Genomic DNA, 129,905 nt, shown 5'->3' on the forward strand with positions numbered 1-129,905 from the left:
TTCTCAACTTAAGCATGAGAACAGCCTCTTATGCAAGGAAAACTCCACTGCCAGATTTTTAGATTGAACCCATAATATCAGATTTAGCTAGTATTTTTCGAGATTAATGATAAAAGTTTTTAGAAACGGCAAAAAAAAAATGGATTTTCCAGAAAGCTTTTCTACAAAAAATGGGGAGAAACAGATTACGCAGGGAAAATCTAAGCACCATGTTAGTTTGAGTGAACTATCAACCTCAGAACAGCAGGTCAGTTTTTTAAGAAAAAAAAACGAAGTTTCGCAGGGAAGATTCACATAACTGGTTTTTTGCTTTCGCTTACACCCTTAATCTCCAATTTGGTATGGTAGTTTTTGAGAAAAATTAAACAAAAAGTCGAAAAATGGGCTAGTTTGAGGCCATAACTGTTTTCTACAAATTTAGGAATAACCGCTGGAGAAGGCAAGATTCTCATGCTTTGTTCTTTTGATTTTTTCTTTTGATCTCAGATTTGTGCATATTTGAGAAAATGAAATAAATAGGTCAAAAATCCCCCCAGTTAAACTTTCGAAGGCCCTAGGATAAAAAGCCAGCGGAAAAGCAAAAAATTTAAAATTTTCCAAAGTCTCGCAAAAAACAACTGCAAAAAAAAAACAATAAATCCCATGCATTTTCATAATACCTGATTTTTAAACAGGACCTAACACTAGCCAAAATTAAAGCAACACCATATGCTTTTAAATTGCCAATGCTTAAATAGACCTAAATATGATGAAATTGAAGTATACCAAAAGCGCCACTACATGAGCTTTTTTAATTGAGACTAAGGTTCGAAAAAATATACGTAATAATAGACTAAGCTTCGCTTGTGTAAGCATGTGAATCACACGTGACACGCAAAATTTCTCCTGAGGTTTCAAACATGTGAATTTGCGAGGCATTTTTTGTAATATTACATCTTCATTTTTTAGATTGCAATGGAGCAAATGAGCACGAGTTGAAGTTGTGCTAGAAAAAAAAACTGGATTCGCTGGTGTAAAGAGGAGCAATAAAGACTTAATACTTCAAACATAAAATATTTGTACGATAAAGGATTAATGTAAGCTTTGAATGTAAACTCGATTAATGTAAATTTTGAATATAAACTCGATAAATGATTCATTCGAGTTCAACGAACGAACTATATCATAAAGGATTAATGTAAACTTGGAATGATTCATTCGAGTTCAACGAACTAACCGCCTTTTCTTGAAAAAAGCGGCTGTTTCTGATTGACCCAACTTGATAGAATAGTAGATGCATTTATTTAGTTTCTTCCAAACAATGATCACGAAGTTTTCAAATAATAAAAGTTAGTCTTTTTTGGCTTGTTTGCTGTGAGGTTTTCTGTTCCCTGAGAAAGTCTTCACCATAAACTTTGATAATTTCAGAGCTGCAATCACTCCCAAGCAAAAAAATCCGAGAACAACAGCAAGAACGCCAAATACAGTCGCTCGAATTCCAAACAGATGAATGCCAAATAACTGTTCAGGTTTTACATTGGTGTTTATTTTCAATCTTCCACTTATGACATCTTCGATAACCTCTGCGCCTTTCGTAAAGCCACCCAACGCAATCTGGTTGTCTCTGTACACTCTCAACTTTTCTTTCATTTGCGTGTATTTACTGTCCTCCAATAACTCAATAATGAGTGACTCCATATTTCCATAGTCAAAATTGACCATGTATTTTCCCAGTCCGTACTTCAGAATGATGTTAGAAAGGTACACCTGGTCTCCGAAACCGGGATGAGTGATCATGGGCTTCATGGCATAGACACTATCTTGAACTGAATTAGAGCCACAGTGGGTGACAAACAGCTTCACCTTGGAGTGTTGCAGAATCTTCCCCTGTGGAAGATATCGCCCAACAAACAGACGCTCACTGCTGACGGCTAAACAGTTATAAATTTTAGCGGCAAAAAAAAACAATTTTGAATACGGTCAGGGTGTTCTAACACAATTAAGCAGAAATTTTACCATGAACTGAAAAAACTTCGAAATTTAAAAGTAATCTATCATTTAATGCCCAGCAACCCGGTAAAAATTTATCTGCAATATTTGCGCTCAATAACACAAAAAACTGAAACCATTCTAACGTTCTGTCGTTATTCCGAGGTCTTCAATCATCGCTGTCTTTACAGCCCAAATAAAATAAAAGTTCCGTTGATTCTTCAGCTGTTCGTAGAACTTTATCAATTCGTCTGCATTCTTCATAAATACTGTGCCCATGCTGATGAAAATAACTGGCCCATCGGCCTGTTCTATAAAATCAGTCAGCTCCCGAGTCAACTCCGAGTACATCAACTTGTCAGGAACAAAGCCTAAAATACAGAAGCCATTAGAAACAACAGCATCCAAAATTAAAGAAAAACAAGAATAACCGACTGCTGAGCAAGTAGCCCAGAATGTTCAAACCTGATTGAAGAAGAAATCCACAAAAGAAATTGCGAAAATCGAATAGTTTCCTGCTATGATACACTATGCTTTAATATGCTACCACTTCTGACCCCTCTACGAAAAATGAATAGAAACTGTAAATAGATCCTTGCAATTCCAAGGAAGCGCAAAGGAACCTTCAAAAACTAGTTTTCTAGGAGTAAAAAAAAGTTTTCCAGCAGAGCAAAAACTAAATACACGCGAAGATAATTTTGTCAATTCCATGAATTCATTTGAGATCTTAATTAGATTTTACTGCAACTTCGCTCCAACATAGACAAATCATTCAAAGTTTTCAAAATTAGGTCGGTGACTTTTAATTCAAAATATAAACCGTAACATTTGGGAGCTTTTTAGCGATACAATACCAAGGTGAATTTAATCTTTAAAACCACTTATTACAAAATTCCAACTATTTTTATGTTAGACTTTATTATTTAAAAGGTAACCCTCTTAGTCCCCAATATAAGGCCAAAAATCAATATTTAGCCCAGAGAAGGCGGTCGCAGCGCACATTCCTCAGTATGCCGCAGACGCTGTTTTTACCATTGAAAAAATGTAATGTTCTTAATTTTTTTCTCCAGTTTTTTAATGTTCTTAATTTTTTTCTCCAGTTTTTTTCGAAAGTGAAATTTTCATTATAATTACTCATTGGAACTAGAATCACGACCAAAAAAGCTTTAATTCAGTGGCGAAGCAAAACTGCTCACCACCTGTGATAAAAAAGAGAATGACTTTCACTACTCGCACATGAACCACGAAATCGAAAAACTTCAAAACATTTCAAAAAAATCGGAAAATTGCAAAATCCGAAATCTTGGAAATGAATTACCTGCAGAAATTTTACAAACAGTGGCTAAACGAAGCTGCTCACTTTTCGAATACAACACGAACATAAAATGACAAGGTAACCGACAGATATGAGGCCGTAGAAATTCAAGGCAAGATAGCAGAAGAGGCCGAAGAAAAACTCAATATTTTTCAAAAAATATCGAAAAATCAATCTAACAAAACTTTTCCTACATTTGTCTTGATTGCGACTTGTATAAAAAATCTTTCCAAGAAAATATGCCAAACAGTAAGACATTTAATTGTTTCATAAACATCGAAACGAACTTATAAGGCGGTAACAAAACCGACAATTCTTGAGCAGACACGTTGCGCCGATTCCCCATCAACGCATTTAGATGAAACAATTTAGTTCTTCAAACGACTGAAAAAGAAGCCTCTAAGCCGATATATTACAAGTCAAAACCTTTTAAGCCGAAAAAATATATATATAGTCAACGTACAGGTAGAAAAGAGTCAATGAACGCAAGTAAACAAAAAAAAAATATTTTTTTTTACCTTGAAAATCTCAACTTTAGATTTTCGAAGAAAAAATAGATGCCCTTAAAGCTTTTTGAATAACTAGAGCAATTCATGAATGGAACTATTTTGATCAAATAAACCCAATTTTAGAAAACTGGATCAATAAAACAATTTTTATTTCGATGGGAAATCTGAAAATTAAATTCCACTTTCGAAACTAGAAGTGGATCAGGTTTTTCGTGATATTTACACTTTTGCTGTTCGATAGTGGATTTTTCCTTCCTTTTAACAAAATAATTGAACTAAACATTAAAAGAAATCAATAGTCAAATCGCGGAAAAGTATATTTGAGCCTGAAAAAAAAAAGAAAAAAAACCATCACGACCTATACAAAAACTGAAATACGATCTAACCAAACTTTTCTTACATTTGTCTTGATTGCGACTTGTATAAAAAATCTTTTCAAGAAAATATGCTAAACAGTAAGACATTTAATTGTTTCATAAACATCGAAACGAACTTATAAGGCGGTAACAAAACCGACAATTCTTGAGCAGACACGTTGCGCCGAATCCCCATCAACGCATTTAGATGAAACAATTTAGTTCTTCAAACGACTGAAAAAGAAGCCTCTAAGCCGATATATTACAAGTCAAAACCTTTTAAGCCGAAAAAATATATATATAGTCAACGTACAGGTAGAAAAGAGTCAATGAACGCAAGTAAGCAAAAAAATATATTTTTTTTTACCTTGAAAATCTCAACTTTAGATTTTCGAAGAAAAAATAGATGCCCTTAAAGCTTTTTGAATTACTAGAGCAATTCATGAATGGAACTATTTTGATCAAATAAACCCAATTTTAGAAAACTGGATCAAAAAAACAATTTTTATTTCGATGGGAAATCTGAAAATTAAATTCCACTTTCGAAACTAGAAGTGGATCAGGTTTTTCGTGATATTTACACTTTAGCAGTTCGATAGTGGATTTTTCCTTGCTTTTAACAAAATAATTGAACTGAACATTAAAAGAAATCAATAGTCAAATCGCGGAAAAGTATATTTGAGCCTGAAAAAAAAAGAAAAAAACCATCACGACCTATACAAAAAACTGAAATACGTTCTTCGACTCCTTAAAAAGAAAAAACTGGTATATTGACGGAGTTGATAAATTTACACGTAACATAAAAAAATCGCATTGAACGGGCATTTAAAATGCAGTCAAGCTCAAAAACTATCTGTTCGCTGACGAAGTCAGATGACCACCATTTTTTGACCATGTACAAGCTATTTTCAAGGTAAAAAAAATTTAGCTTGAAAAACCACCACGCCGTGTAGCTTGAAAACTCACATAATTTCTTCACATAAATTCTTCGAGTTTCTTCTAACTTTGCGAGGCAACTAAAAAACTTCCTTACCAATTGAAATCACGTTTTCCATTTTGAATCCATTCGGATGAATAATTGGTTGAGCACCGTGAGCTATGTACATGGAGAACTGTTGAGTGTAACTGAAAGGCCACAGTCCATTATTGTAGTCAACCTTATCCCAACCATTTTCCGCGTGTATTAGATTGACTGACCGGTAGATGGGGTACGAAATTGCAAGATCATAAACACCGCTAAAGAAAGCACTCATCAATGCCATAAGCAGACTCGGTTTCTCCTGAACAAAACAATTAAGTTTCATAACTTCTTCCTATTAGCCTATCTTAACAATTTTTAATATAATCAGTTTGAAAACTACGCACCCACGGTGTCTCGGTGGGGATTTCGTGCCTATCGAAATAAAGAGGCTTCTCTGAGTAGGGTTCCATGATCGGCCCCATGAACTGAGTGACAACAGGAATTTTATGTTTTTTGGCCGCTATGGCTGCTCCATTTGCGACCAAATCAATGAACATACCATCGAAAACGACTTCCGACGATTTCAGAAAATCATCGACGGCGTGGTACAAAAGAACGGTTCCGTTTGCATGCATAATGTAGTGTATCTTCCAGAACTGTGCTACGACATTCGTTGAGAAATCGTGTTCCGGGATGACTTGAAGTTCGTGAAGAGCCGCCACATTAGGTGCAAACTGTTCAACCAGTTCGGAGCACATATTTGTTGTAAGCAATGTGACATTATGCTTCCGCTCAGTCAAAGATCGTATAATACCTGAAAACTCATATTGCAATTAATTTATTTGTGAATAATCTGCCCATCAACCAGCTATTTTCGAGATCACAAAAACAGGCTAATTAAACTTAAGTGTCTGAAAAAAGAATTTTTTTTCTTCTGTTAGCTTTTTTTTTGTAAATAAGGTCCAAAGTTATCATTGTAACCGAATTGTAACACCTGCGCACAACAAACCGGAGTTGAAAGAAAATCAAAAAGATTAGCCTGATGAGGCTACGGGTCTATCAGATAAGTACACCAGCTGCAGAGATTTTGATAAAAAAGAAAATTTCACACGTTTTCGCAATTATGTGCATCATCAGGATTTTTCCAATAAACTAATCTAAATGTCAATTAAACATCAATTTACAAATGTTATTTACAATAATTTACATACATTTTTGGTTCTAAACCAACATGTAAGAAATTAGCCAATCACATTTGACTTCTAAAATTACTATTTAGATTATAATACTTTTAACCTCTAAAATAAATTAAATGTAACAGTCGCCTACCTAAGTCACATATGAGGTTAAAGAAAAATAGGCCCTATAACCATTGGCTCAAGAGTCAGGGACACTATCTCTTGTGTTTTTCTACCTCAAACGTTCGGAGCCAATTCGGTTCACTTGCGACATGAGACTACAGTCCGCGTTACGGCTTAAAGGTTTCTACTAAAATACCCCCGAATCCAGAAATAAGAACGCCCCCATGCTTAGGTCAAAACACACTCAAGTATTTAAATTGGTTACTTACATACTGACACGACTTCTAGAATCGAGTAACTAAATTAATAAGCAACTCTAGAGTTAATTCGGTAATCAAGTTTAACTCAAGAAGTTTGAAGTGAATAAGCTTTGAATCAAGACACAAGTGTTCTGTTTGGACTATTGGGCAGCTTCAGCTGTCCACCTTTCCACCGAAGGTTCACTCTGGTCCACTCGATCTTCTCTGTTTCTTCTCGTCACGACCAGCGACTTCGATACCGACATCGTATCGGGCATCTAATTTGAAATATCGGTATCGGTATCGTTTTTACTGCTTAAGTGGTATCGGTATCATTTTTTCTGAAAATAGCTTTTGAGTATCGGGAAAAGTATCGTTTTGTATTGTATCTTTAAATAGACTCAGAAAGTTGGAAGGTACACGGGCGATTTAAGTTGGAAGGTACACTTTGAAACAAGATTAAAGAAGGCAAACCAAGTACTGTACCTCCTGAGAAGAAACCTATCAGCAAAGATAAATACGTTTGTAAAGTTAGGTCTGTATAAGTCACTAATACTCCCAGTGTTATTATACGGACTCTCATGTACACATATATCGAGGGGGGATCAATTGCAGTTGGAGCGATTTCAAAAGAAAGTAATCCGTTGGATCACTGGAAATAAAACGGGAGTGTACATCAACGAACTACGCTTGCTAAACATTTTACCCCTGCCCATGTTCATCCAGCTAAATAACATCTTACTTCTTGCCAGTCTTGATTCTAATGAACGAAATGAAATAGTGTTAAACAGGCGAACCACACGGGCTAGAAATACAGAAATTTTTGAGATGCGAAAAGTGAGAACGGAAAAAGCGAGAAACCATAATCGGTAAATCGATTAGAACCATATATTCATTTTGATAAACGAATCGGCCTCAAGACGAGAATTTTAAACACGATGTGGAAATTTGTAAACGAGAGATTTTCAGAAATGACAACGTGCACGTGGCAATTATTCTGTGATTGTATCACGTGCAGAAACAAGTGGACATTGTTTTAGAGAAGACGCCGGGACCAAGAATCCCAACAGCAGTGCTGTGAATCCCCAACAACAACAACAACAACAAATAAAAAACCTTTTGTCGAACATTTGTGACATTCGACCAGAATGGCCAAAATGCAATTTGTGCAGAATTCGGAATTTTAGCAGTAAGCCTTCCGGATTGGTGGTTTTTAAGAACTAAGAGCGTTATTGGAACGTTTGGCCAGACGGTGAGGGCTGGAATATTCTAGTATTTTAAAATTTCAAAAATTCGAATGATGACGTCACATTTCTGAGAAATGCTGAAACGGCCATTTTAACAAAAAACGAGAGAGAAAACACAACAACAACATTAGTTGCGCTGACGATAGCAACGACAATCGTGATTGAAAAACAGCAGCAGATTGCAGAGAACGTTCCGAGTTGCAACTATTGTGCTGCTACAATAGTTGCAAGGCCGTTGCGAACAACGGTGAAGGGTAAGAGACAGCCTTCCGGATTAGGAGGAAATCAAGATTAATGAGCTTGATTCAGCGGATTCGTCAATCCGGAAGGGTAAAGGAACTAGAACTTTTATCCTGTTGCATAAACTTTTAGCTTCCTGTCATGTCCTGACTTGAATTTAATTAATATCTAGATTCATTTTGATAAGGATGAGAAGCTAGGAGTTGGGGGAAAGGGTTGATCCATCTTCGATGGAGATGATGATTTTTATCTACTGAACAAAAACAATAGTAATATAATAAGTAGTAACCCTGTTTTTAGGAGTGACCTCGTGGTCTGGGGATACTGAGACCCAGCCGTGAGCTCACTATTTGCATGTAATTAAGTTAACTTGAGCGTTCTGGTCGAAGCCGGAGAACAGTAACGTTTTTGTCGACCCGATGTTAGAAAGACCACCGAAAAGTACTGGCTTGGTAGAGACGGTGAAAAGCATGCAAAGCTCTGTTTAGACGTTAGCCAGTCGTCTTAAGACTTAGTTTTGTTATCCGTCGATATGTATCTTCCGGGCGAATGTTACATACATGTTTTTATGGCGCTTCTGGGTGTTATTCTTTTTAACATCATGACCGGCAGAACCGTTAACGAGCACTCCGCGCCGAGCGGATGCTCACACTAACGCCCTTATTAGGCCTAAACCGCCGGGGGCGGAGGGGTAGTTCGGAGCGCGGAAGCCCTCCGGATTACCGTGAATAGCTTTTTAACTTAGTTAAGACCGAAAATTCACGAACCAGGAAGGGTGGGGGGATCGGCCATTCCCTCATCCCCTGAGTGGTTTGTGACCAAAATCACTTAAAGATATAAGTAAAACCAAACAAAAAGTAGTATAGTACCCAAGAAAAACAAAAAACATAAAAAATTGCCGAAAAAACCAAAAACAGTAAAAAAGTAAAAAATCAGTAGAAATCATCCCCCCAGACAAGATGTGATCCGAACCCCCGTTTGTTGTTGATAGATATATTGTTGTTACAGGCATTTATATCAGTCAGGATCGTTACGATCAGTTTTGTAGCCCGTTTGTGAGGCTTGTACTGTAGGGTTATTTGAGCATTTAAGCACGTTAATGATAAATTGCGCTCAATCCGGAAGGGTCAGCTGATTTGCGCTCAATTCGGAAGGGTCTTGGGTGAAGACCGATCCGGCAAGCAGTACAAGGAGCAACAAGAAGGGGCTCAACGACAACAACAATCGACTGTTGGGTATCGTTAACAAGTTTTGTAGCCCTTTTGGTACAAAAAGTAAGATAGTAATCTGTGGGGGGCTCGACAGTGCTGCACTGTAGTGACCCTTCACCGAACTGCGAATATCCGAGTTAAGCACCTTAATTCGGATATTGAGGAAACCCGGAGGGGTATATTATTACTAATATTATTATTTATATAGCCTATATTATTAGTCTTATATCGTTTTTCAGTGAAAAACAACGAAAACAGACCGGTTTTTAGGGTCAAAATAGCGATATTTTGATCCCCCCACAAGTCGCGATTTTTGAGATATCGATATTTTTTGAAACGTAAAAAAGCGCTAAGTTAGTGTGTTACAACGTAACTGCACTACCATAATAGATAGAACCGGTTAAGTTTAGTTCGAAAGTGGTTGGAACTATTTTGGAACCAAAAACCGAATTTTCGTGATTTTTGAGAAAACGGAACACTATAAATTTAGAAAATTTTTTGAAATTTTTGAGTTACGACAGTAAAATTAGTTGTTCGGACAACGTCCACTAGTGAATCTACGAGTTTTAAAACCCGCTACCCGAAAGCCTTCCGGGTTACAGAGAAATCGAACATAACGTGTTTGATTTGGTGGATTCATCAATCCGGAGGGGTCCAGGTAGCATAGTTTTTCGCAAATTTTTTCTGCCAAAGCGTTTTAGATCGGGTCTTTTGAATTGAACTAGAAGAGTATAGGCCTTCTGAGCTCGGATCAATAATTTTTAGGTCGGAAGGACCAGAATTGCGGAAAAAGTTAGGTGGAACCTATAAATGAGAAATTTTTTGAGTTTGCAAGAAAGACGTTTTGGCTAATAACTTTTCGACAGCTGGACAGATCCGGTTAATATTGGTACCATTAGATCAGAAATTAGCTGAACTTACTAGTAGGAAAGAGAATTACTCGAAAAAGCCAGCGAGAAAATTTTTTGAGATTGTTTTTAGCAAATTACACAAATCCGGAGGGGTACACCCTTCACGTTTTACAAATTTTTCTGAAAAACCCTTAGACCCCTACCAAAAGGTAATAGCGGTTGAATAAAGTAACTTTAGGCCGTTCTAGGCCAAAAGGGAGGGCTAAAGGCACAGCAAAAGCTTAATCGAGCCGAAGTAGGGCCAGCGATAAGACCCTTCACCGTTAGCGTGAATTGTCAAATAAGAGGCTTAACTTCAATCCGGAAGGGTCTAGGAAGGTAGTACATACCCTTCCCAGTTAATTGAAAGAGCATAATTGCATCGGAGAACGTATCCGGAGGGGTATAGGTTGAAAAAAGGAAATCTCCGAAAAGCCACTTTTACAAAACCGGAGGGCTCCCAATCCGAAGGGGTCAAAGATTTTTCAAGTTAGGAGGGGTCCGAATCCGGAGGGGTCTTGTATCAACCAACTCAGAGGGGTCCAAATCCGGAGGGGTCTAGATTCTATCAATCCGGAAGGGTCCTATTTGTGCCAATCCGGAGGGGTATTATTTTATTAAGGACTTAGGTAAACGAAAGAAAGACTAAAAAGCGAGAAGTATTAGGTTATTAATACACAGGCTAGGTATCAGTGACTGCACTGGTAACTTGCCTTTCAAAAAGAACCAGACTAATACAAAACAGGTCCGAACTCGGATATTCGCGACACTAAGTCTAAATTAAAAAGAGCGTGACTCATTGGTGTGGATTGAAACATAATACGTTTTTGGGAAAAGCGACTGCCCTGAGGATTTTAGTAGGTCTAGCTCGGGCAGTCCGAAGGCAGATAGGTAACACAGTACTCGGTGGGTGCAATAGACGCCCACTTGAGAAAATTACTGCCTTCAAAGTTTTGTCTGTTTGGTGCAGCACCAAGCAGGAAAAGCTTTTTCTTTAAAAGACAGGTTTGACTATTGTACTGCGACCGACTAAGAATACAAGACACATACGTTTTTTTATATATACATTCATATTGTGTCAATATATATTTTTGTTTTTGATTTTAAATCAACGTAAACTGTGCTTGATTGGGTAGTGAATACACTATCTTTTAAATTGACTGATAACATCATATTATGCTAGTTTCCAGATCTTTGGACCGATAATCGGTTAGTGTGAATAAATTTTATACAAACTGTACTCTGACAACATACAGGGATTCGTAGTCACTATTTAATAGAATCTGGTGAAATTAATTGTGTTGGGTCATTATTATTGTTAATAAAACTATAAGGTCTCTAGCAATTGAGTCAAGAGTAGGCATTGGAAAGTGACAAATAGAGAATGAGTCTAGACAAGTCAAGGATACCAAAACGAGGTAATAGCTCTAGGAAATTCATACCTGAGAAACAAAGAAAAACGATGACCGATCCTTTTGTGGATTGGATCAAGCGATCCCGGTCTGACAAAAGGGGGACGGTTTCAGGCAGAATGGTTGAAACGAGAAGTCAGAAGACCTCAGAAGAGCGAAGAGAACTGTTAGAAGTGGAGGTCAATACGGACCAGACCATGAATGACAACCAGGAAGTAAATGGACTGGAAGGAAGAGGCAGAAGGCTGGCGAGTGAATCTACCCCGGTAGAACAAGGCCATGATTTTGCCACTTCCACCGGGACATTGGATCGGGAAGAGATGTCGGAACTGTCCGACATCTCAACTGAAGTAGCGGCAACGAGAAGATCTCCGACAGACAACACTATGATGGCAGGCGGAACTGGGAAACAAACAACGTCATCATCGTTCTCAGAAAGAATGAAGAACACCTTCGGAAACATCTTTCCATTCACCATGGGAGGAGGTGCGGTGAACGAAGTTGAAACCCAGAAGGAAGAGGATGAAGAGGAGCAAGGGGAATTTGGATCTCAAGTCAGCCTCAATAGTTCGATCCAGGAGATTGAGACACACGTCGGAAGAGAGACTGGAACCATGGACAAATTTGGTGTAGTGACAACGATAAGCAAAGAGGCAAACACACCAGGCCAGTCAAAAGACTTCGCGATTAGAGCAAGTTCGGAGCCACAACCTGGTGAGAATAAAACCAGAGGGCTCGGCAACGCGTTAATTGATCCTGAAATAAATAAAGAAAAGACGTTGAAGCAGAGAGTCAGGGCCCGGATCTCGACAAGCACGAAGTTACCTGGGACCGACAGGGTTACACCACCACTAGTAACGCCACTCGTGGATAACGGGGCAGCACTAGAGGAAGCCTTAAACAACATAGTGGACAGTTTAGGAGAACAAAACGAGCAAATGTCAATAAGGATGAGTGAACTAGAAAGAGCAGTTCACATTGAGAGGGAAAGGCTGCGGGAATAAATAAACCGCAACAGACAAGAAGTTGACAGGAGCGAAAAACGCTTGAAAGAGAGAACGGATGAACACATGACGAGGAACTTGTCGCGAATGACAAGAGAGGCGGAACAGAGGGAGTTACGCTTAAGAGCCGACATGGAGAAGTTAAGAATTCAGCAAGAGCAATCTCTTGGGACTCTTGACACAAAGATAGATGCGATGATGGAGAGGCGAACTCAGGCTATCATGGATAGGTTGGACGGGCTACTAAGCAGCAAGAGTGGACCAAAAGAAGGAGAACCGAATTCGGGAGGTCCCAGCAGGGAACCGAAGGTGAACTTCAATGAACATCAAAAGAGGAAGACGTATGGATCCACTAGAGGCAGGGGCAGTTCATCAGGCTATGCCACAAGGGATAATGGAGCATGGGGCCCGAACAATAGAGCAAGTTCAACGGGGAACAAACAAACCTCTAACGAACGACCAACGCAAGGCACACATGCGACTGGGAGAAGTGATTCCGGCAACAGGGGGCATGCAAGCCCGAGGAGGAGTCATGTGGGCCAAGCGGGAAGTGCTCACGGTGATTCGGATTGCAGGGATGCACCGCACACAGAGCCTTCGACGAGGTGTGAGGACACTCAAACGGGACACTCAAGGGATGCTACTGCAATGGCCACGGCATTTGAACCCCTGAACAGGTCTCTGGAGACATTCCTGACGAGGTTATCTAAAACCAATGAACGCAGTGAGAAGTCCAGAAGAGTCTTTAAGAAGCCAAGATGCTACAAAGACGAATCTGATGGCTGTATTGATACCTGGATAGAGGTAATGAAGCTGCATTTCGAGGAAGAGGACTTGTCTGAGAGACAGGAATGCAGAGCGCTCACCAGCAACTTAGAAGGGACAGCCCTGAACTGTGTCATGGCCAAAAAACAGTATCAACGTGACACTGCAGAGAAAATCTTCGAAATCTTGTTAAACCGTTTCGGATCAGGGGTGCAGGGGCACCAGGCGATGATGCGCTTCGAGAAACGGAGGCAACGGGAGGATGAAACCATAGACAAGTTTCTCGATGATTTGGAAATGCTGAGAAGACGCAGCCAACCGGATGAGTCAAACCGAAGGATGAACCTGGCCGTAGCCTCAAAATTCGTCGATGGTGTGAAAAATGATGAACTTCGTACGATGCTAGCAACGCATTACACACCACTATCAACTAATGCGCCAACACCGGAGGAGTTGAGGCTCAAATCAAAAGAGTATCTATTGTTGAAACCTCCTTCGAGATCTGGATATTACAAGAACAATTATGGCAATTTTAACAACGGACCAGCAAACCAAGGGAACAATTGGTACAAACCGAGGGATGATATGGACAAGAGACGCTCTTGTGCTAATTGTAGTTCGACAGACCATCATGTGTCAGCATGCCCAGCTTACAAACAAGGCATGAAAGCAATAGGCTTTAGCATCGAGGACGAAGATGCGTCAGAGTTGGACCATGAGGATTTCATGAGGGGAGTAATTGCGAAATTCGGCCCGAGGTGTTTCTTTTGCAACTTGGAAGGTCATTTTAAATCAGATTGTCCGCAATTCTGGGATGCAGTGGCAGACATCAAGCATCCAAGACATGAAGAAGCTTTGTCAGGAGTGAAAGCCAGCAAGGCTCGACTTTTGAGCGAAGCGGAGGCACGCAGAAAGGACAAACCTCAAGAGCTGGCGGCAAAGAAAATGCAAGCGGTAACAGGGGAGACACATGAGCCGGAACCAGCAACTGCGGCTGAGGACTTCAAGATCGATAATAAGGCAGCCGCAAGGGATGCGCTAAATAGAGTACAACAGGAATTGGTCACGAAAGAGATCGAACAAAAAGTGAAACTTGAACTGGAAAATGAAAAGCTTCAGGAGCAATTGAATACCTTCGTAGCAACGGAGGTCGATGAGACGAAAACACCAAGCAGTTTAGATATGAAACTTAAAGTGATCTCCGGTAAGAGGTTCGGCATGGCGCCGCAAGGAAAGAAGATACAGTCGATAATCTCAGTGGCTGGACACCAGGTAATAAGAAATCTGAGTGAACCATCAGAGTTCACTTTAATGCATTTGGACACGTATGCAGATTGTCTGAGGCAGGTGGAGCCACGCACTGAGTCGAGAGCTGTGCGAGCACTACTAACGACGGGTGGCCCTCGCGTGAAGAAACTTCATGGACACTACCTAGAAGTCTATGGGCCGTATCAAGTGATGCTGAACGTGGATGGGATCAGTATCTACACCAGGACTTATGTAATAACAGATGATGACCAAATAGGGCAGATCTATATGGGAGAAGAGGAACTCAAGGTCCGTAGGATAGGCCATGACGCCATGATGGAACAAGACGCAGTACACATTGGATATGAAGAAGATGTGACAGCACATCTGCTCGACACCAACGGAACAAAAATCGGAGTCACAGGGCTTCTGGACTGTGACTGGTAAACTCACCAGGAGCGGTGGTGAGTGTGATGCCGATAAATCACACTGGTACAATCACACTCACCAGGAGCGGTGGTAAGTGTGATGCCGATAAAAACCTGGGAAAAGATGGGCTTCACGCGGGAAGATCTGATTCCTACGAATCTCCGACTGGCCGCCGCAAATCGAGGAGCTATCTACGTAGCCGGAAGAACACCAATAACGGTCCTTCACATGGGAGGACGAGATCTTTGGATGAGCTTCCTGGTGGTAGAGAATCTGGACGACGCCGACCAATTCATCTTGGGCAGAGACTTTGTCAGGAATTTTGACGTGATGATTGACTTGAACAACGGTCTGATACGGATTAGAAACCCGGACCGAAAGTAAATTAAGAGACCAATTAATAGGATAATAACAGACGAAAGCAAAGTACCAATTTTTTTGGATAGAAAAGTAAAATTACAACCAGGACAAGCTGTGGTAGCAATTTTTAGAATGAGAAATTTGAATTCGTTAAGTGACAGTAAACAGGTTTGCTTAGTACCGAATCCAAATAGTCAGAGTTCGGTGATTTTAGGCCGGAGCTTCTCGGTAACGCGAAACGGACTGTGTGTCAGTGTGTTGTTGAACACACTGGACACCACGGTTTCAATCCAGCGTGGAAAGAAGCTTGGCTACGCTTTGCCGATGAGGACCGACTATGAGGAGACAGAAAACTTGAAGAAACATAATGTGAAAGATTGTCCTTATCATGCCAATAAAGATAAAATTTTAAAGAGGATTAATGAATTAAAATCTATTCATAAATTGTTTTCAATGAAATCCGAAACGGACGACGGCTTATCAAGCTGCTCGAATTTTCCGGAACGCCCCTCGCCATACGAACTAGAATCTGACAAACCGGTTTTGCCAGAGATAGAACATTTAAAAGGAAAAATAGGTGAGGGAGATTTCGAAAAATTGCGGGACCTCCTAAATCGGAACGCCGAAGTATTTTCAAAACATAAGGCGGACATCGGTTGCTGTAATTTCGTCGAACACGAAATCGAACTAGAAGAGGGCGCCGTTCCCCATAGGGAAGGCGCAAGGCGAATGACGCTACAAAAATTGGAAGCGTGCCGAGCGGAAATAGAAATGTTGCTTGAATACGACATGATAGAACCCTCGAAATCGCCATGGGCTTGCGGAGTAGTAATGGCGAAAAAGAAAGGGGGCAGCTTAGATTTTGTTGCGACTTTCGTTACTTGAACGCGGTAACGATAAAAGATGCGTACCCGATACCGCGAATAGATGAGAGCCTGTCTAAACTTGGTGATGCCAAGTTCTTCACCACATTGGACTTAGGTTCTGCCTTCTGGCAGGTCCCTCTGCGAAAGAAGGACAGAGAGAAAACCGGATTCGCGTGCGAATTGGGGTTGTACCAGTGGAAGAGGATGCCTTTCGGCTTGTGCAATGCAACAGCAGTTTTTCAAAGGCTGATGGCTCAGGCTTTGACAGGAGTGACCAAAAAGTACGGGAATCTCTTAATGTGCTACGTGGATGACGTAGTCATAGCGACACCAACCCTGGAGGATCACATTGATCGACTCGATGAGGTCTTCGGATGTATGAAAAGAGCAGGCTTGAAATGCAAACCATCGAAATGTGAAATCCTTAGGGATTCGATCAAGTACCTGGGAAGAATGGTGGACAGGCATGGCGTGAGGCCAGATCCGGAAGCAGTAGAAGCAGTGTTGACATGGAAAGCTCCAAGAACGGACACACAGCTCATGAGCTTCCTAGGGTTTGCCAATTACTACCGTGAATTCATTAAAGGATATGCGGACAAGGTGTATCCGATGCAGAAGCTGATGCGCAACAAAGGGAAGAAGTTCGAATGGAACGATGAGGCACAAGTTGCTTTCGAGAACATAAAGCGGGAACTGTGCGAAGCGCCAGTGCTGGGCATGCCTACAGAAAAGGGCATGTATGTTCTTGACACAGACGCATCGGTGGTGGCCATCTCAGGAATATTGCATCAAGAGCAAGAATGGAACGGAAGAACAGTTGTCCGTCCCATTGCATACGGCAGCAAAGTCTTGAGTGACACAGAGATGAAATATGGCGCACCAAAAGCAGAAATGTTTGCAGTAGTCACCTTCGTGGAGAAGTACCGTGCATACTTGGGGAGCGCTCCCTTCAAGTTACGCGTGGACAACAGAGCGTTATCCTGGTTGAAGACCTACTCGATGGATCAGAGTTATATTGGTAGATGGATAGTAAGACTGGATGGCTACCATATGATAATCGAACATAGGATGCGTGATAAACACCAGAATGCTGACAGCCTCAGTAAGAAAACTGAGTTCTATGAAAGATTGGAGCAGAAGCAGGCCAATCAGGCGGAAATAAAGGAGGGATTCTCGTTTCTGGACCAAGAAACTTATGAAGCGCTTCCCTTAACGAGATGGTTGGATAAGTCTGGACATCCAATTCCAGGGCACCCTGAGTTACCTGTAGAGAGAGCAGCCGAGATAAAGATCCTGTCAAAGGAGGACCCGGTCCCCTTGGATCTGTTGCTGCGCTCGAACCTGGTCCAGCAAGAACTCTCTCGCATGAACATAAACAGCCTCTCATTATTGGATAAAACGGTGCAAGTCACACCCCAAGTGATGCGGATGCTGGGTGGATTGTTAGAAAGAGAAGTGACCAGAGATAACCCCGAGTGGACAGCAGCAGTGGCATCGCTAACAGTCAGTGAGGAGGTGAAGATCATGCCGTCCAGACGACAGCAAGAAGAGAACGAAAGGGATTGTAGGACAATAGTTCAGCAACTAGTATCCTCAATACCCCAAGATATTTTAACAAGTACTTCTTACAGACAGAAAGAACAGGGGAGCAGCAAGCGAAAGAAAACCGTCACCTTTGTAGACCGGGATAAAGAGGGTGAAGTTGTAGAACAAAATCTGCCGCAAGACTATTTTCCGGGGAGAAGGATGATGAGAAGAACCAGCGATCACAAGATCAACACCCGGGACCAGGAAATTTGTCCGGGGAGTCTGAGATAAACGAGAAAATTCCTGATGAGAAACAGGACCTAGAGAACAAGGTTTTGTCCGGGGAGTTCAGATGGATGCGAAGAAAGCACAGACATGATCTGGAGGAGAGCGCAGTCTCCAGCACAACCTCTTCGACGAATGATGATTACCGAAACTCAGGAATAAACACCTATTCAGACAGGAATTCGACCTCGGGATCAGAACTGTCAGAACTGGCGATACACACGCTACTAGTGGAAACTCGGGCGAGAGACCTGGACAGAGAGGTGTACCAGGATCCTGACAGTGATCGCTACCTAATACCAAGCGAAAGAGTCTTTGACAACGCAGCGGATGACTTGGAAACGATAGCGGTATCGAAACGCTCGATAAGCCTGTTGCCGCAGAAAGAGGCAGTCAGGACTGATCTTCAACCGTTTCAGCAAGAAACACAACCGTTGGCGAAGATTTGGTGCGTTAAGATGGAAGAAGACACACATCAGCCCAACGAGCTGAATAGTCAGATGAGGGTCATGAAGACGTACTTGAAGGCGAGATACAGACTCTCGGACCTTCTAAGGGCGCAGAGAAATGATCGCATGACAAGCAACCTAAAAAGGTGGATAGAAATCGGTGCACCTGACAAAGGTGACCTAGAAGAAGACAGCTATAGGATCCTGAGACAATACTTCATGCAGAAGGAGGGGAGATTATATCTGAACAAGGACGGGATCGTGGCTTGCAAGAGAAGAGAAGAAGACAAGGTCTTATACAAATATAACGCGATAGTGTTGCCGCAACTCTATCAGACAGAACTATTATTCAGGTCGCATGATCAGATGGGCCATCAAGGGATCGACAAAGTGTATCAGAGGATCCTGAAGCGCTTTGAGTGGCCTGGAATGAAAAAGGCATGTGAGAAATGGGTAACAGCGTGCCTGTCATGCCAACAAGTCAAGGATCCAAGGAAATTACGATTTCCTTTACAATCGATTGAGTCGTCTGAATTCCACGAGGTGGTGCAGATAGATCACCAGAAGATATGCATGACAAACAGCGGTTATAACCAAGTCTTGGTCATGATAGATCACTTCACGAAGTATGCAGAGGCCGTGCCCTGCATAACTGCCTCGGCGGAAGAGACATGCGACCACCTGATCAATACGTGGATAGCAAGACATGGTTGTCCAATGACGTTTCAATCGGACAATGGAACGGCTTTCGTAGGCGAGCTTACGAAAGAGCTTATGAGACGGTCACAAGTCGCTCAGGCTCACTCCACGACATACCACCCTCAGACGAATGGCTTAGTGGAAAGACAGAATAGGACGTTAGTGTCGATGCTGAGGGTATATTGTTCCAGGTACATGACCGATTGGGACAGATACCTTCCACAGGTGATGGGAGCTTATAATAGCACGCAACACTCCACCACTGGAGTTAGTCCACACATGATGCTGACGGGACACGAGAAGTCTTTACCCTTGACATTCTTCTACCCAGAATATGAGGGAAAGAAAACGTCCCCACAGGTCTACGTGAGGGATGTGATCAAACGCCAACAGGAGTTGAACGATTTGTGTAGACGAAACACTCAGCAGGCACAGGCGAGGCAGAGGAAAAGATTCGACAAGAAAGCAGCTGGTGCAAAGGCTTACTCGGTGGGAGACTACGTATGGGTATTTCAGAACGTTATACCACCGAAAGGGACAAAGAAGCTTCTAAAGAAATGGAGGGGACCCTTCATGATTACAGAGGTGCACCAAGAGGGACACTTTTATAGACTGAGTACTGGCCGAGCCGCCCACTACGAAAACATCAAGCCACACAATCCATCGACAGAAGACTGGTGTATACCTGCAGACATGGAAGAAGGGGATTATCTAATGATGGATCCTGCTTGTGAGGTCAATGAAAAAGGCACCAGGGAGAAGAACGATGGAAACGAAATCGTAGAGGAAGGTACGGATACACCGCTGGACCTGGATCCAAACGAAAAGATCGAAGCGGACGATGAAACCTTACCCTACGCAGAAGAGGATTGGCAGGATCCCGAACAGACAGAGGTTCCCAAGAACTTGGAACCAGATCTTCCGTTCACGATGCGGACTCGTCAGAAGGACGGGACGAGACCAAGAAAGAAATACAATCCTTACGGTGACGACTTTGTAGTGGATAGGATAGATCTAAAGAAAATAGTGGAGGAAGTAGTGGGTTTAGAGGAAATAACCGTGTCACAAGACATTGACATAGTCGATGATCACAACGATGAGTGGGTTGACGACTGGTCGAAACCCGAGGTAGAATTCGACGATGAGCAACAGCAGTCAAATGAACAAGACCTGACGAACCTGCGTGTCTTAGAGTGGCTGAACGAAATGACATCAGACCCTAAAAAGACCAGCGTTACGATTCAAGACGTAGATCGTGAAAGCGCGAAATACATTAAGACCGAACGAGATGATCCTTCCTGGGCTGCCCAGGAAGGACAACTTCTCATTCCAGCTTCTAACCTTGACTTGATATCCGGTATGCGATCGACGGGGACGCCGATGGATATTTTTGTCCGGGGAGTGGGGGTAGGACTTACCCACACTGAAAACCTGATAATAAAAAAATTGAGAATAGCAAGAGAAACAGGAGAGTTAGAAGCAGAAACAGGCGAAGAACCTAAGAAACCTGACATAGGCAGGGTGGTTGAGTCATATTTTAACTTACCAAATGAATATTCAAGTAACATAATACTAACAGACAGTGATTTCATACTCACAAACAGAACATGTGCGATAACAATCACCGCAGACATGAGTTTTAGGACAGCGTTAGCGGCAGACTTTAAGAGAGAATACAAAAACGTGGAATTCCTTTGGAAGCAAAGACCAGGGATAGGGGGCGTAGCAGCCTTACCTCCGGCGGTGTCGCAGATACCGGGAAAGTACTTATGCTTCTTGGTAACGAGGGCGACGGAGAAGCAGCACGTGGACCCAGAAAACCTAGTCTTGTCTTTGACGAAGCTGAGGGACTTCCTGGTAGAAATGGACGTGAAGGAGCTCTCGCTTCCAGTGTATGATCCAAACAGAGGAAGACTGCATCCTCGGGAATTGTACGCGCTTGTACACGTAATATTCTCTGATACGAACATACAAGTATATCTACACAAGAAATATTACTTAAGTATAGGCTGAGTGATGTGCGAGAGAGTGTTAGGCCAAAGACTAAGTTGTATGTAATGTGTGATATGTATGTTATGTTATGTTATGTTATGTGTTAGGTTATTAAGATCATGGGTAAGTAGGGGTTAGTGACCATGAACAACTAAATGACGATCTTGGGAATCGATCCAAAGTTTGGACTGTCCAATTTTAGGTCGAATTCCAAAATTTTAGAAACCAATTGATTTTAATAAATTTTAGGATAAATATCTTTTTATCTGAACTGTCTTTAAGCAAATTTTAACGATATATGTTAAGAAAACTGACAAGTGTGACATTCGTGATTTCTTTTCTAGATCCTGATTGATCGTTTAAATTACTCACTTGAGTCAAATTATCAAATTGAATCAAATCAAACTTGGAAAGAACAGTATGGACAATTTCAACCTGGATGAATTGATGGACCTGGCAGAGGCATATGTAGGACCGATGGTAGATGCGATCTATCGTCGGCTGATCGAACGAGACTTCGCTCTGGAGGACCCAGAGGTGGTCATGTTGCTGACCGCCCTGATCAACATCTTGGGGCACGACAACCGTGGGGACCGCCCCACGGAAGTCCTGTTGATGGCAGCATATGGAGAAAGAGGAGTACTAGACCGCCCAAACATGAGAGTGATGAGTTGGAGAAACGGGGCTCTCTCAGGGAGTGACTTGGCGAATGAGCCTGGGTTGGGAAGTTCTAGGACTTACCAACCAGGTGAGATGCCAATGCCCTCTAAGCCTAAACCTGGGTTGACGAGAATGCATCAGGAGATGAACAGCGAGGCGACCTCGTCTGGTTCACCACTGAGAGGAGCTGTGCCACCAAAAAGGGCGAAAGTAACACAGAAGGTTCAGACGAACCAAACCATACAAGATCTGGACGAGATGAACGATCAGCTGAGAAGTACGAAGAAGGAGCTGGACGAGATGACCAGAAGCATGCTCCAGATGGAGGAAGATCGGGACATGTGGAGAAAGTTGTTTGAAGACTGCAACAAAAGCAGGGTCAAGAGATCGAACGCTTAAGGCAGGAATACAAAGAGCGAACGGAGCAGGTGGCGTTGACAACGGCCGTGGAGAAAGTGATACCTGCAAGGGATATTCCTCGTGGGCAGCCCCGATGGAGCTCTTGACACCTCGAGAAATGAGTCAAACAACGGAGACACGGCTTCCAGCAGAGGCAGAGACGAATCGAGTAACAATCCCGGATCCTAGTGACACCTTGGGTGATCCCGTCGTAGAGCAGACAGTGAGGAAGCTGATAGAGACAGCTGGACGACTGGTCGCTAACAAGAATGCGCCAGGTTCCGGGGTGACTGCACCCTATGGAACGATTGACGATATGGGCAGAGTACAACTCTCCCAGACCGTGATCAGACAAGGGATAAGTAATGTGACACCACTCATGGGGAGCTCGAGAATCCCAGAGAGGAAAGTACGAAAGATGCCAGCGAAGAAAGTGTCTCGTATAATAGACGTGCAGAAGAATAATCAATTGAAGTATAATTTCACGGGAGTTCCGGAGACAGATCCGAGGGCCTGCTTCAATCGAGCTACCTGGAGCCCGGCTGTGAACCTGCAGCAACCACCACTCGGGACATCTCACCTGATATTGGGAGACAGTTTAGTCAGAGTGCTGTCGAATTTGAGGACCTCGTGGGTCACCACGGTGACGGCCTTTGGAGGCGAGACAATAGCCCAATTATATCGGATGGTGGAACTGATGAATCCAGGGAAGATTCCCAATGTGATGATCTTAGTTGGGACGAATGATATCTCCAGAGGATCAGACGAGCAGGAAGCACTGTGGGAGTCAATGATGGTGTGTTTGTTCACTACCCTCTGGCAGAAGTTCAGTTGCGCGGTACTGACCGTTTGCACTGTGCCAATGAATACGAGAAGCCTGACAGCATCAGGAAGGAGACGCCGACGAGAGAACAATTGCGGAAATTAGATTGTCTAAAAGATTTAGATCTTTTTGAGACAATGTGCAAAGTTCTAAACATTCCGATGGAAGTGAAGAAGATATGGGCGAGAAAACGATTGATGCCATGGTTCAGAGCCAACATGACTGCATGGTTGTACGAGTATGCGAAAAAGCATATGTCGAAGCACGGCAGGGTGTACAGTGAATATCAGCTGGACATTGGGGCAGGAGCTTTCAAGCGAGCTCTCGTGACTCATCGGAATGCAGTGACCACCGCCGTGAAAAGAATTTCCAGGACGAGTGAGCGTGGTGGAAATGAGAAGGCAGAGATGCTGAAAGAAGATTTGGAGAGAAACGTGACGTTGTGTCTCCACAACAGTTTCTGCAGAAACAGAGAATCCAACGTGGATCCCCTACCTTGCTGTAAACAGAGGGTAGAAGAGCAGAAGTGTTGGAGGACGGCTTCCAACAGCGTCAGGATAGCCAACGATGTGCTACAAGACACGGAAACCGAAAGTGCGGAGTCAGTATCACAGGAGGAAGAAATGGAACATTGATGAATGGTCGAGAAAACAAGAGGCAACAAGAAAGAAAATTAGAAGAATTTAGAAGTCTTAGAACTTCTAAACGACGAAAAAAGAAGAGAACAAAGGAGTGATGAAGAAAAGTTAAAACTCAGTATTGTTTTATGTGTGTGAAAAACTCAAGTGAGAAACCAAGCAACCAAGTTGTAATTGAAAACTGAAACATTTAGTTGAGTTTTGAAATTGTTGCATTTGTAAATTTGCATTTTGATTTTAGCAGAAGTGGCTTTAGAGACACTCACTTATTATATATTTAGAAAGGCTTGAGGGAAGAGTATATTTAAATATTCCAGCCTGCATGATTGTTTTTAATCACTTAGGAAGACTGATCATTTTGTGGTGACGTGGAAGGCTTGAGTAATCTCTCGAAGAGGGAGATTGTTTCATTGTTCTTTCTAACCACAGAATTTCTTAGTTTTAATATTCAGGACAATAACAAGCAAGATTTCCGAAGGGAAGAAGCATAGTAGGATAATTTTAGCTTGTTGGTTGGCAGGACTGTCCTGCAAGCCAACACCTTTTAAATCTAAGAGAAAAAGTTTTAATCGGGACATTGACACTGGGAGTCAGAAAATATGTTTTATCTTAGGTTGTATCCTCAATGTGCAGATTAATGAGAGAATTTGAAGGCTATAATGATGTAGTATGATGCCATTTATATTCTGCAGTGAGTCGATGTGACGTGGATAAAAGTAATTTCGTGCATTTTGTAAATTCTGTTCGATGACACTGCCGATTTTATGAACATTGCGCGATTCAATGAGGACATTGACCGGACTGTCCGGGGAGTATGTGACATTCGACCAGAATGGCCAAAATGCAATTTGTGCAGAATTCGGAATTTTAGCAGTAAGCCTTCCGGATTGGTGGTTTTTAAGAACTAAGAGCGTTATTGGAACGTTTGGCCAGACGGTGAGGGCTGGAATATTCTAGTATTTTAAAATTTCAAAAATTCGAATGATGACGTCACATTTCTGAGAAATGCTGAAACGGCCATTTTAACAAAAAACGAGAGAGAAAACACAACAACAACATTAGTTGCGCTGACGATAGCAACGACAATCGTGATTGAAAAACAGCAGCAGATTGCAGAGAACGTTCCGAGTTGCAACTATTGTGCTGCTACAATAGTTGCAAGGCCGTTGCGAACAACGGTGAAGGGTAAGAGACAGCCTTCCGGATTAGGAGGAAATCAAGATTAACGAGCTTGATTCAGCGGATTCGTCAATCCGGAAGGGTAAAGGAACTAGAACTTTTATCCTGTTGCATAAACTTTTAGCTTCCTGTCATGTCCTGACTTGAATTTAATTAATATCTAGATTCATTTTGATAAGGATGAGAAGCTAGGAGTTGGGGGAAAGGGTTGATCCATCTTCGATGGAGATGATGATTTTTATCTACTGAACAAAAACAATAGTAATATAATAAGTAGTAACCCTGTTTTTAGGAGTGACCTCGTGGTCTGGGGATACTGAGACCCAGCCATGAGCTCACTATTTGCATGTAATTAAGTTAATTTGAGCGTTGTGGTCGAAGCCGGAGAACAGTAACGTTTTTGTCGACCCGATGTTAGAAAGACCACCGAAAAGTACTGGCTTGGTAGAGACGGTGAAAAGCATGCAAAGCTCTGTTTAGACGTTAGCCAGTCGTCTTAAGACTTAGTTTTTTTATCCGTCGATATGTATCTTCCGGGCGAATGTTACAATTTTTATTTATAACACAATAAATTCAAAGCAAATGCTGACATTTATTTAGAAATACGTTGCGCGAGTGGGTAGCCGGGCTCATCTGATTTTGAAGGTAATTTTTTGATAGCCGACCCCAAGAAAACAGGCGCTCGGCGTCTACGTTAGATGAGACAGCCGTCCAGGACATTCAAAATATCAAATCCTGTTGATTGCTGCTCGCGATCCTTGAAACTCTTGTAACTGGATTCCGGGTTGGTATATCCATGCTCAGCGCCGTCAATATTAGGCACCATCTTGTGTCGGATGTAATCATGAAATTCTCCGTCTGCGTAAAGCAGTGCTTTTGCAATCATATTAGGTGAAATCCATGTCCCATACGCTTTTTATCGCTTTTCCAAGTGGGTTTCTTGGAGCTGAAGCTGATCTGTGTATCAGAAACTTAAGAATACTAACAGCTGTGCCGGTCATTTACCACACAGTTATCACCAAAACAAAAAAAGCTAGTTTAAAACTGCCTTCTAAAAAATCAAGCAAAGAAATCAAAAGAAGATAGAGCGCTCCGTGAACGCGAAAAATTAAGGTGACCGAAATTAAGGTGAAAACTGAAAAGGTGTAATTAAGGAACTTAAGGTGAAAATTATAATGACCGACCGAGCGAAAGCTGACAAGATATTAGAATTTAAAATTTCAAGTATCGTTTCTAACAAAAATTGCGATAAATCCAGATCGAGTATCGGTATCGAAGTATCGGAGACAAAAAAGTATCGGTATCGAGTATCGATATATCGATGTATCGAACGATACTATTGATATAGTATCGTGCTCCCTGGTCACGACTTGTTCTTTTTCTAAGGATGAGACAGCTCTACTCTGGTTCGATTTATACGGCGAAATTGCGAATAGCAATTTCACACTCCTAGATTTTGAAGTACTTTCCCGCGATTGTAGTTCGATTCTTCTGATGTTATTTTCTTGTGCTTTCAGTTGTCGCGAGAAACTCGAGCATGACATGCTCAATTCGAATTTTTGAAAAATTGCGTTTCACCCCAAAATCAAGACTGAGCATTGCTCAAGGTCAAACTTCCAAATATGACCGACTGGCAGAAAAATAATTTTAATTAATTTGTCTGGAAGTTTCTGAGTCATAATTTCGATTTAGACATGTACGTTTTAAATAAACAATAAAAAATATTTGGTACTAAAATTTCAGTGTTAATTCCCTGCTCCTACACTCAACGCGCGTGTTCAAGCCCGGTTGCTTTCCTGAAATTTATTGCCTCTAGTGTTAACAGTTTTGTTTGGTTGTTCGACCTATCTATAGTTTCCCAACTATTATCTGCGCTATTTCCCTGAAGACTGCATTGCTAAAGGTGGAGGCCTACTGGTGAGTCTGCTTTGTTATGTTCCTCAATTCTAGTGGTCAAAGGTCGAACAGTTTGTCCAACATAGGTGGAAGTTCATCCACTACATGATAGTTTATTAACCACTCCTGACGTGAGGTCAATTAAAAAAGCTGACTTCAGCGATGGTAAACAAGATTCTAGCTTTCTTGTGCTGAAAACCAGTTGAATTTTGGTTGAATTTCGTAAACTGCTTGCAAAATATTGGTTTTGGTTATCTCTATATTCCACCATCAGCATTGGAGGCTTGACATCTTTTGGTGATTGAGTTGAAGAACTCTTCTCCTTATCCAGGAGCTTGCCTTTACCCTCGATGATTTTGCCCAGGGCGTCTGCTGCTACCTTTGCGGACCAATTTTCAGGGTACTGATTTGTCCGCCATTAGTTTTGATAGCCGTATCAAATAGCTCCCAATGAGATGTACCCCTGAACACTCTATGTACAGTGCCTTGGATAACACTACGCTTATACTGAGTTGGGGCGCAGTTTTTATAGTTCAGTATAGTCCCAGTATCTGTTGACTTTTGATACCAATTGCAGGTTACAAACCAATCCTACGATACAATTATGTTCAAATCCAGGTTGGCAAATTGCCCTCTGAATTAGTTTCCTCTAGAGTGAACTGCAGATTTGGCCGAAGAGAACTGGCGGCATTGAGAATACAACTCGGCTCACTTTTAACTGTTCTAACAATGTCATCCACATACTTGAGGAACAGTTTTACATGTGGATTATCCTTCTCCTTGTTTATAGCTCGACAGCAGTTTTCACAATACCATACTATCTCTGATTTTCATCCGCATACATCATCGGATATTTTTCCGCATTTTAAATAACACCTGTTTCGGCAACTCTCAAAATCAACCCCCATGATCTATATGTTACTTTCCTGCTGCAACTTGGGCACAGACCGTTTTCGTCATTCATTGGCTGTATCTCCGTTCCCATCGGTTTTTCATGTCTCAGGAAAAACTCGTACTCTTTCAGCCATTGGTTTTGCAAGAATTACGGCGAGGGAAGGGCCCATTGCTAGACCCTCAACTTGCACATACAATCACAATTGTAATATACTTTTGAAATCATCACAATTGAAATATACTTTGCTGACCGCTCCCTACTTTTATCATTATACGCGCCGCGTACACAGGCAGCGTTTGCAAGCTTTATTGCGAGGGAGGTTCTCTGCCTAAGAAAAATACCTGCCCCGGATTCCTCGGTACACGTAGTGACAGACAGAGCTTATTTTATTTCTGAAAATTCGTTTTCCGGATCTTCTTCATGAATCAAACCAAAATTTTAAAGCGTCAAGATATGTTCTCTCATAGCCAACTGTTGACAGTTGGAAAGAGTAATGAACGAGAGTAAACAGAAAAATATTACTAACTCCGTTGAAAAAAATCGCGACGTTCGAACTTGAAGAGAAAAAAAGATGCCATTTAAGTTTTTTGAGTTTCTAGAACAATTTGAGCTCTTTTGATAACAATGACCGAACCTAAAAAAATTGAATGAGGAAGTTAATTTTTTAAGCCGCTGGAAATCTAAATTCAAATTCCACTTTAAAAACTAAAAATTATTCTTGTTTTTTGCGCCATTTGCACATTCGTATTTGGAGAATGCTATTTAAGTAACTTTCAGCAGATGAATTTCAATTGATTTCACAAAGTGCAAATAAAGCTAAGTAAATTCAAAAATAATTTTTTTTGACTAAATGAACAACTGCAGTTTTTGGAACATTTGATGACTTTTTCCTGAAAGCCATAAAAATAAAATCACCGAGACCTACGCCTTTCACAACATTCATTACTAATAATCAAAGTGCTCCAAACTAAAAACTTTGCTTAAGGTAGTTTTCGGTCTGACTGCTGAGATTGGAAAGCCGGGTGAAGCTAGTAGGCAATCGGAAACAAAACACCCAAGCCACTTAGGCTTCCGGGAGAAGTTGCTTTTGTTGTTTATCAATCAATTTTACATTTGTTGCCTTTAAAATGTAACAATCCAAAAAACATTTCGCAAACAACAAAGGCTTGTACGCTAAAAAATTAAAAGAATTTTGACAAAATATACAGAGCCAAATTTAGCAACCATATCCTTTGATTTAGCAACACTTTGCGACTTAATTCTCCTATAGGGGAGCGTAAAATCACAAAATCAACATTGGCTTTGACTTTTTTGAAACTACTTTTTGAAACTGACAGTTGATTGTATTGTAAAGCGTCCCAGAAAAAAAAAAGCTTTTAACTTTTAGGCTTGAATCATAGAATTTTCCCAATTTCAGAAAACTATAAAAATTTGAGACGAAAGGCCAGGCGACCAGTTATCTGGATACTGATTGTCCGACAACTATTAACAGTTGATTCTCATTATCTTTTCAAAATTCTTTTTGTTTTTTTACTTATAATTTTTTTAAATTGTTTTTATTATTCTTCGTTTTTTTTTGTTATAGTTATTGTTATTGTTATTGCTATTTTTATTGTTATCGTTTATAGTTTTTGGTTTTGTTACTGCTATCAGGATTGTTGATGTTAAAGTGGTTGTTATCAAATTTATTTTTTGATCTTTTTTTCTTTATTATCATAAATCTTATGATTATTTTGATTCATTACGAAGCTAAGCGGTGCACTGGATAATTTTGTGTTTCTATGTTTCTGGGCTCCAAAGACAAGCACTTAAACATGTCAGTTTTTGTCTGGTTGATAAAAAAATAAAATGACAAAAGAAGAACAAAGTAAGCGTCTTTGTTGCGGAACCCACCTAAAATTCGCAAAATACATCTTTTGGCCTCCTATTTTTGCATAGTTGTTATATAGGTGATTATAATAATATAATCACCGTAAATGTCTTCATTATAATGTTGTTCTTATTATAATCTTTACCAATTCAACAGAATACAAATCACAGGAGAAAACAGCCAAGTTTTTATTTGCTTCTCAAAAGTAGTAGTTTTTACAAATAGGGTTTTTATGTTCAAAAAACGGTGTCTTTACTACACCGATATAAAACTTCTAGTAGTTATTTTGAATTGGTTTTTCTCAGATGAGCATAGTGAGAAAAAAAATATTTTGTCGGGGCTAATCGAAACATTTTGAGTTTTGGGTGGGTATGTCTAAATATATGTAGCAGACCTTGACGTGGGATTTCTAGAAGACTGACCTGAGCCCGGATTGAAGTGACCCCTGTAGCACAACATAACTGCCAAAATGTTGTATTTATCTTTGGGTGCTGAATTGACTTCATCATCTTTGGGTGGGTCACTCGACGAAAGGATGTCAGTTTCGGCTCCAAAGCTAGCTCGGACGGCGAATAAAAAAACGAGAAAATAAATCAATTGCGAGAAACAAAAGTAAAACATTTTTCTCGAGAAATGGCACCAAAAAGGATTGGACTTTGCTTTTAAAACCCTTTTACGTTATTTTCTAAATCGTAAATTTTCGAATTATTAGTTGCCTAGATTCAAAATGGTTGAATTTGACGGGCAAAAGTACATCAATACGCCCAATTTTGTTCAGTGTTTAAGCTCATCGGTAAAACAACGATCAAAGTACTAGTTAGCAAACACCGCTTCTCAATCAAGAAAAAGAAACTCATTGGCACAGTTTATTTTTGTTTATTCAGTCTAAATCAACTCGTTTGAACTTTGAAGCCTAGAATATCTGATGATCTATTCGGATCAAAACTTTTGCCTACAATCTTCATGTAAGGGAGCTTAATGGCCCCTCTCTTCAGTACTATATTGGTTACAAAATTATCACCTAAATTGTGGACGCAAGAGGTCTAATTTTGAGCAGAATTTTTAGACAGTTCGTTCTTGCAATAACATGATCCAGACTGTTGGGTAAAAACGAATCAAAATTTTGGTTCACTATCGTTCCCTCTTTTGCAAAACACAAAAGCCTGGCGGGATTCGAACCCACTCTCGGCGTGTCTAAGTCATCTGTATTGCCTTTACTTCACCCATTCCCAAAGTCAAGACAAACTCCCGATGCCTTCTAAATCAAGACAAATGAGCCTAATTTTTGAGATACTGGGTCCACTCATCTTCTTTCATGAAAAAAGTGAGCCCAATTTCTGTGAAAAAGAGGTTCAACAATGAAGGCCAAATTATTAAAAGTTGGGCTCATTCGCCGGATATTTTTTCCGTGAAGCCTGTTGAATCAGTCCAGTTTTTGAAAGATAATTGTTGAAGGAGCTCAACTTTTGGTAAAAGAGGCGAATGAGACAAACCTTTTAGTAAATTTGAAACATTGAGAACGAGGCTAAAATTATTTCCAAAAAGGTCTGCATAGTGTTTTGGAGAGCCAAGAGATCAGTTTCATCAACCTACAAAAAATTGACCAAATTCTGCATTTGTATCTTCAAAATCTACAAACAAATATTCATCGGTAATCTATCTTAATAGAAACCGATAATATCATACCGAAAAAAAATACCAGACAGCACCTCGAAACTCTGGGAAAGACCAAAAAATGTTAGAAAATGTTGCATCATTTGCCCCATTTTTTTTGGTTTATTATTTCGAAAAAAAGCAAAACAAAACGTTTTGTCATCTTTTGCAGCTGTTTTTTCTTACTTTATATTTGAGCTCTGCTTCGTTTTCATCTAAATGTTTAGTTTATGCATACCAAATTTTTCAACGTTGCACACAGTTTAAATAAAACGCAAACTTAGAGCTCTAATCATTACTAGAAAAAATTTAACAAACTTAATTTGATATTTTGTTAAATGTTTTATTCACCGGCGATGCGCAAACGCCGATAGTTTTTTACTCAAGGGCTTTATACCAATTTTCCTTTTTATGGGCAAATACTTGGAGAGTTCGAAGCTTCTGACTCCCAATCTGAATAATGATAGAAGTTAGTTTATAAATTTAAAAAAAAACACTCAAAAAATCATCTTAGACAAAACAAAAAAAACCCAGATATCCTAATATCGAATGGTGTCTATACCAAAAAAAATCTCATAAAACTTGAGGCGAATTAGTTGTCCAGTTATTTATAATTTTAATTATCATTTAATTATAATTTAAATTATTAATTACAATGAAGAAGCACGCCGACTATTTTGTGTACAATCACCCGCCAGAGGGCTTTGATGAGGACAAATTGCGCAGTTTTCTGCTGACTGCTTTTGTGGGCAGTGAACCCATTGTGAAGTCATTACTTCTTCAGGGAGAGATCAACTTGCCATCTCTCGAACTCTACATCAACAACATGGGTTAGTTAGTTTAGTTTAGTTCAGTTGAAAAAGACGAGGCTAGTTAGGGGGGGGGGGGGGGGGTTTGGTTACGGGAAAGTGGGATTGAGGAGGGAGGTAGTAGGGGGTTGGGTTATTTATTATTGGTTCTTTTTTAAAATCAAACTGATAACATCCAACCACTTCGTTATCAGGAGTGTTTTTTTGCTGCCGCTGCTGTTGCAGTTATACCACAACATTGACCTGAAAAACGTCTAAAAAAGTGAACTAACAGTCTAATTTGATGCGGTTGCCAAAAATTTCGTTACATATTTGAACGTATTTGATCTTAAAATTTCTCAAAAAAATGAAGAAAACGAACTAGGAGTTTTGCGACAATAAGAAGTGCTAACTAAACAAAAGATTCATCTTTTCCTAAAAATCTTCAACTGAAAATCTGCAGTGCTTTCTTTATTTGGTGTTTTTTGAAATTTAGAGAAGTTGATTTCCCCAAAGTAATAGAATTGGTAGATAACCTTTTAATCGTCTTTCATTGAAATATATTAGATGCAGTGCTAATTTAATCCAAATTATGAACAAGACTGCTCGTATCAGGGCGAAGCCCTGAATGTTTCGACTGCCTTTTAAAGTTTATGGAGCAGCAGTAATAACATTAAAAAAATTAAACGAAATAAAATAAAATGAAAATTATTTTCTCTAAAATTTGAAATTTTTTATGAAAATCATCCCCCCACACGCCATATAGAGTACAAAAAGATAGAGATCGTTCCTTGTAACAAATCAATTATTGCAAATAAGCTTCGTTCAACCAATTTGGAACGATTTATAAGACGGATTAAACCTCCGCTTACGCGTTAATAGCGTGAATTATATCGCGCGTTAATTGTTGTAAATTGGTCAAAATGGCCAAAATGGCAATCTTTAAACCCTCATAACTTTACGAAAAATAATCACAGGTGAAATATCTTTTCAAATTTAAGCTCAGGAAAACAATACCTTTTGAATGATATAAAAAAAAATTCCGTCGAAAATGGTCAGTTAAAAAGTCGAAATTTGTCTGAAGAAAAAAAATCCACCCCGAGCACAAATATTCCGTTACTTTCGTACCAAAAGTCGGAACAATTATAGTCGTGAAGCAGTAACCGCCAGGTGAACAAGTTCTAGTTTTTTTTTTTTTTTCATTTTAATTTTCAGCCAATTGTGTCAAGTTCATATAATTAAACCGGCTATCTTAAGGTGTATATCGCCAGGAAATTGTCTTTTATACCACTAAATGGGTTCAGTTTATTGAGCGACCTTTTTTGTTAGAGTATAAATCTACTTTTTTGCTACCTTTGCTCTTCAGAAATTGTATTTAGTTTATGTTAATTCCAATCTCATGCTTTTGCAATTAAGTTTATTTGAATGTCTTTGGTTTTAGGGCAGCATCCTGCAATCCAAATGGGTTCGTTGGTTGTCCTTCTCCGAGTTGCTATAAAGTTTGTTTAACAAACATTTGGTTAATATGCCGTTTTGTAACAACGAGAAATTATTTCTTCTTGTTGTTGTTCCTAAAAAGCGACAATTCGTAGCTGTAGATTAAGCGGCACACTGATTTACGCGCAGTTTTCCTCTCGTGCCTGATATTAGCGAAACGGAGAAAACATGCGCTACTTGCCAGAAAGCATGATGCCTTGTTACAAATTTCGTTTTATGCGAAATGTTGCTTTATACGAATTGTCGTTCCATATACAAATTGTCGCTTTCTAGGAAATGTTGCCCGTTACGAATGGTCGCCTTTCCCATTAAAACTGTTAAACGCCGCTGGGCTGGGGAGGAGAATGAAAATAGATCTTAACCTGGTCTATTTGGGAAAGGGGATGTTAATTTTCTCCTGTTATTTCAGTTGAGAAGTTGCGGGACAGACAGAGTACAATTCTGGCCACAGATGAGATCTCTGGCGCACTAGTGGGTTGTTGTGTGGCCTTCACGGCCAGACAAGGCAAGAGTCTCCTGGAAGACATCCTTCAACTGTTCCCCATTGACATGAAGATCCACTACGACTTATACAACAATCTATTTAAGGGTACGTTCAATTATGCAAGTGTCAGCTCTAAAAATTTCCTGAAAGACAAAAAAGTCACCATCATGTTTTTGAAATCACCAACGAAATATGAAATCATTCTAGAATTTCAAACAAGATTTCAAACTAAAACTGAACGGGATTTAATGAGACGCCAAGCTCGATCCTCTCCCAAACCTAAAATCGCAAGAGAAAAACAATCTTTTTTCTCGATTGGTACTCCGAACAAGACTGTTATTTCTTTCGCATTTTATCGTTCTGCTTTTTTACTCAGGCGTGTCTCTGTCTTCGAGTGGAAAAGTGCCGGTGGTGGTGTTGAACGTGACTGTGAGTCCAGTATTCAGACATCAGGGAGTGGCCACTAAGATGCTGGAGACACTCATCTACAACTGGAAACAGTGAGTGCAGTCGACACTCTTATTAGACATAGATATATTACGTTATTCGGCGAAGCTCCAAGGTAGCGAGGCGCGTTGAATAGCAAAGCTCCTAGGTAGTGAAGATCGCATATAGCGAAGCTATCAGGTAACAAGGCTCGTCTCATAGCGAAGCTTCATGTAGCGAAGCGCATTTCAAAGCGAAGCTCGCAGGTAGCGAATATCGTCTCATAGCGAAGCTCGCAGGTAGCTAGGCTCGTCTCATGGCGAAGCTCCGAGGTAGCGAGGCGCGTTGAATAGTAAAGCTCCTAGGTAGTGAAGATCGCATATAGCGAAGCTATCGGATAACAAGGATCGTCTCATAGCGAAGCTTCATGTAGCGAAGCTTCATGTAGCGAAGCGCGTTTCAAAGCGAAGCTCGCAGGTAGCGAATATCGTCTCATAGCGAAGCTCGCAGGTAGCTAGGCTCGTCTCATGGCGAAGCTCCGAGGTAGCGAGGCGCGTTGAATAGCAAAGCTCCTAGGTAGTGAAGATCGCATATAGCGAAGCTATCAGGTAACAAGGCTCGTCTCATAGCGAAGCTTCATGTAGCGAAGCGCATTTCAAAGCGAAGCTCGCAGGTAGCGAATATCGTCTCATAGCGAAGCTCGCAGGTAGCTAGGCTTGTCTCATGGCGAAGCTCCGAGGTAGCGAGGCGCGTTGAATAGCTAAGCTCCCAGGTAGTGAAGATCGCATATAGCGAAGCTATCGGGTAACAAGGATCGTCTCATAGCGAAGCTTCATGTAGCGAAGCGAATTTCAAAGCGAAGCTCGCAGGTAGCTAGGCTCGTATCATGGCGAAGCTCTAAGGTAGCGAGGCGCTTTGAATAGCAAAGCTCCCAGGTAGTGAAGATCGCATATAGCGAAGCTATCGGGTAACAAGGATCGTCTCATAGCGAAGCTTCATGTAGCGAAGCGCGTTTCAAAGCGAAGCTCGCAGGTAGCGAATATCGTCTCATAGCGAAGCTCGGAGTTAGCGAGGCGCGTTTCATAGCGACGCTCTCAGGTAGCAAGGCTCGCCTCATAGCTAAGATCCCAGGTAAAGAGGTTCGTCTCATACTGAAGCTCCCAGGTAGCAGTTTCGTCTCATGGCGAAGCTCCGAGGTAGCGAGGCGCGTTGAATAGCAAAGCTCCTAGGTAGTGAAGATCGCATATAGCGAAGCTATCGGATAACAAGGATCGTCTCATAGCGAAGCTTCATGTAGCGAAGCGCATTTCAAAGCGAAGCTCGCAGGTAGCTAGGCTCGTATCATGGCGAAGCTCCAAGGTAGCGAGGCTCGCCTCATAGCTAAGATCCCAGGTAAAGAGGTTCGTCTCATACTGAAGCTCGCAGGTAGCTAGGCTCGTCTCATGGCGAAGCTCCGAGGTAGCGAGGCGCGTTGGATAGCAAAGCTCCTAGGTAGTGAAGATCGCATATAGCGAAGCTATCGGATAACAAGGATCGTCTCATAGCGAAGCTTCATGTAGCGAAGCGCATTTCAAAGCGAAGCTCGCAGGTAGCTAGGCTCGTATCATGGCGAAGCTCCAAGGTAGCGAGGCGCGTTGAATAGCTAAGCTCCCAGGTAGTGAAGATCGCATATAGCGAAGCTATCGGGTAACAAGGATCGTCTCATAGCGAAGCTTCATGTAGCGAAGCGAATTTCAAAGCGAAGCTCGCAGGTAGCTAGGCTCGTATCATGGCGAAGCTCTAAGGTAGCGAGGCGCTTTGAATAGCAAAGCTCCCAGGTAGTGAAGATCGCATATAGCGAAGCTATCGGGTAACAAGGATCGTCTCATAGCGAAGCTTCATGTAGCGAAGCGCGTTTCAAAGCGAAGCTCGCAGGTAGCGAATATCGTCTCATAGCGAAGCTCGGAGTTAGCGAGGCGCGTTTCATAGCGACGCTCTCAGGTAGCAAGGCTCGCCTCATAGCTAAGATCCCAGGTAAAGAGGTTCGTCTCATACTGAAGCTCCCAGGTAGCAGTTTCGTCTCATAGCGAATATCCCAGGTGGCGAAGCTTGTGTCATTTTTTGTTTAAAAAAATGTTTAAGGGCAGCAAATGGATTATGATTTTCCAAATAGTATGATGTTCCAACGTTTGCAGTTTATTGTATTTCACAAAAAAACGCGAGCCGTAGCCAATTTGTTTTCGTTAAAACTAGCTTTTAAATGTCTGTTCTAGGGCAAAACAAGTCAACTCAGTTTATGTAGTTTCCACTGGTAACGGTTCACATCACGTGGACAGGGTGGGGACTGGGGCGGTAGGGACCCCTACTGGGAAACAGGAGGAGAGGGAGAAGAAGACAAGTCTGCCAAAGAACCAGCAGCAGCTCCATTTCAGCCACCAGCTGTTTCTCAATCTGGACTTCGTTCCTCTGCACAGGGTAGACTACAGAAAGATCAATGCAAACCGTGAGTTGTTATTCAAATTGAAGGATCTTTTTCATCCCCTCAAATTGATTTTTTCTTGATCTTTACGCTTGCTTTTATGGCTGAATGTGTGATTTTTTGCTACAGCGAACAAAGAAATGTGTTCAGAATAGTTCATTTACTCAATTAATTAAAAAAGAATAAAATTGTTCTTTTTTCAAAACTGATATTCAAAAGTGAAATTCAAACTCACGTTTGTGAGTGGGATGGGAGATTGTGTAACAGATCCGCACTGTTACAAGAAACGGGCTAAGCAACAGCATCTACCATACAAAAACAAATGGGAAACAACTTCAATTCAAATTACTCAAACCAGAACTCAAATAACCCATTCAGGGTCAAACAGGAACCTACACTATCAGTTCAGAAAAAGAACTTACAAAACAGAATAAACCGTGCTCAAAATCAGAATTCTACATTCGGTAAACCAAACAAACCAACCAAAAACCAGAAAGCATGTTATTTCGGCGTCAAGGATTATTCGCTTAATCATAAATTATCGTGCCCAGCTAGAGGTGTAATCTGTAAATCATGCAACAAAAAGGGACCGTTCGCCAGATGTTGTAATTCCACCAAAAATGTAAATAATGGAGATAATGAGTCAAATTCTACAGTAGAAGAAAATATAAACTTCATAACGTCGGACAGCGAATCAGAGTTTGGCGTTCTGAAAGTTTCAGGAACTAGTCATCAACATCCTAATCCAAAGTCTCGCCGAGGGAACACTTATCCCACGCGAAACACATTATATCAGTTCCCAAATTATTCTCAGTCAAAAAACTGGATGTAATAAACTCATCATCGGGAAAAATCAAGAGCCTTCTAGTTACCTTAAGGGTAAATAACTCATTATTCAAAACCACTGTAGATACGGGCAGTCCAGCCTTTATTGTAAATAAAAATACAGCGGACCTCCTTTTAAGGACAGGAAAAAATTTAAAAATATATCCTAAATCATCATTGCCTATCGACATATCTTATGTTGATTATAACCACAAGCCGATTGAAATATTTGGAACCCTGGTAACAGACATATCGTCATTAGGCTGGAAAGTCAAATAGCCAATTACCTAATGTCACATGAAAACAGGACAAGATGTCTGCTAGGACAAGATGTCTACAGGAGTCCTGAAAACAGGACAAGATGTCTACTAGGCCTAGTTTTACAAGATGCAATAGGGGTCAAAACAACCCAATCACGCCCATTGGAAGAATTTTTACTCAAAACATACAAAGACATCTTCATAAGACTTAGCAGATCAAAAAATCACCGGGTACACACAGTCTTCAAGCAACCTCTAATTCCAATTAAAGAAAAGGGTAGGAGAATCCCGATTCACAAACAAGTAAAAGTTGGAGAGGAAATCAAACGTCTTATTAGAGAAGGTCATATAGTTAAATTGAACAAGTGTACCAGCGAATTTTTTGTAGCACCTGTGGTTATTAAGGCAAAGAAGGATGGTTCAGTGGAAATAGCGTTGAACGCAAAACCCATGAACGCTCGGATTTTTAAAACCAATATCAAATGCCATATCTTTTAGAACAACTGGACGTAGCAGCCCAAACAATCAATTCCAACTTACCGGGTGAAGTATTTTTCACTTCTTTAGATCTTAAATACGCTTTTAGTCAGCTCCAATTAAGTGATTCGGTCAGTAACCACTGTAATTTAAAATCTTATATGGAGACGCTACAGGTACTTACTGCTTCAAAACCGGTTTTTATGGGCTTTCAGACATGCCTAAAGAATTTCAAAAGGCAATGGACAACACTCTTAGCATGATACCGGGTGTCATTTGATTTTTAGACAATATCCTAATTGTTACAAAAGGGTCGCTTTCTAATTGACCACAATCTAATTATAAATAACGTATTTGAAAGTCTGTACAAAGACAGTTTCGCATTGAAGCTATCGATATGTGAGTTTTCAGTAAAAAAAAATCTCTGGCTGGGTTTCGACATTGATCATCTAGGCTATAGACCTAAACACTCTAAGGTCCAAGCTATTCTAGAAACGAAACCCTCAAGAACTCTTAAACAAATAATATCCTTAATTGGGCATACTTAACCATCTCCAACGTTTCCTACCTTACCTACAGTTATTTAGGGAAAAGTTCCGCCCATCCCTGACATCATCTAACAAAATAGAAATTTATTTGGGATAAGAGTCAACAAGACGCCTTCGAAGCTACATTGAAACTTAGATCGGTTATCACCACGGTGTACCACTACGATCCCAAGAGAAAATCAAGAATCAAATGTGACGCCAGTCACAGTGGGTTAGGAGCGGCCCTAGAACAACAACTCATGAAGGACACTTGGGTACCGATGTCGTTTGCATCTAGATTCCTCAACGTTCAAGAAAAAGAAATACAGCACCAGCAAACTCGAATTGTTAGCATTAGTTTGGTCCTGTGAACACTTTGGGAATTATCTACTGGCAACAACTTTGAAATACTTACTGATCATAAAGCAATAATCTCGGCTCTGAAAACTAATCGCGGTAACAAATCTTATCATTCAAGATTAACCAGGTGGACAGATAGACTCCTACCTTTTAACTTCGACATATTTCACATTTCCGGATCAAAACTAGGAATCGTCGATTATCAATCCCGTTATCCGACTTTCGAAGCACCGGACCCTTCTAATTTTGACGAGCAGTTTGTAGTCAAAACTATTAATAAATTCTTCCCAGCTTGTGACACTATAGAAAAACTATGGATGGAAATAATTTCCGATAGGCAATATTCCACCCATACTCTCCAGTTGTCAGCATAAACCAGGCAGATAAGGACTTATTCACCCACAAAATCATAGATATAGAAAGCAAGAAGGATCGGGTTATCAAATTCATTGAAAACACTGCCAATATCACACAAGAGGGCGACAAAATTTTGCAAGACCCGATCAACGATCGGTCGAAATGCACAAACGTTTGAGGGCGACCAATCATGTAAGTACTCTCCCGCCAAAATGGACGTAAATATGCAATTTTTTGAGGATACTCACTCTATCAACCAATCAAATATCTCCAATGTAATTTATGCTCAACCGCTAGAGTTAACTCAGCGAAACTCTCATGTCATTTCTGGCAATTCTCGGCCAACGTCAACAACAAATAAATACCAGTCAATCTAATCAATCCGACCGAGTTTTAGCCAATTCATTCATTCCTTTTTCAGATATGTGGTCTAATGTACCAAAAGAAGTTCAAACGAACGACAGTTTCGAACGCCTCCTAAACGAAGTAGCGCCCATACCAGATGACCTCTTCGCCAGAACAAGATCAATGAGAAGGGCAGGGCAATAAGGAGAAAGAAACCCACGCATTAAAACCAACACAGAAAAAGAAAAGGGGAACTCAACTGAAATTCAAATACGCCCAAATTTTAGCAAATAAGAGATCGAAAAGGGGAAAGGTTGCAACCATCCAGAGGAAGAAGAAGACCCAAATCAACAGGATAAACGCTGCTCAACCAAGGAAGTTTGCGACAGACGACAGGAACTCGCTCCCAGGTTTAACGGGCTTTCTCGACGCAGACATTTTGTCAGAACTGGTCGACGAGGACCCAACTTATCGCCTTATGAAACAAGCGATACTCAGTAAAGACTATGAGGGATTTTTGAGAATAGACCCATACATCAATTCGTTCTGGAATGCAGCAGCAATCGTCAACGGTTGCATCATCATTGACGACCGCATCGCCATCCCCTCCTGTTTGCAAAAAGCAGTCCTATCGAGACTACACAGATCCCAGGATACAGGGGCCAGGAAGCCTTGATAGACGCAGCGCATTACATCTGGTGACAAAGAATCAACCGGAAAATAGTCAGAATGTGCAAGGAGCGCAAGGAATGTACTTTATTTGGTAAGATTTTGAAACTTATTAACAAGTTTAGCTGATCGAAACCTCTTCCATTATTGAACGAACCTAAACGAGAAATTCAATTAGACTATGCAGGACCACTTTCGGATGGAGCAGGGGCCAATTTACTTTCTGGTCGCTTGTAACATTCGCCCGGAAGATACATATCGACGGATAACAAAACTAAGTCTTAAGACGACTGGCTAACGTCTAAACAGAGCTTTGCATGCTTTTCACCGTCTCTACCAAGCCAGTACTTTTCGGTGGTCTTTCTAACATCGGGTCGACAAAAACGTTACTGTTCTCCGGCTTCGACCAGAACGCTCAAATTAACTTAATTACATGCAAATAGTGAGCTCATGGCTGGGTCTCAGTATCCCCAGACCACGAGGTCACTCCTAAAAACAGGGCTACTATTTATTATATTACTATTGTTTTTGTTCAGTAGATAAAAATCATCATCTCCATCGAAGATGGATCAACCCTTTCCCCCCAACTCCTAGCTTCTCATCCTTATCAAAATGAATCCAAATATTAATTAAATTCAAGTCAGGACATGACAGGAAGCTAAAAGTTCGTATGAGTCAATAAAAGTTTTCCGTCCCGAGACCCTTCCGGATTCTTGAATCCGGTGAATCAAGCTCGCTAATCTTGATTTCCTCCTAATCCGGAAGGCTGGTTTCTCACCCTTCACCGTTGCTCGCAACGGCCTTGCAACTATTGTAGCAGCACAATAGTTGCAACTCGGAACGTTCTCTGCTATTCCTGCAATCTGCTGCTGTTTTTCAATCACGATTATCGTTGTTATCGTCAGCGCAACTAATGTTGTTGTGTTTTCTCTCTCGTTTTTTGTTAAAATGGCCGTTTCAGCATTTCTCAGAAATGTTACGTCATCACTTCGAAAATTTAAAATTTTAAAATACGGGAATATCCTGACCTTCACCGTTCTGCTAATCATCCGGATAACGTCGTTAATCCTTCAAAATCATTAACTCGGAAGGTTCACTGCTAAAATTTCGAAGTCTGCAGAGATTGCATTTTGGCCATCCTGGTCGAATGTCACAGCTATCGACCGCTACTCTAAATACCCTTCAATTCTGTTAACCAGAACGACAGGTGCCAAAAAGATCTTGAAATTTCTAAAGGACTATGTCACTATTCATTCTATCCCAAAATCGATTAGGACAGACCAACATTCATGTTTTAAAAACAATGCAGTCAAACTTTTTTGCGTCGCTAAGGGGATTAAACACATTTTCTGCGCAGTAGGCGACCACCGAGGTTGTGGCCTAGTTGAAAGAATTATTCAGACCATCAAAAGGAAATTAGGAGTGATGCAACTGGAGGAAAACTCCGAAAATATTGAAAACCGTTATAGAAGAAAAAACCGTTATATTGAAAACCGTTATATCATGAATGTCCAAAAATGTAAAATCCAAATTAAATTTAGATTCCAGGAACTTAGAAAGGGACGTGCTAACCGCGGAACAAAGAAGGGAGGATTGTGACAGCAGACCCAGAGTGAAGATCAAGAATAAAGGGTCTAGTTGCCCAGATGTCACACCTGGATTTGGAGGCCCTACCACGTCAATCTCAGAGACACCTTACTATCAGGCACTGGAAAAGTTAGCTAAGTCGGCTAATGACTGGATGACACTGAAGAGATCATTGACGCAAAAACAGGGAGCAGAAGCTTTGAAGACGTTGACGGACAGGATCACAGTATTGGCCGCATCACTTGGAAGCAATCTCACATTAGGAATTTTGAGATTCAGATCCGACAAGCCGAAACTGACAAATTCGAAATCGCAGAGTAATCTTCATAATTTATTACTTTTGGATCCGTCTAAAGTAGAGACATTTCGTAAAATTCTGGACAGGAGATCCGGCAAGGAGTTATTTAGAACTTTCAACGAACACATTGTAAACTTCGGAAAACACCTATACTACAGCATCGGGCAAAGTTATCCGGAAAAACCATATAACTCTTAGGTTAAAAAGTGATTATCTTTAAATTCTGAGTTTTAAGTTTTCTTCATCACTCCTTCGTTCTTTTCTTTTTCGTCGTTTAGAAGTTCTAAAACTTCTAAATTCTTCTAATTTTCTTTCTTGTTGTCTCCTGTTTTCTCGACCATTCATCAATGTTCCATTTCTTCCTCCTGTGATACTGACTCCGCACTTTCGGTTTCCGTGTCTTGTAGCACATCGTTGGCTATCCTGACGCTGTTGGAAGCCGTCCTCCAACACTTCTGCTCTTCTACCCTCTGCTTACAGCAAGGTAGGGGATCCACGTTGGATTCTCTGTTTCTGCAGAAACTGTTGTGGAGACACAACGTCACGTTTCTCTCCAAATCTTCTTTCAGCATCTCTGCCTTCTCATTTCCACTACACTCACTCGTCCTGGAAATTCTTTTCACGGCGGTGGTCACTGCATTCCGATGAGTCACGAAAGCTCGCTTGAAAGCTCCTGCCCCAATGTCCAGCTGATATTCACTGTACACTCTGCCATGCTTCGACATATGCTTTTTCGCATACTCGTACAACCATGCAGTCATGTTAGCTCTGAACCATGGCATCAATCGTTTTCTCGCCCATATCTTCTTCACTTCCATCGGAATGTTTAGAACTTTGCACATTGTCTCAAAAAGATCTAAATCTTTTAGACAATCTAATTTCCGCAATTGTTCTCTCGTCGGCGCCTCCTGTCTATTATTTTCTCTCTTTCAATTGTCTCGTCTTCTCCGGTTCCAAAGCGATTTTGCTGCAAGAGATATTGGATAAGAGTGTGTCTCAGGTCTCTTATTTTGTTCCACGAGTCCGTGGACTTCTTCCTATCCAGATTCTTCACTCTCTCTTTCATCTGCTCTGGACAACGTGCCAGTTTCATTAGTCCTCCCAAGTTTCCGTGGGTTATTGCGATCAATGTCAGAAGTCCGTCTAGTCGCAGGTTCTGTATTCCATCCGTAAGCAGTATCGCCGGTCCTTTCACGAAACTCTCCGCTCCGAATGTCACGAACAAGGCTATTAATTCCACTATCGATACTCTCACTACTGCTTGGAGGAATTCTTTTATCAAATAGTGCGAGACTTTTGGGTAAACTTTTGCCAAGAAGGACGCGGTCCATCAGGCTCCCAACCCTTCTAGCATGCTGTCTGTCCTTTCAAATCCCTCCTGTCCCTTCACTTCCTGAGTCCAGAAGGTTTCCAGAGTAATCTGACACATTCTGTTCACAAACTCAGCGGTCTTTTCTCCGGCATTTTCCGCCAGGTTCACCTCCTTCAACAAGTAGGCATGTATCTTCGTGATAATTACGGGGCCTTGCTGAAAAGCATCTGCACCCAATGCCGCTACTCTAGGATTCAGGTGTAGCCACTGGTTGGCTTCCGGCTTGGTTCTCAGAACCATCGCCTCCAGATGAGCTCTCGTCTCTTGTGAGTTTTTTCTTCTTGTGTCTTCACTCGCTACTTCCATTGCTCGGAACCATAAGTCGTTGGACATTGCCGTGATCACTCGATGGTCGTCGTCTATTCCCGGTTTCAGTTTGAGTTGCCGACTGAAGTTGGACAGTTCCAACCCCAGCACTTCGTCCAACACTAACATGTGTAGCGCGTGGTCCTTGAATCCTCTCATCGCGTTTGAGATATCTGACCATACTGCAGGCAGTTCAGCCTTAAGTGGCCTCAGGTTCTCCAATTCTATCATGCGATTCGGGGCCGATATGATCACATCATATTTTCCTTCCGAAAGTAAGGCTACCATTGCATACACAAACTTCATTCCATCCGGGAGATGTGCATATCCCGGAGACAACGCGAATACTACTCTCAACGCCACTTTATTGAATGACCCTTCCTTCATCGCATCCACCACTTCACCCATCGACTCCAGGATGTCTTTTATTGCTGGCCATACTGCGTTTTCTGCTGTTGCAGGATCTCTGAGCCTGCTCAGAAAACCTCTACTGTGTAGATGGTCATTGATGCCAGCAAACACAATCGTAATTGGGTTCATTTCTGTCTGCCTTTGTACCCCTATAGCCAAAGACACTGATTGCAATAGGTCTAGGTCAACCGCGGCCAACATTATGACTTCCGGCCAAAACAAAGACTTGAAGGTGTACACGAACTCTGAATTCGCTACTACCATGATTTTGGCCTTCCTCATCTCTGCTTTGTCATAGGCGGCGAAGATGGTCTCATCTTTCTTTATCGCTGTCAATCCGCCATATCTCTGGGCATCACCATCTTGGTTCACTAGTTTTGGGTACACTCTCTCCTTCACATGACCAGGTGGTGTCGTCAGCTGTCTGAATATCTTCACGTGTTGTCCAATCGGTGCTCTCGCCGTCAGGAATCTTCCTGGTCTCTCTTCACGATTCCCCTCATCATGGTTCAATCTCACATCTTGCAACGGTCTCGCATTCACTGGTCCCATCGTGTTGTTAGAGGGCAGTCCCTCCAAATCAGCAAATCTCAAGGCCGTCGTGGAGCTGAAATTTATGCTAGCGGCTATCAACCAGTCTACGCCGGTTATCGAGTACAATTTGCTGACGGATAGCGTCGCTCCATTCAACATCCTCCTTGCATCTTCGATGAAGCTTACTCTCTGGAGATCCAGCTTCATTAGTTCGTCTTTGTATATATGCCAAGGAGACGGTATGGACCTCGACCACAACAATGAGCCTCTGCTCGGTCTTTCCTCTCGACTGGTACTCGTCGTCTCCGATCTAGTGTCCGATCTAGATGTGCCGGCTACTTCTTCGATTGGTTGGTTGACAGGTCCTATCCTTCTCCTAGGATGAATTGTTCTCCTCATCGGTGCTTCTCCCAACCGATCCTGCACGTCTGTTCTTCGACCTGGTTCGCTGGAGCTTTGTTGCCGGTAATTCGTGACGGCTGGGACCGTACCCAGGCGTGTTTCCAGGCTAGGAGGCACAAAGGTGGTAATTACCGCATCACTCACCGTTCCCCCTTCCTTCAGCACTCCTGTGTCAAAGAGTTCTGCTTCCAGCTCCTCCAATCGTTCTTGGAAGACTCGATTCAACCAAGCTTGTCCTTCGATACTGTCGAAGTGGATGCCATCCGTGGTCAGTCTGGCCTGATCCATGGCTCTCAACTCATGCTCAATGTCCATGAGGATCATCCTTCCGGCATTTCGATTTGCTAGGTTCCTCAAGATGTTGTTCCATCTCATGACTCCCTCATTGTGCCTCCTTCCTGAAGCTGTCAGGCTTCTCGTATTCATTGGCACAGTGCAAACGGTCAGTACCGCGCAACTGAACTTCTGCCAGAGAGTAGTAAACAAACACACCATCATTGACTCCCACAGTGCTTCCTGCTCCTCTGATCCTCTGGAGATATCATTCGTCCCAACTAAGATCATCACATTGGGAATCTTCCCTGGATTCATCAGTTCCACCATCCGATATAATTGGGCTATTGTCTCGCCTCCAAAGGCCGTCACCGTGGTGACCCACGAGGTCCTCAAATTCGACAGCACTCTGACTAAACTGTCTCCCAATATCAGGTGAGATGTCCCGAGTGGTGGTTGCTGCAGGTTCACAGCCGGGCTCCAGGTAGCTCGATTGAAGCAGGCCCTCGGATCTGTCTCCGGAACTCCCGTGAAATTATACTTCAATTGATTATTCTTCTGCACGTCCATTACACGAGACACTTTCTTCGCTGGCATCTTTCGTACTTTCCTCTCTGAGATTCTCGAGCTCCCCATGAGTGGTGTCACGTTACTTATCCCTTGTCTGATCACGGTCTGGGAGAGTTGTACTCTGCCCGTATCGTCAATCGTTCCATAGGGTGCAGTCACCCCGGAACCTGGCGCATTCTTGTTAGCGACCAGTCGTCCAGCTGTCTCTATCAGTTTCCTCACTGTCTGTTCTACGACGGGGTCACCCAAGGTGTCACTAGGATCCGGGATCGTTACTCGATTTGTCTCTGCTGGAGGTCGTGTCTCCGTTGTTTGACTCATTTCTCGAGGCGTCAAGAGCTCCATCGGGGACTGCCCACGAGGAATATCCCTTGCAGGTATCACTTTCTCCACAGCCGTTGTCAACGCCACCTGCTCCGATCGCTCTTTGTATTCCTGCCTTAAGCGTTCGATCTCTTGACCCTGCTTTTTGTTGCAGTCTTCAAACAACTTTCTCCACATGTCCCAATCTTCCTCCATCTGGAGTATGCTTCTGGTCATCTCGTCCAGCTCCTTCTTCGTACTTCTCAGCTGATCGTTCATCTCGTCCAGATCTTGTATGGTTTGGTTCGTCTGAACCTTCTGTGTTACTTTCGCCCTTTTTGGTGGCACAGCTGCTCTCAGTTGTGAACCAGACGAGGTCGCCTCGCTGTTCATCTCCCGATGCATTCTCGTCAGCCCAGGTTTAGGCTTAGAGGGCATTGGCATCTCACCTGGTTGGTAAGTCCTAGAACTTCCCAATCCAGGCTCATTCGCCAAGTCACTCCCTGAGAGAGCCCCGTTTCTCCACCTCATCACTCTCATGTTCGGGCGGTCTAGTACTCCTCTTTCTCCATATGCTGCCATCAACAGGACTTCCGTGGGGCGGTCCCCACGGTTGTCGTGCCCCAAGATGTTGATCAGGGCGGTCAGCAACATGACCACCTCTGGGTCCTCCAGAGCGAAGTCTCGTTCGATCAGCCGACGATAGATCGCATCTACCATCGGTCCTACATATGCCTCTGCCAGGTCCATCAATTCATCCAGGTTGAACTTGTCCATTCTATTCTTTTCAAGTTTGATTTGATTCGATTCTTTGACTCAAAGGAGTAATTTAAATGATCAATCAGGATCTAGAAAAGAAATCACGAATGTCACACTTGTTAGTTTCACCTTAACATATATCGTTAAAATTTGCTTAAAACAGTTCAGATAAAAAGATATTTATCCTAAAATTTGTTAAAATCAATTGGTTTCTAAAGTTTTGGAATTCGACCTAAGATTGGACAGTCCAAACTTTGGATCTATTCCCAAGATCGTCATCTAGTTGTTCATGGTCACCAACCCCTACTTACCCATGATCTTAATAACCTAACACATAACATAACATAACACACATCTCACACAATACACACAACTTAATCTTTGGCCTAACACTCTTTCGCACTTCACTCAGCCTATACTTAAATAATATTTCTTATGTAGATATACTTGTATGTTTGTATCAGAGAATATCACGTGTACAAGCGCGTACAATTCCCGAGGATGCAGTCTTCCTCTGTTTGGATCGTACACTGGAAGCGAGAGCTCCTTCACGTCCATTTCCACAAGGAAGTCCCTCAGCCTCGTCAAAGACAAGACTAGGTTTTCTGTGTCCACGTGCTGCTTCTCTGTCGCCCTCGTTACCAAGAAGCATAAGTACTTTCCCGGTATCTGCGACACCGCCGGAGGTAAGGCTGCTACGCCCCCTATCCCTGGTCTTTGCTTCCAAAGGAATTCCACGTTTTTGTATTCTCTCTTAAAGTCTGCCGCTAACGCTGTCCTAAAACTCATGTCTGCGGTGATTGTTATCGCACATGTTCTGTTTGTGAGTATGAAATCACTGTCTGTTAGTATTATGTTACTTGAATATTCATTTGGTAAAATAAAATATGACTCAACCACCCTGCCTATGTCAGGTTTCTTAGGTTCTTCGCCTGTTTCTGCTTCTAACTCTCCTGTTTCTCTTGCTATTCTCAATTTTTTTTATTATCAGGTTTTCAGTGTGGGTAAGTCCTACCCCCACTCCCCGGACAAAAATATCCATCGGCGTCCCCGTCGATCGCATACCGGACATCAAGTCAAGGTTAGAAGCTGGAATGAGAAGTTGTCCTTCCTGGGCAGCCCAGGAAGGATCATCTCGTTCGGTCTTAATGTATTTCGCGCTTTCACGATCTACGTCTTGAATCGTAACGCTGGTCTTTTTAGGGTCTGATGTCATTTCGTTCAGCCACTCTAAGACACGCAGGTTCGTCAGGTCTTGTTCATTTGACTGCTGTTGCTCATCGTCGAATTCTACCTCGGGTTTCGACCAGTCGTCAACCCACTCATCGTTGTGATCATCGACTATGTCAATGTCTTGTGACACGGTTATTTCCTCTAAACCCACTACTTCCTCCACTATTTTCTTTAGATCTATCCTATCCACTACAAAGTCGTCACCGTAAGGATTGCATTTCTTTCTTGGTCTCGTCCCGTCCTTCTGACGAGTCCGCATCGTGAACGGAAGATCTGGTTCCAAGTTCTTGGGAACCTCTATCTGTTCGGGATCCTGCCAATCCTCTTCTGCGTAGGGTAAGGTTTCATCGTCCGCTTCGATCTGTTCGTTTGGATCCAGGTCCAATGGTGTATCCGTACCTTCCTCTACGACTTCGTTTCCATCGTTCTTCTCCCTGGTGCCTTTTTCATTGACCTCACAAGCAGGATCCATCATTAGATAATCCCCTTCTTCCATGTCTGCAGGTATACACCAGTCTTCTGTCGATGGATTGTGTGGCTTGATGTTCTCGTAGTGGGCGGCTCGGCCAGTACTCAGTCTATAAAAGCGTCCCTCCTGGTGCACCTCCGTGATCATGAAGGGTCCCCTCCATTTCTTTAGAAGTTTCTTTGTCCCTTTCGGTGGTATAACGTTCTGAAATACCCATACATAGTCTCCCACCGAGTAAGCTTTTGCGCCAGCTGCTTTCTTGTCGAATCTTTTCCTTTGCCTTGCCTGTGCTTGCTGAGTATTTCGTCTGCACAGATCGTTCAACTCCTGTTGACTCTGATCACATCCCTTACGTAAACCTGTGGAGATGTTTTCTTTCCCTCATACTCTGGGTAGAAGAATGTCAAGGGTAAAGACTTCTCGTGCCCCGTCAGCGTCATGCGTGGAATGACTCCAGTGATGGAGTGTTGCGTGCTATTATAAGCTCCCATCACCTGTGAAACGTATCTGTCCCAATCGGTCATGTACCTGGAACAATATACCCTCAGCATCGACACTAACGTCCTATTCTGCCTTTCCACTAGGCCATTCGTTTGAGGGTGGTATGTCGTGGAGTGAGCCTGAGCGACCTGTGAGCGTCTCATAAGCTCTTTCGTAAGCTCTCCTACGAAAGCTGTTCCATTATCCGATTGAACCGTCATTGGACAACCATGTCTTGCTATCCACGTGTTGATCAGGTGGTCGCATGTCTCTTCCGCCGAGGCAGTTATGCAGGGCACGGCCTCTGCATACTTCGTGAAGTGATCTATCATGACCAAGACTTGGTTATAACCGATGTCTGTCATGCATATCTTCTGGTGATCTATCTGCACCACCTCGTTGAATTCAGACGACTCAATCGATTGTAAAGGAAATCGTAATTTCCTTGGATCCTTGACCTGTTGGCATGACAGGCACGCTGTTACCCATTTCTCACATGCCTTTTTCATTCCAGGCCACTCAAAGCGCTTCAGAATCCTCTGATACACTTTGTCGATCCCTTGATGGCCCATCTGATCATGCGACCTGAATAATAGTTCTGTCTGATAGAGTTGCGGCAACACTATCGCGTTATATTTGTATAAGAACTTGTCTTCTTCTCTTCTCCTGCAAGCCACGATCCCGTCCTTGTTCAGATATAATCTCCCCTCCTTCTGCATGAAGTATTGTCTCAGGATCCTATAGCTGTCTTCTTCTAGGTCACCTTTGTCAGGTGCACCGTTTTCTATCCACATTTTTCGGTTGCTTGTCATGCGATCATTTCTCTGCGCCCTTAGAAGGTCCGAGAGTCTGTATCTCGCCTTCAAGTACGTCTTCATGACTCTCATCTGACTATTCAGCTAGTTGGGCTGATGTGTGTCTTCTTCCATCTTAACGCACCAAATCTTCGCCAATGGTTGTGTTTCTTGCTGAAACGGCTGAAGATCAGTCCTGACTACCTCTTTCTGCGGCAACAGGCTTATCGAACGTTTCGATACCGCTATCGTTTCTAAGTCATCCGCTGCGTTGTCAAAGACTCTTTCGCTTGGTATTAGGTAGCGATCACTGTCAGGATCCTGGTACACCTCTCTGTCCAGGTCTCTCGCCCGAGTTTCCACTAGTAGCGTGTGTATCGCCAGTTCTGACAGTTCGGATCCCGAACTCGAGTTCCTGTCTGAATAGGTGTCCATTCCTGATTTTCGGGAAGCGTCATCCGTCGAAGAGGTTGTGCTGGAGACTGCACGCTCCTCCAGATCATGTCTGTGCTTTCTTCGCATCCACCTGAACTCCCCGGACAAAACCTTGTTCTCTGGGTCCTGTCTCTCATCAGGAATTTCCTCGTTTATCTCAGACTCCCCGGACAAATTTCCTTGTCCCGGGTGTTGATCTTGTGATCGCTGGTTCTTCTCCTCATCCTTCTCCCCGGAGAAATAGTCTTGCGGCAGATTTTGTTCTACAACTTCACCCTCTTTATCCCGGTCTACAAAGGTGACTGTTTTCTTTCGCTTGCTGCTCCCCTGTTCTTTCTGTCCGTAAGAAGTACTTGTTAAAATCTCTTGGGGTATTGAGGATACTAGTTGCTGAACTATTGTCCTACAATCCCTCTCGTTCTCTTCGTGCTGTCGTCTGGACGGCATGATCTTCACCTTCTCACTGACTGTTAGCGATGCCACTGCTGCTGTCCACTCGGGGTCATCTCTGGTCACTTCTCTTTCTAACAATCCACCCAGCATCCGCATCACTTGTGGTGTGACTTGCACCGTTTTATCCAGTAATGAGAGGCTGTTTATTTTCATGCGAGAGAGTTCTTGCTGGACCAGGTTCGAGCGCAGCAACAAATCCAAGGGGACCGGGTCCTCCTTGGACAGGATCTTTATCTCGGCTGCTTTCTCTACAGGTAGCTCAGGGTGCCCTGGAATTGGATGTCCTGATTTATCCAACCATCTCGTTAAGGGAAGCGCTTCATAAGTTTCTTTGTCCAAAAACGAGAATCCCTCCTTTATTTCCGCCTGATTGGCCTGCTTCTGTTCCAACCTTTCATAGAACTCAGTTTTCTTGCTGAGGTTGTCAGCATTCTGGTGTTTGTCACGCATCCTATGTTCGATTATCATATGGTAGCCATCCAATCTTACTATCCATCTACCAATATAACTCTGATCCATCGAGTAGGTCTTCAACCAGGATAACGCTCTGTTGTCCACGCGTAACTTGAAGGGAGCGCTCCCCAAGTATGCACGGTACTTCTCCACGAAGGTGACTACTGCAAACATTTCTGCTTTTGGTGCGCCATATTTCATCTCTGTGTCACTCAAGACCTTGCTGCCGTATGCAATGGGACGGAGAACTGTTCTTCCGTTCCATTCTTGCTCTTGATGCAAGATTCCTGAGATGGCCACCACCGATGCGTCTGTGTCAAGAACATACATGCCCTTTTCTGTAGGCATGCCCAGCACTGGCGCTTCGCACAGTTCCCGCTTTACGTTCTCAAAGGCCGTTTGAGCTTCATCGCTCCATTCGAACTTTTTCCCTTTGTTGCGCATCAGCTTCTGCATCGGGTACACCTTGTCCGCATATCCTTTAATGAATTCACGGTAATAATTGGCAAACCCCAGGAAGCTCATTAGCTGTGTGTCCGTCCTCGGAGCCTTCCATGTCAGCACAGCCTCTACTGCTTCCGGATCTGGCCTCACACCATGCCTGTCCACCATTCTTCCCAGGTACTTCATCGAATCCCTAAGGATTTCACATTTCGATGGTTTGCATTTCAAGCCTGCTCTTTTCATACATCCGAAGACCTCATCGAGCCGGTCAATGTGATCCTCCAGGGTCGGTGTCGCTATGACTACGTCATCCACGTAGCACATCAAGAGATTCCCGTACTTTTTGGTCACTCCTGTCAAAGCCTGAGCCATCAGCCTTTGAAAAGTTGCTGTTGCATTGCACAAGCCGAAGGGCATCCTCTTCCACTGGTACAACCCCAATTCGCACGCGAAACCGGTTTTTCCCTATCCTTTTTCCGCAAAGGAACCTGCCAGAAGGCAGAACCTAAGTCCAATGTGGTGAAGAACTTGGCATCACCAAGTTTAGATAGGCTCTCGTCTATTCGCGGTATCGGGTACGCATCTTTTATCGTTACCGCGTTCAAGTAACGAAAGTCGCAACAAAATCTAAGCTGCCCCCCTTTCTTTTTCGCCATTACTACTCCGCAAGCCCATGGCAATTTCGAGGGTTCTATCATGTCGTATTCAAGCAACATTTCTATTTCCGCTCGGCACGCTTCCGATTTATGTGGCGTCATTCGCCTTGCGCCTTCCCTATGGGGAACGGCGCCCTCTTCTAGTTCGATTTCGTGTTCGACGAAATTACAGCAACCGATGTCCGCCTTATGTTTTCAAAATACCTCGGCGTTCCGATTTAGGAGGTCCCGCAATTATTCAAAATCTCCCTCACCTATTTTCCCTTTTAAATGTTCTATTTCTGGCAAAACCGGTTTGTCAGAATCTAGTTCATATGACGAGGGGCGTTCCGGAAAATTCGAGCAGCTTGATAAGCCGTCGTCCGTTTCGGATTTCATTGAAAACAATTTATGAATAGATTTTGATTCATTAATTCTCTTTAAAATTTTATCTTTATTTGCATGATAAGGACAGTCTTTCACACTATATTTCTTCAAGTTTTGTGTCTCCTCATAGTCGGTCTTCATCGGCAAAGCGTAGCCAAGCTTCTTTCCACGCTGGATTAAAACCGTGGTGTCCAGTGTGTTCAACAACACACTGACACACAGTCCGTTTCGCGTTACCGAGAAGCTCCGGCCTAAAATCACCGAACTCTGACTATTTGGATTCGGTACTAAGCAAACCTGTCTACTATCACTCAACGAATTTAAATTTCTCATTCTAAAAATTGCTACTACAGCTTGTCCTGGTTTTAATTTTACTTTTCTATCCAAAAAAACTGGTACCTTAGTTTCGTCTGTTATTATCCTATAAATTGGTCTCTTAACATACTTTCGGTCCGGGTTTCTAATCCGTATCAGACCGTTGTTCAAATCAATCATCACGTCAAAATTCCTGACAAAATCTCTGCCCAAGATGAATTGGTCGGCATCGTCCAGATTCTCTACCACCAGGAAGCTCATCCAAAGATCTCGTCCTCCCATGTGAAGGACCGTTATCAGTGTTCTTCCGGCTACGTAGATGGCTCCTCGATTTGCGGCTGCCAGTCGGAGATTCGTAGGAATCAGATCTTCCCGCGTGAAGCCCATTCTTTCCCAAGTTTTTATCGGCATCACACTCACTACCGCTCCTGTGTCCAGAAGCCCTGTGACTCCGATTTTTGTTCCGTTGGTGTCGAGCAGATGTGCTGTCACATCTGCTTCATATCCAATGTGTACTGCGTCTTGTTCCATCATGGCGTCATGGCCTATCTTGCGGACCTTGAGTTCCTCTTCTCCCAAATAGATCTGCCCTATTTGGTCATCATCTGTTGTTACATAAGTCCTGGTGTAGATACTGATCCCATCCACGTTCAGCATCACTTGATACGGCCCATAGACTTCTAGGTAGCGTCCATGAAGTTTCTTCATGCGAGGGCCACCCGTCGTTAGTAGTGCTCGCACAGCTCTCGATTCGGTGCGTGGCTCCACCTGCCTCAGATAATCTGTATATGTGTCCAAATGCATCAAAGTGAACTCGGATGGTTCACTCAGATTTCTGATCACCTGATGTCCAGCCACTGAGATTATTGATTGTATCTTGCTTCCTTGCGGCACCATGCCGAACCTCTGACCGGAGATCACATTAAGCTTCATGCTCAAGCTGCTTGGTGCTTTTGCCTCTTCAACTTCCGTTGCTTCGAAGGCGTTCAGTTGCTCCTGTAATTTTTCATTCTCCAGCTCGAGTTTCACCTTTTGTTCAATCTCTTTCGTCACTAGTTCCTGCTGTACTCTATTTATAGCATCCCTCGCCATTGCCCTATAATCGATTTTGAAGTCATCGGCCGCAGTTGCTGGTTCCGGTTCACGTGCTTCCTCTGTTACCGCTTGCATCTTCTTTGCTACCAGCTCTTGAGGTTTATCCTTTCTGCGTGCCTCCGCTTCACTCAAAAGTCGAGCCTTGCTGGCTTTCACTCCTGACAAAGCTTCTTCATGTCTTGGATGCTTGATGTCTGCCACTGCATCCCAGAATGGCGGACAATCTGATTTAAAATGACCTTCCAAGTTACAAAAGAAACACCTCGGACCGAATTTCGCAATTGCTCCTCTCATGAAATCCTCATGGTCCAACTCTGACGCATCTTCGTCCTCGAGGCTAAAGCCTATTGCTTTCATGCCTTGTTTGTAAGCTGGGCATGCTGACACATGATGGTCTGTTGAACTGCAATTAGCACAAGAACGTCTCTTGTCCATATCATCCCTCGGTTTGTACCAATTGTTCCCTTGGTTTGCTGGTCCGTTGTTAAAATTTCCATAATTGTTCTTGTAATATCCAGATCTCGAAGGAGGTTTCAACAACAGATACTCTTTTGATTTGAGCCTCAACTCCTCCGGTGTTGGCGCATTAGTTGATAGTGGTGTGTAATGCGTTGCTAGCATTGTGCGAAGTTCATCATTTTTCACACCATCGATGAATTTTGAGGCTACGGCCAGGTTCATCCTTCGGTTTGACTCATCCGGTTGGCTGCGTCTTCTCAGCATTTCCAAATCATCAAGAAACTTGTCTATGGTTTCATCTTCTCGTTGCCTCCGTTTCTCGAAGCGCATCATCGCCTGGTGCCCCTGCACCCCTGATCCGAAACGGTTTAACAAAATTTCGAAGATTTTTTCAGCAGTGTCACGTTGATATTGCTTCTTGGCCATGACACAGTTCAGGGCTGTCCCTTCCAAGTTGCTGGTGAGCGCACTGCATTCCTGTCTCTCCGACAAGTCCTCTTCCTCAAAATGCAACTTCATTACTTCTATCCAGGTATCAATGCAGCCATCAGATTCGTCTTTGTAGCATCTTGGTTTCTTAAAGACTCTTCTGGACTTCTCACTGCGTTCATTGGTTCTTGATAACCTTGTCAGGAATGTCTCCAAAGACCTGTTTAGGGGTTCAAATGCTGTGGCCATTGCCGTAGCATCCCTTGAGTGTCCTGCTTGAGTGTCCTCACACCTCGTCGAAGGCTCTGTATGAGGTGCATCCCTGCAATCCGAATCGCCGTGAGTGTTTCCCTCTTGACCTACATGACTCCTCTTCGGGCTTGCATGCCCCCTGTTGCCGGAATCACTTCTCCCAGTCGCATGTGTGCCTTGCGTTGGTCGTTCGTTAGAGATCTGTCTGTTCCCCGTTGAATTTGCTCTACTGTTCGGGCCCCATGCTGTATTACCCCTGGTGGCATAGCCTGATGAACTGCCCCTGCCTCTAGTGGATCCATACGTCTTCCTCCTTTGATGTTCATTGAAGTTCACCCTCGGTTCCCTGCTGGGACCTCCCGAGTTCGGCTCTCCTTATTTTGGTCCACTCTTGCTGCTTAGTAGCCCGTCCAACCTATCCATGATAGCCTGAGTTCGCCTCTCCATCATCGCGTCTATCTTTGTGTCAAGAGTCCCAAGAGACTGCTCTTGCTGAATTCTTAACTTCTCCATGTCGGCTCTTAAGCGTAACTCCCTCTGTTCCGCCTCTCTTGTCATTCGCGACAAGTTCCTCGTCATATGTTCGTCCGTCCTTTCTTTCAAGCGTTTTTCGCTTCTGCCAACTTCTTGTCTGTTGCGGTTTATTTCTTCCCGCAGACTTTCTCTTTCAATGTGAACTGCTCTTTCTAGTTCACTCATCCTTATCGACATCTGTTCATTTTGTTCTCCTAAACTGCCCACTATGTTGTTTAAGGCTTCCTCTAGCGCTGCCCCGTTGGCGTCCACGAGTGGCGTCACTAGTGGCGGTGTAACCCTGTCGGTCCCAGGTAACTTCGTGCTTGTCGAGATCCGGGCCTTGACTCTCTGCTTCAACGTCTTTTCATTATTTATTTCAGGATCCATTAACGCGTTGCCGAGCCCTCTGGTTCTACTCTCTCCAGGTTGTGGCTCCAAACTTGCCCTAATCGCGAAGTCCTTTGACTGGCCCGGTGTGTTTGCCTCTTTGGTTATCGTTGTCACTACACCAAATTTGTCCATGGTTCCAGTCTCTCTTCCGACGTGTGCCTCACTCTCCTGGATCGAACTATTGAGGCTGACTTGAGATCCAAAGTCCCCTTGCTCTTCTTCATCTTCCTCATCCTCCTGGGACTCACCATCGTTTCCTGCTCCTCCTCCCATGCTGAATGGAAAGAAGTTTCCTAAGGTGTTCTTCATTCTTTCTGAGAACGATGACGACGTTGTTTGCTTCCCAGTTCCGCTTGCCATCATAGTGTTGTCTGTCGGAGATCTTCTAGTTGCCGCTACTTCAGTTGAGATGTCGGACAGTTCCGACATCTCTTCCCGATCCAATGTCCCGGTGGAAGTGGCAAAATCTTGGCCTTGCTCCACCGGAGTAGATTCACTCGCCAGCCTTCTGCCTCCCCCTTCCAGTCCATTTACTTCCTGGTTGTCGTTCATGGTATGGTCCGTATTGACCTCCACTTCTAACAGTTCTCTTCGCTCCTCTGAGGTCTTCTGACTTCTCGTTTCAACCATTCTGCCTGAAACCGTCTCCTCTTTATCGGACCGGGATCGCTTGATCCAATCCACAAAAGGATCGGTCATCGTTTTTCTTTGCTTTTCAGGTATGAATTTCCTAGAGCTATTACCTCGTTTTGGTATCCTTCACTTGTCTAGACTCATTTTCTATTTGTCACTTTTTAATGCCTATACTTAACTCGATTGCTAGAGACCTTATAGTTTTATTAACAATAATAATGACACAACACAATAAATTTCACCAGATTCTATTAAATAGTGACCACGAATCCCTGTATGTTGTCAGAGTACAGTTTGTATAAAATTTATTCACACTAACCGAATATCGGTGGTAAGATTTGAAAACTAGCACAATATGATGTTATCAGTCAATTTAAAAGATAGTGTATTCACTACCCGATCAAGCACAGTTTATGTTGATTTAAAATCAAAAACAAATAATATATATTGACACAATATGAATGTATTATATAAAAAAACGTATGTGTCTTGTACTCTTAGTCGGTCGCAGTACAATAGTCGAACCTCTCTTTTAAAGAAAAAGTTTTCCCTGCACGGTGCTGCACCAAACAGACAAAACTTTGAAGGCAGTAATTTTCTCAAGTGGGCGTCTATTGCACCCACCGAGTACTGTGTTACCTATCTGCCTTCGGACTGCCCGAGCTAGACCTACTAAAATCCTCAGGGCAGTCACTTTCCCCAAAAACGTATTATGTTTCAATCCACACCAATGAATCACGCTCTTTTTAATTTAGACTTAGTGTCGCGAATATCCGAGTTCGGACCTGTTCTGTATTGGTCTGGTTCTTATTGAAACGCAAGTTACCAGTGCAGTCACTGATACCTAGCCTGTGTGCTAATAACCTAATACCTCTCACTTTTTAGTCTTTCTTTCGTCTACCTAAGTCCTTAATAAAATAATACCCCTCCGGATTGGCACAAATAGGACCCTTCCGGATTGATAGAATCTAGACCCCTCCGGATTTGGACCCCTCTGAGTTGGTTACTATAAGACCCCTCCGGATTTGGACCCCTCCGAATTAGCAACTATAAGACCCCTCCGGATTCGGACCCCTCCTAACTTGAAAAATCTTTGACCCCTCCGGATTGGGAGCCCTCCGGTTTTGTAAAAGTGGCTTTTCGGAGATTTCCTTTTTTCAACCTATACCCCTCCGGATACGTTCTCCGATGCAATTATGCTCTTTCAATTAACTGGGAAGGGTATTTACTACCTTCCTAGACCCTTCCGGATTGAAGTTAAGCCTCTTATTTGACAATTCACGCTAACGGTGAAGGGTCTTATTGCTGGCCTAACTTCGGCTCGATTAAGCTTTTGCTGTGCCTTTAGCCCTCCCTTTTGGTCTAGAATGGCCTAAAGTTACTTTATTCAACCGCTATTTACCTTTTGGTAGGGGTCTAAGGGTTTTTCAGAAAAATTTATAAAACGTGAAGGTTGTACCCCTCCGGATTTGTGTAATTTGCTAAAAACAATCTCGATAAAATTTCCACGCTTACTTTTCCAAAAAATTTCTGACCCTATCAGTAAGCTCAGCTAATTTCTGATCTATTGGTACCAAGATCAACTCAATATGCTCAGTAGTTCCAAAGTTATTAACTAAAACGTCTTTCTTGCAAACTCAAAAAATTTCTCGCTTATAGGCTCCACTTAACTTTTTCCGCAATTCTGGTCCTTTTGACCTAAAAATTATTGATCCGAGCTCAGAAGGCCTATACTCTTCTCGTTCAATGCAAAAGACCCGATCTAAAACGCTTTTGTAGAAAAAATTTGCGAAAAACGATGCTACCTGGACCCCTCCGGATTGATGAATCCACCAAATCAAACACGTTATGTTCGATTTCTCTGCAACCCGGAAGGCTTTCGGGTAGCGGGTTTTAAAACTCGTAGATTCACTAGTGGACGTTGTCCGAACAACTAATTTTACTGTCGTAACTCAAAAATTTCAAAAAATTTTCTAAATTTATAGTGTTCCGTTTTCTCAAAAATCACGAAAATTCGGTTTTTGGTTCCAAAATAGTTCCAACCACTTCCGAACTAAACTTAACCGGTTCTATCTATTATGGTAGTGCAGTTACGATGTAACACACTAACTTAGCGCTTTTTTCCGTTTCAAAAAATATCGATATCTCAAAAATCGCGACTTGTGGGGGGATCAAAATATCGCTATTTTGACCCTAAAAACCGGTCTGTTTTCGTTGTTTTTCACTGAAAAACGATATAAGACTATTAATATAGGCTATATAAATAATAATATTAGTAATAATATACCCCTCAGGGTTTCCTCAATATCCGAATTAAGGTGCTTAACTCGGATATTCGCAGTTCGGTGAAGGGTGACTACAGTGCAGCACTGACGAGCCCCCCACAGGTTACTATTTTACTTTTTGTACCAAAAGGGCTACAAAACATGTTAACGATACCCAACAGTCGATTGTTGTTGTCGTTGAGCCCCTTCTTGTTGCTCCTTGTACTGCTTGCCGGATCGGTCTTCACCCAAGACCCTTCCGAATTGAGCGCAAATCAGCTGACCCTTCCGGATTGAGCGCAATTTATCATTAACGTGCTTAAATGCTCAAATAACCCTACAGTACAAGCCTCACAAACGGGCTACAAAACTGATCGTAACGATCCTGACTGATATAAATGCCTGTAACAACAATATATCTATCAGCAACAAACGGGGGGGTTGGATCACATCTTGTCTGGGGGGATGATTTCTACTGATTTTTTACTTTTTTACTGTTTTTGGTTTTTTCGGTTATTTTTTATGTTTTTTGTTTTTCTTGGGTACTATACTACTTTTTGTTTGGTTTTACTTATATCTTTAAGTGTTTTTGGTCACAAACCACTCAGGGGATGAGGGGTTCGCGATTCCCCCCACCCTTCCTGGTTCGTGAATTTTCGGTCTTAACTAGGTTAAAAAACTATTCACGGTAATCCGGAAGGCTTCCGCGTTCCGAACTACCCTTCCACCCCGGCGGTTTAGGCCTATTAAGGGCGTTAATGTGAGCATCCGCTCGGCGCGGAGTGCTCGTCAACGGTTCTGCCGGTCATGATGTTAGAAAGAATAACACCCAGGAGCGCCATAAAAACATGTATGTAACATTCGCCCGGAAGATACATATCGACGGATAACAAAACTAAGTCTTAAGACGACTGGCTAACGTCTAAACAGAGCTTTGCATGCTTTTCACCGTCTCTACCAAGCCAGTACTTTTCGGTGGTCTTTCTAACATCGGGTCGACAAAAACGTTACTGTTCTCCGGCTTCGACCAGAACGCTCAAATTAACTTAATTACATGCAAATAGTGAGCTCATGGCTGGGTCTCAGTATCCCCAGACCACGAGGTCACTCCTAAAAACAGGGCTACTATTTATTATATTACTATTGTTTTTGTTCAGTAGATAAAAATCATCATCTCCATCGAAGATGGATCAACCCTTTCCCCCCAACTCCTAGCTTCTCATCCTTATCAAAATGAATCCAAATATTAATTAAATTCAAGTCAGGACATGACAGGAAGCTAAAAGTTCGTATGAGTCAATAAAAGTTTTCCGTCCCGAGACCCTTCCGGATTCTTGAATCCGGTGAATCAAGCTCGCTAATCTTGATTTCCTCCTAATCCGGAAGGCTGGTTTCTCACCCTTCACCGTTGCTCGCAACGGCCTTGCAACTATTGTAGCAGCACAATAGTTGCAACTCGGAACGTTCTCTGCTATTCCTGCAATCTGCTGCTGTTTTTCAATCACGATTATCGTTGTTATCGTCAGCGCAACTAATGTTGTTGTGTTTTCTCTCTCGTTTTTTGTTAAAATGGCCGTTTCAGCATTTCTCAGAAATGTTACGTCATCACTTCGAAAATTTAAAATTTTAAAATACGGGAATATCCTGACCTTCACCGTTCTGCTAATCATCCGAATAACGTCGTTAATCCTTCAAAATCATTAACTCGGAAGGTTCACTGCTAAAATTTCGAAGTCTGCAGAGATTGCATTTTGGCCATCCTGGTCGAATGTCACAGCTATCGACCGCTACTCTAAATACCCTTCAATTCTGTTAACCAGAACAACAGGTGCCAAAAAGATCTTGAAATTTCTAAAGGACTATGTCACTATTCATTCTATCCCAAAATCGATTAGGACAGACCAACATTCATGTTTTAAAAACAATGCAGTCAAACTTTTTTGCGTCGCTAAGGGGATTAAACACATTTTCTGCGCAGTAGGCGACCACCGAGGTTGTGGCCTAGTTGAAAGAATTATTCAGACCATCAAAAGGAAATTAGGAGTGATGCAACTGGAGGAAAACTCCGAAAATATTGAAAACCGTTATAGAAGAAAAAACCGTTATATTGAAAACCGTTATATCATGAATGTCCAAAAATGTAAAATCCAAATTAAATTTAGATTCCAGGAACTTAGAAAGGGACGTGCTAACCGCGGAACAAAGAAGGGAGGATTGTGACAGCAGACCCAGAGTGAAGATCAAGAAGAAAGGGTCTAGTTGCCCAGATGTCACACCTGGATTTGGAGGCCCTACCACGTCAATCTCAGAGACACCTTACTATCAGGCACTGGAAAAGTTAGCTAAGTCGGCTAATGACTGGATGACACTGAAGAGATCATTGACGCAAAAACAGGGAGCAGAAGCTTTGAAGACGTTGACGGACAGGATCACAGTATTGGCCGCATCACTTAGAAGCAATCTCACATTAGGAACTTTGAGATTCAGATCCGACAAGCCGAAACTGACAAATTCGAAATCGCAGAGTAATCTTCATAATTTATTACTTTTGGATCCGTCTAAAGTAGAGACATTTCGTAAAATTCTGGACAGGAGATCCGGCAAGGAGTTATTTAGAACTTTCAACGAACACATTGTAAACTTCGGAAAACACCTATACTACAGCATCGGGCAAAGTTATCCGGAAAAACCATATAACTCTTAGGTTAAAAAGTGATTATCTTTCAGGCAAACAAAGTTCAACAAAACAAGCCGGGCAGAATAGGACTATAAGAGACCCAGAATACAGGACAGCCTAACAACAACCTCAGAAGGACGATCTAGCCCCATTGTCGCCTAAAGCGAAAAGGTTGTCTGCAAAGACATCAGTTATACCGCTACCCTCAAAACTGCCAGCTCGATTAAGGAAAATTGTCCCAAAGTTGACCGATGAGAGATTCACAACAGAGCAACCCACCTTTGCAGGAGCAGAGCCGAAGCCGATCAATCCGGTCGTGGACCTAACTTTGTCGTCATCAAGTTCGGGAGGGGTAATTTTACCCCCAATCGCCATGTCATCCCCCGCCAGGCCGCTGATGGGACCACCAGCCCGCGATGGGACTAAAACTCAACAACCTGTGGCAGAAGTTCAACCTATGACCGGAAATCGACCTGATAGAGAAGAGAAAAACGAACCAGTTCAATACAGTCCAAAAAGATCGGGAGGGACAACCGTCCCGTAAAAGCAAAGTCTGACGCCGAAATCTCCCGCAGAAACACCTTCGAGTTCAAAGCCGAAACAGGTTTTTCCAAATGTTCAGAAATGGATTCCGATTTCGTCGGAGGGAGACGACCAGAGCCCGCAAATCAGCCAACAGCCTCAACACAGTAAAATGAGAATTTCCACACCTTCCCCAGATACAAATGACGTAGATTACAATTCAAATTCAAATTCCTCGAGATTGTCAGGAAGACCGAAGAAACGAACACGGTTTTACGGAAGCCCGGTCAGACATGCGGTGAAAGAAATCTCTCAGGACCAAACAATCGACCCATCGCCTTAAACTCCACCTAACGTAGAAAACATATCTGGGGGGGGGGGGGGGGGGGAGTTTTCATCTTCTCCACCAACACCGAAAAAGATCATGAGAGTTTTTAAAAGATCTGTAAAAAAGGAGTAGTCGAGAAACTGTTGAGAAAATTGAAAACTGAAACTCCGAAATTATTTTTGTTAAACATTCCACCAGTGCTATTACTTAGTTTGTCATATCGAAGTATTACAAATTTTAGAAGGGGGAAATGTGATACGGCAGTCAAAGTCATTTTGAGCCGTCCATTATATGTATGTTTGACGTGTTACTAAAGGTCAAGGTCGTGACAGGTCTCCCGCCAACCACCACTCATGAACTAACTAAAAGACCACTCTTTTGATACTGTTCAAAGATTGCAGTTCTGAACTCTTTATTAATGCAACTAATCATTCGTAACTAATTTCTAATCCAATCTTTCAAGATAGATTTTATCCATTAGTTATTAGCAGATAGTTTAACAATTCACAGGTTTGAAAAAACAGCCTTTTTTATCTCAAGTATTGAAGCTTAAATAAGTCAATTGTTTGAGGTTAAGTCAAAAGATCATTAGCTGTCTTTGTCAATGATCTTTCATAGCGATATTTTAAATTAAGGTGACACCCCATTGTAAAAAAATTTCAGCTCAACTATTCTCGCCTCATCTCAAAGAAGGTCTACTTCACACCGAGCATCATTCGGGGATGACACTCTATCACAAAGTACTTAAGCAGAAAAAACACAAGCCACGTGATGCAGTTGACGGAGGGGGGACCACAGGCAGCGGAGAGGGGGACGTGTCTGGGGCAACGAGTGCCAGGACTAGCGCGACTACTCGGCACCCGAAAATATCAGTCATACCTCCTACAAGTAACGCGGGAACTGCAATGAGCAGTATGAGATCGGCTGCAAGCACCATGAGAACAAATGAACAATCTTCGTCTGGTTTGAACACGATAAACCAATCAATGAAATGAAGAAAAAACGCGTGGAAACTTTCATTGTTATCTTTTGAACTGTACTACCATCATTTCATTTTTTATATTTCATTTGTACTTAACTTATTATTTTCCATTATATCAGGATGGTTCTTATTTGGAACAAAAGTACTTGACCAGAGCTTTAAGAGAATAATAAAACTCCATTTCTCAGATTTTAAATTCAGATTATTCATTTTTATTCTTTTCATAAAATAAATTATCAAACTAACAATCTTTTTTTTTGTAGAGCGGAAAATTAAAAGTAGCAAACAGTCAAATAAATAGCTAGTATTTCAATTAAACTCTTTATTTTTTATGGGTTGAAATTATCTCAAGATTTTGAAATTGACGGATTTCTCGACAAGGGAGTCGAACCAGGCACGTTTTGATGATGGTCAGACGAAGTTGAATCCTGACTCTTAATCGGAGGCAAAAGCCGTCTGGTCCTCCAGTTCTTGAAGTCCTCGTGATACCAATCGGACCCTGCACAATCGAGGGTTCCCATTGGAACATACCCAACCGTCAAGTGGTTCCCGGATTCCATTGAATAACTAACATCTCCTGGAGCGGCAACGTGTCCAGACTCTGGGCTACCAGCAGCTGGGGTGAGAGTTTCGCCAGGTTGTTGACCCAGTTGCAGATTGGGATCGGAACCCTCGTTTGATTCTCCCTCAGTCTCTTCAATTGAGTCTTCCTGTTTGATCCTGGGACCCTTCGAGTTCCGAGGCGACCTTCGCATTCTTCTCGGGGATTTGAAACCGTATTTCAATCTAAATTCACATCATTTACTTCAATTACAGCTTTTTTGATATGTTATGTCCTGAACTCGAAATGAATTGACCAAATTGATTTTCTGAGCTCTCCCCAATCACTGTAAATACCCTATTTTGATTAAGTTTCTGCGCCGCAGGCAATTTTTGAAAAAACAGGCCAAAAAAGCGTTTTAAGGCACTTTTTCAAAAATTTTGACCAAAAAATTGCGTTTTTAGCGCGTTTTTCCCTCAAAATTAGTATAGAGGCGCCTTTAAAAAAATTTCAGGGCCAGTCAGCCGAAAATGGATCTCTCAAAATAGTACAAAGGGGGACCCTTTTGTTCGGCAGGGTTCAATTCCCTGAAAAAGGGCGTCCGCCCCCGCCCCCCTAAATCCGCTGGTGATTATACACCTATGTATATCTAACAACTAAGTAATTATAGTTAATGGCAAAATGTTGGCAATATCTATCTCGGCTAACGAATCTGAAAAACTTCTCATTTCGACGTTGGATTTAAGTTTATCACTCATTTCCAAATAGTTTACAAAAAAAAACAAATTAACCTAAAAAAAACGAATTAACCTAAGTTTTTGACCGATTAAATTGCGCGAGATCACCTATATTGCCAACATATTGGCATTTTAAAAAGCAGAGGGGTGGGGGGGGGGGTGGTGGGAGTGAGGATGCTGACTTGAGTAGGGTGGCGCTGTCTGTCTTGAGGAACTCCCTGAATATCATGTCTGTCTTCTTGTCTATGCTGTAGTCCCTCCCTGCCGGCAACACAGACCTGTAAGAGGGGGGCAGCAGACGCCTGCAATAAAACAACAAAAAAGTGGGTAAAAGCAACGTAATGAAAACTTCCAAGATTTTCGTTCATAGTAGACAGGAAAATATGTCGCATTGCTTTGAATTGATACAAACTACCAATTTTTTGTGCAAAAAAAACAAACTGTCAAAAAATTATCCCGAAAACTTTTTATTCACCTGTTCACGTTGATAGGGGAGTCGAACTCTGTATCATTGAGAGACCCACTGCTGGTGAAGCTGCTGTTTAACTCCCCTCCCACAAAGATGGGTATCACGTGACCACTTCCTTCCACCCTACTGGTCATCTGGGCTTTGTTTGGTGTCTCGAAACTCTCGGAGATCTGACCTGACCTTCTTTTCTGGTATGCGTGACGTCTTGATTTGGCAAGTTCTGCGCTCTTCTCTGTTTCCTGCACTATTCGCTCCTGAAATAATGCGAATGAAATTTAAGATATGAAAGCTGACTGAAAAAAAATGAAGTATGAACTAAAAAAGCTCTTGATTAAAATTTAGCTCTATCAAAGATAGCTTGATGAGAGCATGAATTTTGGCATATGATCCAAAACTTTTTCTCAAAAGGAGCTTTTTCTCGTAACAATGGCTGGTTAACTGCACAGTTGTTTCGACTGAGAGGCGGATACTTAGCTACTATACCATCGCTGGCAATAGTTAAGTGGCTATGACTTAACTTGTCAGTTAAAAGATCGATATTTCGAGGCCCACCCCCAATCCGTTCTCGATGCTTTCGAGGCAACAATTCTCAGCCCAGAAAGTTAACCATCGCCAGAAAATTAGCCAAAAAAATTGCACGCATTGCTTAAGCAGGGGAGCAGCGCCGGTTCTCCCTTAAAATCCGAACAGCTCGTATGTTGATACTTTCCTTTTTTATTAACAATTCACCCTTGATCCCCAATGAAAAGCTTCTTTTTAGAGAAAAAACTTACTCTCTCAATGGAACCTTTCAGAAGACAGAACTCGAAAATTTAGTTTTCGGAGAGCTGACTTGCTCGTATATTGTTACTTTCCCTTCGCGGATAAATAGTTTAAAATAGATCAGTATAGAGTGGTTTTTACAATCTGTTTTTTTGCCTTATCGCCTGTTTCGATCCATGATTATTTACCTTGAGGGACTCGAGTTCGAGTGAGTCATCCTCCTTGTTGGAGAGAGTGTAAGACAGTCTGCTCTTCACCCCCAACTCACTCATGCTACTCATGGCAGACTCACTCTTGTTGCGAGCAGGGGGGTTACTCGACTGCTGAGTAGCACCGCCACAACCACAGCCGCCAATCCCACTACTCTTATTGCTGTGCTCCCGAGGAGCTCCTGAGTCTAGTTCCTTGCTACATCCATGATGATGTGGTCTCATTGCAACAATGCTCCCTTAACAACATAAGGCAGTAGTGAAGCGTCAATTCGTAACAGGCGACAAAAAAGCAAACAATTTGTTAAAAACTGAAGATTAAGCATTATGCACAAAATGTCCATTTTAAATTTAAGGATAAAATTAATTCAGCCTTATTTCTAAATTATTTCTAATTCAGCCTTAATTCTAAGTAGCACAGAACGTAAAGACCCTATTTTTGTTGCAAAATTTGAAACAAAATTTAAGATTTAAGTTTCGATACCAGCCTGTATGACATAGATTGTTATTTTATTTGTAAGTTGCTGTTATTGTACCTGATGTGTGCTGTTGAATCCGAGGATCAGTGGAAGTACCCGCCCTGTTGGTGTCTTGAGTGAAGGAAGGAGTGCTGTTTCTCATGATTCGCCTGCTGTCCTGTTTGGTGCCTGCTCTGATGGCCGCCCCCACCGCCGATTTGAGATGCTGCATCTCAGATGAAGTGCGCTCATTCAGACTCCAGTGCTGGTTCGAGTCACTCAAGTACTCTTGGTCTACAAACGCAGTAGTAAATAAGCAGTTTAATTTTGGCAATGAAGCCGGTTGGAAACAGAAGTCGGTTTGCGCTGTCTGTGTCCAACGCCTACTAAACGAACGTATTTGGTCAGCTGCAATATTCAACGATTTTCTGTTGGTATATCGAGCTGTAATACTAAAAAAAACCAGGGGCGGATCTAGGATTTTTCCGAGGGGGCGGATTTTCAAAAATGTTTTAAAAATTTTGCGGACTATTTTTATTAGGTTGACTCATTTCATTTTTCGAGCTTTTCCAGAGCACTAAAAACACCCAGTTTTAGCTAATTTTCTGCGCCGCAGGCAAAATTTTGAAAAAAAAACAGGCCAAAAAGGCATTTTTAGGCACTTTTTGGAAAATTTAGACCAAAAATTTTTTATCGGCACGCTCTCCCCTTCAAAATTAGTATATGCTGACACAAAAGCGCCTATAGAAAAATATTGATATCGGTCAGCCAAAATTGGATATCTTAAAATAGTACCAAACCACTGAACAAAACTGCTTATTTTTGCAAATATTATACACTCGATTAATGAATCGCAGATGCTCAAAAACAGCTCCTGCTTTAGAATCTAAGGGCTACGTTCAGGATTTTTTTGGCAGACGAATGCATGTACAATTATTTTGCATTTCAAGCATGATGAAGCCATGCAATTGATTGTGAGGTAAAATTCTGAAAGAAGCTGTAGGTTTCTATTGATGCACTTAACGATATTTAGCGTTGACCATCTTGTTTTATCAATCTTAATAGCATGTTGATCGGTTGTCCCTTTTCTGAAAATTTAGTCGCATCAAACCCGTAATATATCACACTAACCATTGAACAGACTGTCGTCATTAATAGAAAATGAACTGGAGAACTTCCGAGTGCCTTCGTGACTCATTCCACTAGTCGTCCCCACCACCTGTGCGGCTCCACTGCACTCCGAATCAGCTGTGCCGCTGCTGTCGAAACTGGCAGCCCCAAACCCCCCAGCCCCACACCCCACCACTCGTTTCTGCCCGGCCCCGACCGCCGTCTCGTGTTGACCATGGACTACAGTACTTACTACAAATTGATCCAATTTCGGGCTCCGGTTATTGCTTTTTTCCAAGTTCGAATTGGACAAACTTGTTTGATTTTGGTCATTTGAAGATAGCAAATTAATATTTTGGCTTTGACCTCTCAAATTGTTAAAGTTTTTAAGGTCATTTACATTTAAAAATGTTTGACCTCTGTTTGAAATATTTGAAGTTGCATCTGCTTTCACGTTGCTGCTAGCAGTTTCATTGAAGTTCCGGTTTGAGTTTGTGGAATGAAATTTGCTGAAGGTATTGCTATTGATAGAGTGAAAATGGTGATTTTGTGGTAGAATAAAGTTGTCGTGATCACGTCGTGGTAAATCGTGAAAAGATTGGCCATAAAATGAAGTTGGGTGGTTGTTTTGATTCACGGGAACTATAACAGAATAAGAAAATTATCACTAGACAAATAGGAAGTTTTGATAATCAAGATTTAACTAACTTCAACCATCTTTAAGTTCTTGTTCTCGTTATTTATAAAGATTAATAAATATTATAAATTGTACACAAGCAAAGCGCGTAGAAAAAAATCTACGGCGTTATTTGAAACAATTCATAAGTTATCCAAATGAGGGTTTTATCAAAGTAATCAAATCTAAGAAACTAAGTTGCTTGCTTCAATTGAGAGGGTAGGAAAATCACCAAAACTCTTCACATATTCCAATGTCTTCCGTCTTACTTTTCAATTACTTCTGACCTGCCTGATTAACTGGAGGCCTTCTATGGAGATTTTCATAGGGATCCATGTCCATGTCCAGGTCCATGTTTATCCCATGTCTTCCCAAGAGCATCAACTCCTCTTTTTCCAGCTCAAACTCGACGCCGTTCGGGAACTCATCCTCTTCATCGTCTTCCTCCCAGCTACTTTCCATAGTCGCCCGCAGATTCCACAAGTCGTGTCCTGCATTTGCCTCTCGGTCTGTCGAATCATGAGATCTGTTAAAATCCGAAATGTACAAGTTTCGCTTCCGGTGTTCCGAGTCGATGCTGCGATTGAAGTTGCCGCCCATGTCTCTTAGTGCAATGTCAGGCTGATTTATCGAATTATTAGGTGAAATCTTTGGACTGACTCTGGGACTCCGAGAACTTGATCTACCACGCTCCCGAGTAGCTCCGTGGTATGAGTTCCGCGAATCACAAGAGTTCCTGGGCGACAATCCCAAGCCCTCTCGACTTCGTTTTTTTCCGATTGCCCATCGTTCACGGTCAGGTGAATTACAATAACTAGGACTCAAGATTCGAAAGTGCTCCTGTGAGTTTTGACGTGAGTTTTGACGTGAGTTTCTCGGCGACTTTCGGTCGAATGAACTGTTCGTTGAAGTTCCGTGAGGTGATTGGTTGCTGCTTCTGTTCATGGAGAGTGAACTCCGAATCCGCATAACTTCCTGAGAGTGCGATTTTTCTCTACATGTGTCACCCACTGGTTTTAGAGCGTTGTTTGGCCTGTTATTTTGGCCGAGATGATTCTGAAACAAAATCTTACATGCTACGCTTGAGAAAAACTTCCTGAAATTGACTGCATAAACTTCAATTTTCATTTAAATTTGTTCCAATTTGTTCAATAATTCAACAATATAGAAGACTTATCGGTGAGAGAGCACCAATTTGAGCAAGCGCAAATCGTTATTCAATTTGTTAAAGCGCCACTGAGAACTTCCTAGAAAGCTTGATTTAATCTAGATCTGATTGTTTTATTTTATGTACTAACTGTCCAGAAAAAAAAGAAAGATTATGGATAAAAGAAAACAAATAAAAATCGATTTCTGATATTTTACTTCTCTTGCAAATTGTTAAATTGTGCTTCAAGGTATAAGTTTCAGAACAATGTTTAATTTTGAAGTTTATTTGATGTTTTGATTGACCTATTTCAATTACTACGATGAGTTTTTTTTGGATGTATGTTTTCTGAATTTTCTCCAGTTGTCTCAATGCTTTATTGCCAAAACAGTTAGTCACAATCAATCAAAAAAGTATCTCTTATTGTATGCATTAGGTTGTGAAAAGACTATTAATGGTTCAAGTAAATTTTTTTGACGATTTTTGCTTGAAAATTATTTGTGTGTTATATAGTGTCCATATTTGCACAAAAACTAGTGTTTTGTTATGTCGTGTTGTTTTTTGTGTTAGTGATTTTATTCTTCGAATGGTATCTAGTGGCTTATCTTAATCTTGAATTAAAATAAAAAATTGTTTTGTTCATTTTGTCATTTGTATGTTTCCGTCTTGTTGTCGTAGAGAGTAACTTCAAAAGCTCGTATACGTGTAACTCATTGATAAAAAGTGCCCTGTGTTTTTGATGCCCTAACTTATTGTGTTTTAATATGGCAAAATGCAAACGAACTTACAATATTTTGTTGAAATTGCAGATTTCTTAGGGCGGTTTTCTTGTCAACTCCGGATACTGAGTTACCTTATTGATTCATTAGTTGAATAAACGGCTCGTATTTTTCAGATGAGATGAGAAATTGTCGTGCTTGACAAAAAAATAAAAATGCATCGATTGCATTTTTTTAAAATAATTTTTGTTATATTGTCATTTTGATCCAGTTTTAATCCCAAATCATTGATGGCTTTTATTAAGTTATGTTGTGTTTTTGTTGCCGTTTAAACTTTCAAAGTAATCATTAGTAATCATTACATTATTAATCAGGTGTTTTTTTTGCTCGTTGTAAGTTTTTAAATTTTCATCCACTCTAATTTTCATTCCAAGTCTTTATTAAGTTCTGTAGTTTTGCTAACTGGTTCAAAAGCATGCGAGAATACATCCGCTGTTCTGTGATACAATGAGAATTTCGTTGATATAAATACAAAATTTTCTTTCGAAATATTGTTTCCCGATAATGATAAGCGACTATAATTGTTCCGACTTTCGATACGAAAGTAACGGAATATTTGTGCTCGGGGTGGGTTTTTTTTCCTCACACAAATTTCGACTTTTTAACTAGCCATTTTTGAGGGAATTTTCTTATATCATTCGTCGAAAGCTATTGTTGTCCTGAGCTCAAATTTGAAAAGATATTTCACCTGTGATCATTTTTTGTAAAGTTATGGGGGTTTAAAGATTGCCATTTCGGCCAATTTGGGACAATTAACGCGCGATATATATTTCGCACTATTAACGCGTGAGCGGAGAATTAATCCGTCTTAAAATCGTTCCAAATTGGTTGAAAGAAGCTTATTTGCCATAAGTGATTTGTTACAAGGAGCGAAATCTATTCTTTTATACTTTGTATGGTGTGTGGGGGGATAATTTTCATAAAAAGTTTCAAATTTCAGAAAAAAGTTTTTTCTTTTTATTTTAAGTCTATTTTTATCCCAAATTTATCCATAAATGACTAATTGTCTAGAATTTTTTCATAACTTTGAGCATAATTTTTAACAGTTGAAGAATTTGATTCAGTAGTGGATTTATGGGGATTGGTTCCCCCCTCAGGAATTCAAATTCCCAACCGCCCAAAGATTATCTCCTTTGATACTCTCTTACGATATCTAGTTTTCTAACCGATCCTTGTCTAGCCGACCCCAGTTTTTCTTGAGGCGCCTTCGGTGCCATTATAAATTAATTTTGAGGAGGAATCTCGTGCCAGAAAAACGCATTTTTTGATAAAAACCGTTCAAATTATGCCTAAAAACGTCGTTTTTAACCAATATTTTCAAAAATTTCTTGTGGCGCGAAAAAAGTTCTTTATGGTGATTTGGGAAAGCTGAGAAAATAAATTTGGTCAAACTAATATGAAAAAATTAGTTTTAAGTAACAACTTTTAATCTTATTCACCCGACAAGAAAAAAAAACAGTACCTGCGAGGTTCCTTGAATGCACATGCGGTCATCGAATGACCTTCGGAATTCGGGTTTGTCTCGATAACTGTCGGCACTCTTCCAAGCCGGGTGGGATCTGTCTCCGAAGCTTGACCTCCGGTTATCGTGACCTTGATCTCCCGGCAGGAGCATGTTGATGATACTTGGGGGTCCAAGTCCCCCTCCCGGTTGGAACTGAGGCACTGTGAGGAACTCTTGACTGCGTCTGGGAGAACTGTGGACTAGAGTACTGAAATGAAATAAAATTGATTTCATACAAACATCAATCATCACAATACAAGTTGTATTTTATCAATAAATGCCAAGTAAAAGAACAGAATCAAGTATTCTTCACATCAGGGGTGGAGCTAGGCGTTTCTCGATTCTCGAGGGGGATTCTAAAAATCGTTTGAAAATTTTGTCGACTCTTTTATTTTAGTCGACCAAATTGAATTCCTGGGCGCTCCCCTTGAAAATTAGTATAGGTATTGTCGCCGAAGACGCCTTCAGAAAATATTTTGTGTCGGTCGGCCGAAATTGGATCTCATAAAATAAGACCAAGGGGTGGGGCTTTGGGCTTTGAAACGATTGAATGCAACCTTGAGAGGGGGTCTGTTTTGGTGAGAGAGGTAAAAAAAGAAAAAAGATAGTTTCAAATAGTTTAAAAAAAAACAGGTTCAACAAACCTGATTGAAGCTTCGTTAGTTGCATCTGAATTACTGTTTTTGTCTACACAAGTTGAGTGATGTTTGCGAAAAACTTTTCCACTTTTTCGCCGTCCTCTATTTTCATCACCCTCATCTCTCAATTCAGTTTTTCCCGAGTTCCCCCCACATGTCGAGAACACCTCGCCCATGTCGAAAGTCCTCGACACTGTGATCGGAGGGGTCCTGGGATTTAAGTGGCTCCTCGAAACTACTTCCGATCTTGGATCTAGGTTGCCGATGTTGTCGTAGATTGTGGGAAAATTCCGAGAGGGTTTTGCGATGTTGCTCAAAAATTTATCCCGCGAATTGGCAACCGTCGGTGCAATTTGCGCTTGTCGGGTAAGGTTAGGACGGTTCTTCTTTTGAAGTTTTGAATCCTCCCGGAAGCTGAAACAAAAAATAAGTGTTCGTTGTCGTTTTGTACTTTATAGATGTCGTAGATAGTCGCTAAAATTGTCTAGAAAAAGAACCTCCATTTTCAAGATCAAAAAAATTTAAATTGGTATTTTCAACGGCCTACGTTTTGGCCAACAAGCTAAAACCGTAAGCGTTCCTAAAATAATATCACGTGTGGAAAGCGGGTCAATAAAATAAAACCAAAAAAAAAAAGAATTTAGTTGCTAAATTGTTAAATAAAGTAGATTTTTTTTCATTTTTTTTTTCAGAGTTTTTGTACAGCCGTAAAACAATTTTCAATGATTTTGCGAAGAATCAAATTCTTCTTGTTTCTAAACTTGCATATGTGAGCGTTTCAGTCGCTCATAAAAAATTTCAAACTAAAACTTTTTCGTATTAAAAATAGAAATATTCATTAATGGAAGTTTTTCTTCATAGAAACTTGAAGGATTTTTGAAATGCCGATGGAATCCAAAGAGAATATCGGCAAATACTTGGCGATTAAAATGAATTGTGAGAGCACTCACCTTCTATTGTGTCTGTCTGAAAACGAGTGCCTCAAATTTGTATTCTGACTGTTCTCTTGAAGATTGTGATTGGCAGGATTGAACTCGTTTCGGTGGTCGAACGAAGCAAGTGACCCCCCACTGGTCACAAGAGGGTATAGAGGATACTTTGCCAAAGGATGTGACAAGGATAGCTGCTCGTTGTCGTAACTAGCTATACCCTGATTATAACTAGAATTCCCCTGGTTATAACTAGAAGTAGCCTGCGTAATTTGGCTGTGAGAGATAAGATTGGCCAAGCGGTAATCTGGTAGTTGCTTATCTGGCTGGGAAAGAGACAAGTCTTGCCATGATTCCTGGGGACTAATCGAACCAACATCCTTGTGGAGTCTTTTGCTTTTCGTTCTAACTGACTGGCGATTTGAGTCTCGCTTGAAGTTACCACGTGACGGTTGGTAGCTGTTCGGGGTAACCAATTGATGCCCAATTAAGGATGATGCATCAGCGGCCGGAGGAAAATTGGGCTGTGATATATGAGGAAAATAATCGCGCCTTGAGTAACCAAATTTGTCTTCTTTGTTATTTTCCAACTGGGTCGCAAAATCAGGTGCGATTTCCTCACATTTATACACTAGGTGGTGAGGTAAAAATTGGTTTGTAAAATCTCTTTTATGAGGCAAAAAGGTTGAATTAAGGCTTTTATTTTGCAGCTTGTTCTCAGTAGATGCTGATAAATCAATGCTTTTTGCAGTGTGCTGTATCTTGTTATGTTTTTGATACTGTCGTTGGGGCGAGTCGCATTCGGAGCGGGACTTTTCAATACAACGGGGGGCTGATTTTTGTCCTGAGAATTCTTCTTGTTCACTTACGCTTAAAGTGTTTTTGTTCGATTTTCGTGAACTCTTTTTTTTATCACAATCCCGATTATTAGATTTTACTGCGTAATTGGAGCTAAAATTATCAGAATTTTCTAAATACAGCCTGAATGATTTGTAGTCTCTAATTTCAGTCGAAGTTTCCGACTTGTCACAGCTTTTTGGCTGGTAAAAATGGGTGCTTCTACTTGAATGATCCTTCGAAAAACTTTGCGATTGACAACTTTGATTTTCAGATAAAAAATTGTACGAATGTCTGCGATTGAAATCATTTTTAGCGTCAAGACTTTCGTTCTCTTCAAGCTCACGGGACAAATTTGGGAAGTCGTCTTTAATCTTGTCAATATTTTGCAAACTTTCTTCGGATTTCAAGTTTACAGAATCAAAGTAAGCCCCATCAAAAGAACGAGTGAACTGATTTAAAGGGCGTCGGTTTCTGTAATGTTTCAAGAGCTTGTCTTCCGCGTTGAAAATTTCCCCTTGTTCGGTATAACTCAATTCTTTTTCATTTTCATCAGCTTCGTCGTCTATCGAACTTTGACTTTCGTTAAATTTAGTCACGACGAATGAAGGAAGCAAATTATCTGCAGCAAACAAAAAAAACAATTAAAGACCGGGCTAATCAAAAGAGCAAAAACCTGATCAAACTTATTCTGCTTTCGTATTTCCAAGTTCTAAAATTCAAGTGCAATTTTCAAACACAAGTTTAAATGTAATTTGAAAGACAACAGAATGATTATGTGGGCTGAAAAATAGATTTAAGCAAAAGAGTAGGAAGAATTTTTAATTTATGGCAAGAAAAAGCTTTTAAAGCCGTTAATAAGCCATTCTAATCTACGAAACGGTAGCTGTATACTCTGATATTTGTCTCTCATTATATATTAGGACTGCCTACTAAGTATTTCTCCGTGGCAGACGGAATGTCCTGTTGATCTGGGGCTGAGAGGGGGAAAGAGCTCTCCGGTCAGGGGGATTTCAGTGACATTTAATAAATTATTGAGACTCGATTTGAAGAGAAGCTGAAGACTATGAAGACAGATTTATGAACAAATAGTTGTAAAATATGAAGGATTTGAGAGATGTTGTTCTGCAGATGAAATAGTGGGCAGAATTGGGGGAGGCGGGAGGGGACGGGGGTGGTTTTGGAAACAAAACAGAATCCAAATAAAAACAGAATGAAATAGAGATGAAAAAAAGTAGAGGGGTTGGTGCTAGGGGTTTTGGAAACAGAATGAAAAAAAAAGTAGAGGGGTTTGTGCTAGGGGTTTTGGAAACAGAATGAAAAAAAAATAGAGGTGTTGGTGTTAGGGGTTGAAAATGGGCACTTACTTTGAGATGAGGCTTTTCTGTTGCGGTTTTTCCCGCTGATGGAGTCACACTGTTCTTTCTTGTCGCTCTCATGTGAGTTTGCGCTTAACGAGACTCTAAGCAACAAAAAACGAACACTTATCTAAGTTTTAATTAAGCTAGATGCTATCATGACACTTAACTAGATGCTCCAGATCTTATCTAGATGTTATCTAGATGTTCTAAATGTTATCTAGAAGCTATCTAGATGCTATCTAGATGCTATCTAGATGTTATCTAGTTGTTATCTAGAAGCTATCTAGATGCTATCTAGATGCTATCTAGATGCTATCTAGAAGCTATCTAGATGCTATCTAGATGCTATCTAGATGCTATCTAGATGCTATCTAGATGTTATCTAGATGCTATCTAGATGCTATCTAGATGCTATCTAGATGCTATCTAGATGCTATCTAGATGCTATCTAGAAGCTATCTAGATGCTATCTAGATGCTATCTAGATGCTATCTAGATGCTATCTAGATGCTATCTAGATGCTATCTAGATGCTATCTAGATGCTATCTAGATGCTATCTAGATGTTATCTAGATGCTATCTAGATGCTATAATGTCAACTAGATGACACTTCACAAATAAGAAACTCCGATTGCAGCATCTACCTTTATGACTCACAACTGCCAAACCTAAATGCCATCTGAAACTTACAGCTATAGAAATTACCATGTAATATACAACGTTGACATTTACAAGATGACATTTAGTTGACATTTAAGGTGGATTGTAGGCGTAAAGGGTAATCAATAGTGAACCCAGTTTTTATTTATAATTTTATTATAACCAACATGGCATGGAATACTAATAAAAATCAACCTATATTATTTTTTTCCACAAAACCACATCGTACAAATATATAAGTTCAATTTGAACTGCGCTTTTTCAAACTCAATTTCATTTTTGTGCGCGCTCTTTAATGTTCCCTAGTGAACAGGGGCATATTTAGGATTTTACGAGTGCAAACAATTGTTGCATTTTTTTAAGTGAAATACCAATTTAAAACTATGAAATTGCTGCCAAAATAGTCTAAAATATGGCATTACCTTTTGGATCAAAAACAGCATATAAATTTGTTCCCAAAAATATGCAAATACTGAAAGTTTATCAATGTTTTGATATATGGACTATGGTGACCAAGACTTGGGTTTCACAATTGAGTATGTTGAGTTTTACCATCAAAATCAAAAAATAAAAAGATTCATTTCTTTTCACAAAAACCAGCGGATATAATACCAGTTTTTGAAGAGAAAAGTCTATGGAACAATATTTGCTTTAAAAACTTGACGAGGTAGATGAAATTTTTTTAAAAAAAATCTCTGCTTACGCGTTATTAGGGTAAGTATATCGCGCCTTAATTCTCCCAAGTTGGCTAAATCGGCAATTTTTAAACCCCCATAAAAAGAGGAGAATCAAGAGAAATTTATTGTGTTTAGACTGCGTACTTTAGTGGATACAATCTAATACAACGGTATCTAAGTCAATGAGGGATTGCATCATAAAACACTCGCTTGAAATTGTTTCCAATTGTCGCTTGATAGTTTAAACTATTTGCTCTGCTCGAACTAGAGTTTCAGTGACTAAAACTTATTTTCCAAGTGATTGAATTTATAGTTCTTCTGCACATTTTTTCAATTTTCAAAATGTCGCAGAAAAAATCAAAAAATTCCATGCATATCTTTTTTGAGGTTTTGAATTTTAAACAGGCCACATTTTGGTAACATGCGAGCATATTGAAAAAATAGCACAAAAATCAGTTAGCAAAGTCAGTAGATTAAACTGCGCTCGGTGTCAAAGTTCTAATTGAAAACACTTTAACTTTTGAAACACTCAATTGAAAACACTCTAATGTTTAGTATAAAAAATAACACTAAAATTTACAAAAAAATGATTCGTTGACAAACAAAAAACATTAAACTCACTGATTTTGATTATCGCAAAATGGAGAGTTTTTGGTTTGAATCCGATAGATAAGTTTCGGCCTAAGATAGATTTTTTAATTATTCAAAACAATTTTTGAGTACCAGTTTCAAAGGCTTAAAACTGCTCTAAGAAAACATTAACTTTTGTAAGTTTTTGAAGTTCGATTGCAGCCAGTTATGTAAACTTAAGATCATACGTGCGCAAGAATCAATTTTTTTCGTCTGGCCATAATCGAGAAAAATAAAGAGAAGCTTTCTAAAAACAAAAAACAATCTCATTTAAATTCTGTTGGAAAGGTCATATCAACTTTTGTTTACTTTTTACAACTATTTAATTTCAAATTCATTATCTTTGCAAACTAAAAATGTATTGATTAAATCACTAAAGCAAATGAAAAAGAAGCATATTGGATTTTGAATCGAAAATTTCACTTATCGTACGATGGCATCAGTTCAAAATTTAAACAAATTGATGAGATAATTTTTCCAATAGATTTTAAATTTGTTTGTTTCTGTTTCTGTTTGTGGTTCTATAAAATTGCCTTGATGAAAAACTAGTAGTTTCTTACGCCCCATGGTCTCGCAAGGACCTGACTGGCTATATTCGAGCTCCATAAATTAACAAAAAAATTGTTTCTGGCAGAATAATTTTGAATATTTGATTGCAGGGCATCCACATTTCCCCGGTCGCATCAAAAACTGTATCAAAATTTGATAATTTAGCGGTCATAATTTATCGTTCGGAAGTTTTCGATTTTGCAAAATTGTTCATAAATGTGACCAAATAAAGTTTTAAAACAGTTCTCAAATGAATAAAGTTACTAATTTGAATTCAAAACAGATTAAAGCGGCATTTTTATTTGATTGAGTGTAATTTGAACAATTCTAATTTTTTTTTGACAAAAAAAGGGTTTTAACGAATAAAAACAACAAAAAAACTTACGTTTTAATCAATTTTTTCACTTTCAGTCTGCTCTTATATCTTAGATAAATTAGAGTTCATTTAAGAAATCATTCTTTCAAAACACCTTCATAAATCTCTCGTAGTAAATTGAAAAACTTTTCAACTCATACACCATCCATAATGATTTTGCTGTCCAGTTTCTACTTTTGTTAAAAAAAAACCAAGATGCTACCACTTTTGATAGACTCAATCGAACTTTTTCTGAAAATTGTTGTTGCTCCAGTTTTTTAAGATATCTTTAGTAGTGTACCAAAGACCAAAATTGCTTTAAGTAGGCTTCACATGGGTATTGTGAATTACCACATGCGCTTAATCCAAAAACATTCTCAACTCATGAATCAAAAAAATCTACTCATGGATCATTGATAAAGGTTTGGCTGTCCGATTTTTATAATCTTCAAAAAAAAATTTAAATTTGAGCTCTTTTAGTTTAAGTATAATTTTTTTTTATTTCTTCGTCATTTTTTTATTTGATATTTGATTTGAAAGCAAAACAAGACTGCCCGTATCAGAGTCAGAGTGAGGCCCTGAGTAATCCACTACAAACCAATGTCTATGGAGCAGCTTTCACGTTAAAAATTGATGAACAATCCCAAAAAAATAACAATTTTTTAAGGTTCTTTTTAAAATTTTGTGCAAAAGTTCAATGTGATAAAAAATTAGTTAGAATTCACTTAAAACGTCATTCGTTTCAAAAGCCCTTCATAAATCTGCAAACTTCAATTAAAAAGTTTTATTTTTATTTTTCAGAGATGTTTGATAGCTTTATGTTTACGTAGTAATAATGTTCCAATTATAATATTCTCATAACAGCAAATTTTCAATGATAAAGTATCATTTTAAAATACAATCAATTGCTAGATGTTTTAACAGACCAAAAAGCATGCCTTCATTCAGTCTGGAACGATTTCATTGCGTGTTTTTTCTCTGCTTGCTTGCAAATTGCACGAAATGGAATTCGCATCAATTGTCTCATTGTGACCAAATTGGCAACATTTAAACCTTCTGTATAAATAATCACAAGTGAAATATAGATTTTTTGAAATTTAGTCAAAAATTGTTACATAAAGAGACAACTTTTTTTTGCAGAAAAAACCACAAATATTACGTCACTTTCTTCGAAATTCAATTTCGAAGAAGTGACCAATTGTTTGCAATTTTTGACGGTCGGAACAATAGGTTTGGACGTTTGAACAAAAAATTCTTTTTAAAAAGCTGTTGATTCTTTTAAAAAGCTGACAAAATGTTCTTTTTTCTTCTTTATTTTGTCAAATGAGTCGTTAAAAAACTCAAACCAATTTTGTCCAGACTGTTTTCTTTGAAACACTCACAACTATTTCGCGTCCGAGTGCACTGATCTTTTGCTATCTTCAAAGCATTTTTACCACCACACTTTTTTTCCTCGCATACCAAAATTTTCCTTGTTGTTCCAACATGCCAAGAAAATGCGGAATAGTTTTGCTTGGTGTGGTTTTTTGAATCGGTCAGTTTTCGACTTGTTAAGTAAGCGTTTTTGACGGAAATTTTTTAAGACCATGTGAAAGATTTTGTTATTTTAAGCTCAAATTTAAAAAAATATATTTCACCTGAGATCATTTTTTTTGTAAGTTACGGGCGTTTGAAAATTGCAATTTTGGCCGATTTGGAATAATTAAAGTGTGATATATTACGTTTTAATAACACGTGTAAGGAGTGAATGCATTCCAATTTGAATTGAGCTAAATAATTTAATCCATCATAATACGAGACGCTAAACACACCCTTAGTTTTTTACATATCGTTTGGGGCGATAAAATGAAGAAAAATTGAAAATAAAAATGTTCTTTTTTCTTCTTTATTTTGTCAATTATTCATTAAAAAACGTTTCAATTGGCCTTAAGTGCAGTCGGAACAATTAGGGTTTTGCCTAACATAACGAAATATATTGCACATAAATTATCCCAAATTGGCAGTTTTTAATCATTCCAAATTACCAAGTTGGAATGCAGGTAATTTCTGTTAATTTTTTGAGCGCAATCTATTGATATATTTCAGACTAGAATAGGCATCAAAGTTAGCTACTTAAAAAGACAAACTTTGGTTGAAGATAAAAACTTACCGAATCCAATTATTTTTCTGTAAACATAGAAAATAATTGTGTTCGGCTTAAGTACTCTTCGAAGGTCAGATTAAAATGTAAGTTTGAAATGCATTGGTATCAGGTTTTGATACTAATTGGACTAATCGTAGTCATAAATCTCAATTTTCAGTGGTTAATTGGCGTAGTCAGAAGTATGCCCCTCTTTTGGGCTCGCAGTCGTGAAGTTGACTCGCAGTCGTGATTACAATCAAACGTTACAAATAAATGGAAGCTGCAAAAGAATATTAAAACATATTTAAAAAAAACAGAAAATGGTAATGACTAACTTTTATTTTTGCAGGTTTTTCAAAACTGTGTTTATTCAAGTATCTAACTTGCAGGGTAATTACCATTTTTAACCATCAAAAAGAAAACTTAGAGCTGAGATAAAAAAGGTCTTACGTTTTTTCGCTGGCGCTTTTGAATGATGTGCCATCTCCAATTTTATTTGATCTGAACTCCAAATTATCGTCGTCTCGTTTGGTACTGTACTCGTTATTATTGTTGTTGTTTACTTCAACTTCACCCGAATTTTTTGTTGTTCTATCATTGCCACTATCAACGCTGATGTAGTTATAACTCCGAGTCGAACGGACCCTCTTTTTGCCTTCTGGGGGTCTGAGAGCGTCCTTGACCGATAGAAAATTCCTCGTCTCCTTTTTAGCTCTAACTTTTTCTCCTTTAACAGACGTGTCTGGCAGTTGCGAGTCATCGCCGTTGTCGGTTTTGTTCGATGTGGAGTTTTGGTCTGTTTTGGTCATTTCAGGTATCTGATTTGAGACGGGGTTGAAGGAGTTCGATCTGGAAGATATCATCTGAAGGTGTTTGTAATCCACGTCTTCTGCTTGTTCCAAGTCTTCTCTAAAATAAAACTACCAGATTGACTTCTAGTCATACAATTTTCATAAACTTAATTTTTCCTGTCATACAATTCCATACAATCTCTTTAATTTAGAAATTTTTGTCAGGAATTTTTGTAGCTACGTAAGCAGGGGCGGATTTAGGGGGGGGCGAAGGGTGGCGGTCGCTCCTTCTCCTCAGGGATTCGAACCCCTGCCGACCCAAAGGGTCCCCTTTGATACTTTTTAAGAAATCCATTTTTGGCCGACCGACCCTAAAACTTTTCTAAAGGCGCCTTTGGCGCCAATATATACTAATTTTAAGGGGGAGCGCGCGCCAAAAAAACGCGATTTTTTTGTCAACATTTTTCAAAAAGTGCCCAAAAACGGCTTTTTTGACTGTTTTTTCAATTTGGTCGACCTAAAAAAAAAGGGTCGTCAAAATTTTCGAAAGTTTTTGGAAAATCCGCCCCCCCCCCTTGAGAAAATCCTAGATCTGCCCCTGTAAGTAAGCAAAACTTAAAGTTTATCACAAAATTTTTATAAATGGAAATTGTACGAAAAGCAATTTTTTATGTAACTCAAAATTATATGACACGCATTTTTCAACACTGATGCTTTTTTCCAATTGATGCACTTTTCAAACTAAAAACTCAGCATTGTTTTTATCTCAAATTCCTATTTACTGTCAATTTCTGACTCAAGTATTTTTAATATGACACCTTATTGAAATGCCCGCAGAAATTATTTGGGAGAAAAGAGGCGGGCTGAATTCGCATTTCGAAGATCTTACATGAGCGTACAAGATCTCTTATCGTTAAATCACAAGTCAAAAGCGTTCAGACAGGGTTTTCTTGACGTCAAGAATAGCTTAAGTTTTTTGCGCTGCTGCTGGAATTGCAATATGAAAGTTAAAATTACAAAGTTAAAATTACAATTTTCACAACTTAATTTTTCAAAACTTAAAATTAAAAAAATTCCTTCAATTAAAATTAATTATGGTTTTCGCTTCCGGCGCTTGCATCTTGTTCCGACCTGATCTACGTAACAATCTCCCCCCTTTCAAGAAAGGGGGGAGAGATTGTTAAGTAGATTACTTGCAGCGAATTTTCGACCAATCAGAATGCAGCAAAGTTCGAATTTACATACAACGCTCTAGTGCGAATTTACTATTTTTATTTACTGGGGTGGAGATTCTTTAGTAGAAACAATAGGGGGGGATTGTTTCGGGGGAATAAGACGAGATTTGCAAAAGTAGATATGTTAACATCTGAACTGATAGTGGCAATACAAGCAATGAAGAATTTGTTCTAGGAAGTATAACAAAGCGGGCATAATACCATTTACGGTTTTTTAACCTGAAGTTTATTGAACCATGTGCTTAGAGATGCTTCATAAAGAAACTGATAGTAATAAAATGACCCTTCATTTTTTAAATTCTGATTGTATGAATGTGCTATTTGAGAACCAGAACTGGTTTTGTTGTTTTTTGCCTCTTACTTCAGCTACCTCGATTTTTTCTTGTTGATTCCAATCCAATGTTGATAATTTTCAAGCTTGAGAAGACTAAACTGCGGTTATCATTCAACAAAATTCTGTTAAGGCAATGGTTTTTGCATAGCTCTCATCTTTTAGGAAACACTTTTTTTTCAAAATTTTAAATTAGAGGAGCTTTTAGAGTAAATTGAGTTCTATATACTTGTTACTTGCTTGGTAATTTTTTCTACTGCTAACTTATTTTTTAGCATTACCCTTTCGCTTGTTGTACTGTTATTCAAATATTACTAAAATGTTATGGCATTCAACCCAGAAATCGGACAACTTCATACTTCATTTATTCTTTATTAGTGATTTTTTTTAGTTACTAATTTTTCGAGAAGAAGAAAATTGTTGTAGCAATTTTTTGGAGGTTGTAACAAAAAATTTTTAAGAAAAAAGAGAGAATTAATTCTGGAAAAAAAACGAATTCAATTAAGTTTTTAGACATACCATATGCCTTATTTTTAACTTATCTTAATGCTGTGGAAGTTTTTGACAAATCTACGCATGAAAGTGAAAAAGTATGTAATAAATCACTTTTTTATTTAGCTGAGAAGCTTTTTGTTTAAATTTATTGTTTTTTAAAATTTTGAAAAGATGTTATGTTAACAATCATTGGAAATATTGAACAAGTGTGAACTTATAACCCTACTTTAACCCCGATGCAGTTTAACTTTGATTATTTTCTAAATTTCTAAAATTAGTCGTAAAGGCATAAGAATTTCAAAAAAGAAACAATGTTTGGGAACCGATTGCTATTAAAGACAACATTTAGAGAACAAAGATGTCATCTTTAAATCATAAAGTTTCCTGAGATTGACAAACTGCACTAACACTGCAAAAATTGTTTGTATATTTTTTTTCTTCTCCAGAATCGGTTTGTGTTATATTTGATCTGTACCGTCTATAGATTTTGTTTGAGGTATCAAGCAACAGTTTATGTAACAGGTTGGTTAGTTCCTCAGCCTAAAAGAATTGTTGTTCCGACTTTCGAATATAGAGACGGAACATTTGTGCTCGGGATGGTTTTTTTCTCCAGACAAATTTCGACTTTTTCGCTAGCAATTTTGGCCTAATTTTTCTTATATTATTCGACTTCAAAATAAGTGCTGCATTTAGCTCAAATACGAATGTTTTTTATACCTGTGAAATAATGGAAGTTTAAGTTTTGCCCATTTGACCAATTTGGGAGAATAAACGCGCAATATATTTTGTGCTGTTAAGGCGTAAGCGAAGATTTAATCCGAATTGAAAAACGTTCCAAAATGGATTGAGTCATGCTTTTTGGTCTAATTATTATTTTGCTAGATGCTGCAGATATCTTTTTTTTTGCTTAGAGTGTGGGGAAATAATTTTCTCAAAAAGAAAACATCAAAAAAAGTTTGAAATTTTTTCAGTTTTGTTTGAAGTTTCATCAGATATTTTATTTTAAATTACTTCATAGAAAATGAGACACAGTACGAACATTCAAGGTTCTGATTTGATCTAGCAGTCTTGTTTTTTGTATTGTTCTTTTACTTCAAATCCCTTAAATGATACAGAGGAACAAATTTTTCAAAATCATTCTAATTTATTGTTTTCTTTTTTCAAAATTTTGCTCGTAAAATCAGTTCGGTCAACCTTTAAAAAAAGTCGACAAAATTTGACTTTTTTTGAGAATCCCACCTCCTCCGCAAAAAAATCCTAGATCCGCCCTTGCTTGCATTTAAATTCATGCTGGTCACACATGTTTGTTTTTATAATAACAAAACAAATTCACGCAGCTTACTTTTTTCATTTTTGTTTTATCTCTCAAAGGTTGTGCTACAGTTTTTTTCCATTCTCATCTCTTCAGATATAAAATTTTTTTCCATTCTCATCTCTTTGGAAAGTCGAAATCATTTTTCAAAAAAAATTACCAAAACCGACAAGAAGTTTCTCTTCTTATTTTTTTTTGCAAAACACGAATGTTTTGAGCATGTTTGCTACTAGGAAAGCTTCCTGTTGCTCTTAAAATGTTATCAGTTTTCTGTTATCATACATATAAAATATACAATTCTACAATATCCCCTACTTAATTCCCTTTGAGACTATTTTTTGTCGAAGAAAGTGGCGGAATATTTGTGCTCGCGGTTTTTTTTCTCCAAACAAATTTCGGTTTTTAACTAGCCAATCTCGAGGGAGTTTTTATCATCCGAAAGGTATTGTTGTACTAAGTGCAAACTTATTTAAAAATTTTTGACCTATGATTGTTTTTTTGCAAAGTTATGGGGTTCAAAATGGTCAATTTGGCCAACTTGGGACAATCAACGCGGGATATATTTCGCGCGTAAGCGGAGATTTAGTCCTTCTTACAAATAGTTCTAAAAAGACTGAGCTATGCCATTTGGAGCGCTTAATACTTTTTAGGCAAAATATATATTTTGATTTTATATGGCGTGTGAGGCAATTATTTTAAAAAAAAACGCAAGAAAAAAGATATTTTTTTGAAAGTTTCATCAATTTTTAAAGATAACACTACTCGAATCATTTAAAAGGTAGTTGAAACTATCAGGGCTTCACCCTGATACGAGCAGTTTTATTTCTGTTGTTCGTGAATTTGATTACCACTAACAAAATAGCTTTTTTTCACAAATCGCTCTTTATAAAGGACGGCGGCATGAAGCGGAACGAGCTGGCTTAGAACTGATGCAATGCGTCTCTTACTCTTACCCACCCATTCTGTTTCAGCTTTCCCGAAAAAAAAAGATGAGATCAGCTCAGCTCAGCTCTACTGATGCAATAATATTGAAACGTTTCAAATTCGGGGAGCGGTGGTGAAGTGGTTACGTCTCCGCCTCTCAATCGAAAGGTCGGACGTACGAGGCGCACCATGAGCCGTGCTCGTTGCTTGCGGGTGAGGCAACGTTACCCAGCCCTGAAAAATAACCAAAAAAATGCATGTAGTTCTTAAGCAGGGGCGCAACAGCGGTTCGCTGTGATGAGCTCTACAGCTCGTATGTTGGTCCTTTCCCGCGCTTAAATCGTTATAAAAACTGAACCAAAAAGGCTGACGTTGAAGAAAAATTGTTTCTTAGACCATCCTATTTTATCCCGCTGCCCGTCAATGTGGATATATGCCCGTTTTTTGAAAAGTTAAATCTGGACAATTTTAAAATAACTCGCCCATACAAGCTTCAGCTAGCCCTAATTAAAAAGAATTTTCACAAGCACATTTTTCAGTTTGAAGATGATTTCAGAGAAGAGAAGTATCTAACTAAAAGCACAAACCTGAAAGTTTATTTCACAAATACTTACGGATTTTTAGATTTTTTAGCACCACAAAAGCGGAACCACAAGCCAGCCAGCATCACAGCCACCATTCCTAGACCCAGAGTTCCAAAAAAGGACACTGTGATGATGAGACTCACGTTGACAGTGGACATATCCAAGGTATGTTCCGTTCCTCCTCCTCCTTGAAGGGTGCCTGGATCAGAAGAGATCACAGAGTTTGATCCAGTTGCTTTTTGCGTGACTTGAGACCAATCTAGTTGCCTATCGTCCGAATAGATTTGACCAGGATTTGGATCAGTTTTAAGGTGGCTACTCAGCTGAGAATCCAAGCTGCTATCCATTTCCTGAAAAATTAACTTGTCAAAAATAAATTTCTAATAAAGCAAAGGATTAATTAACATTTAAATAAGGAGATTTCTTACAATAAGTATAAAAAACTCTTTTTATAGAAAAAAATACACTCCTTTCTAGCAAGAGGGGGTTTCAAAGAGTGTTACCAAATAAGAAGCTCGATAAGAAGTGTCCGTGGGAGTTTTTTTTTACTTGGGTATTTTTCTTTTGACCGTTATTGGCAAACTATTATGACCATTATTGGCAAAGTTTTCATCCCTGCTGGCAACACAAGAAAAGCAATTTTGAGAAATCAAAATTTGGACAAAAATGCGTTTTTTAAGTTGCGCAACCGCTACTGCCCAAATATGTCGTTTCCTTCTAAATGAGTATATACGGGCGCCCAAGGCGTCCTTCGAATTTTTTTATGAGTGGACAGTTGGACAGTCAGAAATGGTTGTCGTAAATTAGTACCAAATGAGTATACCCTTTGTAAAAACGGGCAACCAGAGTTGAGAAATGGACTTCAGGTGACTTTTGGGCACCCACCACAAAGGAAGATAATTTGCTAGTTAGCTAGTTATGATGTTAGTTAGTTATAAAACTAATTCTTATTTAGAGGAAATTGATCCATAAAATTGGTTGCTTTTCATCATCAAAAGAAATTCGTGCGAAGAATTGCTTGAAAAAAAAAATCTTTGTATAGATAGCTGAACAAAAATGATATGAAACATTTAGTTCTTAAAATCAGTAATGGTCGGCTATAATGAAAACTAATTAAACTAATCGATTAATTTTGTAAAGGCTTCAACTATTTAGTAGACCCAAAACCCGCTCTCTGTCAAAAAAATATGTCGCTGAAGGGGTGAAAGTTTCAATTACTCACTTTCGAAAAGTTTAGGTCACAATAAGCAGCTTCATTTTTTTTTTACAAAAGACGGCAACTGACAAAAATATAATTTAAAGCTGCACTCAAAAATTGGTAAGTCGTTGTTTTTAATAATGATTTATATGCAGAACAAAGGAGACGATCATTAATTATGAGGCCAACACCCGTAAATCTTCAGTTTTTGACCCTGGCAGTTTGTATACGATTATTTGCTGCAAAAGGGGTGTTACATAACAGGCCCATAAAGTAGGATACATTTCCTGACTGAAATTTAAGTCAGTCAATTCTCTGGCGAGGCATGCAACAATCAGGAAGCAAAATCATTTCTTTTTTTGAAAAAAAAGCCATTTTGCAAGGCACAGGAAGTTCATAGAATACAAAAAAAAGACAAGCTGAATCACTCAAGTATACCCGAAGTTATTTTTCGGAGAGTTGCTCGGAGACTTTCATAATTTGTTAGAAAAAAAAAGAAATATACAGGGGGCGGATCTAGGATTTTCTCGAGGGGGTGGGGGCGGATTTTCGAAATTTTTTTGAAAATCTTCACTTTTTTTATGTCGACCAAATTGATTTTCCGAGCTCTCCTAGAGCAGTAAAAAGACGCTGTTGCGGCCAAAGTTTGTGCGCCGCAGGCAACTTTTTGAATTGCGTTTTTTCGGCGCGCGCTCTTCTCTCAAAATTAGTATATATTGGCGCCAAAGAAGCCCTTTGAAAATTTTTAGTGTCCGTCACCAAAAATCGATATCTCAAAAAACTACAAAGGGGGGACATTTTGGGTTGGCTGGGGGTCAAATTGCTGAGGGGGGAGAGGCGTCCACCCCGCCCCCTAAATCCGCCCCTGTTTATATATATATTTTTTTATTATTGCTGAAACATTACAGAACATTGCTGAAACACATTAAGCCAAAAATAAGAAGACACTTCGGACAAAATCAATACTAATTAAGTAAACCCACCCTCCAAATCTGATGGGCTGTCCTAAGTTCTAAAATAAGCACTCCAAAAAATTAGCATTTCAGAAATTTCCTAATACCTTCATAAGCTGGAGAGCTCTCCTGAACTTCAAAAATAGCATTCTAGAAATACTCCAAGTTACCCTTGTAAACCTTAGGAAAGCATTGAAAGAAAGCAGCCTTCCTTGAAATTCATAACGTACCCACACTCAATTTCGCTTCAGTTATAGCAGACTACTAAACAGATATCTGTCAAGGTTATAGATAAAACAAAGGAAAAAGTGCCCAAATTGTACCAATACTTCACATGACGTTTACCACCTTTTTAATTGCCTAGTATAATCGACCACTCTGATGACTTGTGGGCAACCCGTTTATGTCAAAATACGGCTGAGTTTTCTAACAAAACGAGGTGCATTATCGGAAACATTCTCGTTTCATCGCACTAATTAAAAACTGACCACTTGAACAAGACAAAGGGTTTGATTCTGATCTGTTTTATGTACCAAAAACTGGTCCCTAGAACTGTTTATTGTTCCGACTTTCGATACGAAAGTAACGGAATATTTGTGCTCGGGTGAATTTTTTTTCTTCAGACAAATTTCGACTTTTTAACTAGCCGTTTTTGAAAAGATATTTCACCTGTGATCATTTTTGTAAACTTATGGGGGTTTGAAGATTGCCATTTTGGCCAATTTGGGACAAATAACGCGCGATATATTTCGCGCTATTAACGCGTAAGCGGAGATTTAATCCGAATTAGAATTCGTTCCAAATTGGTTGAAAGAAGCTTATTTGCCATAATTGAGTTGTCAAAGTAGCCAAATCTATTCTTTTATACTTTATATGGCGTGTGGGGGGATGATTTCATTAAAAAATGTCAAACATTTGAAACTTTTTTTTTCATTTTGTTTTATTACAATTAATTTTTTCATGTATCTACTGCTCCATAAACCCTAAAAGGCAGTCGGAACATTCAGGGCTTCCATATTTTTAATTGTGGTGTACTGAACAAAAAAGGAACTTGACGATTGCTCTTGTTTGCAGCTACAAACAACAACAAGACTGCTCTATCAGGACGAAGCCCTCAATCTTTTCACTGCCTTTTAAGCTCTATGGAACTTAAACGTAATTTTTTATGTAATAACATGAAAAACATTAATGCAATAAGATAAAATCTAAAAAATTGTTTGTTTAAAATTTGAGATTTTTTGTGAAAATCAACACTCCAAACGCCATATGAAGAACAAAGAGATAGATTGCGCTCCTAGTAAATAATCAATTATGACAAATAACCGTCCTTCAAACAACTTGGAACGATTTCCAGGACGGATTAAATCTCCGCTTACGCGTTAATAGCGCGAAATATATCGCGCGGTAATTGTCCCAAATTGGCCAAAATGGAAATCTCTAAACCCCCATAACATTATGAAAAAAGATTACAGATGAGAAAACTTTTAAAATTTAAGCTCTTTAAATTTAAATTTAGAGCTCTTTAAATTAAGCTCTTCAAATTAAACTACCTTTGGAATGGTATATATATTTTTTGTCAAAAAACTCGAAATTTATCTGAAGAAAAAACCACCCGAGCACAAATATACCAATATTTTTGTAACGAAAGTCGGAACAACAACAGAAACAAGGGCGGATTTAGGGGGGCATGGGGGGCGGACGCCCCCCTCCTTCAGGGATTCGACCCCATGTCGACCCAAAGAGTCCCCCTTTGGTACTTTTCCAGAAATCCGTTTTTAGTGACGGACCCTTAATTTTTCTAAAGGCGCATTTGGCGCCAATATATACTAACTTTGAGGGGGAGCGCGCGCCACAAAAACGCGATTTTTTTGTGTAAATTTTCCAAAAAGTGCCTGCGGCGCAGAAAATTTGATCAAAACAGCGTCTTTTTAGTGCTTTAGGAGAGCTCCGAAAACCAATTTGGCCGACCTACAAAAAAAAGGTCGTCAAAATTTTCGAAAATTTTTTGAAAATCCGCCCCCCCGCCCTCGAGAAAATCCTAGATCCGCCCCTGAACAGAAATCTGCAAACAAAATCTAGTGAGATCTAATTGTGAAAATGTGAGCTTGTTTTTCGGCGTTTGCCAACAAAAGTAAAATACGATTCTGAGTTAGGACCGAGTTTGGTTAACTCATAGAGTAATTTCGGATAGGGTACACCGTCTGCTCGTCACGCTATCTTATTTTCGGCCGGATAGATTCGTGCAACTTCTTAGTCTAATACCGATCCTAATCTTACTCTTATACTATCTAGTCTCAGGTTGTTTAACTAGTCTCTGCTAGGCTCAATAGATCTAGGGTATACTGGTTTATTGCGGCTGCTGAAGTGCTCGGGAGAGTCCAACTAATTTCTAAGTTAAATTCAAATCTCTCTGGTGCTGAAATTACAAGTAACTTCAGCACTTACAAATAAGTGGGTTGTTAGTTAGATGGATCATGATTGGTTAATATTAAATACTTTACATTGGTAAAATATCTAAATTATCCAATCATAAAATGTAGTTTAGATCAGGTTCCACCCATCCGGGTTTTACAGAGTTTTTTAGAATAGTTCTTCTGCAATTTGAAGGATGGATGATGGACGTTGGTTTTTGGCGAACATCATTTTCTTCCGTTTCCTCTTTGTTAAAGAAGTTCCAGGAAGCTGGAGTTAGAGACATAAGACGTTGTGTCTTCTAGTGACAACGACTAAGTCTTTGCAACAAACTCAAATCTGATTTCAGAATGGTTGGCTATGTCAGGTTTTTCTGTTCTGCGTGGAGAACTTCTTTTGTGTCTGATCTAGTTTGGGAATGGCGTGGAGATTGTGCGTGGAGGGGATGCCTGGTTACTCGGATCTGTACGTATACTTGAACATCGAGGTGGTCATTGGTCTAGTTCAATGAAGTCCTTTTCTGCGAAGTCAAGTCGTACTCTAAATCCTTTGAGTTGTGATTGTGAGTGGCATATCGATTGTGGTTGGCCATTCTCTCTCGAGTGTAGTGGGGTCGTTTTGTCTTTAGATGTTCGTCCTTGGTGTTGTATTCTGATCTATGTATTGCATAATGTAATTTACATTTTATAAAACATTTATTAGTTTAATATTTTTTAATTATGATTTTAGTTAGTTGTTTTCACAAAAGCTTTTTGTTTTAGTTCGGTTATTTTGAAGAGTTACTCACACTTGAGTAGCTCTTATTAAAAATAGAGGTGTGGTCACAAAGCGTGGATGTAGCGCGGTGGGTTAGGCCGGCTATAGAGCATGCTCAGGACGTCCTTCCTGGTGGGTTAGGCCAGGAGTGGGAGTATGATTTCATGCGGTTTTTGTGAGGGGTCCTGTTATGTGACAACGTTTTATGTTGGGTTTGTTGTGATTTTTCTTATGTCTTGTTGGTTATGTCCTTTTTCCAAAAAGCAAATTGTTCGTGGTATGGGTTTGTCTTTCGACTTTTTTGTGTTTTATTATTTCTTTCTTAGACTTTATAATAGTCTTCAAAAGAATAAATTATCCAGTTTTAAACTGGGTTAATCCGGTTTGGGTACCGTTGGTTTCCTTTTCTTAGTCATGCTGTTATTCTATGATTTGTGGTATTTAGTAAGCTGCGTTGGTTAGTTTTGTTTAGTATATGATTCCTTTCCAACCGGGTTAAAGGAAAGTTTGAAACATGTTATTATATGTTAGAGTTGTTGAGTGTGAAAACTTGAAACTGAAATTCATTATTTTAAACAATTCTTCGTGGGCAAGCTGTGCGAGTGTGGATAGAATTTCTGTGCGAATAAATGAGAATATCAAAAGGTTAGTACTGCATTTGCATTTTATTAATTTACTGCATAGAATTTGTAAATTTACTGCTAGTTATGGGGGAATTTTAAGTTACAAATTTTCATCATAATTAGATTTACTGCTTGTGGGGAAAATTTTAGAAATGAATTTACTGCATTGGTATTAAATTTATAAATTTATAAGTGTAAGAGATTAATAGAATTGTTGAAATCTGTTTGATGAAATTTGCGATCTTTATTTGTTTTTTGTGGTTTTTGTAGGTGATCGTCGGATGAAGGCTAAAAATCTAAGGAAAACATGGATAAAGTATGGTGAGTTTTTTAATATTTTAATTAGTTAGTAATATTCATTTAATTCATACTTACCTGTTAGTCGTCGGGGAAAAAACCGTGGGGGAAGATGTCGTGAATTAGTTCTGAAGTTGTTAGTAGTTTAGCTAAGATGCGGATGATATTTTTAGTTTGAAGCAGTGGCCAAAGCAATTGAAGTGCCTTAAAAGTGGTTAGTTCTTCAGTGCCAACTGCAAACTCATAAGGTGTGTTTTGGATTAGATTATATAATTTGTGATTGAATTTAGTGTTGTGGATGAATTCTAAAATTGGGATTTCTATAGGTTGTACAAACGCGTGCGGGATAAGGAAGGGTCGGGATTCTTCGGCGTTGAAGGTCTTGGTGATGGGACAGAAGATGTACATTTGGGTTATGGGATCATAATTGCGAAGAATACCATGAAGGTTAGTATCTTTAATGCAATATGTGAAATTTAGGAAAAAAGGTGAAGTGTATTTGGAATTAATGAATTGAAAGCGATGGTGTGGTTGTCTAGAGGGTGTGTGTAGGTCAAAGTGATTTTGGATGAAGCGATAATAACTATATGTGTGGGTTTGTTTAGTGCGCAACATAATATCGTGTGAGCAGTGTAAATCTCTTTCGTGTGGTGCAAGGAAATGAAAGGTTAGTGAAAATATTTGGAAGCGTTCTTTAAAACTTTCGTATGCTTGTGTGTCTGTTAGTGCTTCTGAAATAATGTGATCAAACTTTCGGTCGAAGATGTTTAGTGTAAATATATATGGTGTCTTGATGAAAAATTTCTCGGTAATTTGTGGATTAGCGAAGCGATCGTCGTCTAAGAATTGATCTTGGTTAGCTCTGATGATGTTGTGATCATAGTATTCGAGTGTATATTCGTTTGCTCTAGGTGCAGTGTGTGTTTTTAGTGATTTTTTATATCCAACGTAAGTAAATTGTCTAGGTGTTAGTGGTGTAGTGAGTCGATATAGCATGTCCGTATTTCGCTCTATATCGATGTGAGTGTTAGATAAAGGTAAGCAAAGAGGGTTAGTAAAATGATAATATGAGGTCCAAGAGAGAGTGGGCATTAAAACGTATTCATCTACAAAGTTGCGTGTTTCGTTAGTGTCGTGGGGGGTGTTTAAGGTGTATTGTGGGAATGAGGGTAAGGTGATGGCTAAAAATTATTTTGTGTTAGTATGCTTGGGGTGGTTGATGTATTCACGGGCTGTTCCTGGTTTTGCTGGGAAAGGATGGTTGGGGAACTTTCTTTTAAAAGTGCGGTAAGCTCTATTAGTGTTGAGTGAAGATTCAGTTGATGTGGATGATGGTGCTAATGATTCAGTATAATTTGAAGAGGGTGTAGGGGTAGGGGGGTTGGATGAATTTATTGTGGAGGAGATTTGGTTTATTGTTGGGGTATGGAGGTGGTAGGGTTGTTGTTGAAGGGTAATAAAATTATCTAGCTCTGGGGAGATTCGGGGGGTGTCTGGAGAATGAGATGATTGGTCAGAATGGTATGAGGAGTAGGTTGGGGTAACTCGGGAAGCATAAGAGGGTGTGGGAGTGATTGGGTCAGGGTTATTGGATAATATGGGTTGAAAAGGGGGTTGAGAAAAATTAGAAGAATTATGAAAATTATTGGATGGGGATGGTTCTGAGTCGGCAAATTCATCGGGGGTTTCAATATTCGGGTTATTGAGTTGTGAGATGGAATATAAAACTGAGATGTGTGAATTAGTGTCGGAATTCATGCCTGATGTTACATTACTAGATGGAAAATCGGGTGGCGGAAAAGCAAAAAGTGGTATTATTGGGATTGGAGAGGTAAGATTGGTTGGGTGGGAATTTGATCGGTGTAGTGATCCAAGTTGGCGGCTCATCGTGGGCTAAAAGAATGATTATTTTGAGACTGAAAAGCGGTGGTATGGGGTTGTTCAATAATTTGTTCATAGGTATTATGATCTTGTGACTGGTGTGTCATTATATGTTGGATGGGACTTTGTGATGTGGTGAGTCGAAAATTTGGATTATGTGTGATGGCTAAATTTCGAAAATTTCGTGGGACTAGGGATAGTGGATGGTTATTTGGTAGGGGTGGTAATTGTGGTGCCGTTGGCGTTATGTCTACATTGTTATGTTCTTCGTCGTATGTATTTTGTCGTGTTGCTATTTTTGTGTTATATTCTTTTATTTGTGCGTCTGAAAGAATTTTGTTTATAGATGTAGAAAAGATTCCAAAAAATCCTGCAAAGAGTATGCGTGCTACGCTTGCTTGTCTGTTTACTTGTGTGTGTATAGCACATGTGTTGTAGATTCCTTTTAAAAGTGAGAAAAGAAATCCAATAAAGTTGAACATTGCGTATAAAATAGTCAATTTTTCTAAGATGTAGTAGGGCCATCCTAGAAAATCGAGGATCTCATTTTTGAGTGTAACAAAGCTAAAAATGTTAATTGGTGATATATCTTGGGGACGGTATTTTTCACCGTTTAGATATATATAATCTTTAATGTCTTTAAAATATCCGCTATAGTCTTGCGTGTAGATATCGGCAAATCCTGCGGTTTCTGCAAGTTTGCGTAAATTTTGGTCTATTGATTGTCTTTGTATAGTGTCCATTTGTGTTAATAATTCTTGGAATTGTTGTGTTCTAATGTGATGTTGAATATCTGATTTTGAATAGATTCCTATTGATTGTAAGTCTATATTTGGGTTTCGAGCAATAGCGCGAATGCTTTCTGGTGAAAATTTTTTGAGTGATTGCATTAATGTGGGATATGGAGTGAGAAGATAATATTTATTTTCATCAGGGTTTAGTTGTACTACATTGTGGCTGTTTTCTGATCCACATGGGACTGCGGTATCCCAGAAATAGGTTCTTCGTGAAAGTGTATCCACGAAATGTACTTTATTCTTATAAAAGATAGGGATTCTTTTATAACATCGTTTATCTTCAAAAACGTATAGTGGTGATACTTTTTTAGTACAAGTATAAAACCATAAGATGTTTCCTTCATAGTCTAAAAAATTTGATCTATTTCCAGATAATAAGTATCCTGCATAGGGTATTTTTAATACTGCTAGTGCAAGTGATTGTAATATTTGTGTTCGTTCTAATTCGCATAGTTGATGTAGTGTTTCTAATTCGGAGAGTGACATTTCTTGAAAAATTCGGCTAATTGTATAATCTAGTTTCATATCTAAATGAATATCATAGTGGATATTACCGAAATATGTAGTATTCATTAGTGATAATTCTTGTAAGCGTGTGCTTCTGGTGTCACGGGGTTTTAGATGTCCACCAGGTTGTCCGTTGCTTTTTTCAAAATTAACTGGTATATAGGATGTTCCTTCGTTTGGAGGATGACCTGTGGCATATGGGTCGATTTTTACTTTTCCAGTGGTCATGTCGAATCCTTTTTCGTATTCAACTAATATTTCAGAGTATTGTGTTCTGTGAAGTGGATTCCTGTATTTACATGCAAGTTCTGTTTCTTGATATATTTGAAAACGTGTCAATTTATTTTCTATATTGTCTATGTTTCTAAAATTAGAACTTAGTTTTCGTGATGGATGGACTTGTTCATATGGAATTGATTGTATAAAATATTTTTCGTGAAATTTTATCATACGAGCGTGTATTTTTGCTACTTGAAATGTTGTACATGTATCTTCGGGGAACCAAACAATGGTTGCTTGTGTTCTCGTTGTAGGGTCGCAATAACCTTGATCATTTTTACAAGGTAATCGGATTCCTTGATAGATCATTGTATTATCTGATAAATCTCGTGTTAGTTGTATTTTTTCGAGTTGTATTTTCCAATCAAAAAACATTATTTCTTGGTATCCTTTATTTTTTGTGTCTGCTTTGCAGTTTGATGGGTCATTTATACCAATGTGTGGTATCCAATGTTTATCGTGTAGGTCATAGGTTAATCGTCCGTGTGCGCCGTTATATGGGTATTTTTCGTCTAGTTTTATATGTCCTTGGTGTCTTTCAAGTTGTGATTGATGTACAGAGTCTGAAAAAACTTGAAAATTAACTAACTTTCTTGCGGAGTTTTTATTTTGTGTGATGTTTAGTCTAAGTAATTCACTTTTACAATCGTCGGGATTGAGATGTAAAAGACGTTCTATATTACTCTGATAGAATGATTCATGGTCAAGTCGGTTTTTGTTTCCGTTCGAGACTTGTGAACAATGTACTTTCTTTTCGGAAAATGTTGCTGTGAATTTATAACCTGTAATTGTTGTTGCTCGGGCTTTTGAATAGAGTGTTGCTATTACATCTGTGGTTTCTATAGCTTGTGGTTCTGTTTCACATTGTGATACTTGATTTATTGCATATTTATGTAGTGTTTTTTGTTCATTTTCTTCACAATCGTAATGTGTTACTAATAAATCTTGTGGTCCTGTACGAGGGGAAGGGTTTATGTTTTGATTTGAGATTACTAGAAAAAGGAGTTGGAGAAAAATTAATAATTTTAGAATATACATGTGTATGATAATCCTGAGTATGGATTATAAAATGTAATGTAGCCAATTGTGTTTTTGGTATATCTGTCGTATTTGTATATTACTTCAGTAGTTATAAACGGTGGTGGTAGTGATTGAGCTGTTATGTTAGGTGGATTTAATGGGTAGGGATGTTGGGTAATATTATTTAACTTAACTGTGATTTCAAACTTTAATTGTAAACTGTTTTGTTGGAGTATTTGAATATTGTGATCACGGATATCGTTGTGAATATCTTGGCGATATTGTAATCTATTAAGTGCCCAGTTATGAAGGCGGTTACTTTCTTGATGTTGTCCAAATAATGGTGGAGGTGCTGTAAATGTATTCCAATCTAGTCTTAAAGGAATATTTATTGATGATTGTTCTCGATATCTGGCGTCGAGATTATTTGGAAAATTTAAGTTAAAAGGTGGTGGTGAAATGTGGCTTATTGATGGTGTTGATGGTAGTGATAATGTTTCTGGTAGTGATGAGGATGTTGTTGTATCCGTAGAAATATCTATTGGATTATTGACTAAATTTAATTCACCTTGTGTAAATGAATGTGTTGTCCAATATGGTAGTCGTGATGCCTGGTTTGGGGGGTTAAAGGGATTTTCACGTATTTGTTCAGATGTTGGTGTTGAACCTAAGTAATCTGATGGTAGGCTTGAGGTGCTACGTTGTGAAAGAAGCGTAGGGGTTTCTGGTAATATACCAATGGGGTTTTCTGGAGTGTTTTGTGATGGGGATTGAGGTATATCAAAATGAACTCGGGGAGTTTGAAAATTTCTGTTTCGTCGAGGATGTATAATTTGTCTATTTATTTCGACTGTATTTTGGTTTTGACTAGGATTTCTTATTCTACTTAGTTCTTGTGGTAGTGTTGGGTATAGGTTATATGTTGGTTCGCTTAGAGGTGCTTGTCGTTGAACTGGTTCTAGTGGTTCTGATAAACGAGCATGTCGTTCTTCAAAAGTGTATGGATTGTCTTGAAAAGAAATTCGTGTAGATGTTTGAGGATTTTGAGTAATTGAAGGTGGTGTTTGGTTATCTTGGGATGTTGTCGGTGAAGACTGACTTTGTGACTGTTGGGTAGCAATTTTTGATGGATTTTTGAATTGTTACTTTAGTGGGAAGGTTTATGTTTATTATAATATTCTTCCAAAAAAAGAATTAGAAGGATTGTTGCTAGGGCAAATGTGAAGATTGCTTTCTTTATACATTTACATATTGTCAAAATGAGGGATGATAAAAATGTTATGAAAATTACAAACAATAAAAAAATATCAGTTCTGCTGAAAATTGTTCGTATCATTTAGACAAGTTATATGAATCGTACCTGTGGATGTAATCAAGGGTTTTGGAAAGTTGGAGGAATAGTTCGAGTATAGTGTAGAAAATTAAAAAAATGTTACAAAAAATGATTAGGATTATTAGAAAAGATTCAAGTATATGAAAAAGAAATATTATAAAGGTTTCAAGTATTGTAAAAAAATGTTTAAAATTTATGAGTATTTGAGTAACTGATTGAGAGAAGAGCATTTAAGAAATGATCTCTTGGTCGAATATTTTTTGCTGTTTGAGGCGATTTTCTAGTGTGGTCGGATTATTTATTAGTTTTTTGACAAGTGGGTTGAGTTTTGTAAAAAATTGTTGGGGGCAATTTTCATGGTGATTGGGAGGTCGTCTTTTTCTTTATTTTTGTTTGTCAAATGATCCGGGGTATGGTGAGATTTTTATACTTTAGGCTAATTAAAATGTTCATTTTGTTACTTTAGGCTAAGTTAACAAATTTGCTTTGGGGGTATTCGTGGTCTGAGTTGGGGAAATATTGTTGATCTTTGGGTTATTAGATAAGGGAGGGGTACGGTATTATGGTGATATTTATTTTAGTTGTCAAGTTGGAGTGGTTTGCTTATTTTTGGCCTGGAGGTCGTAAAGTTATAGTTATAGATGTGCCTGGAGTTCTATATGATTCGTCTAATTGGTCTTAGTTTGAGTTAGAGAAAGTGACGGATTGGATGAATCCTATTGGTCTATTTTGAACTAGAATTATTACGTACTTGTCAGCATGTTATTTTGAAAAATGTAAATGAAAAATGTTTCGAAGGTTTCAAGATAGTGAAGTATAATGTTAAAATTACTTTTGAAATTCCACTTTCTTTAAAATTTTAGATTGGGGGATGAATATTTTATAGTTTTTACGTGGTTGATTTCGGAGTCTTGTTGTTTTTCTATTTTCTGATTTGTCGATTTGTTCTTGGGGTATTATTTGTTCGGTCATTTTTCTATTTTTTCTTTGTTTTGGGGATTCTTTATGGTTTTGTGTATTGTTTTTGGTGGCGATTGGTTTTGTGTTTTGATTTTCGGTGGGGTTATCATTTTGTTCTGTGTTTTTCAGATGTGGTTCATTTTGAATGATTTTTAATCCTGTGAAAGAATATAATTGAGTTAATTCACGGAGTGCGTATTCTTTTGGGTAATAAGGTAATAGGTTGTTTCGATGTTGAACGATTTCTTTTTTGTTCGAGTCGGTAATTTTATATGTGACATCAGTGGGTTTTGCAATTATTTGGTATGGTCCTTTTCGAAGGGGTTGTAATTTTTTAGAAATTCCTTTTTGAGTATTAAAATTAGGTATTAAAACAAATGTTCCAATTTTTAAATCGGAGGCTGGTGTAAAACGTGAATTGATTTGTTCATTAATGTTTTGTCTTTGTAATAACTTTTTTGTTATTTTTTGATAAATTTCATTGTGTTTTTTATCTCTATTTAGAATCCATTCGGTGTGTGTACCGGAGGCTAGTTTAAGAATTTGTGGGTGATGAAAATGATCTTCATCGTGTGTATGTAAAGGTAGGTTATAACAAATTGAGTCTTTATTTGGTTGACAATAACCTTGTGCGTTTTTATGAGAATTTGCTGTAAACATTATTGGTTTGCGTGGCTTTTGGTTAAAAACCATTTCGTATGGTGACATTCCTAAAGTTGTCGTAATTTGTGAATTATATGCTAAGGGAAATAATTTTACATCTGCTGACCATTCGGTATATTTTGTATCATTTCCGTTTATGATACATCTAAGATATTCTTGTAATGAACGGTTCATACCTTCGACTAAGCCGTTTGTCCAAGGTGCATGAGATGTACGTGGTTTGTGTTTAATGTTATATAAATGACATAGTGTGATAATTTCATTATTTATGAATTCTGTACCGTTGTCTGTAACTAAAATTTCTGGTAGTCCGAATTTTGCTATCCAGTGTTCATAGAGTGTTGTGTAAGCGTAATAAGCGTTACAATGTGGTACTGGGTTAAGTGCTACATAATGTGTAAATGCGTCAACAATTACCATAATGTAGGAGTTTCCTTCGGATGAGGGTGAAATTGGTCCTTTGGTATCAAATGAGATACGATGATTAAAGTACAAACTTTGTCCTTTAAAATCTTGTTTTTGTGCTATTTGTTTTTGATTTGGGTAAGGTTTATTTAGTTGACATACTATACACTCATTGCATAGTACTTTTATTCAAATTGGTGCATTTGGGAAGTAAAAATTTTGTATAAAATTTGAATATGTTTTTTCTGATCCAGAGTGTCCTTTAATATTTTGTGTATGTGAAATATTAAAAGCTATAAGAATCATACTTAAAGGGAGACAGGGAACTGTAGATTCATTCAGGTTATACTCTAAAAGGTCTGTATTTTCGTTAATTGTTGTGTTGTTAAATTTGCGAAAGTATCGGAGGAGTGTTTTGTTTCCAAGAATGGTTGAATCTGCCTTGACAGGTTTAGTTTTATATTTGTGCCATGATTTTAGTTGTCTAATTATCGGGTCAAGATTTTGATATTGTTTCAGTGTTGAAATTGTAATCGTTTCTGTTGGAGGGAGAAAAATGTTTTCAATTTCGAATTTAGATAAGGGTATTGTATCAAGTGGGTCGTGAAGGTCAAAAACTTGATTTATTGTGTATTTTGAATCATTTGTTTGTGGTCCTGATAAATTTATTTTATCAGTTAAATCTTCTTTTTCAATTAGTGGAAAATGGTCTTTTTTAGGCGGGTGTTGTTTTGTTCGTTTTTGTTGGGTGTTATTTCTTATCCATTGAGAATATGGGATTGGTTTGAAAGTTGATGTTCCAAGTAGATCAACTTCATAATGATTATTTTGACAATCTAAATAAAGTGGGAAATGTTGTAAACTATTTATTTGTGATTGTTCAATATCAGTTTTTACTGCATATTTGCATTCCAATCGGTGTGATGTTTCGTTTTCTGCAAGGTAGAATTTTATGTTTTTGGGTATTTCAACTGTTGTTTTTCGTGTAAGTAATTCAGGTGGTGTATTTCGACTTAAGGTGTCTGGTAATGCAAGATTTTTTCCTGCAGTCCAAACTATATGTAAGTTTGGAAATTTCATTAGAATTAGTTGAAATCTGTAAACTCGGTGGTTTGGGTTAGATTTTTGTGTAAAGAGAAAGATGATTGGTTTATGGTCTGTGAATAGAACTGTTGGATGTTTTGATCCAAGTATCAGAAATTCATATTCTGTCAGTGTATATATTATGGCTGTACATTCTCTCATTAGAGTTGAGAGTCGTAGCTCTGCTTGAGTGAATAATCGAGAATTTGCTGATATGAGGTTCATTTTATTTGTACCATTATGTGATTGTAATAGTGCTGCACCGATGCCAAAGTTCGAAGCATCGCACATTGCATAAAATGGTTGATTTGAATCTGGAATTGTGTTTGAAATTTGTTCAGTTAAAAGTTTCTTTATTTCTTCAAATCGTGTTTGATGTTCTGTGTTCCATTCAAAATTATTTTGTTGTCTAAGGATGTTATAAAATGGTCGTAGATATAATTGCATTTTATAAACATATTTACTTAAAAAGTTTAACATTCCAAGAAATTCTTGGATTTTCTTTTTATTTGTTGGTGGTTGAAGTTTTTGAATAGCGTCAATGCGTGATTTCAATGGAGTGATTGTTTTTCTTTCTATATTATGTCCTAAGAATTTAACTCTTGTCAAAAAGAAGTGTGATTTATCGGGGGCGGCCTTCAGATTTTCGTTCTGAAGTATTTGGTGATATTTTTCTAAAACATTGAACATCTCGTCTTTTGTTTGTGATTGCATAAAAACATCGTCTAAATAGGTGATTGCGTTTTTCTTGAGTATTAGTGGTCTAAAAATTTTGCTCATAAAAGCTGAAAATGCTGCTGGTCCTATGGATATTCCATAGAATAAGCGGTTGAATTCATATTGTTGGTTTCCGATAACAAATTGTGTTAAACGTCGTGATTGTTCATCTAGTGGCATTTGATTGTATGCACTATTCATATCGGCGGTTGTAAAGTATTTGCCGTTTATTTTTGTTAAAATAACTTGTATTGGTTCAATGGGCCAATTACATTTTGATTCATCTATAAGTGAATTGAGGTATCTAGCATCGAGAACGATTTTTAATGATTCTCCTTTAGCTAGAATGATAACAGGGTTGATAAATGTGTTGCCTTTTGGTTGTTCTTCTTTGTTTACTGGTGATATAATGTTGTATTGTTCTAAAATGTCGAGTAATCTGTTCACTTTATCATGTAAGTGAATTGGTACTTTACTTGCTCTCTGTTTTTTGAAAACTGCGTCTGGTTTTAACGGGAGATGTAGTGATGAACTGATTTTTCCAACATCGAATTTTGATGTTGCATAGACTGATGAATATTTAATTAGCTGTTTGGCTAATTTTTCGAATTCGTCTTGTGTTATTTGTGAATGTTGGAAATTAAACATTGTTAAAAATTTTTGTTGGTCCTCTATGTAGTTACTTATGTTGAATGTAGGTTTGAAATATGGAGTTTTTGTGAAATAATCCGTATTTCTGTTTTCGTTACTTATTATATTATTTATAGATAATTCTTCATTAAGAATTGTAGATTGGCAAATATCTAGTAATTGGAGTATATTATTTACGCGATAGGCTTTTTCGTGTATTGGTGATATTGTAGCGTTGGTTTCACAATATCCTAAAAGTCCTAAAGGTAATGTTACTTGGTAAGGTGTGTTGTTATAGACATGTAAGGAAATGATATCGGAATTCGAATTTTTCAAATATTTTATGGATGAGATTGTGATTTTGAAAAATTTGTGAATAGGTTTGAATTCAAATTCTGACATATAAAATTTTTGTTTGTTTTGTTCTTTATCATATTGGTGAACTTGTTTGATTGAAAAATTATAGATATTTCCTGATAGTGGTTTTAGGTGTTTCCTTTGTTGGTTAAATATCGGGTAGAATTTTGAAAAGAATGGTGGTTGTTTATTTAATCTTTGAAAAAATGTTAAGGATGTTTCTTTTGTTTTTGTATATTTATCTTTGATTAATATTTTACTATTTAGTATGTTAATTGTTGGTATATACTTCGAAATAAATGGTATTCCAATGATATTATATTTAATGTCAGTGATATGGAATATTTGTTTAAATGGCTTATTTAAAATTTTGCTTTGCTCCATTGTTCTGGTGGGGAGGAGAAATAATTGGATTTTTCCGTAGTTTATCAATGTTGATCCTTGTGCTGTTGCTAACTTACTGGAGGTTTCAAGAGGTGTTAGCTTTGGGTGTAAAGTTTTTATTTCATTCCATGTGGGGATGTTTATTATGTTTGATTCTGCTCCTGAATCAATTAAAAAATCTATTTCAAGGTCTGGTGGTTGAAATTCTTTATTTCTTGGGCTTTCTAAGAGAAATGGTATTGTCCAAATTTTTTCTTTGGGTTGTTCTTTTTGTATATTTTGATAAATGTGGTTTGTATTCAAGCATTTTGTTTTGGTATTTTTATTGGTTTGATTTGTAGTGTTAATCTCATTTGTTTCTTGCGTCGTTGGTGTGGAATTTATGGGTGTAGTGTAATAATTTTGAAGAAATTCTGATTGATTTTCATATATGTGTGATGAAAAGGGTTGTTCATATATGACAGATTCATAGTCATTTTCGACTTTTATCATATTGATAGAAAGAGTGTTTTCAGTATCACTTTCTGAATCTGATGATGTACAGTTTATTTGATTGAGTTGTAACGTATCAGTTACTGTGTCATCAATACCTGGAGGGTCTGATGTTGTTTCTGGATTAGATTGTACTTGATTGATTTGTCTTTGATGTTTAGGTGTACTACTTCTGTGGCGATTATTAGAATTATTATAGTTATTATTATTCCGGTGTGGTGATTGGGAATAATTTCTATAACGATTATTATAACTTGAGTGTCGATTCTGTGAATTATTTCGCGATCTGTTTTGGTAATTATTGTTTGGTCTGTTAAAGTTCGATCTATTATATGAGTTATTCCTTGATTGATTGTTCGGGTAATTCTGGTTTCGGTTGTTTGAATAACTTCTATTTCGATTATAGGAGTAGTTTCTATTCCTATTGTATGATGAATTTCGTGATTGGTTGTTTGGATAGTAGTTATTTCTTGATTGGGAATTAGATCTAGAAACAAATCGTTGTGTATTTGAATTTGATCTGGAGTAGTTATTTCGACTATTTGGTCTATTGTAGTGATTTTGTGATTAATTGTTCGTGTTTCTTCGTTCTGGTGATCTTCCTCTATAACTTGAGTTATATGGTGATTGATTTCTTGTATAATTTGTATTGTTCGGGAGTGGTTTTCCTGAACTGTTGTTGCTGTAGACTGTTTTGTTCGGTAGATTTTGATCTTTTTTCATGTATTGATAGAATGATTTATTTGGTTCTTTATATTTTTGAGGTTTATTTTGATTGTCTTGCTGTTTTTGTCTACATTCGGAAATACTATGTCCGTATCGTCGGCAATAATTACACCATTTTTTGAAAGATGGTTTGCCTTTAAAGTTTGGGTTCTTTTCGTAAATATTGAGTATTTCAGTGATTTTTTCAACAAGGTCTGTCTCTGATTCCTGTATATTATTAATATTAGTGGGAGTCGTTTCAATTCTGTTAACGTATTGTAATTTTAGATTTTCCGTTTCTTCTAGTTTCATCGTGATTTCTGCTTGTTCTAATTTGTCTACTAGTTTTCGAAAATCTAAATCGGGTTCTCGAATTGAAGAAGGATGGGATGCTCTCTTTTTTATTGCTATTTTCCTTAATTGTGGTGTTAAGGTCATCATTAAGATTTCTGTCATCTTTGTGTTTTTATAGTCGTGTGTATTTAATGAATATGCTTTTCGAACTAGTGTTTCGATTCGTACTGCTATTTGCTTGATGGTTTCGTTTGGTAATCTGCGAATTTCATTACATAAAACTCTTTGTTGTTGTTTGTTTCTTTCGGAGTCAAACATTTTTGAAAATTCCTGTGTAAACCTTTTCCAGTTTGATTTTATTTCTAGAGGTAGTACTGAAAACCATTTTTGGGCTGCGCCATCTAAGGTTGTTTGTATTAACGCTGTGCGTCGATGTATCCAATTTTGATGTAGTGGCGTATTAATTGGTTCAGGTCCAATATTTAAAATCAGGTTTGCTGTTACTGCATTTAAATAATCTTCTACAGAGTATTCAGGGTCTGTTCCTGTGAAAACCATTAAAGGTTTGTTTGATGTTATTGATGATCCACCCATAAGGTATGGATTCATTGTCATTTGTAATGATTCTGCTGCATTTGGCATTTGAGAAAAATTTGAAAGTTGGTTTCTTGTTATTTCATGTTGTTGGAGATAATATGGGAGTGGTATTTCATTTTGCATTTGTGATGCTTGATACGAGTGTGCAGTCATTGGATTTTGTTGTTGAATTGGTTGAAAAGATTGTGTATTAATTAGATTTTGTTGTTGAATTGGTTGTTGATGTTGTGCATCTATTGGTTGTGGAGAAAAATTTCTATGATTTGTACGTGTTCTCTGTATTCCTTGTCTACGATATTCTTGAGTATTTGGTGCAAATATATCTGGTTGTAAGAAATCATCATCTGAGGATAAATAATCCATTTGATAAGATGTCTGTTTTTTATTTTTATTTTGTTGAAAAAATGGGTAATTTTCACTGTGATCCTGTGGAGGATTTGTTTGGAAATTTATTGAATTAGGTTGGGTCATTGGGTTATCCCAATTTCGAGATCTTGTATATTGGTTAAAATTTCTTTGTGGTTGGTTATATGTTTTTGATGGATGTGTATAATTATAATTATGGTCTGCAAAGTTGTTTCTAGTGAATGTTTTGCGTGTTTTTGATGGTATTGTCATGGGTCTGTATGTTTGGTAATCCATATGTGAATATTTAGGAGCAACCGAAGGTTTAACGGTTGATTGTAAGGTTACCTGTGTTTGTGAAGGATTTGTATTTCTTGGTGTTGTTAAATTTGGGCGTATTGGTGAAATACTTCGTTGTGTAGTTGTTGTGTGTACAATTTCTTCATTTATGAAGTGTGATGGTGTCTGGATATCTTGTTGAGTAAGATTCCTAGTTCCATTGAGGTTTTCATTGTGTATAACTGTAGAGTTTAAACTATTATTTTGTGTATCGGGCAAAAATGTATTATAGTTTAATGGTGTTGCATCAATGGTTAATGGTATTACTTTTACATAATCTCTTATGTAAGATATCGTACTTATTGCTTGACTTGAGATTGATTGTGGGAAGCTTATAAATGCGGGATGAGACCATTCGGGGTCCCAAACATAATCTGATTGTTCTGTGATAGCGGTATCATCGTTCGAGTTTTGGGGTCTAAAATTTTTTCTTGCTTGTGCAATTAAATCAATATTGTGTGTGAAATAATCTATTATGAACCATGCCAAAATTTTTTGTAGATCGTGTTTTGTATGTTGTGAAACGTCGTCTTTCGTGAAATTTTCTTTAATGATGTTTAGATAACTAGAGAGTAGTGTGATTTCATGTCGTACTTTCAAATGTTTAGATGTTTCTGTCGGTGAGACATTTGTTATTGGGATTTCGTTTTCTAATATCGAAATATAACTATATATTATTGCGAAAACTTCATTGGTGAATATGGAGTTTGCTCTTTGTGAGTTATGATATTGGATGCTTTTTATATATTCTGAAAAAACTTTTGAAAATTCTAAATCAAGATCGTCTGTTTGAATTGTATATTTTCTATTATTATGGTTTGGTGAGGTGAATTCTATGGAGTAGATTCCATACTGTTGTGTTATGTTGCATATATCTTTTAAGTAGTGGTCTATGATTTGTCTTTTGATTTTTACATCTGGGAACTCTGTTTTACATGGACTGATTCCGGGTTCAAATAAATTTAATAGTAAATTTTTGCAAAATATATGCTGTCCTCTATCAGTGGTTGCATCTACTATAAAAGGAAAGATTTCATCATCATCTGGGCTTTCTTCACCTGGGGTGTGCGTTGAGCTCATTTTTTCGTTCGATGACTGTTAATATGTAATTATTAATGTGTCGAATTGGTTGATTCCAATTGTATAAATGTACTGGTTTGTGTTTATACTGCTTTTTTATTCTTCTTTTTCCTCTTTTTGATGAATTTGAAGTTGTTTCTGAGTCAGAAAAATATAATTGATCGTGAAGTGGGCAATTTTTATCTATTGATTCTTTTAGTTTGTAAAGTTCGTCTAAACTGTTAGTTTCTGATTCTGAAAATGCGTTTCGATTTTTTGAAAATCTTTTTCGTGTTATTTGTCTTTGTTTCGTTATTATTTTTCTTTTTAGTGTTTGTCGTTTTGTTCGAATGTATCCAACTGTTTGTGTATGAGGTGTGATTACAAGGTCGTATTTTTTGTTATCTATTTCACAATTGTGTAAAACGATTGTTTGTTTATTTCCTAGGTTTTTAAATGACATAAGGTTTAGGGTGACGGATGCAAAAGGTTGTTAAATGGTTTCTATTTTTCTTAAACTGTTAGTTCTTACGATTTTTTGGTTAGCTTAACCTGGGTCTGTTTGTTCAGGGTTGGAGAGAAAAGTATATCGATTCCGAAGAATGATTTTTTACTTTCTCGTGGCTAGTATAAGTTAAGGTGTTAACTTACTTAATCTTACTTAGGGGTAGTGATTGTGTTCAAGGGTTGGAGAATAGTAAATCGATCCACAAGGTTCAGGTATAATTAGAACGCGAGTAGTTCGTTAGATACTATTTTAAACTTACTAAGTCTAAGATTTATCGTGGGTCTGGTAAGAGGGGGGGTCAAGTGAAGGATGAATAACCGAAGTTCTTCACTGTTTATCCTAATTTGAATGATTAGTTTTGTTTAAAAATTTCTATTAGTCTTAGGTCTTTAGAAAGGGTTGGGTAGTGAATCGACGTTTGAGGTCGTTAGACACTAATTAAGTGGGTGGGGGAGAACAAAGTTGTTCTGTTTGATCCAAGGATAAGCCTTGATGATCAAATTTGAAATTTAATTAAGTAGAAAATGATTTAAGATCCAAGGATAAGCCTTGATGATCTGGTTTTAAAATTAAGTGAATTTAAGTTTTAATAAAATTTTAAATGTGTGTAAAGGAAAGATTTAGTGTTTTGATGATATTAGTGGGTTTATGATTGCTGTTATGTTTTAGATGATGGAGCTGGAACAACAGGATGATTTATGATTACTAACCATTTATTGTCATGCTACTAATTTTTATTTTTATTTTTCAATAAATATTTTTCAAACATGTTTTGTATATTACTGCAGAGTTTTAGGAAAACGATCTTAGATCTTTTTATCAATCGTTATTGTATATTAATAATTTTGTTTAGCGCCTGATGTTTGCAAATGAAAATCTAAATTCATTGCTAGTAGTATTCTAAATATAAAAGTTTGTTCTGGTTTTTGCCTAACTATCATATAGCTATATGGCAAGTTTCTACTTTGTCGTATGTCGTCTCTGGTTCGAGGTCTTCTTCCAATTCCGGGTAGTTCTGTTATGGTTCGGAATATTGGCTCTGATCTATTGAGTCGTAGAGACATTTCGATTAAATTATTGTCGTATAACATTTTTTAAATGTTTTTGTCTAATTTCTAATCTATTTTGGTTAATTCTAAGCTATTAAGGTCTTGTTCGAGACTTATGGTCGCACCAGATGAGTTAGGACCGAGTTTGGTTAACTCATAGAGTAATTTCGGATAGGGTACACCGTCTGCTCGTCACGCTATCTTATTTTCGGCCGGATAGATTCGTGCAACTTCTTAGTCTAATACCGATCCTAATCTTACTCTTATACTATCTAGTCTCAGGTTGTTTAACTAGTCTCTGCTAGGCTCAATAGATCTAGGGTATACTGGTTTATTGCGGCTGCTGAAGTGCTCGGGAGAGTCCAACTAATTTCTAAGTTAAATTCAAATCTCTCTGGTGCTGAAATTACAAGTAACTTCAGCACTTACAAATAAGTGGGTTGTTAGTTAGATGGATCATGATTGGTTAATATTAAATACTTTACATTGGTAAAATATCTAAATTATCCAATCATAAAATGTAGTTTAGATCAGGTTCCAATTCCGAGAAAAACGCAAATAAGTTTGCAAGTTCTGATTCAAAATGTGATCGCTGCATAATTTAAATAGTTCAACCGAACAGAAAATACACCCAATTCAGCCCATGGTAAGTGTTACTACCAACTTGGAAAAGAACTAATTAGTTTAGATCCGCATATTTAAGTTGTCTTCGGGCTTCTATGAAATTACTGCCGCAAAATTGAACCTTCTTTGGAATGATGACGGGGTCATAGCCCGGAAACAGGCAGGTCTTTTGTGATGAAAAATAAAAAACTGCGTTCCGTTTGCATGAATGTAAATCAGTCTGCTTACCGTTTGTTTCTGTTGCTCAAAACTGTTTTTCAGTAGAATTTTTTCATAACAGTAGTTTGAAAAATAATTGAGCCGTGTCAAGTTTTTTTTCTGCACTCACGTTTTGAGTTTTTTCTGTAAATATCGAAGAACAGGAACTTGAGTAAGAACAAGTAACAGTGTAAATTGGAAATCAAGGAAAAAGCGTTTTTTCTGAGAGTGCTGCTTCTGTTTTTCAAAGCATTTTGGAGTTCAAGTCACGCGTATTCCTTAAACTAAATTGATTTTTTATTGACGTCAGAAATTGAAAAAATTCTATGCACAAACCTCAACAAGAAAGAAAGTTTATTCGATAACAAAATAGCTATAATTCGAATCAATTAACATTGGTTTCTGTTTGATGTCTGATTATCAATGATGAGAATTTTCGTCCTTTTGCCGCCAGACAAATGAGGAATCGCAATTTTTATACAAACTTTTCCACAAAATCCTTCAAAATTTTCTAGTCTAATTTAATTAGTCGGTTGTCGGCCACGAAGTCTGAAGAAGTTTTTTTGAGTTCGTTGCAATCAGAAAATAATTTTGAAAAATTATTTGAGAGAAGGGGAATTTATATCTCAGTGTGTTCAACTTCCTGCGTTTGGCTATGAATCCATCTTACGTGAGATTGATTTAATCCTTCCGTTCATAAATGTCAATCAGTGCTGTCAATTTTTACGATTCATCAAAACACAGTCGATATTAAAAACAGGAAATATAAATTCTGGTTTAATTTCGTGTAATTTCGGTTGGGTTCCATAAACGCAAATAGCCTGCGAAACGAAATAATGAAAAATGTAGAGAAAAATTGCGGGTGGGAGCAGGGCAAAAAACAGTAGGGATTAGAATAGGGAAGTTATTATAATACTAAACTAAAGGCATGACAGTTTATAGTCATAACAAAACATTTATAATAGCCCCACGTGCACCGCCGTAGTCACCGTAGGCAAATTTACCCCCTGCCCCTTTAATTAGACGACAGGCCACCAAGTCTAATCGCATCAAAGGAAATACAAATTGGGAATGAAAACGGGCGGATTAAAGCACAAAAACTAATTCCGAATTTGCATAACTCGAACACCACCATATTTTTTAGACTTTCGCTTGCGATTGGTCGACTCAAATTAAACCAGAGAATCTTGTAGACCCCAGAATTTTTTTCGAAAAAGAAACCTGAAAAAAAATTATCTAAATTCTTATCTCTGCAAGTTTTGAATAAGCGGACGTAAAAAAAACAGAACTTACCCTTCGGCACAAAAAGCAATTGGAACTAGCATGCAAATATATAAGACATTTTAAATTACTTTTTGGTCGCATGTGTTGTATGAAAAATGACGTATAAAAGGTTGAGATGACTAGAATATTAATTTTGAGTTGCCAAAAAGATTGAAGCGATGCAGAAGTTGCAAAGCCGCATCCAAAAAATAGCTTTAAAAAGGATTAAAAATCTCATCAATTCTTGTATCCGTCTGATCTGAAAGTCAGGATCGAGTGAAATTAATTCGTAAGTCGGCATCAGAAATTGAAATCTAGGAATCGCAACTGCTGCTACAAAGTTCAAGGAGTTCAAATATATTCAAAATAAATTTTTATAAAACCTTCTTAATTTATAAATACCAAGTTAGTTATACTAAATGATTTATCAAAAAACACGTTGACCCATTTGTGCCAAAAATGGAAACAAATTGGGGAATGTTTTAATCAAATTCACTTAAATTTTACAAAAAAAAACGAGCAAAATGAACCAAAATGTCAACTTTCTAGATCAATTTCATTCAAGAAGTAGAAAAAACTGAAAGGCTAAATATATCCTAGAGCAAGTAAGATCCTCACAACGGCAACTTGAAAGCTAATAAGAAAAGAATTGTCACCTGATTTTCAGTTTTCGACGTCTTCGGTCATTGAGGTCAAGTTAAAAAAAGAACCCCTCTGTTAGTTTGCTTCTGAATACCTGAAAGCGTATTATAATGTCATTTTAACTTGAGAATAATCCCACGTAGGTATGCTAATTTTGATAATTTAGTAACAAGTGGGATGGTCTTAAAAAAGAGATTAAAAACTAGTACCTAATTGTCAATTCACTTTTTCTGTGTTTTCGACAGAGTTATTGCTCAAAACACGTAGAAATAAAATAGAAGCTAATACTGTTATTTTTTGACATTTTTCTCTTCACTAATCATCTCATTTTAAACGTTTTTATACCTCATATTTACACTCAAACACTTTTCCGATAAGTCACTTCATGCTGTGTAACGTATGCTCTTCATTTTAAGACAAAATTTCTAAAACTGCCGTAAAATTAAGACAAAAATTACTACTTCAGGTAAAACTAAACTTTTGAAAAAAATGTGGAAAATAAAAAAAATTAATTCTTTGCCTTGTTTCTGAAAATCTGCTCCATATAATTTTTGGCCTCAATTAAAAAACTGTTCAAAAAGCTCGCCGAAAATTTTCCCTCAAACCAACCCATTTAGTAGTTAGTGTGTTTGAATGACAAGTAGTTTTATTGGTAATTAGGAGGATGAAGGTTTTTTGATAGGTAAAATAGAGGGCTTTTTCAGTAAAATCTATGTCGTTTTGTCGTGTTCAAAAAAAAACTTCGCTGTTTTATTTTCATCAAACAAGAAAATTCGCTGTTTTATTTTCTGACCATTTTTTTCAAGCGGTTTATTATTTTAATAAGGTACGTTAACCCACATTCATCTGGCTCAGAAATCAATTCAAAGCGCATTTGAACAACTTATTTAACACTGTTGGGTTACTAAATAGTTTTGCATCTTGAATTGCTAGCTGGGGCATTTTTCTGAAACAGAAACGAAAAGTTTTCAATGAAAAAAATCAAAAAAACCATCTCAGTCACGTTAAAGGAAAGAATAAAAAGTCTCAAAGCGTCGCTATCATTCGAAATGTCGTGTCATGTTATTATCAATTTTGTCATCTTTTTGTCATCATCTGTCTATTTTAGTGTAAAATTGGATAAAATATGAACAAAAATGTAAATTGTAAATTAGAAAACAATCTTTCGTTTTCACTGCAACAAAATTCAACTTTTGCACCTCAAATGGTACTATTGTTTTTCAGAAACTGCGCTACTGTCTAACGAAAGTTTACTTCGGATTCTATCAAACAAACTATAGACGTGAAAATTACGTCTGCTGAACTTGCTGCATGTAATGAGCTTAGCCCTATCCACAACTCGGATGAGCCACCTCCATATATAGCTAATTCGTCCAATTTCGTTACATAAACTGAAAATGAAATCTTAGAAAAGAGAAACCCATTTTTTTCTAAAGGGCATCTTACAAATGGTGACCGAGAAGAGATATTTTATGCATATAGCAATGAATTGAAAAAGTTCACGCGTATGAGCTACGCACAGACTTCAATTTGTGGACTCGATAGTGTTATTTCTTATATCTTTACGAATAAAAAGGATTGTGACTACTCAATAGCAGACGGCACTTTGCCAAAAATTTGCTAAAAGCACCAATAAGACGATGAAATATTAAAAATTCAAAATTTTGTTTTACAAAAAAAGCGTGATAATCATAATCCTTATCAGCAATTTGCCAGGCGGAAAAATGATGAAATACCAAAAATGAAGGTAGCTGTTGAAAACTAGTAGACTGAAGGTTTTCTGATAGATAAAATTGAGGGCTTGTTCATTAAAATTTATATTGTTTTGTCGTGTTCGGAAAAACAAAAGAAATCATTGTTTTATTTTCGTCTTTATAAAGCTTCTCTCACCAATTTTTGGTAAAAGTTGTATATTAAATTAATAAGTTCGTTAACACGCATTCATCTGGGTCAGAAGTCTTTTCAAAGTGCATATGGACGGCTTACTTCACAGACTGATGCTTTACTAAAAAAACTTTGCATCTTGAATTTCTAGCTGGGGTCAGTTTTCCAAAACAGGAACAAAAAATTTTCAATAAAAAGTTCAATAAAACGATTTTAGTCACTTTAGGAGAAAGAATGAAAATACTCAAAGCCACGCTACCATTCGAGATGTCGTGTCATTTTGTGGTCAATTTTGTCATCATCTGTCTTTTTGTTGCAATCATTGATAAAATATAAACGAAATAGTAAAATGTAAAAGTAGGCAACAATTTTTCGCTTTCACTGCAACAAAATTCAAGCTTTCCACCTCAAAGATGTATTTGTTTTTCGGAGTCTGCGCTACTGTCTAACAAAAAATGTATTTCGGATTCTGTCAAGCAAACTATAAACGTGAAAATAACGTCTGCTGATCATGTTGCGTGTAATGAGCTTAGCCCTATCCACAACCTAGATGAGCCACCTCCATTTATAGCTAATTTCTATCAATTTCGTTACAACAACGGATGTCGAGATGTCTTGTCATTTTATGGCCTTTCTTTGTCATCATCTGTCTATTTTGTGGAACCAACGATAAAAAATAAACGAAACTGTAAATTGTAAAAGTAGGCAACAATCTTTCGCTTTCACTCCAACAAAATTCAAGCTTTCCACCACAAAGATGTGTTTGTTTTTCAGAATCTGCGTGTCTGTCTAACAAAAAATGTACTTCGGATTCTGTCAAGCAAACTATAAACGTGAAAATAACGTCTGCTTATCATGTTGCGTGTAATGAGCTTAGCCCTATCCACAACCCAGATGAGCCACCTCCATTTATAGCTACTTTCTATCAATTTCGTTACAACAACGGATAACTGAAATCCTAGAAACGAGAAACCAATTTTTTCTAAAGGGATTTTCTCAAATGACGATTGAGAATTGATATCTTATGCATATAGCAACCAATTAAAAAAGATCACACATGAGAGCAGGGCTTAGACTTCAGTTTGTGGACCCGATAGTTTTATTTCTAATATTTCAACGGTTAAAAACAATTTTGAGGGTTCAATAGTATACGGCATTTTGTCAACCAATAAAACTATGAAAAATTGAAAAATTCAGAATCTTGTTTTACAAATAAAGCGTGATAACAATCATCCTCATTCGCACTTTGCCAGGCGGAAGCATGATGAAATACTAAAAATGAAGGTAGTTGTTGGTAATTAGTAGAATGAAGGTTTTCTGATAGATAATATGGAGGGCTTGTTCAGTAAATTTTATATTTTTCGTCGTGTTCGGAAAAACATAAAGAAATCATTGTTTTATTATTGTTTTTATCAAAGCTCCTCCCACCAATTTTCGGAAAAATGTTGTATGTTATTTTAATAAGGTGCGTTAACACGCATTCATCTGGCTCAGAAATCAATTCAAAGCGCATTTGAACAACTTATTTAACACTGTTGGGTTACTAAATAGTTTTGCCTCAGAAACCTTTTCAAAGCAAATTTGGACGGCTTACTTCACAGACTGTTGCGTGACTAAAAAACTTTGCATCTTGAATTGCTCGCTGGGGACAGCTTCCGAAACAGGAACAAAAATTTTTCAATAAAAAATTCAATAATACGATGTCAGTCGCATAAGAAGAAAGAATGAAGAATCTCAAAGTCACGCTATCGTTCGAGATGTCTTGTCATTTTTTGGCCATTTTTGTTGTCATCTGTCTATTTTTTGTTACCAACGATAAATTTTTTTTTATTGTTTTGTCGTGTTCGGAAAAACAAAAGAAATCATTGTATTATTTTCATCTTTATCAAAGCATCTCTCACCAATTTCCGGTAAAAAGTTGTATATTAATTTAATAAGGTACGTTAACACGCATTCATCTGGGTCAGAAGTCTTTTCAAAGTGCATTTGGACGGCTTATTTTACAGACTGTTGCGTTACTAAAAAACTTTGCATCATCTTGAATTGCTAGCTGGGGACAGTTTTCCGAAACAGGAACAAAAAATTTTCAATAAAATGTTCAATAAAACGATGTTAGTCACTTTAGGAGAAAGATTGAAAAATATCAAAGCCACGCTATTATTCGAGATGTCGTGTCATTTTGTGGTCAATTTTGTCATCATCTGTCTTTTTGTTGCAACCATTGATAAAAAAAAACGAAATTGTAAAATGTAAAAGTAGGCAACAATCTTTCGCTTTCACTGCAATAAAGGTCAAGCTTTCCATCTCAAAGATACTATTGTTTTTCGGAGTCTGCGTTACTGTCTAACGAAAAATGTACTTCGGATTCTGTCAAGCAAACTATAAACGTGATAATAACGTCTGCTGATCATGTTGCGTGTAATGAGCTTAGCCCTTTCACAACCCAGATGAGCCACCTCCATTTATAGCTAAGTTCTATCAATTTCGCTTAAAAAAACGGATAACTGAAATGCTAGAAACGAGAAACAAATTTTTTCTAAAGGCAATTTTTCAAATGACGATAGAGAATTGATATCTTATGCATATAGCAGACAATTAAGAAAGTTCACACATGAGAGCAGTGATTAGACTTCAGTTTGTGGAACTGATAGTGTTATTTCTAATATTTTAACGGTTAAAAAGGATTTTGAGGGTTCAATAGCATATGGCATTTTGTCAACCAAAAAAACTATGAAAAATTGAAAAACTCAGAGTCTTGTTTTACATTTAAAGCGTGATAACAATCATTCTCATTCGCACTTTGCCAGGCTGAAACATAATGAAACACCAAAAATGAAGGTAGTTGATGGTAATTATTAGAGTGAAGGTTTTCTGATAGATAATATGGAAAGCTTGTTTAGTAAATTTTATATTGTTTCGTCTTGTTTTTTTTTGTTTTTATCAATGCTTCTCTCACCAATTTTCGGAAAAATGTTGTAGGTTATTTTAATAAGGTACGTTAACCCGCATTCATCTGGCTCAGAAACATTTTCAAAGCACTTTTGGACGGCTTACTTCACAGACTGTTGCGTGACTAAAAAACTTTGCATCTTGAATTGCTCGCTGGGGACAGTTTCCGAAACAGTTCACGAAAAAGTTTCAATTAAAAATTCACTAAAAAAGGATGTCAGTCACATAAGGAGAAAGAATGGAAAATCTCAAAGCCACGCTATCATTCGAGATGTCTTGTCATTTTGTGGCCTTTTTTTGTCATCATCTGTCTATTTTGTGTAACCAACTATAAAAAATAAACGAAACTGTAAATTGTTAAAGTAGGCAAAAATCTTTCGCTTTCACTCCAACAAAATTCAAGCTTTCCCGCTCAAAGATGTGTTTGTTTTTCAGAATCTGCGTTACTGTCTAACAGAAGTGTACTTCGGATTCTATCAAGCAAACTATAGACGTGAAAATTACGTCTGCTGATTTCGTTGCGTGTAATGAGCTTAGCCCTATCCACAAACCTATCCACCTCCATTTATAGCTAAGTTCATCCAATTTCAATACAAAAACGGAAAAATGAAATCCTAGAAACGAGAAACCCATTTTTTTCTAAAGGGAATCTTACAAATGGTGATCGAGAAGTGATATTGTATGCATATAGCAATGAATTGAAAAAGTTCACGCGTATGAGCTAGGCACAGATTTCAATTTCTGGACACAATTGTGTTATTTCTTGTATTTTACGGATAAAAAGGATTTCGACGATTCAATGGCACACGGCAATTTGTCAAAAAATGGCTAGAGGCACCAATAAGACTATGAAAAATTAAAACTTTAGAATCTTGTTTTACAATTAAAGCGTGATAATTATCATCCTTCTCCGCAATTTGCCTGGTGGAAACACAATGAAATTGTGAAACACAATGAAAACTTTTTCGTAAATTGAACACTGACAAAAATCTATTGAATCAGTTTAAAAATCAGCTAATTAATTGATTAAAAAACTGGGTTGTTGGGTGAATTTTAAATTAAAGATGTTTTTTTAAAGCATTGGTTAAAGATCTTACAAGGCAAAACAATTATGCATAAAAATCTCAGAAAAGAACATCAAAAATTGATAACTAAGTGCTGCTTGGGTCACAAAGTCATCTTTCGTTTTTGATGTTCAATCCTACATTGGTATAATTAGTTGGTCTCCATTAGTTGGTCTCTATAATTAGATCGATATACATACTTTAAGCAAAAAAACGTTTGTTTTTCAAAAAAAATTGATCATTGTTTAGTCATCATGATCAGCTACCAGTTTTAGTTGCTTCACTAATTAAAATTCTAATGAACATGGCTCCGCGAACATGCGAACTTGGCTCCCTAATACGGATCCGATTGATATTTGTACCACTCCTGGTTATCCCACAACCACCAGTATAATAGTCAATCCAAAAAGGCAAAAAAGACGGGGCTGGGCGAATTTTTTGCGGAAAGGGATTAATTTTATAAATCAAAGAAAACCGATTGACTTCAACAATAAAACTATCAATAGTTGAGAGACATAAAAAGTTTTCAGTCCATACGTAATCTAAAGACCACCTGCTTTGATGGTTGCAACTTTAAGTGCTGATAAGTTGAATGAATTTTTCTCAAGTTTTGATAAATCATTGGTTTTTTTTCTAACTTCTAAACTGATCAAAATTCGAAGTCGGAACAATTTCCGATAGCTGAGCGTTTAATGCTGCGACTGAACTAAATTTTTTCAACAATTGTTAGTAATTTAGAAAACAGACAGTTGTGTGGTCTTTTTTTAAACACTGAAATGATAAACTTCTTCAAAAATACATGTCGTCAGTTCATAATGATTGTATACTAAAACCATTTTTCAACTTCATGTAAAATTGCAAAAGTAATTTTTCTTCACGAGTCTAATCATCAGGACAATCCCAAAAGTTACCGACCTACTAATCAACTTGATAAACAGTTTCAATCAAAACTTAAACAGTCTCAGAAAAAGTCATTAAAAAGTGGCCAGTTTGATTTATCATCGTAACATGTAATTAGTGAAGTTTTTGTTTTTCCGCGAAAACCTTTCAGTTGCTCAAGCTATTTTTGAATAACAGAACTTCTATGAGAAGTAAAGGACAGACAAATCTATGACTTGGCTCTAAAAAAAGGTTGTAATTTGTTGAGCTGGTTGACAGCAAAACTGAAAAACGTTATATTGATAACTGTGTGCCACAGGGATCAGTTTTAGGATCAACTCTTTTTTGACTAAAAAAATAATTGAAAAAAAAATATTACGCAACAATCCCAATCGCTTTTTTATTGCATTATTTGTTCTTCAATCAAAAACAATGTGACCAAATATTAGAAAGTGAAGAGCAAATTATAGATGATTACAAAACAGTGGTTGATTGGTGTGCTCAGAATAAAATAATGATCATCTCCCTGAAACCAAAATTGGTGCAATTTGGTAAAAAAGATTTTAGGTGAAAGTTCTGTTGCCCATGGAAGTGACCCAGTAAAATATACTGACTGCTTCAATTTTCTTTGATATTCAATGGACAAATTATGTATCCAGCCCAATTTGTTTTTCAACAAAAAACCGGGTATAAGTTCTTAAACCATATGCAGCACCAATGATCTCATAAGTTGTAATTTTGTAGGATCGTTGTCACGAATAGTGTTTTTCAAAGAAATTTTTATTCGTATTACCGACCTTTTTTTGATCAACACGAAGTTGATACTGTGTTGAGCTTGTCCTTAATCAGGTTAATAAAAAATGGTTTCACCAACTGTAAAACCAACTCCCAAATTGTTTGTTAGATGTTGACTAAAAATATCATCGTTTACACGGTCAAAGACCAGTTTAATTGTCGGTAAAACTAGAATGCTTAAAAACTGGTTTATGCTGCTTCTGTTAACAAACTTGTAATGGAATATTAAGCATAAAATCATTTAAATGCCAAAACAGTTAGAGAAAGTATCTGATATTGTGTTTCGAAGTTTTTTGCAAACTTTAGGGTGGTATATTTAAAAATCATTGGGAATTTCTATTAATTGTATTTCACTAATCAATTAAAATATTGAGAAATTTTTCTACTTGTAAAAGAACTGACACAGTGTGCTACTTGCTAGGTAAAGTCTGCCTGCATAGTGTTCCTGACGTAATCATTTTTATACTGATTTACGAATTATACCTGCGTCTGAAATCAAATTGAAATTTAATTCAAAACTGCTCAAAAACTGATTGGTTTGAGCTGTTCTGTTTGCGGCACAGAAATTGTTCAGCAGGCAAAATTTAAAAAAAAAACGCTCAAAACCATTAAGATCATAGCAAAACTGCGCAGACCGCCTGCACTTTGAGCAATTTGTTTTTAAGTTCACCACAAAATGGCGTAATTGTTGCACGGCTTATACAACTAACACTATTATTTCTTAGTTTCATACCTTCCACTTTACAAAATGTAAAGCAAAATCAATGTCAACTAATTTAAAGTCCAAAAAATAAGTGTCAATGTTGATTTCGTTTTTTTTTAATTAAAAAGCGGAACACTTGAACCGTGAACCGTGCAATGCTTCGGACATCATGAACAGTTGAACGGTTGCTTCGGAAATCTCGTTTTGCGTTTTATGTACAGGTAAATGAGAAGAATAAAAGAAAGAAAAACAAGACTGCCAGTGTTTCAAAGCACGGTCCTGAATGTTCCGGCCGCTCAATGATCGCTAATAGTTGTTGGTATTGATTCTGTAGTGCGGGATAATTTGCCAGGCTTGAATACATCGCGTTGCGCTTTGAGTATCATAATAAAAAACACGCGCACGGCCATTTTGCGAACATAGGAATTCGAAATCTTCAATGGGGTATAAGAAAATTTTTAGTAAAAAAATTTTTCGATAGCCAAAATAAGACTCAATAAGACCCCAAGCATAAATATTCCGAATTTCATCGAAAGTCGGAACAACTAAATTAAGAGGTGTTCTTGTTGTTGAAACATTTTCGCAGACAACCCAAGGAGCTCGAATTTATGGCCTAAAAATGATTGTTTAATAGGTTGAAACAAAAGAATGGACGCAAAGTGTTTTTAATGTATGGTATAACAAAAATTACCTTTGAGTAACAAGCGAGATGAGAGGGAAAATTGAATCTCTGCATTGAAAAGAACTATTAAGCGCTGATCTAAATTGGCTCTTGAATCGATAGGAGAAGTTATTGTTTGGAGAGACAATAAAATTTTTTCAGCAGCGCGTGACAATATGAGCTGCTTTTGAAGCTATGGGAATTGCAAATTTTCATTGCGATAGTGGTTTGAAAACATAATGTGACTTTTCCCCTGAACATTTCCCAATTACATCCACAAAAAAAAACAGTTTTTGATGAAATCTAAACAAGTGCGCGAGAAAAAAAATCACATAATCCATTAATGGAGGCGGCTGATTTCTATAAACTTATATACAAAAAGACCAAAAATCAATCAATACAGCTACAAAGAGATATTGCTTCCAATTTTTTGTTAAGCTTGATTTTTTAAGTGATCAGTTGTCTAAAAACTCGAAATATGGCCATCAGTTGTAAACATAACTTTTTAGAATTGAATATCGCGACTTGGCATGGTGAAAAAGCTATCTTTGTGACCAGATTTGTTTTTCATATTTTACATCGTACACGCAATTTGCCATAATAACCCGCAAAACAACTACAAAAATTGAAATTTCGAAAGTTGTGAGGGGGGATAGGGAGTCGAAAATTTTAGCTCAGGACCTCAAAAGTTATCGGATTAAATAAAACAACCCGTCAAAAGTGACTAGTTAACAAGTCGAAATTTGTTTGGAGAAAAAGAGACAAAAACCAGCCCGATCATAATTGTTCCGTCAATTTCTTGGGGTGATGGGGAGGGGATACATATGGGGAAGGCGGAAGTTTGGGTTTGGGAGGAGAGGGGTGCGTTTGAAGGAGGTAAGTTTTTTTTTGGGGGGGGGGGGGGTAAATGTGTGCGCGTGTGGCGGATGGAGGAGAGGGTATTTAATGCTAGATGAATAAATTAGGAAATCGAGACGTCATCGAGTAATGCAGAACTTGTTGCAAATTTTGCAAATCATTGTGCAGCAAATTACAGTTTATAATTTTTTATAATCCATTATAATGTGTTTTTAATTATTATAATTGATTTAAATGTTTTGAATTTAAAATACATTTCAAAGTTCTAAGTGTAAATCATTCTAATGGAACTATCTTTGATGATGATTGCAATAAGATCCAATTTCGGTCAAAAAGTTTAGTTGAGGGGACTAATGAGAAATGAGTGTTTCGCAAATAATACAGAGAATTTTAATCTAAATTAAATATCGCGTCGGGCGGGGGGGGGGGGGGAGGTGGCGCATTTGTGGTTTGTGAGATTTTAGATAGGACAATTTGGGGTAAAAGGACGAGAGCTATTTGAACCCACAATTACAATTAGTGCAATTTTAGGCTGTTGCTGTCTCAAACCCTCTAAATTCAGCAAATTGATAAGCGATGATCGCCTGCATGTATCTGAATGTAGCAGCGGCTTAATGCACGTAGATATGCACTTATTTGCCCTTGGTGTAGATTTTTATGGCCAGTCATTGTACAATCAATAAAATGGTTGGGTTTTTCACAAAATACATTTTCTAAGATTGAAATATCTCGTCAAAATTTTGTCTTAAAAGCTAATGGAAGTGATCAGTTTTTTTCTTCGGTTAATTAAACTCCGTAACTCAATTATCAAGTAAATTGCATCATTCAATGTCTGGTAAGTTGGTAGAATGGTCTCTTTCATTACTTTCCCCTTTTGCAAAGGGGGGTGGATTCGTTACTAGGTACATAATTTACATACACTCAACCAATGAATTATTTCTCTATATGGGTGGCCATTCCTTTCTGGGTACAACAGTGGGGGAATTAGTTAAAGTGATCCGTAGAATTGGCATTTGATGAATGTAACCCATTTTTCCAAGTTTCTCTGAAATTTTCTGCTGAATAGCTTTTACTTTTTAACCAAAAGTTGCAAATATACACTTTAATTGAAGCATTTCCTTACAAAGTTCAAAGTCAATTTTACCATTGTCCTTTTGAGTAAATGTCTTTTGACTTTAATTATGGTTTAAACATTTCACTGAGTTTTTAAAAAGAAATGTTTTCAAACAAAGATCTTTTTTATGCAAGCTTTTCCGAATCGTATTGAAAAGTTCTCGAACACAATTGAATTTTGTTGAACCATAATTGAAAAAACCTGACTACCAAATGATTACCTGTACTGACTAAAAATGCTTGCTAGTCATGCAATTCTCATACTGTGGCCATAACTTTAAGACATCTACATGAAAACCAAATGATTGTTTTCTCTCTTGTAAAGGAATTACGGACCAACCCGCATCCAGTTTCAAGCGTTAATAATCGATTATATTACGATTTTAGTACCAGTCTCACTAAAATTGAGAAACAATCGATTTTAATCAATTAATAATTGATTATAATCTCTCTTTTCAAAATCAAATTTTAATTAATTATAATTGATTATAATCGATTATTTATTCGTCTATTTTTCGATACAATTATAATTGATTATAATTAATATAATCTATTATTTTTATTCAAATTTCTATTTCATTAGTTTTGCACAAAAAACCCATTATAATCAATTATAATTGATTATAATCCCTTTTGTTTGTCCATTTTTGTCTTCGAGGTTGCATCTAAATTGTTTATATTTTATGCCTTTTGTGGACGTTGGTTCCTATGAAAAATGAGAAAAATATTTTTAAAGCTTTCCAATTAATTCAAATTTATAAGTTTTTTTTCATTTCTTCCAATTAGAATTGTTTTGTGATGCATATTTTAAGCTTTTTTAAACACCAAAACATCAACAAGCTGATTTAGTTTCATTATTGATTTGGAAAATTTATTTTTCATCTACCGCGAGATCCAAAGTGTTCAAGAGATCCCTCTTTTAGAGATTTTCTTATTGATACAAAAATAATAATCCATAAGATATAGTTCGAATATAGAAAATTTTTGGCAAAATAAGAGATTATAATCGACTATAATCGATTATAATCGATTAAAATTGATTTTAAGGGTTTTTAGTAAGAACTATAATCAATGATAATCGATTATAAGAGATTATAATCTCTTGGAAAATATCACGATTATAATCAATTATAAATCCCTTAAAGACCTAATTTTGGTAATTATAATCAGTTATAATTGTCAAAAAATCATCATAATAATCCGTTATAATCGATTACTTACACCTAAACTTGGATGCGGGAAGTTAGCACTACCACTCCCCCTTCCAAATCCGTTTATGGAGTAGATAATAACTTGGTTCTGTTGCGTTTTCAGCCAATCAGAATAGAGCGTTTTACATGCAGCGCTGAGTAGATTTAAATTAAAATGAACGCTGGGTGGAGGATCTTAACTTGGTCTATTTGGGAGGGGGGATGTTAACTTGATCCGGAAGTAAAGGATCAGCATTTTTCACAATGAAACTGCACTGTGATAAATGAGAACTGTGCGACTACCATTTTTCTAGAAACTAATTTTTTTATCAAAAAATAATTCTATTTATGGAAGCCGCCTATAAGTTGAGTAGCCAGATTATCACAAATAATATGCATAAGAACATTTTTGCCATTTCAGTTAGTAAAAAATATTCATCAAATTGAATCGAGATGAGAAATCAAATTTACGAAATAAATATTTTCTAATTATTAATTTCTTCCTTGTCTCGATTCTGATTGGTTAATATAGTATATGTCTGCTTACTGACGAGTATGAACACATGTTAGAAGAATATTTAGACATAAATCTAAATTAATTTGGCCTAATCAAAAGGCCTGAAGATTGCTTATGGCGAGAACAAAAACACGCTTTTAGATTTTTGGTTATATTGCGCGGAAAATAGGGTCTGGTGTACGTTATGCTCAACACTCACTTACAGTTTTATCAAAATACATTATGGAAGAAGGCAGGTCATATACGTTTCACATATATGAAATTTTTTTGTTGCTGAATTTTATGAAATTGTGTGAATACATTTGGTTTATAGAGGTCAACCTTGGTACTGACAAAAAATACCATCGAAAGAGATTCCAGCAGAACTCACCATATATCTGAACGCTAATGTTTTAGACAACTGAGAGACTAGAAAATTGATTTTCAAATGATTTTTCAAACTGCGACCATTTTTTCTACGTGGCAATTTTTTTTTGATAAATCTCCCCCTTCGACCTATAAAATTAGCAAAATTAATTTGACACTGAGTGAAAGTTGCGTTTATTTGATGTTTGTAGGATTATAGCCATGACTTCAAATAAAATGTTTTTCAAAAAAAACTGGTTTGGAAAAAACATAGATACAAAAAAGTAAGTCAGATTTGAACAGTTTGATAAAAAGTATTATAAACATTGGTCAGTTTTTGTTTAAAAGTGTAATGGATTTCCTTGCTTACTTTGTGAAAAAAATATATACGATAGGCTTACTGAAACCAACGGTTTTTCATAAAACACGTTTAATTCCAAAAACTCGGACTCTTTTTGTTTTATATGAGATTTTTTGGCATCCAATTTGACCATTTACGAAAACTGATTGTTTGGCCCAACATCTCCCTGAAAATGAATTTTTTTCTTGATCCGACTAGATTAATTATAATAGTTGCATCAATCGTATTTCAGAATTTACGATCAGGTACTTGATTTAGCGTGAGGACCCAAAGTGAGAGATATCAAAACCGATGTTTAAATGGGCGTGGTGTTTCGAAAGTTTGTCATTTTTCTTAGATCAGTTATTTCTCGTGTTTCCAGCTCTGCCGAAACCCCACATGTATCAATTTTTAGCTATTTCGTTTGGGCACCGCAGCTAGTTTTGAAAACAAAAAAATGCGGTTAATGTACACCATGTTAGACATTGAAGATCTAGATGGTAAATCTATTTTTTCGGCGCGTGCTCTGTACTCAAAATTTATTGTGCAATGGCGCCAAAAGATATATAAATGTTTTATGATTGATTGTTCTTTGGAAAAATTTGGGGTAACCAGAATTGAGTGGAAAAAAATTGGGCAATTCCCCCCCCCCCCCCTCACCTGGTACTGATAATGGGTGTTTCTGTCTCCGAGCCAAATTTTAACAGTGACCTTGACCTTTACACTTACCAAATTTTTAGCCTTGAGGTGAAAATCATGAACAACTTCCCTCAATTTTTAATCACTTCAATTGAATGAAAGCTTGTGGTTTCTTTTGTCAATTAATCAGCGGTTTCCTCGCAACAGTATATTTTATATTTTAGAAACTTAATTTTAATGACTAACAATATAGTTTTTAATAATGAAAGGTTCAAAAAAAATTGCATTTCGATAATTTGACGGGAATAATCAAAATTAAAATCTGAAAATTGAGAGTTCAAATGAGAACAAATGTTGGACAATATACAGAAGCGGAAAAACAATAATCATAATAATAATCATAATAATACTTGTTTTTTCTTTTATGATGCTTGGGTTTTTATGAAGCACGGTAGATGGCAATAATCACTGAATTGTGACGGAGTAAATAAAAAAGGAATATTCGGCGCGTCCTGAGTTGTGTGGTCATATTTAATGAAGCGCGATATTGTTTTCTTGCTCAGTAATGGTGATCAACTTGGTTCAGATTGGTATAGTCCAAAAACAGGTATAATTCTGCCAGTGCTTAAAATTATCCATAAATTATTCAAGGGCTCTTCCAAGATTGCTACGCACTATCGTTCGCGCCATGTGAGTGTTTTTCAAGTGCGATCAAGATAAGAAAACGGGCGGATCCCCTAAGAAAACGGACAAAACGTTTCAAAACTGCTTCAATTCGGATGTTTATTCAAACATTTAACAAAAATGGAGTCTATGAAAAACTATTAAATATGAAGTGCTACGAAAAAAAAATCAGCTAACGAGAACAATTAAAAGTTTATTTGTCAGCGGAGATTTTTCTAACTTAGATTTTAGAGAAAATTTCTAAATGGTTGCAATAAAAAATGAAAAAACCATCGTCCTGCTTTTAAATTTTTTCCAGCTTAGTCTTTTTGCAACCCACCATCAACCCTTTCCATATCAATTCTGCACTCAGAAAACATAACTTGGGATACTACATTTAACATGGAAGCCATTTCGGTCTTGTATTGCTCCATTCAGATGCGGCAGAGTAATCTCAAAAAAATTTAAAGCTCTTGCTTTTGTGATATTTAAAAACGATTAAATAATATTGAAAAGAAAAAATGATATTAAAAAGACTTAGTTTCTCAGAATGTTTCGACTGAATTGTGAAGTGTCTCAAGTAAATTTTGTACAAAATTTTTCACGGAAACTTAGAAAAAAAGACTGCTCGTATCAGGGCAAAGCCCTGAATGTTCCGACTGCTTTTTTAGGTCTATGGAGTAGTAATAACATGAAAAAATTAAATGTAATGAAATAAAATGAAATTTTGGGTCTTATGCACAAAACGGCCCAAAATCAAAATTTTCATATCATGAGCTCTATGCAGTCGAATCTGACTGGCCAACATTAGCCATTCAATTTCAAGCAACATGTTCAGGCAATTCAATCAAAACTTGCAGCAGATAAAATTATTAGCCGAAATTACCAAAATGTTAAACTTTGTCTAAATTTTTTTTCAAGTAACATGGCTAATTTTGCTCGGATCGAAAAAACTTCGTAAAATGACCTCACTTCGTAAAATGCCTTCAATTAAAGTTTATAATTTTGTTCACTTCAATCAATAATTTTATCTGCTTGGAATTTTAATTGAACTGCCATACAATGTTGTTTGAATTCGAGTGTCTGATTAGCCAATCAGATTCAACCATAATATTGAGAGCTCAAGAAAGATGTAGAAATACTGATTTTGGGCCGTTTAGTGCATAAGACCCAAAATTTTTTCTTTATTTTGAGTTTTTTTGTAACAACTATCCCCCTACGCGCCATATAAAGTAGAAAAGATAGATTTTGCTTCTTGTGACAAATCAACTTTGGCACATAAGCTTCCTTCAATCAATTGGAACAATTTCTAAGACGTATTAAGTCTCCGCTTACGCGTTAAAGGCGCGAAATATATCGCGCGATAATTGTCCTAAACTGGCCAAAAAGGCAATCTGTAAACCCCCTACTTTTACAAAAAAAAAATCACAGGTGAAACGTTTTTTTTTTTTAAATTAAGCTCTAGACAACAATAATTTTTCAATGATACAAACAATTTTTGTCAGAAATGGCTAGTTATAGTCGAAATTTGTCTGAAGAAAAAAACACCCCGAGCTCAAATATTCCGTTAGTTAGGCTACAAAAAACCGAACTATATATATTTTTAATCATTGCGCTCTACCCGATGCAAACCACCTTGTTTTGAATTAAATAATTGTGATAGACTAGCTTACCTCAGCTCAATTTGAAATGACTTCTCAGCTAAATAATTTTGTCGGCTTTCTCTGAGCGTTGCAAGATGACCAAACTTTTCGCTCGCATTAAATCATTAAAACGAGGCGTATCTGTGCATTGAATACTCGCACCATGTGTGTAGGTAATACTGAATTCAAAGACAGTTCTTCAAAAAATGTTTCAATTTGTCAGTGGGTTCAATTTACAAAAGCTCCGTGGATTCCGCGCTCAATTACCATAAAACGTAATTTTTACCAGCAAGTTTGTTTTGCTTCGGGTTCTACGACAAGCGATTATAGCAAGTTGCCAAGCTGGAAGTTTTTGAACCCCGTATTTTTACAAAAACTGTCACAGATGGCATTGTTTTTTTGAGCTCATGGTATCAATATTTATAGATGGTGAAAAAAGAATTCTAATCGGTAAAACAAAAATTCAAAATTCTTCTGAAAAGAAGAAAAAAAACATATATTTTCCGTTATTATCTCTGAAAGTCAAAATAACAAAACTGCTAGAATTATGAAACCTTTTCACCTTTTTGTTATATTTTTTTTCACAAACTGTATATTTCTTTTCACGCGGTATTTTTTTTCACAAATTAATTACCTTAATTCAATTTGGCCAAAGGTATTTTTTTTTTGGAAAATTTTGACCAACAAAAACGCGTTTTCCCCCCTCAAAATGAATATTAAAAAATCTTAGTGTCGGTCAGCCAAAAATAAGTATATCAAAATAGTACAAAGGGGACCATTTGGGTAAGCAGGGGATGGAATCCTTGCAATCGAAGCCCCCCCCCCCCCCCCCTCCTGAATCCAATATTGTCTCCCAGCACATATATCTTTTCCTTTTTTGAAAAATGGAACAATTATTTCATACAAAATTAGAGAAAATTGTCAAAACTTATAATCAAAATAAAAAAATCGAACAAAGGAAGTACCGTGTATGGTTCAACCAATGGTTTATTAACAACAGTCAAACTCTACCCTATAATTCTCAGGAAATCCTTATTAACTTCAAATTTATAGGATAGTAACGAGTAATTTTAGAGGGAATAAGACAGTGCTAATCCGCCGTTTACCTTCAAAAAAGTGCAAAGTTTGAAGACGAGTGGTCTAAGAGAGCCTTCTTAGCTTTGATGTGTCGCTATATCGATGTAAATGCGGCGGAAAAACAGAAACAAGGTGGGAAATCAAAAGTATAGCAGTGAACAACAAAGATTTCAA

At 38.3% G+C, this 129,905-nt stretch overlaps 3 protein-coding genes across 5 annotated transcripts; 1 reads left to right on the plus strand and 2 right to left on the minus strand.

Moving 5' to 3' along the window:
* Window positions 1-1,011: 1,011 nt before the first annotated feature.
* LOC134842269 (UDP-glycosyltransferase UGT4-like) lies at window positions 1,012-30,483 on the minus strand. Of its 3 annotated transcripts, XM_063858536.1 has the most exons (6): window positions 30,056-30,483; window positions 5,514-5,923; window positions 5,346-5,428; window positions 5,182-5,273; window positions 2,115-2,339; window positions 1,012-1,910 (listed from the first exon to the last, which is right to left on the minus strand). In XM_063858536.1, the coding sequence occupies exons 1-6, from the start codon at window positions 30,252-30,254 to the stop codon at window positions 1,330-1,332; spliced, it is 1,590 nt and encodes a 529-aa protein (XP_063714606.1). In that variant the 5' UTR covers window positions 30,255-30,483; the 3' UTR covers window positions 1,012-1,329. The 3 variants fall into 3 exon arrangements, with proteins under 3 accessions (XP_063714606.1, XP_063714605.1, XP_063714607.1); XM_063858535.1 differs by having other exon boundaries at window positions 1,013-1,910; window positions 5,182-5,428; window positions 30,056-30,482; XM_063858537.1 differs by lacking the exon at window positions 30,056-30,483 and adding an exon at window positions 6,680-7,500 and having other exon boundaries at window positions 1,015-1,910; window positions 5,182-5,428.
* A 1,059-nt stretch (window positions 30,484-31,542) lies between these two features.
* On the plus strand, window positions 31,543-64,385 carry LOC134842512 (uncharacterized). Its single transcript, XM_063858892.1, has 5 exons — window positions 31,543-32,116; window positions 33,981-34,160; window positions 34,432-34,555; window positions 36,734-36,963; window positions 63,901-64,385. The coding sequence occupies exons 1-5, from the start codon at window positions 31,942-31,944 to the stop codon at window positions 64,230-64,232; spliced, it is 1,041 nt and encodes a 346-aa protein (XP_063714962.1). The 5' UTR covers window positions 31,543-31,941; the 3' UTR covers window positions 64,233-64,385.
* A 90-nt stretch (window positions 64,386-64,475) lies between these two features.
* LOC134842510 (uncharacterized) lies at window positions 64,476-121,404 on the minus strand. The gene is made up of 14 exons (XM_063858891.1): window positions 121,377-121,404; window positions 87,072-87,391; window positions 81,820-82,278; window positions 76,383-76,477; window positions 74,200-75,637; window positions 73,256-73,663; window positions 72,570-72,819; window positions 69,469-70,237; window positions 68,527-69,147; window positions 67,474-67,689; window positions 66,917-67,176; window positions 65,973-66,220; window positions 65,680-65,799; window positions 64,476-65,005 (listed from the first exon to the last, which is right to left on the minus strand). Exons 2-14 carry the CDS (start codon window positions 87,386-87,388, stop codon window positions 64,567-64,569), a joined length of 5,640 nt encoding a protein of 1,879 aa, XP_063714961.1. The 5' UTR covers window positions 87,389-87,391; window positions 121,377-121,404; the 3' UTR covers window positions 64,476-64,566.
* Window positions 121,405-129,905: the final 8,501 nt, after the last annotated feature.

The sequence above is a fragment of the Symsagittifera roscoffensis genome, chromosome 3 (assembly GCF_963678635.1).
Source record: "Symsagittifera roscoffensis chromosome 3, txSymRosc1.1, whole genome shotgun sequence".
NCBI lineage: Eukaryota > Metazoa > Xenacoelomorpha > Acoela > Convolutidae > Symsagittifera > Symsagittifera roscoffensis.

Bases quoted from the DNA above. Each gene is read 5' to 3' on its own strand.
- LOC134842269 (XM_063858535.1), bottom strand. From the start codon at position 30,254: ATGTTTTACTTTTGTTTCTCGCAATTGATTTATTTTCTCGTTTTTTTA. The intron at 5,924-30,055 runs GTCAGTCTTCTA...ATGAGTTTTCAG, and splicing joins TCACTTCAATCCGGGCTCAG to GTATTATACGATCTTTGACT. The intron at 5,429-5,513 runs GTGCGTAGTTTT...TGTTTTGTTCAG, and splicing joins TCCCCACCGAGACACCGTGG to GAGAAACCGAGTCTGCTTAT.
- LOC134842512 (XM_063858892.1), top strand. From the start codon at position 31,942: ATGAAGAAGCACGCCGACTATTTTGTGTACAATCACCCGCCAGAGGGC. The intron at 32,117-33,980 runs GTTAGTTAGTTT...CTGTTATTTCAG, and splicing joins ACTCTACATCAACAACATGG to TTGAGAAGTTGCGGGACAGA. The intron at 36,964-63,900 runs GTGAGTTGTTAT...AAAAAATTTCAG, and splicing joins CAGAAAGATCAATGCAAACC to CTCAACTATTCTCGCCTCAT.
- LOC134842510 (XM_063858891.1), bottom strand. From the start codon at position 87,388: ATGGATAGCAGCTTGGATTCTCAGCTGAGTAGCCACCTTAAAACTGAT. The intron at 67,177-67,473 runs GTACAATAACAG...TATGTTGTTAAG, and splicing joins GATTCAACAGCACACATCAG to GGAGCATTGTTGCAATGAGA. The intron at 65,006-65,679 runs GTCAGCATCCTC...ATGTGAATTTAG, and splicing joins GACAGCGCCACCCTACTCAA to ATTGAAATACGGTTTCAAAT.